The 131324-nt window shown below is 49.5% G+C and overlaps 4 protein-coding genes across 6 annotated transcripts; 3 read left to right on the top strand and 1 right to left on the bottom strand.

Annotated features, from left to right (window-relative positions):
- Positions 1-14470: 14470 nt before the first annotated feature.
- On the top strand, positions 14471-44705 carry GOT1L1 (glutamic-oxaloacetic transaminase 1 like 1). The gene is made up of 12 exons (XM_087418257.1): positions 14471-14585; positions 15260-15441; positions 15754-15865; positions 16117-16226; positions 16447-16539; positions 16634-16784; positions 17309-17474; positions 17988-18130; positions 18387-18545; positions 24988-25137; positions 28384-28468; positions 44492-44705. Exons 1-12 carry the CDS (start codon positions 14471-14473, stop codon positions 44703-44705), a joined length of 1680 nt encoding a protein of 559 aa, XP_087274383.1.
- A 17-nt stretch (positions 44706-44722) lies between these two features.
- Positions 44723-74718, top strand: RAB11FIP1 (RAB11 family interacting protein 1). Of its 2 annotated transcripts, XM_004428854.3 has the most exons (6): positions 44723-45137; positions 58921-59363; positions 61249-62068; positions 63079-64944; positions 65702-65810; positions 71698-74718. In XM_004428854.3, exons 1-6 carry the CDS (start codon positions 44761-44763, stop codon positions 71914-71916), a joined length of 3834 nt encoding a protein of 1277 aa, XP_004428911.1. In that variant the 5' UTR covers positions 44723-44760; the 3' UTR covers positions 71917-74718. The 2 variants fall into 2 exon arrangements, with proteins under 2 accessions (XP_004428911.1, XP_004428912.1); XM_004428855.3 differs by lacking the exon at positions 63079-64944 and having other exon boundaries at positions 44725-45137.
- Positions 74719-82057: 7339 nt separating this feature from the next.
- Positions 82058-86560, top strand: BRF2 (BRF2 general transcription factor IIIB subunit). Its single transcript, XM_004428853.3, has 4 exons — positions 82058-82331; positions 83034-83093; positions 83750-84071; positions 85171-86560. The coding sequence occupies exons 1-4, from the start codon at positions 82178-82180 to the stop codon at positions 85898-85900; spliced, it is 1266 nt and encodes a 421-aa protein (XP_004428910.1). The 5' UTR covers positions 82058-82177; the 3' UTR covers positions 85901-86560.
- Positions 86561-86646: 86 nt separating this feature from the next.
- ADGRA2 (adhesion G protein-coupled receptor A2) lies at positions 86647-120192 on the bottom strand. 2 transcript variants are annotated; one of them, XM_004428852.3, is made up of 19 exons: positions 119678-120192; positions 107741-107812; positions 98504-98575; positions 98179-98250; positions 97928-97999; positions 97503-97666; positions 96840-97053; positions 96128-96292; positions 95328-95526; positions 94677-94826; positions 94393-94554; positions 93337-93561; positions 92964-93180; positions 92096-92304; positions 91260-91387; positions 90823-90946; positions 90212-90357; positions 89630-89719; positions 86647-89391 (listed from the first exon to the last, which is right to left on the bottom strand). In XM_004428852.3, the coding sequence occupies exons 1-19, from the start codon at positions 119938-119940 to the stop codon at positions 88122-88124; spliced, it is 4014 nt and encodes a 1337-aa protein (XP_004428909.2). In that variant the 5' UTR covers positions 119941-120192; the 3' UTR covers positions 86647-88121. The 2 variants fall into 2 exon arrangements, with proteins under 2 accessions (XP_004428909.2, XP_087274632.1); XM_087418506.1 differs by having other exon boundaries at positions 90823-91006; positions 91233-91387; positions 119678-120085.
- Positions 120193-131324: the final 11132 nt, after the last annotated feature.

Below are 131324 nucleotides of genomic sequence, written 5' to 3'. Positions count from 1 at the left end.
CCACGGACTATGGGAGCCGGAACAGACCATAGAAATGATTTAGTCCAATCCTTTGATAAAGATGGATGAGGAAACTGACTTCTAGAAAGGTGACTTGTGAGTACCCAAGATTACTTTAGTAAGTGAAAGGCAACGCTATGGTCGGTGGTATAAAGAGGACAGAATTCAGAGCTGGAAACATGAGTAAGGAAGAGACAAAGGAAGGAAATGACCATTTATTGTGCACCAATAACTATGACTGTTAGCGGTGCTCTACAAATATTATGTTGTAGTGACAACAAATAAAAAATAAGAGCCTCATAGAAATCGAACAGCTTGCTTGTGTTGATTCTAACCCAGTCTACTAGACTCCAAAGTTCATTTTCTTTTCTCTACCCACACTGCTGATAATCAGTTATGCGACATTGAGCAAGTTAGGTAGCATCTCTGATATTTTGTTTGTCTGGGAATCAAATGGAGATTCTACTATTGCTCTACTCAACTCATGTGGACTGGTTTTGTAGACCAAATGAGAGACTGTATGTAAAATTGGTTTGGAAGCCGAAAGGTCTCCTTCAGTGTAAGTGGTGTCATTAGCATATGGAGCTAGGACAAGTCCCAGGTCTCCTGGTTTTGATCCTTGTGCAATCCTGCTTCTATCGCCAGCCTGGATCTTGGAGCCGCTTGTCATTGGTCAGGGAGGGCATGCCCCGCCTGGCCTTTCTTCTGCAGGCTCATACCCCCCTCAGACTACTTCCCCTGGTTTCACATCCATGTCACTGTACATGTCCCCTTCTGGCTCCATTCTCATTTTCAGACCCTGGTCTGGCCTGTGCCTTACATTTTGGTCTTTGTTTGGATCACCCTATTGTCACTCATGCAGCATTTATAATGAGCTAAATTTGAAGGATGGACAGAAGGTTTAGGACTTGGGGCACTTCTAGGTATCAGGGCTTTATGGTACATTACAGCAGGGGTTCATGAGAAGGGGGCCCTAAGGAGTCAGAAAAGGGAGATGGTGTATTAGTTTGCCAGGGCTGCCATAACAAATACCACAAACAGAAATTCATTGTCTCACAGTTCCAGAGGCTAGAAAACCAAAATCAAGGTGTTGGCAGGATCGTGCTCTCTCTGAAGGCCCTAGGGGAGGAATCCCTCTTTGCCTCTTGTAGCTTCTGGTGGTTGCCGGAAATCCTTGGTGTTGCTTGGCTCGTAGCTGTGTCACCCCAGCTTCTGCCTCTATCTTCACGTGGCCTTCTCCCCCATGTGTCTGTGTCCAAATTTCCCTCTTCTTATAAGGACACTAGTCATTGGATCAGAGCCCAACTCAATTCAGTATGACTTCATTTTAACTTGATTACATCTACAAAAATCCTATTTCCAAATAAGGTCACATTCACAAGTTCTGGGTGTAGGACTTCAACGTATCTTTTGTGGGACACAATTCAATCCACAACAGAGGGTGTGATGGGGAAGGAGGAACACTATTACTCCTGCCCTTTCCATGCACATCTTCTTCCTGTTGTTTCAAACCCACATTTTCAAGGCTCTGCTTCATCCTGTAATCAGTCAGAGGGTGGTGCGGGTGCTGGCCATTCCTGAGTTTCCATTCTTGGGCCTTTCCTCCCATCACTCTGGGCCCCAGATTTGAGAGGCCACAGATTAAGTCAGATCTTGTGTTTGTTGTCTCCTGTGGGCAGAAGTTTCTGTCCATTCTCCATTCTTCCTTTCTCCCTTTAGTAATAGAACTCCTAAGTTTTAGCTGGGCACACGGCCTCGCTAAAGACACATAGCGCCCTCACTTGCAGCTAGGTGTGACTATGCGACTAGGTTCTAGCCAACGGAAGTGTGCAGCTTCCAGGTCTGTCATTAAAGGGAAGGGACAGACCCTTCATATCCATTTCTCCCCTTCCTACTGGCTGGAATGCAGGTGTGATGGTAAGAACTGAAGCAGCCACCTTAGGTCATAAGATGGCAACCACGTGTTGCAGATGGCAGAAGAACCAGATGGGAGGAGCCTAGGTGTCCAACAGTGTGGAGGCACCATTTCAGCCCTGGCCTGCTTATGTTTAAGACTCTTAAATGAAAGAGAAATAAACTTCTATCTTGTTTAAGCCACACTTATTTTAGCCTTTTTTTTTTAAACAGCAGCTGAATCAAACAAATACATCAATGAAGGGATGAAAAAGAAGATCTAAATGAATGGGCATCTGCCTATGTTCTGTGATGAATGTAGCTTGGGTTACAAAACTGCCTTGCTCTGGTTCCTCTCAGGGCACCTCTGATCTCTGGGACTTGACATCTCCGTAGAGTCTGAGTCCTGTTGCACCTGAGACCATCAAGTCCATCTCTTTGACATTGGTTTGTGTGGGACAATGATCAGTGAGTGTATTAGTTTCCCAAGGCTGCTGCAACTAATTACCACAACCTTCATGCCTTAAAACGACAGAAATGTATTCTCTCAAAGTTCTGGCGACCAGAAGTCTGAAATCAAGGTGTCAACAGGGCCAGTTCCTTCTGGAGGCTCTGAGGCAGAATCTATTCCATGCCACTTTCCTAGCTTCTAGTGGTTCCAGCAATTCTTGGCATTCCTTGGCTTATAGACATATTCCTCCAATCTCTACCTCTGTCTTCACTTTCTCCCTGTGTCTTCTCCTTTTCTGTCTCTTATAAGGACACATGTCATTGGATTTGGGGCCTATCCTAATCCAGAAGGATCTCATCTCAAGATCCTTATCTTAATTATATCTGCAAAGACCGTTATTTCAAATAAGGTCACATTCTGAGGCTCTAGGTGGCCATATCCTTTGGGGACCATTATTCAGCCCCCTAGAGTGAGAAACACTTGTGAATCTTTTAACTGAGAGTTCTGGCCTTATAAGATTATCATCCACTCCAGTCAACCCTCAGGGAAGGGCTGTTCTCTCCAGAAGCTCTTGGACTGTGTGGTAGGCAGAATTTTGGGATGACCCTCCCCATGACCCATGTCTTGTACAATCCCCTCCCCTTGAATGTGGATGGGACCTGTAATTTGCTTCTAACCAACAGCATAAGGCAAAGGTGATGGGATGTTACTTCTTTGATTATGTTATGTTATATGACAGAGGTGAAGGAATTTTGGAGATGTAATTAAGGTCCCTAATCAGTTGACTTAAGTTAATAAAAAGGGAGATTATCCTGGGTGGGCCTGACCTAATCAGGCGAGCCCTTTAAAAGAAGGTCAGAGGTCAAGACAGAAGAAGGCAGAGAGACACTCCTGCTGGCCTTGAGGAAGCTAGCCACCAGGAGTTCTAAAACTGCAAGGAAATGTGTTCTGCCAATAACTATGTGAGTTGGAAGAGGACCTTGAACCTCAGATGAGACTGTGGCCCTGGTGGACATCTTCATTGCAGCCTAGTGAGACCCTGAGCAGAACACCCAGTTAACCATTAGCCACGCCTGACACGTGGAAACTGTGAGATAATAAATGTGTGTTGTTCTAAGCTGCTAAGTTTGTGGTAATTTGTTACACACAATACAGACTCACCACACAATTCTGCCTAAGGCTGCTCTTTCTAACAGTTCTTTTCCAGCGGTGTTTTTAAAAGTTTCCATCAGAAACCAAACTACAATGGGACCTGATCTGCCCTGATCTACTGTTCTCTCCAAAAGCCTGTCAGAGACCTTGCATGGGTGTCCCAGGAACAGGGTCCCTCAGTCTCCATCTCCTTTACTCCTGAGGGGATGGCCAGTCATTCTAGGATTCCTTGGCCCACACAGACCTTTTAAGAAAAAAATTCGGAGGTTCAGGTTCAGAACCCATTTGCTACAGTTTTCATCCCTGAGTTGCTAGTGAGGCGCCACACTTTATAACACAAAGGCACAGCAGGCATAGTTCCCAAAACCTCTTTAGCAAGAAACAAGATGAAAGATTATTGCTTCTGCTGTTGGGACTCTCAGAGAGAGAAGGGATGGGTCACTTCTTCCCAGACAAGAGAGAAATGGGAATGGGAGAGCTTTGCATCAGCTCAGCGCCACTCACAGTATCTCTGGTTTCTCTTCCAGTCACTGGATCATGTGAGTGAGTCCTTCCTCTAAGGCCTCCCCTTGGGCCAAGTTTGAATCTAGTTGATGTTGGAACACTCTCCCAGAACCACAGGGAGAGGAGCTGAGGGAATAAGAGAAGCATAGGCAGCTGCTTTTCCAATGGAGAAATTCCTACCATTCTTGAGGAAGGAGAAACATATGGAGCTGACGGCAAAATTTGCTCCGGCAACCTCAAGACTCAGAGCTCAGCTGTGTGATGGCTTCCCCCCATTTTCTGAGGGAAGAACTAGTCTTAAGAGCAAACTAGTTCTGGGGCCAGCTGGGTGGTGCCACGGGTAAGTGCGTGCACTCTGCTGCGGCAGCCCGGGGTCGCAGGTTTGGATCCCAGGTGCGGACTGATGCACCACTTGTCAAATCATGCTGTGGTGGCATCCCATATAAAGTAGAGGAAGATGCACACGGATGTTAGCCCAGGGCCAAGCTTCCTCAGAGAAAAGGGGAGGATTGGCATCGGATGTTAGCTTAGGGCTAATCTTCCTCACAAAAAAAAAAAAAGAGCAAACTAGTTCTTACCCCTAACCCACTTTCATGCCCCTCCCCTTGGTAGGGTTGCTAGCTAGCTGGTATTGGCCAGGATGGTCTGGTGTTGGGCTTCTGACCTTGCAGAATGAAAAATCTTTAAAAACTTTGCCTTCACTTTCCTTTAACATTTCTTGGAAGTCGTTGTAATGAAAAATATGTTTATTTAAAAAACAATAAGGAGAGCCGGCCCCGTGGCTTAGCAGTTAAGTGCGCATGCTCCGCTGCTGGTGGCCCAGGTTCGGATCCTGGGCGCGCACCAAGGCGCCACTTCTCCAGCCATGCTGAGGCAGCGTCCCACATACAGCAACTAGAAGGATGTGCAGCTATGACATACAACTACCTACTGGGGCTTTGGGGAAAAAAAGGAGGAGGATTGGCAATAGATGTTAGCTCAGAGCCGGTCTTCCTCAGCAAAAAGAGGAGGATTAGCATGGATGTTAGCTCAGGGCTGATGTTCCTCACAAAAAAAAAAAAACAAAACAAGAAGGAGGTAGAAAAGTTGTATGAAAATAGGTGGAAATTATTATTGATACATAAGATATTGTTTAAATTAAGCAGATATTTTTCAGAACTGCCCCTGCCTATCAACATCTCTCTCCACTCCAGGCTTGGTCTGGCGCCTGGTATTTTTATGGAGGACATCTGGTGAGTCTACCCGTTAGCCATTGCCGCAGCTCAGGCCTTCATCACTTCTTAGCCAAAGTAACTAGAATCTCCACTTGGCCTTCCCGCCTAGTTCTGGATCCCCTCCAATTCATCTTTCACAAGCTCCCAGAGGGATTTGTCTAAAATATAAATCTGACAATGTTATTCCCTTTCTTAAAATCATTCAACAGCTTTCTAAAGCATTTGGGGTAAGACTCAGACCCCTTAACATAAAGGCCTGGCATTAGATGGACAGTGCCTACCTTTCTAACCTGATTTCCATCACTCTCCTCTCCCGTACACTGTTATTCCAACCACATTTAAATTCACTAAAGAACTCATTTTTTTCTTCATCTTTGTACCTTCACACAAACTATGCTCTCTGTCATCCATCCAAACACAGATTATACTCTCTGCTCATCCACCCATCCATCTATCTATCCCAGCAATAAGTTTTTATTGAGTGAACAGACTTGAGGTGTTACAAGGTAAAGCTGACAGTGTTTGCTGATGACTTGGATGTAGGGTATAAGAGAAAAAGGGAGAAGAGAAGTCAGGGATGAGACTAAGATGTTTGGCCTGAGCACCTGGAAGAATGGACTTACCACTGCCTAAAGTGGGGGGAAATGGTGAGAGGATATGAAATTATGAGTTAGTTTTTGGACATAGTAAATTTGAAAAGTCTATTACCGTCATGTGCTGCATAATGACGTTTCCATCAACGACAGACTGCGTATACAACAGTGATCCCATAAGATTAGTACCATATAGCCTAGGTGTGCAGTTGGTTATACCGTCTAGGTTTGTGTAAGTACACTCTATGACGTTTGCACAACAATGAAATCACCTAATGATGCATTTTTCAGAATGTAACCCTGTCGTTAAGTGACATATGACTGTAGTTATTTATTGGAATATCAAATAGGTATTTGGATTCGGAAGTCTGTAGGTTAGGAGAGAAGCTGGAGCTGGATATATAAATTCAACAGATGAGTATTTAAGCTCATGGAAGTGGATGAGCTCACCTGCATGGTGACCATAGAGAAGAGAAGAATTCAGAGTATCAAATCAACATGTTGTACACCTTAAACTTGCACAATGTTGTCAATTATATCTCAATAAAGCTGGAAAAAAATAATATTAAATATCTCCAGGCATGGGGCCGGCCCCGTGGCTTAGCGGTTAAGTGCTCGCGCTCCGCTGCTGGCGGCCCAGGTTCGGATGCCGGGTGCACACCGACGCACCGCTTCTCCGGCCATGCTGAGGCCGCGTCCCACATACAGCAACTAGAAGGATGTGCAGCTATGACATACAACTATCTACTGGGGCTTTGGGGGGGGGAATAAATAAATAAAATCTTTAAAATATATATATATATATCTCTAGGCATGAAAAAAAAAAGAATTCAGAAAACGGCGCCCTGGAACATTCTAACATTTAGAGGTCAGAAATAGAAGGAACCAGCAAAACTGACTGAGAAGCAGCAGCAGTGAGGTGAAACAAGAAGCAAAAGCAAGTAGACTCCTGGATCCATGGGAGGAAGGTGTTTTAAGGAGGAAGTGGTCAGTTGTGTCATGTGCTGTTGAAACATCAGATAAGAGGAGGACTGAGAACAATGGTGATTGGATTTGACAACATAAAGGTCTGTCATTTGTGACCTTGACAAGAGCAGCTTTGGTGGTGTGGAGGTGAAGAAATGCTGATCAGAGTGGGTTCAACAGAACTTGGGGGTGAAAAAGCGGAGAAAGAGTATAAAATATTCTTTCAATAGCTATTCCTCCGAAGAGGATCAGAGGATACAGTCTGGTTGACGATCCTGTCATCATCTTGTTTAATCTGGGCATCCTGTTTCCCAAAATCCTCATTAGATCCCGGGTTAGAGTTGGCCAACAGTGAAACTTGCCTAATATTGGAGAGGTGGAAGTGAAGCAGCATCCATTAATACCTGAAGGACTTGAGGGTGAGATGCAGAAGCAGAGGTGGTAGGTGGGTTGGGCTTGTCTTCAGACTCCCCTCTGCTCCACGTCCAGCTCTGCTTCCACACTGTTGGCCCTGCTGACTGCGGGAGCACCTGGGCCCACCTCAGACACTTTGCTGCAGAACCACAGACATGGTAACTGCACAGAAGCCATGCCCTCCCATAGACCTGTCCGAGCATTCTCCCTTCTTAGTCCCATTTCTGCAGCTGGATGTGGCCGGCTTCTCAGATTTCCCGGCATGCTCTGATTTGTCCACTCACAGGTGATTCAGGCAGCCTGATTAATGATTTTTCTCTGATTCTCCAGCTCCCTCCTCTGGACCTTCACTTCCCCCAACTCCTCCTCCAATTGTGTGAGGTCTAATTCCTGTAATACCCACATCACTCACAGCAGTTCTCTTTCCTTGGCTGAACCCTGACTGACACGTGGGGTAATAGCTGGAGAGGGGACGTGAGGTCAAGGGAGTGCTGTTTGTTTTTAAGACGGGAGTTTCGCTGCCTGTTTGTATGCTCAAGAGAATGTTCCAGTAGAGAGGGGGAGTTGATGACAGATGAGGGAAAGGGCAACTGCAGGAGCAATGTAGCCGAGACCCAGGGCACAAAGGGAAAGGCTGGACTGAGATAGGGGTGCAGGAGAGGTGGACTCAAGCGTTGTACTAAGAGAAAAGACAGAGTGGGTGGGTACCTATGCAAGTAGGTTGGTAGTTATGATGGGAGCATGTGCGAGTCTCTTCCGATTGCTTTCATTGTCTCCGTGAAATAAGTGCAAGCAGTAGTTGAGACTATTGGGAGGATGTGCGGGATATTTAAGGAGAGAGGGAAAATTGTGATATAATTGTGAAAATTTGTCTTTTTTGGCTGCCTAGCCTGTGGACCTCTTTCTAAGGTTTGGAGAATTCTCCATTTTCTGAGTCTCATTGGAAGGCAGAACCCACCTCTCCCAATTGAAGCTGAAATGCCCAGACTCCCACTCCTCCCTCCCCTTGGCTAGAGCATGAGGAAAGGCCAGAGGGTCACGTGAGTAGACTCAGCCAATCAGACACAGACTTCCAGTCTGTGCCTCGGAGCCAGGAAAGTCTGGAAGGAAGGACCGTGGAGGATCCTTTCCGACAGCAGCAGTTGTGGCAGCAAAGACCCATCTCTGGGACCTGCAGTGGCAGCAGGGTCAGCAGGGGGACATGAGGATGGGGCCAGTCACCGCGTCCTCTGTTGTTCTGCGGTGGGATGCCCGTCAGCCTCCTTCTATGATCTGATCGTGATCGTGGTGGTGCTCCTGCTCCCAATCTCCAGCCGCCCTGTCAATTATGTGAGCTACCGGATATCCTTTCCATAACTCCCTCTTATGCTTAAATCAGCCAGAGGCAGTTTCTGTTGCTGGCAACCAAGAATCCAAACTGATACTGACAGGATCTAGAAGCTTGTGTCAGCTAACGTTCTTTCCAACTTCTCTCCTCATGCAGTTGGCGTCATTTTTCCGGGTTTCCTACGTGTCAGTGGCCAGTAGCTTCTGGAAGCTTTAAGATCATCATTTCCTTGTAACTCCTTGACTATAGAGTAATGGAAAGCTCTTGTCTACCAGCTCCAACAGGACTCCAATAGTCCAGGCTTGGGCCACATGCCTCTTCTCAGAGCAAGCGCCGTGACCCAGGATTTGGGAACCAAGGGTGGGGAGGTGGGTGGAGTTTGTTACCAGAAGGAGTAGGAAAAGGATGTCTGGGTGGACTTAGTGAAAAGCCACCACCTTCCACCTTTTGGCTGCTCAGCAGCCCATATTCTTTTCCTCAAACATGTAGTTCTAAGAATGATCCCACCTAACATAGTGTAATTTTTCCATGTGCAACTAAAAACTCACTCTCTCCTCCCCAAAGGGAACAATGCAAAGTCACATCCCACATCCACCTCAGCGTTTAGGATCTGTGGCTGGGGTGCATTTTCTTTATCGGAAAGTGGCTATTCATGATACTGTAGCTTGTGGACTAAAAATGAATTTAACCGCTCCCCAGTTTACCCACTGTTCAGTGCTGGGAGGAGAACTACCATAGAGGCCCCCATCTAGAAAAGTGGGGAAGTGGAACAACACACAGCGGTCGCTGGCCCAGCGCACACGCCACATCTATGTGCACATGGATGTAAGGTGCAACCATTTGTTGATTCACGTTCCTAACAACAGTGAGCTCTTTGGATCAGCTGATAGCCTCCCTTTAGGAATTTCCTTTGCCCTTTTTCCTCCTTGGCTGAGCCTGAGAGAGGCTACAGGACGATTGCCCTGTGGGGCTATTCCACTTTAGCAGCCAGCTTCTGTGAGTTTGGTTATTGTATATCTAATCTCCAGTTAGCAACCTGGAGATTGTTTGCTGGCTTGCAATTTTCTGGAAAAAAACCTTTAAAACTCTAGTTTTTTCAAATGTCAGTTTTATTTCAGGAGACCTCCCAAGTATCGTATACTATAAAACTCTATAGTCAAAACTTCTTGCATTTGGACCTCAATTTTGTAGTTTCTGTCTCTTTATAACAGCCCGAGGGACATGCCCATTTCTGTAAACCTCACACAATTCTATGTTTGTGATCCCCATTTAAAAATGCATACCCTGAGATGGAGAGATTTTATTTCATTTTATTTTTTTATGCTGAGAAAGAGTTGCCCTGAGCTGACATTCGTTGCCAATCTTCCTCTTTGTTTTTGCTTGAGGAAGATTAGCCCTGAGCTAACATCTGTGCCAATCTTCCTCTATTTTGTATGTGGGTCGCTGTCACAGCATGGCTGATGAGTGGTGTAGGTCCACACCCAGGGTCTGAACCCGCAAACCCAGGCTGCCGAAGTGGAGTATGCTGAACTTAACCACTACGCCACAGGGCCCGTGAGATGGAGAGATTTTAAACGACTTCCCTAAGATCATATAGGTGCTAAGGGTAAGAGCTGAGATGGAAAGGCAGGTCTGCCTGGCACCAAAGACCCTCCTCTGTTCCCTACCATGAGGCTCTAGTTAGGGGGGTCTCATGTCTGAGTGCTATGGCCAAGAGGGGAGGCAGGTAAGAGCTGAAGGAACTATTTTCAGGAGACTTGGCGAGTCACAGGCTCGTGCTGGCTGCTTTGGTGGACAGGAGTTTGTGGCCCTAGGGGCTTTAGGAGAATGTACTATTGGCATCCACACTGGTCATGTGGTTGTCAGCGTGGTTGCCAGTACCTGTGGCAATGGAGAAATGCTCAACCCAAGTGACATCCTAAGAAACAGATGTTAATGAGGGCGCTAAGACTGGATGAGCATAAGAGTGTTATCCCCAACGTCACGCAAGAATGCCCCAGGAATGGCCAGGGACAACGGGGGAAGACTAAGATAGGCTAGTGATCCTGTACTGTATAGGAAAAGATAGGTTATTCTAGTTAATATAAACACATTTGTACCCGAGCTGCTGAGAGATGGGAACTTGGGGCCACAAATACTCCATCCCCAATTATTGGCTGACCAGCTCCCAGGCAGAGCTCTGGCACAAGCCGACCACCCCCTCCGTTACTCCGCACCTGCTTTCACTCTACCTAGCCTGGGGCAGTCAGAGAAAAACCTTCCCGCTTCCCACTACTGCTGAGACAGCAATGGGGACCCTGGGTATTTAAGAGGTTTTGAAGTGCAAGGCCAACAAACATAAAAATAGCCTTTAAAAATAGTTTTTAAGACTTTAGAATGGATGATACAGTGAATACTTGCTGACTGTCTTCCCAGCATCCCTTCTCCCCTCTCCCATTTCTAAGAATGCCTGGAATCTCTTTTAGGGGACCCTTCTGTCCATTCCTAGCTGTGCAGTTTGGGAGGGATTGACACTACCCTCAGCTCTAGGTGGTTTGGTTTAAACTTACCAGGGCATCCCATCCTCAGCCGTGATAAGGTCAGAGATGGCCCAGTGACTCACCGCAGCCCAGAGGAAGGAGAGAGGAGGCTGGGGGCTTCAGGGAAGGAAACTTTCTCACTTTTCCAGGGAGCTAAGAGAAGAGACGCTCTCTCTTCCTCTGGTTAGTCAGGATGTAATGTCTGGAAAGGCTGCAGCCATTGTTTAAAAACATAAACACTGTTTTTGAAAGGGAAATCTATGCACGTGGTTTAACATTTCCAAGGTACAAAGTGGTGTACAGTGAAAAGCAGTCAACCTGCTTCCCTGTCCTTATCCACCTGCCACCCAGTTCCACTTTCCAGAGGCAACCACAGTTACCTGTGTCTTGTGTATCCTTCCAGAGATTTGCTACGCGTGTACGTGCAAATATATCTTTTATTTTCCCCAAAATGTTCTCTACTTTGCTCTCTATTCTATACCTCCCTTGTTTCTTCTTAATGATGTATCTTGGAGATTTTTCCACAGCTGTACACATAGGGCTGCCTTTAACAGCTGCGTAGAATTCCATTATGTCGATAGCCCAGTATTAATTTAAACATTCCTTCAGTAACTGGCATGTAGTTCTTTTGCAAAGAGAACTGCAACATGAAGTCCTCAAATACGTATCATTTTGCAAATGTGCTACATTGGCTTTTGCTCCCATGCCCAGAGTCAGCCGGAGAACAAAGCTGAAGCTTCCAGAAGAGCAGAGCCAAGGGAACCACAGAGAACGAAGCTGGAACCCTGATGACACTGTGATGCTCTGGACTGAACTGCGGCTGGAGTCAGGTGTACCCTGGCCTGCCTGGTTATAGAGCCAATAAATTCTCCCTCTTACTCAAGCCAGTTTGATTTGGGTTTTTTATTACTTGTAGCATAAAAAGTTCTCATTGGCACACATGTTAAAATTCTCACAACTAAAATGTGAAGTGAAGAAAGTATGATGAAAATGACATATAAATTTTGATATAAATTATCTTAAAATATAAACATCCTAGAAAAGAAACTGGAAGGGGGTACACCAAAACGTTAACTGCGGTTATGGATTGATGGTAGGAAATCTGTGTTCTTCATTATAGTTTTTTGAACTTTTGAAGTTTTCTACAATAATAGGGATGACTTGCATAATCATTTGTCTCAAGGCAGGTCCCCTGGAAGCACAGCCTGAGACAAGGATATAGGGCAGAGGTTTGCAGAGGAGGGCCCTGTAGGAGGAACCTGTAAGGGGGTGAGGGAAGCAGGATTGTGAAGGGGAAGGGGCCATGCAAGGATGTGGTCCCAGGTCAAGTCTAGCCTTGGCCTGATTTGGGGGTGGGGCCTGGAGTTCAAATGGAGCCACAGGGATACCCCAAGACAAGAGAGTTGGCCTCTTTTTTTGTGTGTGTGCAGGGGAAGGTTCGCCCTAAGCTAACATCTGTTGCAAATCTTCCTCCTTTTTTTTCCCTTCTTCCTCCCCAAAGCCCCAGTACATAGTTGTGTATAGTTGTAAGTTCTTCTAGTTTTTCTTTCTTTTTTTTTTTTTTTTGTGAAGAAGACCAGCCCTGAGCTAACATCTGATGCCAATCCTCCTCTTTTTTTGCTGAGGAAGACTGGCCCTGGGCTAACATCCTTGCCCATCTTCCTCTACTTTATATGGGACACTGCCACAGCATGGCTTGACAAGCGGTGCGTTGGTGCGCCCCCGGGATCCGAACTGGCGAACCCTGGGCCGCCGCAGTGGAGCGTGCGCACGTAACTGCTTGCGCCACCGGGCTGGCCCCTCTTCTAGTTTTTCTATGTGAGCTGCCACCACAGCGTGGCTACTGACAGATGAGTGGTGTGGTTCTGTGCCTGGGAACCAAACCTGGGCCACCAAAGCAGAGCACACTGAACTTGAACTGCTAGGTCATCAGGGCTGGCTCTCAAGGGGGTTAGCCTTTTGTACACCTAGATCAGGCTGTCATTGGTTACCCCTGTTGGTGTGGGTGTAACCTTCCAGGTGGTTTCCTGGTGAGGTGGCTCCTGTCAGCCAAGGGCAATTCTCCAGAGGAGGTAGATCTGGAACATGAGACTTATCCACCAGCAGGGCTGATAAAGGGTGTCCTGGTGGGACACCAACAGTGTCTACAACAATCATTTATGAAGTTATTTTTTTATTTTTTATTTTTTTTTGAGGAAGATCAGCCCTGAGCTAACATCTGCCAATCCTCCTCTTTTTTTTTGCTGAGGAAGACTGGCCCTGGGCTAACATCCGTGCCCATCTTCCTCCACTTTATATGGGATGCCGCCACAGCATTGCTTGCCAAGCGGTGCGTCGGTCTGCGCCCGGGATCCGAACCGGCGAACCCTGGGCCGCTGCAGCGGAGCGCACATACTTAACCGCTTGTGCCGCCAGGCCAGCCCCCTACCAAGTTATTTAAAAAAAAAAAAAGACAAAGAAAGGAAGATGCAAGACTGATCCCACAGAGGATCTTTCCACCCTTGACCTCTGCCTTCTACACTTGCTGCTTGACCACCATTGAATCAGTTAACAAATGAAGAGGTCTTGGCTCTAGATAACGGAGAGAAATAGGACTGGCTTACCAAGTTGCAAATTATGCTCTTTCTAAACGTAAGACTCTTTAAAATAACTATGGAAGAAAGTGGTGCTTTCTTTCTATTTCTTTTAAAATCTGGAGCCTGTAGCAAAATAAAAATAGAAGGTTTTAAAATGTATCCCTTGAGCCCACCCTGATGGCCTAGTGGTTAAAGTTTGGCGCTCCACTTCAGCGGCCTGAGTTTGGTTCCCGGACATAGAACCACACCACTCATCTGTCAGTAGCCATGCTGTGGCGGCAGCTCACATAGAAGAACTTACAACTAGACACACCTATGTACTGGGGCTTTGTGGGGGGAAAAGAAGGAAAAAGGAAGAAGATTTGCAACAGGTGTTAGCTTAGGGTGAATCTTCCCCTGCAAAAAAACCAAAAAATAAAAAGATGTATCCCTTGACTTGCATTACGCTGAGTCTGAGGGTTTTACTTCTGCAGAAGAAGCCCTCACCTGGCCCATTGGCTGCCTGCCTTGCCCTATCTTCTAAGGGGCTGACTTGTTACTTTGGACTGGGTGACTTGGGGCTGGAGAAGAGAAGGTGGTGAGTTAGGGAGAAATGCCTGGGAATTCCAGGTCCTCCCTCCACCCCCGCCCCCCCCCCAGCGCACTCTCTCAGGGGATTCTCCTCAAGTGCCATGGAATATTCCCATGGAGACACCGAGTTGGGTTCTGTTGCTCTGGTGACCAGTCGTCTGGAGTCTCTGCACTGGAGCTGCCACGGTTCTGGGAAGAGGCAGGCCTGCGTGGCCCAGATTTGGAGGAAGGCTTCCAGGCAGAAGAGCAGAGGAGTGGAGCCATCGTCTCGGCTCTACTTTCATCTCAGTGATGTCCTCCCTTTCAGTGTTCATGGATGTGCCCCTAGCCCAGAAGCTAGAAGGCAGCTTGTTAAAGACCTACAAAAAAGACGATTGCCCTAACAAGATATTCCTGGCCTATAAAGGTAGATACCTAGTAGTTTTGGAGTCTATGACTTAGTATATGGAATTCCCTCCAGGAGGGCAGAACTCCACTGCCACAGAGGAATTGGGGGATAACCCAAGTGTCCGCAAGTGGAGAGGTCTGTTCTTGTTAACAGAATTGCCCAGTGGGGAAAAGAGCAGAAAATGCCCCAGGTTATTCTGTGACCCCTGCCCTACTCTGGGGGCTTCTGGGGATCTGGCAATAGCTATGTCCTCTCCCCCAGCTCCACACTTTGGGGCCTGCATGCGTGCTGCACTTTCTTCAGCCTCTTCCTTCTTCCCCCGCCTTCTGTTCCTGAACCCAGAATGGTTCCCAAAATTGACTCTTCTGCTGTGCAGCCAGCCCTTGCCACTGTGCAAGTCATCGTTACCTTTGTTTAGTCTCATGTAGCCATAACTCCCGTGTTACATGTCATTTTTCCTTTAAAATGGCATAGGTTTTAGTTGTTTTTTTAAAGACAAAAATTATACACATTCACTAACAGCCCATTATTTTTATAAAGGAGGAAAAAAAGGAAAGTTGTCTTTTCCTAGGCAGCTTTCCCAAGCCCCAAGAAAGGCAGGACAGACAAATTGTTTGTGGGCTGTCTGCAGAGCCCTGCCTCCGAGGCCCCGAGGCTGGGCATCGAGAGCTCCCTTTGTGGTTCCCTCACAGTCTGCATGACCAATGAAGGCCGACCCTGGGTTTCTTCCGTGGTGCACAAGATTAGACTGCAGATCTCACAGGACCCCTCCTTGAACTACGAGTACATACCAGTGATGGGCATGAAATCATTCCTCCAGGCCTCCCTGGAACTCCTCTTTGGAAAGCACAGCCAAGTGATTGTGGAGAACAGGGTGAGAAGAAGGGCCCTTCCCTCACTCACCCAGACAGAGGGAGCAGAGGTCAGGGCGTGCACTATCTTCACCCTGAAAGGGACCTTGGAGGGCCCCTGGAATTGACAAAGGCGACACCTGAGGCTCAGAGAGTCCAAAGCTTTAGTCACTGAAGGGCAGAGCCAGGATCAGAACCCAAAGCCAGTGCTCTTGGCACCAGCCCGCACTGTGGATGTGGGAGCTATTCCAGGAAAGGAATCATCTGGATCTGAGGTGGTCCTAATATCACCATGACTCTTTAAAGCGTTATTTCTGTCTATCTTTTGCTGGCAGGGAGGGGGTGTGCACACTGTCGGTGACAGTGGTGCCTTCCAACTTGGCGCCCAGTTCCTCAAAACTTGGCGTCGGGATTCTCAAATAGTTTACATCATTTCTTCTCAAAAAGGTGAGTGTCATACAAGGTGAGGACAGAAGATCCCTGTCCCCTGTTGCTGATTCCCACCCCATTTGCAACCTTCACTGTCGTCCTTCTCACTCTCTGTCATGAGAAAAATGGTGGACAAGCCAAGGTATGCTTGTCCCTTTACTCTTATTGTTCCACATTCAACCAGTGACCCTCAGGCCCATTTTCTGGTATGTCTGCCTCTATCTCTCCATTTCCTGTGTACCAACAGCTGGAGGGCTGTGTTTCCACAGAACCACATGGACTTATCTTCCAGGACATGGGCTTTACAGTTTATGAATACTCCTTCTGGGACTCCAAGCGGCTGTGCCTAGACCCCAACATCCTCCTCAGTGTGGCAGAGGTAGTGGGGCCCTGCTTAGAAACTTCTCCCCAGACCCAATTTACAGTTTTATTTTCCTTTCCTCCCCACCACCCGTCTAGTCATCCAAGGTCTTTTCTAGGCTTGGATTTGCCTAGCCTGTTAGTAGGAACCAACTAGAAGGATCACTTGTCCTCCAAATGCCTTGGTGCCACTACCACTTGGTAAGGGAAGTGCCTGATGAGACAGTCTCTACCTACAGCAGGCCCCACATGGCTGTGTCTTTGTGATCGGGAATATTGGCAACTGCAAGTTGACACAAAGTCAGTGGGCAAAGTTGATGGCCACCATGAAGGTGAGCCCAACCTCCTGCCTGACTTTCCTCCCTCTCGCCATCTACCATCGACTCCACCAGACTCATCCTTTTTTCATTCTCTTTTCTTCTATAGAGCAAGCAGATATTCCCATTTTTTGACATTCCCTATCAAGGTTTATCCACGGGTGACCTGGAAGAAGATACTAAGTTCTTACAATACTTTGTGTCTCAAGGCTTTGAGTTCTTCTGCAGCCAGTCTCTGTCCAAGAATTTTGGCATTTATGGTATGGTATGGTTTGGCATTTATGGTATGGTATGAGAAGGATAAGGGAGGCCCTGGTGCTGAAGTGGTGCCAGACCCATAGCACAAACAATGACGCCTCCTACCCTTTGGAGAGAGCCAAGGCCTCCAGTGAGAGCACCACGGAGGCAGAAGGGATGAGCACTGTGCTAGAAGTCAGGTTCTGTGGTGTTGTCTCAGCTCAGCTACTAAAACTAGCTACTAAAACTGACTCTGGTTAAGTCATTCACCCCCTTAGCCCTCTGTTTCCTCAACTATAAGATAAGGGGGTAGGACTTAGTGATATTTTAAGTCCCTTCCACCTTTAAGACTCTTTCTTATGGCTACTTTTTCTGGAAGAAGAGCCTCTGGTAACTTCCTGGGGTCTGGATACCAGGTTGGCTGGGCTGGGATGAGTTCCCCATAGTTCAATCCTCTCTTCTGCGAGGGTGGAGGCAGAGTCATAGAGGAAGGCCCCGGTAAGGGAGGAGGAGACCGAGAATGAGCCTGTCTGTCTCCAAACTGCAGATGAAGGAGTGGGGATCCTAGTCGTGGTGGCACTCAACAACCAGCTCCTGCTGTGTGTCCTCTCCCAGCTGACGAACTTCGCCCGGGCCCTGTGGCTCAACCCTCCTACCACGGGTGCTCGCATTATCACCTCCATCCTCTGTAACCCTGCTCTGCAGGGAGAATGGTAAGGGTGAAGGGTGGGGGCAGGAAAGGATGGGCAGAGCCTCTGGATACCTACAGACTTGCTGATTGACAGGATTCAGCTGGGCGCTTCTCTTCCTGCCCACGTGGCCTCTTCAGTCCATTCGTCAACATTTACTGAGGACCCACTGTGTACCAGTGGCAGTGGCTATGCCAAAGGTTGCCCTATCTTGGGGGAGTGGGTAATAGGATGTTCTTTTTGGACACAGGCCAATGAATTATTTGAACTCTTCCAGATTGCAGGAGGAGGTTAGGAAGCAGCAAGGGCTTGCTACTCGGGCAAAATCTGCCTAAGAGCCTGCTTGGCTTGCTTAAATGTATATAGGCTGAAACCCCACTCCCATTCATAAGCATCCCAGATCCCTGGCTCCACCAGTGCGCCCTGAGGCACCCCGGTTGGGGGCTTTGGAAGGGAAGAAGAGTGGAATGGCAATGAGGAGGTTGGGAGCTGGGGGAGAACTCATACTCTAATTTCTCGCTGTCATGCCTTTGGCAGGAAGCAGAGTCTGAAAGGGGTCGTAGAGAACATCATGATGATCAAGGAAAAGGTGAAGGAGAAGCTCAGGCTCCTGGGGACTCCTGGCTCCTGGGATCACATCACTAAACAGAATGGGACCCATAACTATCTGGGACTCAACCGTAAGTGTCTAGGAGGGTAGCTCCCCCCTTTCTGACCTTGGGCTTGTATTTGAGTATTAAACTTCGCTGACTAGGTGACCAGTCCCTAGCTTCACCCCAGATTTTGATTCTTTCCTGAGCAAAGTGGAGCTACTTTAAAGACCCTTCTGGATCCCCAGAAATGCTGACACTCCCTATCCCCTGTAATCCACCAGGGCTAGAGGGGAGTTAGAGGTGGCCACCCCAGGTTCTGAGACCCTATGATGATTATCACCAGCCCAACAGGTGGAATACCTGATCAAGAGAAAGCATATTTACATCCCCAAGAATGGTCGTATCAACTTCAGCTGTATCAATACCTATAACATAGATTACATCACTCAGAGCATCAATGAGGCTGTCCGCTTCACAAAGGCCTCAGGGAATGTCTTCAGAAGTAAATGACTCCCGATTGGAATAAAAGCTTTAGTCTTTGCGAAAATTTTGTGCTGATTCTTCATTGCTATAATTAATTTCTCTGCAAAGCACTCTCTCTCTCGATCTATTTATGAAGCATTGCTCTGCCCTCAGCAAAAGACGGGAAAAAATAAAAGGCCCAGAGAAGAAGGAAATGTTTACCTTCATTGACTATCTCATATTTATTTTGAGCACCTACTATGTTAAGGCCCTGATCTGGTGTCTTAGTCTATTTGGGCTGCTATAAAAAAACACCATAGATTGGGTGGCTTATAAACAATGGAAATTTATTTCTCACAGTTTTAGAGGCTGGGAAGTCCAAGATCAAGGTGCCAACAGATTCAGTGTCTGGTGAAGGCCCACCTCCTTGATCACAAACAGCACCTTCCAGCTGTAATCTCACATGGTGGAAGCAGCAAGGATCATTCTGGGGATTCTTTTAAAGGGCACTAATCCACTTGCGAGGGCCCCACCTTCATGACCTAACCACATCCAAATCCTATCGCCTTGGGGATTCAGTTTCAATGTGTACATTTTGAGGGGCACAAACATTCAGACCGTAGCATATGGGCATCAAAGGGAATGCAAAAAACAGGTACAAGCCAGCCCTTTTTCTCCAGAAGTTGACCATCTAGTTGGGAGATGAGCCTTACTCACATAAAACAGTTAAGTAACATTTCAAAGCTGAATGTAATAGACGTCACATAGATTATATAGGCAGTAAACATGTCAGGAATTGAGAACAGAAATACCTTAATGTGCACCAGAATAGTTGGGGAAGATCTCATGAGGTAGGACTTGGTTTAGATATTGATGGATGGCTAGGATTGGGGTAATAGGTGTGGAAGGGAGCTGGAAGGATATCCCAGGCCAGAGAACAACCTGAGCAAGGGTCACTGTCCTGATAATAAAATATGAATATTTATTGGATGTCTCCATGTACATGGAGCTCTGCAAGCCCCCAGGATACTAGGTATAAGAGAGTTGCTGCTCTTATGGTGGCCTCCACCCTAGCTGGGGAGATACAACTTATGTGGTAAAGATGTAGTTAACAAAAAAAGGTGACATGTAATACATGCTAGATGAGTGTGAATAAAAGGTTAACTCAGCAGAACTTCGTTGCCCAACCTCTACATTTCAAAGGTCTTCAGGACTGGCTCCTGACCGGTTCCTGGGAGAGACCTCTGAGCCCTTATAGTATCCTGCCTGATAAGAGTGGTTTTGTATGCCTGAGACCTTGAGACATGTTTGACCTCTGGGGGTTGGAGACTGAGTAGTCAAGGTCAGTTACGTGGGCACATGTGATAAAAACTTTGGTATCCGTGGTTGGCAACACTTCACACATGTTGTCACACATTGGTGCTGAGAGAATTGAGTGCTGTCTCTGCAATTCCACTGGGAGAGGACAACTAGAAGCTTGTGCCTGGCTTCTCCTGGACTCCATCTTATGTGCTTTTTTCCTCTGCTGATTTCAATCTGTATCCTTTGACTGTAATGAACTGTAACCAGGGGTATAACAGCTTTTCTGGGTCCTGTGAGTCCTTCTAATGAATCATTGAACCTTGGAGACTCCTGGCTCCCGTATTAAATTATGTACAGAGCTGGGTTTAGCACAAGGATACAGGCAAGGCCATTTTCAGCTGCCTCGCATTCCCTGAAGATCGTTCTTACAGGGAGTGCAGAAGTGATCAGCCACGTGGGGTCAGGCTTAAGATCACAAAACCTGTCTGCCAAGGCTAGTGGGCTCCTGCCTGGAAAATAAATAGTACCTTTCCTGTAGATCGTAATTCTTGCAAGAGGAAGCAGAACTTCTGTCTAGGTCTCACGAGTGAGGAGGATCACAGGCAAGTTCATGGAGCAAGTGGAACCATCCCCTTTGATTTCCTGTTGCTTAGAGATGGATTTATCTTGAGTCCCCGTGTTTATCCACAGATGCAGGCTCTTCTCTCAGGTCTTCTGAAGATTTTTTTGTCCTCAGGTTCTAAGGGCTTCTAGCCTCAATGTCAGAAGACCTCTAGAGGAACTCTTAGTGCCTGTGGGTGGTATGTTTTAACCATTCTTAAAGGTGCATTAGCATGAGGATAGAATTTATTCAGCCAGGTTCTCTCCAACCTCCTGAGCCTAAGAAAATAATACCAGGAACTTTCAGGTTATGCAGGTCAGAAAGCATTGAACTATCAAAGAAAAACTACTGCCTGTGAACTTTCCCACTAGTGGCTTATGTGAGATACAAGGGCTTCAGAGCCCCCACCCGGGATTCAGGTCTTATAAAGCTACAGTAATCAAATGGTGTAATACTGGGGACTGGTCCCGTGGCTTAGCTGTTAAGTGTGTGTGCTCAGCTACTGGCAGCCCTGGTTTGGATCCTGGGCGCGCACCAACGCACCGCTTGTCCGGCCATGCTGAGGCGGCATCCCACATACAGCAACTAGCAGGATGTGCAACTACGACATACAACTATCTACTGGAGCTTGGGGGAGAAAACAGGGGAAAAAAAGGAGGAGGATTGGCAATAGATGTTAGCTCATGGCTGGTCTCCCTCAGCAAAAAGAGGATTGGCATGGATGTTAGCTCAGGGCTGATCTTCCTCACCAAAAAAAAAAAAAAAAAAAAGGTGTAATATTGGTGTAAAGGTAGACCAGAATAGAGTGTTCAGAAAGAAACACATCCATATATATATATATATATGGACAACTGATTTTTGACAAAGATGCAAAGGCAATACAACAAATGGTGCTGTAAAAGTTGTATATCTATATGCAAAAAAAAAAAAAAAGAAAGAAAAAGAAAAGAGCTTCAATCTGTACCTTGCACCATGTATAAAATTTAACTCAAAATGGATCATAGATCTAAATGTAAAACCTAAAACTATAAAACTTCTAGAAGAAAGCACAGGAGAAAATCTTATGACTTTGAGTTAGGCAAAGATTTCTTAGATACGACAACAAAGCACAACCCATAAAAGAAAAATAGATAAATTCGAATTCATCAAAATTCACCATTTCTGCTATTTGAAGTTATTGTTCAGAGAATGAAAAGACAAGCCACAGACTGAGAAAAAATATTTGTATATCATATATTTGATTAAGGACTTGTATCTAGAATATATTAAAAACTCAGTAATAAGAAAACAACACAATTTTTTAAATGGACAAAGGATTTGAACAGACACTTCACCACAAAAAAAAAAAAAGGTATACGAGTGGCAAATAAAACATATAAAAAGATGCTCAACATAAGTGGTCTATAAGGAAATACAAATTAAAAGACTGACCATACTAAGTGTTGGTGAGGAAATGGGGAAACTAAAATGCTCATACACTGCTGCTGGGAATGTAAAATGATACAACCACTTTGGAAAAATTTTGGCAGTTTTTTAGAGTTGAACATACACTTACCATATGATCCAGCTATTCCACTACTAGGTATTTGCCTAAGAGAAAAGGAAATATATGTCCATATAGAATCCTGTACATGAATGTTCATAGCAGTTTTATTTGTAATAGCCAATAACTAGAAACAACCCAGATGTCCACCAGCAGGTGAATGGAATTGAGTGGATTAACAAATTGTGGCCTATCTATACAATGGAACACTACACAGCAAGAAAAATGATGAACTATTGATATACACAACAGGAATGACTCTCAAAATAATTATGCTAAGTAAAAGAAGCTAGACAAAAAAGAGTGCATACTATATGATTCCATTTGTATAGTATTCTAGAAAATGCAAACTAATCTGTGATGACAAAAAGATCAGTGGTTGCCTGAGAGGGAGTGATTACCAATGGACACAAGGAAAGTTTTAGAAATGGTAAAACCATCACTATCTTGATTGTGGTGATGATTTCATAGGTGTATACATATGTCAGAGCTTATCAAATTGCACACTTTAAATATGTGCAATTTATTGTTACGTCAATTATACCTCAATTTAAAATAAAGATATGAGAGGAGTGATAAAAAAGTGAAAAAGTCATGGAGGCCAGTGAATGAGAGGTTTAGAAATCAGAGAAGTTAGAAGCTGATGGTCTGTGGGCGGGAAGTGTGAAATCAATATGTCAGTAATGGTGCATTTTCTGGTAATGCTAATGACTTGGGTATGACCATGTGAGTGGGTGGCCAGGTGGAGTGGAGGAAGATTATTGGTGCTAAAGAAAGAGGACTATTGGCTCACTTCTTAAGCAGAGGTCCTGCTATACATACACGCTCTGAAGAGGGAAGTTTTTCCTTGCCACCCTGCAAGATTGCTCTTTGATCCAGCAATTCCATTTCTCACAGTTTATCCTAAGGAAATAAGCAAGTACATAAGAATGTGTGTACAAATGTGTTTATCATCAAAGCTTTACATTACCAAAAAATTGAAATCTGACTAAATGTTAAGAAAGGATTGGCTAAATAAACTATATCTATTCCTCCAAATACTATGCAGTTATTAAGAATGAGAAGATAAATGTCAGTTTCATGACCTATCAAGTGAGGCAGAAGCATATAGTGGGGTTAAGTGGACTCTGCCACTTCCCACTTACTTGTGTGACCTTTGGCAAGTCACTTACCTTTTCTAGGATTTAACTTCCTCATCTGTAAAATGGGGAATTCAATCAGGTGCTACCTCATAGAGCTCTTATGAGGATTAAATGAGTTAATATGACTAAAACACTTTAGAATAGGGTCTGGTACATAGTAAGCACCACATTAAGAGTTAGCTACTATTATCATATTTACAATGCCTTAAGTGAAAAACAGGTTATAAAACAGTATGTACCACAGAACTCCATTTTTGTAAGCAAATTATATTAAAGATTAATATATATTTACATTTATATTTAGAGAAGTCTGGAAGGATATGCTTCCAAGACATCTTTGGGTGATGAGATTATGAATAACATTCATTTTTTATTCATATATTTTCATTTTTTATTACTTTCACATAAAATACTTTTATTTAAAAAATATGTATTAGGTGATTCTCAGTGACTGGATTTGCATAGCTTTCAGGGAAATAAACTTTAAAGGAAAAAATATTAAATTATTTTAAACTTTTATTTTAAAAGTTCTATTAACGAAGATTACATTGTAGCATTATCTAATGATAAATAAATGAAAAGCAATAGTATATATTGGAGTACATGAGGAAGCCATTTGGTTTAAAACCAATTTGGCTTGACCTTGTTTTTCCAAAGGGCCTGACATGGCCTGTTGAGCATGCATTGTATATCTGCTTTAAATATTTACTATGTCCCAAAGACAAGAATGATGCCCCTAAAGATAGGGATGTAACTTCCCCCACATTGGCATTTCCTTTAGGATAAGCATCTCTTCCTAGAAACTAAGGATTAATTGCTGACCTGCTGTGCTCACCTTGTGACCACTCACCATGTGACCACTGACCTGCTGACCACCAATATACTGTGCCAGCTAAGCATCTTGCGACAACTGTAAAAGGGACATTCCTATCATATGTGATGTATGCTCTTTGTTCCAAGATGGTATATAACCACTCTGTACACCACACTTTTGGGGCGCCCTTCCTTCCTTGTGGAAGGAAGGCCCTGGGCTAGTCCTCAGACCTGGCTTTTAATAAACTCACCCCAATTTTGATTTAGTGATTGATTACAGATTATTTGTGTCAACACTAATAAAAAATTGTAAACATCTTAAGAATCCAATGATAAGGGTAACTTATCTGCTACATCAATCTAGCAGAGTAGTATGCATTCATTAAAATGATAGTTATTAAAACCAGGTAGCAGCCAGGGAAATACTTATATAATAACTGATAAAAGAAGAATACAAAATTACATGCATGTAAGCTGGGGATAATATGAAAGACTGAAAATAGGTGATTTGTTAGGAATAGTAGGAGGTAGGCAATTTTCCCATTTGGATTTCTTCATACTAGGGTGGAGTTAACATGGGAAGTAATGAATACATTTTCACTTTTTGTTCTTAAGAGCTTGTCTTCCTTTGCAACCCAGCCTAGGATACTGGAAACATGGGTGCTTAGGTTGAGTAAATTGTCAGTGAACACATCTGGCTCTTTCAAGGCGTCCAGACTGTTAAGAATGATCCTTATTATTGTAGTTAACGGTTCTTGAGCGCTTATCTGGAGCTGTACTCTTCTAAGCACTTTACGTCTATCATCTCATTTAATCCTCATAACAATTCACAGAGGTAGGTTTTTATTATTTTTATCATTTATAGTCTTGGTGAGCATAAATAAACTGCCCAACCCAGGTCACACAGCTATTAAGGGGTACAGAGGTCTATGGCCTGGTGCCTAGACCCCTGCTACGGGTGCTGCCTTCCCCCGTCCAGGCTGCTCCCATCACGCCTTCATTTTCACCCCGCAAGTGCTCTTGCACCTAACCCTGAGGAGGTAACAAGCTCCCAGAGCAGGGCCCAGGGGGTGCCTCCAAGGTCCGCGCGTCCAGAGCCAACGGCACCGCGTGCGCCTTGCGGAGAACGAAGAGCTGCAGAACCGCGCCCCCTCGGAGCAGATCTCGTCCTCTGCGCGGGAGGATACCTTGCCCACAGCGCGGCTGGTACCGAGGGGAGATAAAGGAACCGGTAGGAGGAAGAGACTGGTCCACAGCCTGTCTTAGGACGGGGAAAGCCCCGTGCAGGGGCGCGCGGCGCCACCAGCGGCTCAGGCGTGGTCGCGGGCCGGCCTGGCTGCAGAGAGGCCCGGCTCCGCGGCCGGGCGCCAGGCGCTGCTGCAGACACCGCGGCCCCGCCGTTTCTGGCGGCGGTCAGGTTCCCGCCCGGCAGTGCCGACGGCCCCACGTGGCCGGCTGGCCCAGGCTTCTTCAAGGCTCCGCTGTGTGTGTGCTGGGGAGGAGGGCGCCGAGGAGGAAGGGTTTCAAAGTGCAGCAGTCGACGCCCCGCGACCTGCCGTCGGGGATCTTGGTCTTCAACTGAATCCGCCTCTGAAGGTGCCTGGCAACTCCGAAGTTCTCCCTGCGGGGGCACGCCGGGATTCCAGAGGGTGCCGGAGGATCCCAGGGACCTGCGTCCCCTTGTCTCCTCCAGGGTGCGGGCGCCTGAGTCCAGCAGTTTGTGGGTGCACGCACTGAGCCTTCCCCAGCGTTTCTTGGGCTGCTTTCTCCCCTTTTCCATAGGCTGTGGGTCCCAGCAAGACCTAGCAGTAAAAGGGCGGCGGGGGTGGATGGGGGATTCAGAACTGCTCTTGAGGGCCCGCAGCAGGCCTCGCCTTTGCCACTGCTTGTAGAGTCAATCCTGTCCCGGCTCCAGGGTCTCCCTAGGCAGCCCAATCTGTGTGCTCGCCTACTACTCCTCTCCCCTGGACCTGTAACAGGGACCCTCACCCTTCTCCGTGATTTAAGATTTAAGCGCCATTCTGTCGCCTGCTTATCACACTCCAGCCACACCAGTCTTCTTCCAGTTCCTCGAATATAAAGGCGTCTTCCTGTCTCCGGGCCTTTGCATATGCTGTCTCTTTTGCCAGTCACACTTTCTTCTTTTTGCAAGGTCAGCTCTTCCTCATCGTGTGGGTCTCAGCTCTCAGCTTACATGTCTCCCCCTCAGAAAGGCTTTTATCTAACCATCCTACGAAGTAAGGTCCTCCCTCCCCTACAAATATATTTGTTTCCTTTCCTTGTTTCCTTTATGCTTCTTGCCTCACTTTGTATTTATTTTATTCTCTGACTTTGCCAATTTAATGTAAAAGGGCAGGGAACATATTTGTCCTGTCAAGCCCGTGACTGGCACAAAACAGGTTCTCAAATATGTATGATGGAATGTTTATTAATTAATTGACTCCTTGCTCCCTAGAACTTTAGAGCCAGAAAATGCCTCCTGCGATAGGGCAGTTCTGCAGAAACTTGTGCTGTTTGCAGCAGCCCCAATCCATCAAGGTACAGGTTGGCACCTAAGTGTGGTCTTCATTCCCTGGATCGTCCCTTAGAGACCTCCGTCAGCCACCTCTGCCGGGCGCCATCTTCCTGGGCGCGGGCTCAAGGTCTGGCACTCAGGAGCTCCGTTCATCAGGAGCGCAGTGGGGTAGGCCTCACGCTGGCAGCTCTGGCTCTTCTCCATGCTCCCTTTGAGGCGGACTCAGCGCGTCACCACATTCCTCCAAAACTGCTTTCACACCACACAGCTGAAGCCGTCATGGGGACACGGAGAGGTGAATCTACCACACACGGCAAACTTAGGAAGATCCCCATTAGACCTCCCTGTTGTTCCCCCAACGTCCCTGGCTGGCTACCAGCTGCCTCATTTTCCTCCTCTTCCTCTCACCTGTGTACGACCTTGCACATCTCTAGGCCTTGAGCGGCTCTGTTCAGAACCCAAGGTTATACCCTCAGCTCGGCACAGTCCAGCCTGCAGAAGGCGGTGCTGAGAGCACCCCTTCTTACTGCAGCAAGCCCCCTGGGGGTGTCACTGCCCCCTACACACACCTGAGCAGCTGACTTAGTCTTTACCCCCTGAAAATGGATTTCCCTGGAGAGGGTAGGGAGGAGGGAAGGTGTATTCTGTACTTAAGAAAAATGAGCTTTTCTCCATTTTATTACAATAAAAACAAGGATAGCCTAGTGGTTAGGAGAATGTGCTTTGTAGTGAGGCAAACTTGGGTTCAAATCTGTGCTCTGCATTTATCTGTCTGACCTTGGGAAAATTACCTCTTGTCCTTAAGGCTATGTTTTCTCCTCTGTAAAATGGGGATTAAAATACACTTTTATGGCTTGTGGTGAGGAGAAATAAGATCATGTCTTTAAAGAGCACAATGACTGCTCAGTAAGAGTTATTAGTAGGAGTCTTCCAGAAGGTTCTGTGGTCACTAACATCCCCAGGAGAGAACTCAAGGAGCCACCTAAGGCCACCGTGGATTACAAAAGGCCTCCTCATGTCTCTGGCTTCTCTAGAACGTCTGCAGATTATAACCCTTCCCTCACGACGGCACGTCGATCTTCCTTCCCAGCTCTTCACTCCGGTTTCCCCTCTGCGATGTCCTTGGCACTCTGATTCCCTCCCTCCCTCGGCCACAATCGTGGTCACACACGAGGCAGGGATACTCTTGGGCATCATGTAGTTCACAGGCCTTGACTGTTCAAGGAAGGAGCTGGATAAATGAAGCTCTAGATGCTAATCTCCAAGGGCTCTCTGTTGGTGGCTCTTAGCCTCTTCTGAGTCAAGGACGCCTTTGAGAATCTGAGGAAGGGTAAAGAATGTCTCCCTAGAAAAATATATATTCCCACGGTCACATGAAATTTGCGTACAATTTCAGGGTCTCTTGGACTCGGTGAAGCCCATGCAGCGCCCCCTAAGCGTGCTCCGGACGAGGCAGCCCAGATGACAGTTCTTCAGTCTCTCCCTGGGCAGCCACTCACAGAGCTGCAGCAGCAGAAAAACAAAGCAACCTCAACTCTTTTCTCTTTTCCTGCCTCCCCTTTGTCAGGAGGTGCCAAAACACAGAAATCATAACTGCTTTACGGAGAGGGAGAAAAAAACTAAAAACATCAGTGTTTAAAGACAGCCTGTGGGAGACTGAGCTAATAGGAGTATATTTTAGGAGCTCCGAGAGGATTCATGGTGTCAACGAAAAAATCAAGAAGAGCTTGAGATCTGAGAGGGGGACTACAGAATGGTGTTGAAAATGTTACTGGGGTTAAGATGAAAAGAGTTCTGGAGACTAGTTGCACAAGAATGTGAATTACTTAATGCTACTGAACTGTACACTTAAAAATGTAAATTTTATGTTATGTGTGTTTTACCACAATGAAGCAAAAAAAGTTACTGGGCAACTCATCCTCCATGAGGACTTTTAGGGGGTCTAGGGGTCTATCCCACCAGACCCTGAGCAGCTCACCACCCCTTCCTACCAGGAAGTGCGGAAGCTCACTGACAGAGTTGGGGTCCAGGACCTGTTTTATCAGCGGTAAGTTGGTGATGGAGGGATTATTGATGTGGTGCCGGTGGTGTAATTGGCATAAAGCAGTGGTAAACTGGTGGTTTTGTTGGAGGAGGGTTGGGATGGAGTAGGCAGGGGTCGTGGAGGAGAGGGCATAAGGCTGGCCTGCAGGGGTGTCCTGCCCTCCCTCTGTCTGAGTTGCACAGGCATGGTGGGCGGGAAACTTGTTCCACCCTAATGTGAATCTGGAAGGCTCACACATGGACTCTCTCCCGTTTCCTGACTTTTGAGACAGCAGGTGGTGCTGTTTAGCAAACTTGGGAGCCGAGAAGAAGAAACCTGAACTTTTAGCTTGAGAAGTGGGGCACCTCTACTGGTAACTCTCTCCCTTCCATCTGCCGGAGCGGTGAGGGTGTGGGAGATGTGGATCTTCTTCCTCTTCGACCTCTAAAGAACTCCTCAGCTGGCCCCAGGGAGGAGGGAGGGCTGAGATGGGCTCTCCTGTGTGTTTCCCACGTGTGCTGGTATCCCAGATGTCTCTGGAATGTGGCTTAGGTGAGGCCTGGGTGGTGGCCACCTGCAGCTTGTCTGGGAGCGGTAAAGAATTGGGAGGTGTCCCTCCATCAGCCAGGCTGACTCACCCTGTGCCCAGCTCACCATGGCTTCAATGGCTTTGCCTGCTTCTCCAGCTCCTAGGATCCCCCCTTTCCTTAGAACACTCAGACTGCTCTGAGGAGTCTGGGACTTCACAGCAAAACAGACCAAACACTTGGAAAACATCTCCTTAAAGGTATTTTTAAATTTCAGGCCTTCATCCAGTCAGCTCCGGTTCCAGAAAGTGCACAGGGGGACTGGCTGGTGACCGGCGGGGCTCTCCACATGGGTTGGGGCACTGGATGAGGTAGGAGGTCTCCTGCCATCCTGTGAATCTGGATTTGATTGTTTCGCTGGGCTTTGTCCCCAACAATGACAGGATTCTGGGGAATGAAAACACAGCACTGGTTTGACAGCTTCAGCAAGTTTCAGAAAGCCCAGCAGGCCAGAGCCCAGCGTGCCTCTGGGCTCCGCGCACGCCAGTCTCACTCTGAGCCCACTGTCTGTCCCTGCCCTTGTTTTCCCTCTGCCTCACCTTCCTCGCAGTGTTCTAATTTATGTTGTTTAACTTCATTTATGTGGTTTTGTAAATGGCCTTAAATCCTGTTTGAAACAGGGCCGGGTACAAATAAATAGAACATGACTCTAAAAGGTTAGATGTTTTGATATTGGCCAAACCTTGTGCTAATGTAAGAAAATGACCACATCCTTTAGTGACTGTAGCATCCAGAATCTTCCAAGACTGATGGTAGAGAGAGGATCTCATGGAAAAAGGGGACAGAACCTCACTGCCTTGACTTTTGACCCCTGGCATTCCTGATATCCCCAGTGGCATCTTTCTAGGGTTGCTTTAGGGTGGGGTGGGGCCTGGGGCTGCTGTGCCCCTTTGACCATTTTGCCATTGTGGACTCATGACCTTTCCCTCAAGACTCCTTGCAGAGCTTCTAAAGCTCTAAACTCCTAAGGCTGGAACATTTGAAATGTCTTCTCCCCCCCACCCCCAAAGCCCCAGTAGATAGTTGTACATCATAGTTTCACATCCTTCTAGTTGCTGTATGTGGGATGTGGCCTCAGCATGGCCGGAGAAGTGGTGCGTTGGTGCGCGCCCGGGATCTGAACCCAGGCCGCCAGCAGCGGAGCGCGCGCACCCAACCGCTAAGCCACAGGGCCGGCCCTGAAATGACTTCTAAAAAGACTATGGGATAAGCAAAATGTAAGCAGAAAATAACATGAAACTAGGTAGATCCAAGTGATAGCTTACAATTTTTTATCTTATTTTCCATTAGAGGGATCCCTCGTCCCTAGTGTCTAGCCTGCCTCAAGATAGTGGCACCATCTTAGGATACACCCACACCCTCCTTCCAGGGCCAGAACTAAGGGAGAAGGCCGAGGCAGAGAGAGGGGCTGTCCTTGTCTGCCAGCATTCCCGAGGCTCCTTTCCCGGTTCTATTTTCTATATGAGGCTCTGCTTCTTTTCCAGATGATTGACACTTGGAATGACTCCCCTTTCAGGGCTGCCTGTATCAGAACAATGCACCACATGGTGACCTCGACTTTTATACAAATCCGATCAGGACAGAGGTCGTGTTATACTAGTTACAAACCTAAGCAATTCTCAAGCTGCAGGACCTCGCATTCCCCTTGCTCAACAGAGTTATCGTTTTTTTCTTTCTTTCTTTCTTTTTTTTTTGTGAGGAAGATCAGCCCTGAGCTAACATCCATGCCAATCCTCCTCTTTTTGCTGAGGAAGACCGGCTCTGAGTTAACATCTGTTGCCAATCCTCCTCCTTTTTTTTCCCCAAAGCCCCAGCAGATAGTTGTATGTCATAGTTGCACATCCTTCCAGTTGCTGTATGTGGGACGCGGCCTCAGCATGGCTGGAGAAGCAGTGCGTCAGTGCACGCCCGGGATCCGAACCCAGGCCGCCAGTAGCGGAGCGCCGTGCACTTAACCGCTAAGCCACGGGTCCGGCCCCAGAGTTGTCCTTCTAACAAACCTTCCTAGGGCCACTTTCAAACCAGATAAGGTTTTGTAACTTCCAGCACCAACCTTGGCTTTCAGGTTTTGTTTTTTTTGTGTGTGAGGAAGATCAGCCCTGAGCTAACATCCGATGCCAATCCTCCTCTTTTTGCTGAGGAAGATTGGCCCTGGGCTAACATCCGTGCCCATCTTCCTCTACTTTATATGGGACGCCGCCACAGCATGGCTTAACAAGCTGTGCGTCGGTGCGCGCCCGGGATCTGAACCTGTGACCCATTGGGCTGCTGAAGCGGAGCATGCGCACTTAACCACTATGCCACCGGGCCACCCCCCTTGGCTTTCAATTTTAACTCACCTGTTTTTTCTCCCATTCTTTAAAAACGAACGTAGCCATATCAAATACTTAGATGCCTCGGACCACAAGCCTTGGTTGTAACACCTCAGAGAAGGCAGGGAAATACTTCTAAGTGTTGAAAAGTCATTTTTACCATCAAATTGGATTTGAAAGGATTTTAGAGGTGTAAGAGACCACAGAGATCATATAATGCTGTTCTCTTAGAGTACTGAGGCTGGAAGTGATTAAATGACTTGCTGAAGGTCCCAGAGCTAAAGAGTCTAAACTAAGGTTTATGCCTATTAACTCCCACATCACTCCTTTTCTGACTACACTACCCATATTGGCCTTTTCATGCCTAACCGAAGTGTAATCGTGACTGGAACTTTCTTTACAGAAGTAGATGATATATACAGATACAAACACATACAGACATATATACACATACAAGATAATAGAATTAGAAATTAAAGTCATTCAGGAATGATTGTGTTTGTATACAATTTTAGCTGTTTGTGATGGGTGTCTTAAGGCATGCACAGAAGCAAATCTGGACTCCTAATAGATGGAATGAATGAACGAGTCTGAGGGAGAAGAAAATTTAATCCCATCCATTGAATGCAGAGCTCTAGGGGAAACAATGAAATTTACACACGGTCCTACCGTGCAGAAGTTCATGAAGAGTAGACGTATGCTTAAATAATTCTAATATAAACTAGACATTGATCAGCACTGTCACAATTTAATAAGGAGTTCAGGATCACTATATCTGAAAACAATAGTAACAAAAACATGGAAACTTACCAGCAGGTAGAAGCAAACTACATGTGTATAGGTATGTAGCGGGTGTGTATGTACATGTGTATAGATATGTAGTGGCTGCCTACTCTCATACACGTAATTTTTCACTGTATTATAAGTATCTAGTAAACAAGGATGGTGTCATTTGGGATGAATTCTTGTATGACTTCCAGCTCAGTTTACGTACACAAAGATACTTAATGGTATCTCTCTTATCTCTTGGTTTGTTTCTGTGGTCTGATGAAGTAAATACAATTATATCTCAGTCCAGACCTCTCCTCTGAGCTCCAGACCCTATATCCAACAGCCTGTTCAACCTCCTCTTGGCTGTCTCAAAGGTGCCCAAAGCTCAACCTGTTCCCAATGCAAACTCGTCCTTCCTCCAGGGCTCCCCAGCTCAGTTAATGGTGTCACTGTCCTCACAGCTATGCAAGCCAGAAGCCTGGAGCCAGAACGTAATCTCCCTAGGGGCAGGGACCTGGCCTGTTTTGTTTTCTGCTGCATCTTCAAGACCTAGGACAGCAGATGGCATAGAGTGTGTATTTAGTGGAATTACTACCTGCAGTCTCTGGATGGTGTTCATTTCCCTCCACCCCCACCATTACCACTCAGTCCAGGCTGCCGTAACCTCACTGGCAGTGCTGCAATAGCCATCTAACTAGTCTCCCTTCACCCATGCTCAGCCCTGTTTCTATCTGTCTTCCGCTCGTCAGTCAGTGACCTTTTCAAAACATAAATCTGATCCTAAGACAAGTGTTCTTGCCATGGCCTCTGAGGTCTTGCATGGTCTGTATCCTACTACTCTTCCAGCCCTATCTCATACCATGATCACCCTTGCTCTTTAGATCCAGTCAAGTTAGTCTTTTTCACAACACCTCCCATCACTTTCTGTCTCCTGCCACAGGGCCTTTGCACATATTGCTTTCTCTGCTTGGACCATTCTTCCCCTCTTCACCCACTTAACTTCTACTTGTCCTCCAGATCTCACTCTCAGAAAAGCTTTGAGTATTGGGTCCTATAGGTCCTGATGTCAAATGTATCTGATAGAGCAGTCATGGTCAAAACCACTTGAAAAATGCTGACAAGAGACACCTCCATAGCACTTGTCATGGTTTCATTTTTACATTTGTTTGTGTAATTATCGTTTGCATAAAACTTTTCACAACTTGTAAGAAGTTTTTGTCTGTCTTCCTGTATGTGGTCAAGGATCTAGTCAAAAACCATTAACACATAAGTCACCATTTCTCTCTTTCTTCATGTATTTTTGGAAAGTACTATCAAATATATTTACCTGTATTCTTTTTTTTTTCTATTGGATACAGATCCTCAGAAGATAGATCCTACTCTGTTTTTGGATTAAAATTTATAAAGATCCTTCCCCAGTACAATATGAATGTTTAATAATGTTTAATAAAAATATCCCATAGTGACAGATTGTGAGATCTTCCTGAGCTCATGAATCCTTGTGGGATAGTTTAAGTGTAGTTCAGCCTGGAGACAGGCTATGGAACTTTAGAAGTCTTTTCTTACCCTGTGATATCAGGATTCAGTAAAATTGAGCAGACAGGGGCCTTTGCAGGTTATCTTCTGCCATACATATCTTCTCTTTTCTTGAGAGGTACAGAGAATGGGTAAATTGACTGGATCTTACATAATAAGATGGTTAGAATCACTCAGGTAGACTAGATGTTTCAAACAGACCCTGTAAATATAGGGGTTTATTATATGATAAAGAAGGATCATAAATCCAATAGGGGAAAGGTCAGGTTATTCAGTACATTATGTTTTACTATTTAATTAGCATTTTGTGGAAAAAAGTAAAATTTAACTTTATATTACCTCATGTACCAATATAAATTCCAGAAAGATTAACATGTAAAATAGTAAAAATTCAAGCCAAAAAAGGCTGTATGAAAACGTAAATGAATTATCTGATATCCAGTGGGAGGGAGACCTTCTAAGCTTAAGAGTAATGGAAAACATTACCCCCTCCCCCCATAAAGAATATTTTCGGCTATATAAAAATGAAAAACTAATGACCAAATTAAAAGGTAAACAGCAAAATGAAGGAAAAAGTAGATTATCAGACACTACAAAGGGTCAATATCTATATTACATAAGAATATTTATAAATTAATAAAAGAGCCCAAAACCCTAACAGAGAAATTGGGTAGAGGACATGAACAGACAGTTCAAGTGTAAACTAAAATAATTGATTGACACACAAGAAAAAAATATTCATCCTTGCTAGAAATCAAAGAAATGCAATTACACTATTTTTCAGTTGCATAAGTGCAAAAATTACCATTTTAATCTATCAAATTAACAGAAATAAAAAGTGTATAATACTCAATATTGGTGAAAGTTGGGTGAAATAGCTTTTCCAAGACATTATTGGGGGGAGTGACATTTGTCATTATGTATAATGAATATTAAGAATGTTTACAGCTTCTGACCCATTTCCCAGAATATATCCTAAGGAAATCTGTTAAGGAAATAAATCTAAATATGGACAGTATTCTATGCACAAATATTTTCATGTAAGTGTTATTTATAGTATTATGTTCAATAATAGGGAGATAGTTAAAAAACTAGTGTGCATTCATATAATGAAATTAAGCAACCTTTGGAAATTAAGAATATGAAAATTGCTGATACAATGAGAAAATGTGGGAAAAAAGGATACAAAATTGCTTATACAGTATAATCTCAACTACATTTAAAGAAAAGTCTGCATAGAAAAAACACTGGAAAAAAATACTGAAACAGTAACAGTTGTTATTTTTCCAAAGTAAAACATAAGTGATTTTTTTAAAACTTTTTTCTACTTTTCTTTGTTTTCCAGATTTCCTATGAACCAATCCTCACTCCTTTCCTAGATGAAAACTGAGGTGATGCCATAAAAACAAGTGAAGTACTGTCACATGCTACAACCTGGATGAACCTTGAAAACATTAGGCTAAGTGAAAGAAGCCTGACACAAAAGGCCACATATTATATGATTCCATTTATATGAACTATCGAGAAGAGGCAAAGCCATAGGACAGAAAGCAGTTTAGTGGTTGCCAGGGGATGGAGGAATAGGAGGAATTGGGACTGATTGCTCATAGGTATGGGGTTTGTTTTTCGGGTGATAGTAATGTTCTGGAATTAGATAGTGGTGATGGTTGCATAACATAGTGAATATACTAAAAACCACTGAATGGCACACTTTAAAATGGTGAATTTTGTTATGTGAATTATATCTCAAAATAAATAAATAAAAAGAGGCTTGAGATTAAAAAAAAAAGAAACTGAGGTGAACGAGGGCTTTAGGTTAAGAATTTAATAGAGGGGCTGGCCCCGTGGCTTAGCGGTTAAGTGCGCGCGCGCCGCTACTGGCGGCCTGGGTTCGGATCCTGGGCGTGCACCGACTCACTGTTTGTCCGGCCATGCTGAGGCCGCATCCCACATACAGCAACTAGAAGGATGGGCAACTATGACATACCACTATCTACTGGGGCTTTGGGGGAGGAAAAAGGAGGAGGATTGGCAATAGATGTTAGCTCAGAGCCGGTCTTCCTCAGCAAAAAGAGGAGGATTAGCATGGATGTTAACTCAGGGCTGATCTTCCTCACAAAAATAAAAAATAAAAAAATAAACCATTAAAAAAAAAAAAGGAATTTAAGAGAGTCCATTTTCAAATGGTAATCTCTTTGTGTAATCTCGAGGGAGCAGCCATGAAAAGATCTAGGAGACCTCTTTCTTATTCCTGGCAGGCCTGAAGGACCTCTGTGGATGGTGTGTATGTTGTAGAGGAAGAGAGGAAGAGGGAGAATGAAGGAGAAAGATCAAACATTGCTCTGTGATTTGTGACTGACTGGCTCCTCTAAGGATCAGAGATGTTTTACAAATTATGAATGGCTGTTAAGAAATTAAAATGTAAAATGATACTATTTACAATAGCATCAAAAACATCAAATACCTAGGAATAAATCTAGCAAAAGATGTATAAGACCTATATAGAAAACTACCAACATTGAGAGAAATTAAATTAAAAAAAGGACATACCTTGTTCATTGTTTGAAAGATTTAATATCGTAAAGATGTCAAATTTCCCCAAATTGATCTATAAATTCAATTCTTTTAGAAATGAACAAGTTGATTCTAAAATGTATATGAAAATGCAAAAGGCCAAGAATAGCCAAGAAATCTAGACAGAGGAAGGACAAAGCTGAAGGCTTTACATTACTAGATATCAAGATGTATCCTAAAGCTATGATAATTTAGACAGTGTGGCCTTGCTTCAAGAAGAGACTAATAGAGCAATGGAACAGAACAGAGTTCAGATCTTACTGAATCCACACATAATGGTGACACTGAAGAGCTGGGGGAGGAAAGCTGGGTTTTTAATAAATGGCGCTGGGTCTATGTGATATACTTACGGAAAAAAAAAAGAATCTTGACTCCTATCTTATGCTGTATGGTAGGAAGACTTTGTGTTTCAGTGGAAAGCAGCACTGTCTGTAGCGTACCCTCTGGGTTGTCTGAGTTTGATTTTGTGGCAGCTGTTTTACCACTCTGTAACTTGTAGGTAGCTGACAGCAGTGCAAAATTCATGACAATAAATGCACCCTCCCGCCTACCGTGGAAAAACCAGTTTTGCCTCAATTTGCATATTCATTTCAATTTTCCTGATCTGTAAATGTGTCTGTTCTTCAGATTCACCTTCGAACAAGTCAAAACACCTTGCTAATTTTGCTTCTTAATGAGTTAAACAACATTTTAACATGTGTTCATTTTTATATCTGTATGAGTCATGATTTTATCTTTTTTTTGAAAATTATCTTTTAACAATACACAAAAATTAATTCCAGGTGGATTGCTAATCTAAATGTGAAAGTAAAGCCATAGAGCTTCTAGATTATAAAGGGGAATATATTCATGACTTTGGGGCAGTAAAGATTTCTTGAACAGGACACAAAAACACTAAAAGAAAAGATTGATAACTCAGATTTCATTAAAAGAATTTCTTTTTACCCCAAAACACCACTAAGAGAGTGAAAACGCAAGCCACAGAGTAGAAGATATTTGCATTACATTTTTTTGACAAACGTATAAAATATATATTTTTTTATTATATATCCTTATATATAATAAAATATATTGTCTATATAAATATATTTAAATATTTATATTATATATAATATATTATATTATATATTATACATAAATATTATACATATATATATCCTACAAACCAATAAGACAGACAACTGAAAAAAAATGGACAAAAGAAATGAGTAGGCACATCACAAAAGACCATATCCAAATGGCCAGTAAGTCAGCACACAACCTCATTAATCATCAGGGAAACACAAATTAAACCCACTGTACATCCACCAGAAGGGCAAATATGGAAGACTGACAATACCAAGCTTGACAAAGATGTGGAGAAACTGGATCTCTCAAACATTGCTGGTGGGAGTATAAATTGGTACAACTACTTTGGAAAATCGTTTGGCAATATCTCTCATGCTAAACATATATCCACCCTATGATCAGCAATTCCATTCTTAGGTGTGTGTGTATGTTTATGTATAGGTACCAAAAGATATGCAAGAGTGTATAGCAAATTTATTCCTAATAGCCGTGTATTAGTTCCCTGTGACTGCCATAACAAATTTCCACAAACTTGGCAGATCAATAATTTATCCTTTCACTGTCAGTTCTGGAGCCCAGAAGTCTGAAATTACAGTATCGGCAGGGCTGCACTGCCTCCAGAGGCTCTAGGGGAGGTTCTGTTCCTTGTCTCTTCCCTGCTTCTGGTGGCTGTGGGCATTCCTTGACTTGTGGATACATCACTCCAGTGTCTGCCTCCTTCTCGTGGCCTTCTCTCCTTCTCTCTGTGTAAACTCCCTCTGCCTCATTCTTTTAAGCACACTTGTCATTGGAGCTAGGGCCTTCTTGGATAATCCAGGATGATCTCCTCATCTCAAGATCCTTAACTTAATTACATCTGCAAAGACTCTTTTTTTCCTAAACAAAGTAACATTCACAGGTGCCAGGGATTAGGATGGCACATATCTTTTGGAGGGCGATCATTCAGCCCACTACCAGCCCCAAACTAGAAACAACCTAAATGTCTATCAACTGTAGAATGAAAAATAAACTGTGGTATAATCATACCATGGAATACTATAAAACAATAAAGATGAACAAACTATTGCTCCATGAACACCAATGGTGAATCTCATAAACACAATACTGTGAAAGGAGCCAGACCCAAAATAAATATGTAATGTATGATTCATTTATATAACGTTCAAAAATAGCAAGACCCATCTATGGGGATAGAAGTTAGGAGAGTGGTTACCTTTGGAAAGGAGGGGGGCTTGGTGACTGGGAGGAACTCAGGGGAGATTTCCTGCAGAAGCTGATACTCTTCTATTTCTTGATCTGGGTGGTGAAAATTCACCAAGCTGAACACTTTTGTGCACTTTTCTGTATATAATGTTTTCCTTTTCATTTTCTTTCCTTCGTTATAGCTGTGCTGTAATGCTATAATAAAGTTTGTTTAAAAAAATCTGTTCCTATGTTATACATTTTTCTTCCATTTTCTGATTAGATTTCAATACATATGTTTATTAAAAATTATGAATGATTACAACAATATTTGATTTCTCATTATAGATTTAGGTGGTATCATCTCTCAGGAATGTTTATTTTGGGACACGTGTACGTATTTTTAGTCCAACAAGTTTTGAAGAAAACTTGAATTGGAGGACCCAATCGTGCCACGGAACGGGCTGTTTTGTAATTTGTTTCCCTATCTGTTTATAAGACTTTAGTGTCACTGACTTTCCTTGCTGAAGGTGTTCCCCAAACTTGGAGTGTGCGTGGTTGGGGTGGTGGGGGGAAATGTTATCCCAGCGTGAATGATTTAGACTTAGGAAAGGTGTTGTGCATCCTAGGACCAGTAAGGGATAGGATTTCCCAAAGATGGGCAGAGATTCATAAGAGGGACTATAGGCACAGGTAAGAAGAAGGCATGTAAGGAGAGAACCTGGTTAGAACCTGGTGTTGCCCCCTGGAGGGGACCCCTAAGTAAAGACTTTTATTCTGATGCTCCCCCTTGGACTTTGTAAAATGTCAAGTGCTGGGCTCGGCTTTAAGCTTCCAGGCCTCCATTATAATTCCCTAGGGTATCAAACGTCAGTGTACCCCATCAGCCCTGTGCCACGTGTTGTGGCATCAAAATGGAAGAGGAGTAAAGAGTAGGTGGGGCTGCTCACACCCACCTCTTGGCCAGCTCTGCTGCGGTGGGGTCTGTGTCCAGGGGTCCCAGCAGATGAGAAAGCGGAGGCTCATGGCTTACATGGGAGAGGCCAGGAAGAGAACCAGACCCTGAGGGGTAGCTTCCAATGGGACAATTCAAGGAGGAATAAACATTCAAAACTTCTGCTTTCCCCCTGTATGCCTTGAAACTGATTCTGGAAAGGTGGAGTATGGCTTGCATCTATGATGAACATGTATTTCTTTTGTAATCATAAAAAATAAAACCTTACATTTCAAAAAGATCGTTATACAGGGTAGTGCTAAAGTGGCGGTAGCAGGGATTGAATGGACTAATGCTGAAGGGTTAAAAGTCATTTATGTCTCCTCTACTTAACTTGGACTGCCTTCTATTGGAGTTGGGAGAGCTAGAAATGGCAATGCAAACGTGAGGACATTTCCTGCCTTTGAGATGCTTACAGGGATTAAAACAAGGGCTGAATCGGAGTACAAGAAATAAGCTGGGAAACGAGAAGCGATTCTGAATGGGAGAGGTGGAAGGGAAGGCTTTGGGCAGAAAGTGGGAAGGTAAGGGGCACACATTCTCTGCTGCCTTTTAGTCGTAGGACTCAGGGGCCTTCTCTGAAGGGACGTGACAAATGGGAAAGATAATACCTTTGCGTTATCTATGATGCAAGCCACTGGGGCCATGGAAAGAGAGCCTGATGTCAGGGATTGCTCCCCGGGCTCCCTGACCCCACAAAGCAGGAAACCCTTACTCCCAGAGCCCACGCCTGGAAGGTAGTCTCAGTCAACCGAGTGTGCAGGAGGCTGAGGCAGCTGGACCTGGAGAAGCCAGAGGGCTGTTTACCAAGAGCCTCAGTGAATGAGTCATGTGTGTGGACATTTGTCACCACACCCCTAGAGTCTGAGGCAAAGGAGAAAGACAAGCGGCCATGACCAGCCCCTTTCTGCTCCTCCCTTGGGATAGCACATTAGCCCACCCAGAGTCCCCTGATGATTTTTTTTTTTTTAAAGATTTTATTTATTCATTTTTTTCCCCCCAAAGCCGCAGTAGATAGTTGTATGTCATAGGTTCACATCCTTCTAGTTGCTGTACGTGGGACTCGGCCTCGCGTTGGATGGAGAAGTGGTGCCTCGGGGCGCGCCCGGGATCCGAACCCGGGCCGCCAGCATCAGAGCGCGCGCACTTAACCGCTAAGCCACAGAGCTGGCCCCCCTGATGATTTTTGAGTTAGTGTTCCGGCAGTAGGGGGATACTGAGGAGCCGTCGGTGGGAGTGACTGGCAGTTAGCAGGGCAGTGAAAGTCTCTCCTTCCGCATGGCCTGCCTCCTGGCCCCCAGCACAGCTCTACACTATGTCTTATGGAGGTGCAGTCTTCCCAGCTGCGCCGAAGAGCAAATCTGTGCTCGGCATCTAACTGCACAGCCGGGAGCTGCCTGCGGAGAGGCCCAGGGCCGGCCGTGGCTGGGGGTCCGGCGCTCTCTGCTCCGCTGCTCTGGGAGGAGTTCAGGCAGCTAACCTGTCCAGTCTAACCTGCCGGGTGCCTTGCCCACGTGCTCAGGGCCCACTGAAACTCTTTTCCTCTTTCAGGCTGAGCTAGAAGCGGGGCAGGGTGAGAGGAAAGAGAGTCATCAGCCACACCCTGGCTGTGGGAGGTGTTTACAAACACTCCTGGAATTCAGTGAACCAGAATTCAGTGAAACTGAGAAGGGTCTGCCACCCCAGGCCCACCCAGGACCCAGCCTGTGGGAGAGGAGGTAGAGTCCTCCCAGGGCAGGTGGGGGACAGGGCCAGCTGATCTCACTCTTGTCGTTAGGCCTGCGCACCCCACAGCCCAGACTGTGGGTCTATAACATGGGGAGAAGACAGGCTCTTACTCCTGGGAGGTCAGTGAGTGAGTCTAGAGGGACAGATGATGTGCTCTGGCAGGAGGAGGGAAGAAGACAAGCACCGAGGAGCCTGGAGGGCAGGAAGCCAGCCCTGAAGCTGGCCCTGTGCTGGAGTTCCTGGCATCTCTCTCCCCCCTGGGATGGATTTCTACCTCCTGCCTCTCGTGAGCCCCACCCCTCTGAGTTAACCCCTGCTAGTGGCCAGTGTCTAGTGGCCAGTGTCTAGAGAGAGGATCTTGATTTCTCCAAGTGGTGAGGCAGCCTTGCCCTCCCCGAACCTACCACCTTGGCTTTTTTTTTTTTTTAATTTTATTTATTTATTTATTTATTTGTGAGGAAGATTGGCCCTGACCTAACATCTGCCAATCTACCTCTTTTTGCTGAGGAAGACTGGCCCTGGGCTAACATCCATGCCCATCTTCCTCCACTTTATATGAGACGCTGCCACAGCATGGCCTGACAAGCGGTTCGTCGGTACGCACCTGGGATCCAAACCCGTGAACCCCGGGCCGCTGCAGCGGAGTGCTCGCACTTAACTGCTTGCGCCACCAGGCCAGCCCCCACCCACCACCTTGGCTTTAACCATAAAGCCTATTTGTGTCTGACAGAAACCCAAACACACGAGGTCACAAGGTGCTTATAATTTTTCCTCCCTCTCCCCTTTGTCCTCTAATCCTTTCCATGAGTGGAAGGGATGCTTCGTGTCACACTCAGCTTGTGAGGCTGTCCAGCCAGGTTTCATTCCTTGGTCTCTTTACTGCGGGGAGTAGGGAGACCAGAGCTGAAAAATTTTACTCCCAGTTTTGATCCCAAATCTTTGACTTTGTCCAGCTGGGATGCAGTGGACAGGTAGGACAACCAAGAAGGAAGTATATGCTTTACTGGAGGCAGTACCAACCTAGAATAGACACCAAGGATGGGTAAGGGGTGGGCTGGAATGGGGCGGGAGGCAGACGTCCCCAGGTGAAAATGAAGGAAGGTAGCTGGCTCTGACCTGCCATGCTGTTGGCTGCTGGGCTACTTCTGCTCATACCTGCCTTGCAACCTGAAGCACAGTCTGATCACACCACTGCTCAAAATCCTCTGAAGGCTGGCTCACCTGGTCTAACACTGTGGTGTTCATGATATGCATGATCTGGACCCACCTACTATGGCGGTCTTATCTCTACCACCCACCCCCAGCGCCCTCCTAAAATATCCCACAGTCCAGCCCCAGTGGGGGTGCTCATAACCCCTGTACACGTCAGGGGTACTCTCTGGCCCCCATGCCTTTACTTCATCTGTTCTGCTTGCCCCTCCTGAAATACTCTTCCCCCATGGCCCCTTCTCTGCCCATCAAATCTGGTATATCCATTGGGGCCCAGCTCAATGCCACTTCCTTCACAAAAATCCACCTGCTTAGAGAAATTTCTCTGTCCTCAAAACACCCAAAGCATTTTATTAATGCAGGACTTCCTCTATAGCATCTGTCATGGTGCACCTTGGAACTGGGTCTCCTTTGAAGGACTTTGTCCCCTCCGTAGCACCTAGCAGATGCCGGGCACAGAGTAAAGTTCTCAATAAACCTGTACGGTAACGAATGGAGCCATGAGGTTAATAGATCATCAAGAAGGGGAAATGGCATCAAAACAAGAGTTCTGTTAGGCTCTCTTGCCACCTCATGTTTGGTGCCTCCTTTCCTTTTCCCTTCCGATTACCGTTAAATATTTACAACGTACTAAATAGGCCTTTCTCACACTGTAGCCACCCTCAGTTGCAAACCTGAGGCATAATGTCTGTCATCTAATTTCCTACATGGTAAAAGGACACACGATGTACTCATGGTTGGCTGGAATAACCTGCAAACTCTTCAATTCCATAGCACTTCCCGAGCACCTACTGTGTACCCAGGCGTCTCTAGGGTCTGTGGAGGAGACAAGTTAAATAAGTCGCTACCTGGCCCCTGCCCTGAAGGGGGCTATAAGAAGCCAGACCTTGGAGAAATCAGAGTGAAGCTGTGCAGTGGGTAGGACCTGGGTAGGCAGAGAGGTTGGCAGGGCAGCCATGGGACAGCCCAGTGAGTAAAGGCCTGGAGGTGGGAAGATTATCTGGGCTACAGTTTGTTCGGGAGATAGAGGAGAATGAGTCAGAGTGGGGCCAAAATAGGAATGCCTTGAAATCTCTGCTAAGTCTGAAGTTAATGCAAATGGTGGTGAGGCAACATTGTAGGATTTCGAGCAGGTTAGTGCAGCAATGTGCAGTGCGGACCGGAGGGAGGAGAGCCTAGAGATCAGGGGGCAACCAGCAGCAATCCAAGATTGGGGTTGAGGATCTGGAAGAAGCGAGGGATGCAGCAAAAACACTGGAGGCTCCAGACACCTGGGTTCTAGTCCTGGCTCTATTGTGGGAGCTTAAACGAGTCACTTCTCTGCTCTGGGCCTTTTCTTAACACTAAAACCCATAAGCTTGCAGAGTGACCTTTCCAGTGTGATGATCCACAGTCGACCCTATAGTGGGAATGAAGGGAATCCGCCAATCTAATGGATATTTGGAACAAGGAAGCGACTGACTGGGAGCCCAGAGATAAACAGCAGGGAGTGACTGAAGAGGGTCCAGGCCAGGGAGAAATGGGGAACTGAGGCGGGGGGCCCTCTGCTCCTGACATCTGGTTTGGCAATCCCATTTCAGTTCCTCCTTTCTTCCCCTTCCCTCATGTAGCCTCTTAGCCTCACCTTATTTGGTGAGGGCAGGGCAAAACAGGACACTCCCACACCACCTCCTGCCCACCCTCCACTTCACCTTCCCCTTTTGGGCCCTGAAACGATACTCCTCCTTCCCCACCACCTGGCACCATCCCAGAACCCACCTTCCTCCAGTAACGCACTCGGCGGGCCCAAGTAGAAAGCGCCGTGAATTTGGGATCATGTTCATCATCACCATCATACCCACCGTTTACTGAGGACTCACCATGTGCCAGGCTACATTATGTTTTCACAGCAATTCTATGAGGTGACTGTTATCTCGTTTCACACAAGAAGAAACTGGGACGAAAGCTGTGAAGTAATCGTGCTAGGTCATACACCTGCCAACTGGCGGTGCCAGACTGGCGTGAGGTCTGACTGCCCAGCCAGGGCTCGGGCAGTTCCGGTGCGCGGGGCGGCCTTTGGCCGTTGGGGACCCCATCCCTCTCCTAGCGCCTCTCAGACAGAATTCCCCAAGCCCCCGCCCCTGCCCTCGCCGCGCCAGCCCCGCCCCCGGTGCCCGGTGCCCGGTGCCCCGCACGGCCTGCGCTCGGAGGCGGGGCCGGCGCGGGCAGGGGGCGGGCGGCGCGCCGGGCCGGGGGAGGCGGGCCCGGCGGGGGCGTGGCCGGAAGCCTTAAAGCGGCCGGGGCGGCGGGGCGGGCTGTAGAGGCCGCGGACCGGCGATCCTCTCCTCGCGTCGAACGGACTGCGGCACCGTCACCATGTCCCTGGCGGCCTCGGCGGGCCGGGGCCCGGGGGCCGTGTGGTCCCCAACGCACGTGCAGGTGACAGTGCTGCAGGCGCGGGGCCTGCGGGCCAAGGGCCCCGGGGGCACGAGCGACGCGTACGCGGTGATCCAGGTGGGCAAGGAGAAGTACGCCACCTCGGTGTCGGAGCGCAGCCTGGGCGCGCCGGTGTGGCGGGAGGAGGCCACCTTCGAGCTGCCACCGCTGCTATCGACCGGGGCCGCGCCGGCGGCCGCCGCCACCCTGCAGCTCACCGTGCTGCACCGCGCGCTGCTCGGCCTCGACAAGTTCCTGGGCCGCGCCGAGGTGGACCTGCGGGAGCTGCACCGGGACCAGAGCCGCCGGAAGACGCAGTGAGTGCGGGCCGGGGGAGAGGACGGGGAGCGGAGGCGCGGGCCCCTCGGGCATGGGGCATGGCGGGGAGAACGTGTGGTCGGGGCGCCGAGATCCTGTTGGAGTGAGCGCGGCGGTCACCGCGCTGCTGGGTCCCCAGGGGCGGACCGAGAGAGGCCTTTCGAGAGGGATCCCCTGGACTAGTAATAACGTAGCTTTAACTTCTTCGGCTGCCATACCCCAGCTGTCCCAGTATGTGGGCTCTTTGAAAGGAGGACGGGGTTGGGAGAGTGTATATCTGGGGCATTTTTGAATCTGCTGGACGTTGCTCAGCGCGTGGAACCTAGTAAGCCCTTAATGAATTTTTGATGAGTTGAAAATATATGTGGGCTGGCAAACACCTCTTATTAGTGTGAGTAGTGTGTCTGATGCACGCCTTAGCTTATGCGGAAAGCCTCCTGGGTATTTCACTGACCTGGACGCTGAGCTGAGAATGACCGGGCCAGGGCGCAGGGAGGATTAACTGGAGGAGTGAGACCCACTGAAGCTCCCTGGCCCGAGAGGCTCACCCAGGGACAGAGCGGGGGCGTTACAGTGCGGGGTGGGTGGAGGTGGGGGGCTGGGGAATGGGGAATGCAGGCTGCCCGGTGATGGCTATCCCTCACCCCCACCTCACAACTGCAGAAGGGGTTGGTGAAGAGAATTTGCCCCTCCCTCCCCGCTCTCTTCCCCAAAGAATGGTAGAACAGTTTGGTTTTAACTTTCAAACTGAAGAATGTTAACCCTGTTTGCCCTGGGCCCCAGGTTAGTAAGGATTTCCCAGTGATGGCTGGAGCAAGGGTCTGAGACCCAACTGGGAAGCAGGCATTGTTTCTCATTGGAGTTTGTCAAGTTCTCTCTGGTCCTACTCCCAGTGGATAGCTGCTCACCTGTAGCTCCCCAGTCAAGAGTTCTGTGTTCGAGTTTCTCACTCCTGCAGGGAGAGCTGGGCAATTCACTCCACAGTGTTATGGATTTATTTCTTCTCTTTCACAGGTGCTTGGAATGGAACATTTGATTATGCTAATCTAGTATACCAAAAGCTCGCCTCGCTTAGCTTAATTGGTTACTTTGCTGGATCTTAAATATGCAGGCAGTCACGTTACCGCCTAACTGCCCCAGTTTAAGGAGCGCACTGATTTACTTTGTGTGTTTTAAACAGTATGTTAACTTTCCCTGGTGAAGGAAACGGGAAAAGCCAGAGGGTTTGAAGTTACCAGACTCCGTTTTCTGTCCAGTGGCTCCAATTTCGGCATGCCTGCTTGCAAATGTAATACCTGATTCTCTTATCTGGCCGAAGATGAATAGGCATTTCTGAGCTCAAATCAGATAAAACTAGAGAGCCTCGAGGTGAGGATGGATGGGGTATCTCATGGCATCAATTTACAAGCCATAAGGTGAGCAGTGTCTTTGCTAAGCAGGGGCTGAAGCACTGCTAATTTTCCATTTGATCAAACGACATTTGGGGCTTTGAGTTGGCTTCCTTTCCAGCCTCAAATGAGCACCGTTGACCGTCCTTTATCTTGCCCCATCCCAAGATGTGTGGATATTAACTTCTGACTCTGCCATCCATTTCTTATGTGAACACCTCATTCCCTTGAAAGACAGATTGCATCTCCCTGCCAGGGACAGGGATTTCAGATTCCTGGCTTTGATGCCCACTTTGGTCCTGACTCATTGTTGGGCTTCTGGCTGTTCCGTCTCTAAACACCCAAGTTTCCCTATTTATAAAGGGAGCTTGTTGCCAGACTTAATTGATCTTTGTAAGATGTTTCTGGATTTGTGAATTAATGGGACCCATGTATAGATTCAGAAGGTTCTGTTATTGCTTTGTGAGGAATGGAAACCTCCCTAAGCTCCCTATGTCAGGAAGAGTTCAGTCTCTGCATCTTCATTTTTCTCATCCTCCCCAATGTACTCCTAAACCCAGGTGGTTATTCCTGTCTCTGTTACATGAGCTGATTACCACTTAGTCACAGTATCAACTTGTAGGAAAATGGCGCTTAATTGATGGTTTTTTAATAACTGCAAAGGAAGACTTCTTTGCTCCTCTATCGGTAGGTGAAATTGCAAGTTTCCTGGGACTTTCCGAGGTGCTGGGGAACCCAGTTAAACTGAGCCCTGGTTTTCAGGGCTGATGCCCTGGTACATCACTTGGGTGCCCAAGATAGCTGACAGTTGGAAAGTGAGACATACTGAGAGGCAAAAGTTTAACAGAAAGAAACTGGTTGGGCTAGGAAAGTCATTTGACCTAGTTATTAATGGATTGACTCCACCTTAGACGTTAAAACCAGAAACAAAACAAAAGCTCAAATCTTGGTCTATAGGTTTGTGTGTGTGGGTATGGGGGTGTGTGTGTGTGCACGCGCATGTGTGTTAATCTCTAAGAAAGAAGAGTTGCTGCTATACACTATAGCTTTTGTCATGGTTCTAGAAGCTGAAACTCAAGCCATTAAGAGCCAGCTGAGTTAATATTTCCATTTGTTCTCTTGATATATTTGGAGTCAAGAGAATATGCTTTTTGTAATGACTCAGATTTTGCAGACGTCAAATTTAGTGTGATAACACACATCTTTAAGACACCAAAGAGGCTGACATATAGATAGGATACATTTAATAGGGAAGACTGCATGGCCCTTTTAGTTAAGAAAAAATTGAAATGAATTGATTTTGCACTTATACTTAGCTATGAAAGACCTGGGGTCTCAGTTGGGCCTCAGTTAACTGGGAATCAGTTACATCTCGTGATCATAGAACAGACATGAATCTGAGAGCAGGACGAGGTCACCAACATGTAGGAGTCTCTGTACAGCTCTCTGGTCTGATGTAGTTTGGGATCCTAAATTGATTAAAAAAAAAAAGACACCTTTTTAGGTACTAAGAGCAATAAAATTTGGAGAAACAGTCTCTTAAGGATAGATTAAAATGAATATTCATTCAGGCTGGTGACTGGAAGGCCATTGTGTAACTAAATATCATGAAACTTAATACTGGAATAGTCTTCCAGATATGAAGAGAGAACATGAGTGATGGAGAGGCATTTTCTTATCTCTCTTGAAGAGTCAAGAGGGAATTCAGTTGCACCTGAAAGGATTTGGATATTAATAAAGGTTAGATATTTGGAAGAACTGTAAGTGTAGTAAGATTCTGTCATAAATTGCCAAGGGAAATTCGGGTTATTAAAAAGAAATAAGGGCTAGATAGTTGTTTTTCTGGGAGAGCTAGATGCAGAGAAATGACTTAGATGATGGTTGAGATCTATAATTCACACATTATGAGCTGTCAGCATTTGTGCTTATACCTGTACGTTTCCTAACCACATTTAGATTATTTGTAACAGAATGGAAAATTCGAACAATGTTGTTACTGCTTCAGTTTTTCCTTTCTTGGGATTCCCCTTAGAGATAACATTGAGCCTTCCTGGAACGCTCCCACCTCCCACCTTTCACAGTCCCTTCCCACTCCAGGGTAGGAAACTGAGCTCAGTGCCCAGGACTGAGTTTGTCTGTCGGCTCTGGGATAAATAACCCTAACCTGCTTACAACAATGGAATGAAATGACTAAGGGGGGAATGTAACTTAAAGGCATTGTTCCGATGATGTGCAAGATGTTCCTTCATGTTTTTTTCATGGTATGCTTTGATTATGATGTCATTTGTAAGACATTCAGTTAGCATGGGGAGAGTTCTACCTGCTTTCCCCTGTCTTGAAAGTTCATCTATACTTTTAGTAAATATTTTTTAATGCCTACTGTGTGCCAGGTACTGGGTGTACAGTGTAAACAAGGGTGACCAAAACAGCCAGGGTCCCTGCTTTCAGGACGCTCAGAGTCTGTGGGGGAGAGAGACATTAAACAAACGAACACATAAATAAATAATCATATATTGTGATAAGTAGTGTGGAGGAAGAGAACAGGGTGTCATAAGAGAAAAAAGCAGGAAGGACATGATTTAAAGAAGGAGATTGCACATCGCCTCTCTGAGGCAGAGACCTGAAGAATAAAGAGGAGTTTTTCTGGTGAAGAGTAGAGGAAGGGAGCCTGATGGAGGGGGAGCAGCCTGTGCAAGGGCCCTGAGACAGGAACACCTGGGAAGCTGGAGAGATTGTGTAGACTGAGGCTGAAGAGGAAGTCAGAGCTTTATTTAAGAGCAATGGGAAACCACTAAGGGTTAATAGCAGAGGGGTGGTGTGATCCAGTTTGTCAAAAATCACTGTGGCGGTTGGGTTGAGAATGGATTTGAAGCAGGCCTGGCCTGGAATCAGACAGACAAAATGGGAGGCTGTTGGAGTAATCTAGGTGACTAATGGTGGTGGCTGGGCTAGGGTGACTGCACGGAGATGGACAGAGGTGGGTGGATTTCACAAATATTTTGAAGTTTCAATTGGCCTGGCTGGTGATGGATTGGATGTGGGTGGGGACACATGAGAGGAAGTGTTAAGAATGAGCAAATAAAATAAGGAGAGCTGGCTGTTGAAAATGAATCAGGAAGTGGTGGCTGCTTTCTTTCCCCAACAGTCACTGTGATACCAGAGTGAGGTCACCATTACAAAGAACTCTGGGCGGTGACACCCCTGAGCTGAGTCTTCTGTTGGAGTGATTTAGTAGGGAACACCATTGAAACCAGGGTGCGTATATGTACATCTTCAGGTATTTACCGTTTTCATACAGGCCAAGTCTTTGTTTTGGAAGAGTGTAGCTGATGAAATCTCACTGGTGTGCTCTAACACGGCTGATGAAGTCACTGCTTCAAGGAATATAGGACTAAGAAAAGGAAAAATAATATATAATGTTGGGAAAAATAAACCCATAAATGAAAAATAAAACTCTTGAGGCAAGTAAGTCAACCACTTAAGTGTTTTTCACATTAGAGAAGATAAGTCTGTGAAAGAGTCTTGTACCTTTTTCGTTTTGCTTAAACTTCCTTTTGGTTACAAAGACTTCATTGTATTTCTATAACTACCATCAGAGGAGGGTCTTTATATATAGTATCTGATATGTCATTTTAATGGTAATTATTAACTTAAAAATGTAAAAGCTTAAAATTGTTAATTTTAAGCACATTAAAAGCAATACATGTGCTTATTAAAATGTCGTCGGCTCCAACATATATTTGCTGACATCACTCTTCTCCCCTTTAACAATAATCTTAGATATCTATTAAAATACTACGATTTTAGTTGCTATACGTCCTAGAAAACTGTGCTTCACACCCTCTACTTTTGGAAGGACGCTGGCTCTGGCTTAGCTCCAGAAGGATTGAGAAGCCCTAGCTCAGATAGAGAGAGTGAGAGGAGGTCATTTTAGGCCTTATCTTCATCTCAGAGCCGTTCCCTGGGTGACCTTTGGTTCTGGGTCTGGCCCAGATCTCTAAACCGTGGGGCCTTTGAATTCCAGCAAAATCAACACCTAGACCCTTGTATTGGACTTTGAAGAAGCCCTTTGAAGAAAATCAGTCTGATGCCAAGATCATTTGTCTTGGAAAAAACTTGGCGAGTGGGTTCTGCTCCCTGAAGGGTGTCTTGGGTCAGAGCTCATGCCCCAGCTGGCTCAGGAGGAGACCCAGCCTGAGTTTCACCTGCTTTTTCCTTGGCCAGGGACCACATCAGTCTGGTCCTGGCTGTGTGACCCAGCGCAGGGGCTCATAAACGTCTCTGAGTGAGTGAGTAGGCACGGGGCGGGCGGTCGTTTGCCTGTGTGGACGTGGAGAACTGTTGAGTCTTACATTTAGCCAGTAGATTAAAGACTAGGGGTGTCCGAGGTGTGAGGTTGAAGCTCCGCTTCTTCCGTTTCCCAGTTTGGGGTATGGCTTGCTCTCCAGAGCCCTTTCTTAACATAAAGGAGCAGGTTACCTTCTGCAGCTTGGTGGCTAATGATGCCTTTGGCAAAGGAGCCACTTTTAGCCACTAATGAGACGAGAAATTCCTTTCCTGCAGGGAGAAGTCTGTAGATAATCTGTTAGAGAAAAATCAAGGGCTTTAGTCTCCAGGGTGTCCCTGAGGGACACATTTAGGAATGTGTCTGTGGAGAGAAAAAAGGCAGCTTTAATTATGTGTCTTTTCCTGAATGCCAGCCTTTGGACAGAGTAGAGGGAAGGCATTTATAAGAAATCCCAGAAAAGTGTTTCTTGAGGTGTGGCTGCTGCACACTTCACTTTTTAAATACTCTTTTATGAAAAAGGACGTGGTTAACCCAGGTAGAACAATTAAGGCTTCCAGAAAGCCTGGTCTGAAAAGGCCTCTTGTGATCATAAAGAATGGGGGCCTGTGTGAAGGGCGCTGGCGTCAGGCTTGGTCCCCGGATATTTCTTCAAGGATGTCACCTCCTATAGCACAAGACCTGTGGGGTTTTCCTTTTACACTAATGGAACATTCCGTTTGTACTAATCATTTGTTGTTAAAACAGGATTTAAAAATGCTTTTGTCGTGGGCTTCTTTTCCTCCTCCTTGGGACTTACCTTGATTACAGGATAATCATCGATACTCCGCTTCCTTGCCAGGAGCTCTCATAGAAAGGAGTGTGAGTCTGTGGGGTGGAGAGTGGACTGAATGTTCTTTGATGTCTGTTATGCTGAAGTTTGTTTGTTTTCTTTTGTCCTGGCCAAGAGGTGGTGAACCAAACCATTGCAGTTTCTTTTTCCATCCTTACAGTCTCTTTGCATAAGTGATAAAGGACCCCATGGTTGGCGGGAGACTGTTCTTTGGTAGACCAAATAGAATTCATCAGTGGCATTTACATTTGGACAGGAGGCTAGATACCTGATCTGATGGTAGACTATTAACATTTGCGGCTTTTCAAGATATGATCAAGTAAAACTGATAAGTAGATGATTGCAGGAGTGGTAGACTTATGTGTTTAAAAATGTGTTAATTTTTCTAATTCTTAGAGAATCTTAAAATACTAATGCTTGCTATTTCCTTTAGTCTTCACCTACCAGGAGTTTAGTATTGCTTTCAGCTTAGAAAACCCTTTTATTTAAAAGTCAGTTGTGCCATCTTGGCATATGTCTGAAATCGTTGGGGAGCCCTCTATTTCTTGTCTCTCCTTCCTATGTAGAAACCCTGAAGAGTTCTATCTGAGGATCGTTAAATCTTACAGTAAGTTATAGAAAATATACACTGATCATGGTAGTTTAAAAATTCTTAAATATTTTTTAATTTTGGAAATTGCATAATACAAACTGATTTTGTAATTCAGTCTTTTCCTACTCCCTTCACATGCAAAATCATTGTGATTTGTATTTGATGGATAAGTTTGGATACCAAGGAATACAGTCAGTCAGAACTGCTGATATCTGGAATTCCCTTTTGAGAACCATCTGACTCGGTAGATAAACTATGGTATATGTGCACTTGGTGGAATAGCATACAGCCATTAAAAATGATGGTATGAAGACTGTAAGGCAATAACGTGCTACAAATAAAATTGGATGTGTACTGTGGTTACAACTAAGTAAAAATTATAACTAACACTTATTGAGTGCTTGTTAAGTGCCAGTTACTGTTCTAAGCACTTTACGTATATTAAGTCATTTAATCTTCATGATTTCCTGATGACATAGGTGCTTTTAACCCTGTTGCAGAGGAGGAGCCTGAGCCACAGAGAGGTTAACTCACTTGCGTAAAGTCTCTTAGCTAGTGATTGTTAAAATCTACAGGAAAAAGACTTCAAGCAAGTACATAAAAAGGAATGGATGGATTAGCATGAGAGAGAGTCAATTTTTAAAAATATTTAAAAATTTTTTCTATAACCTGTTTTGATTACTTTCCAAGAGAATTTCTGTAGAACCAATAATATAGAAGGGACCAAAAGCATTTTAACCTGCTTTTTCTATTATCTGTCATTTACCATGTCACTGACTAGCTTGCAGGACTGAGTTTGGTGGCTCCAGGTAGCCTCTCAGTGCTGCTAGAGTGGCTGTTTCAGGGATTAGGGCAAGAACAGCCATTTGCCGCTGTCGTGATTTACCGTGAATTCTTCCAAGAGGTGACAATGGTCAGAGGGGAATGTCCACCTAAGAAGGCAAGGTTGGCTGGTTGGTATGTCTGTATTCAGAGTCAGGTAATGATGACCAGCCGCCTTGGTCAATAACAAAACTACTTCGCTTCTCTAAGGTACACAGCACCACCGTTTTATGGGTCATAAACATCTTGTCCGTGTTTGCTCTGCATTGCTTCTGGGCTGCCAAGAAGAGTCTGGACATTTTACCCATATGGAGCCACTCCTTTTCAGAACCCCTTTTGTTCTCAACTGCTAACCCCCCATGATTTTCAGCCTTATTTTTATTCCCTGAGGAAGACAATTAACGAACTGCTTTTTAAAATTTCATCTAAGAAAGATGGATTGCGTCTTCCATCTCAAACACTACATTAAGGCTGTTCTGTTCTTCCTGCTTCCTTCCTCACCTGAGGCCATACTCCCCTGTGTCACGATGCTTGGTTACTGTGGAGATGACGCATGCTCCAAATCATGGTTGGGATTCTACACGGGAAGGGAAATAGGCAGTCCACCACTGACCCTGGAATCCAAACTGGACCCATGGACACAGATCCCTTGAAATTAACAGTAACACATTAAAATGTTGAAGTAACTCATAGAGCTGGTGGTCTTCCTTTGCCTTGCCTTTCCTGGAGCCCCCTGTGTTCACTACAAGGATATAGTATTAATTCATTTTGCTGCAGTCCCTAAGTAGGTGGTTCTTATAGCCCTTGGGGTTTAAATTAGCTGAGAACCTTATTTGTGTGTGAGTCCTTATTTGTGATGAAGTTGTATACTTTGGCAAGAGTTCCTTTTCATGTCTAATTATTTTCTCATGCTTCAAAGTCAGAAAGAAGAGGCAGCAGTTGTCCCACTGTCACAAACACTATGATGTTTGGTAAGCCCGCTCTCTGTCCCACTGGAGGGTAAGCTTTTTAGGGCAGAATCTGGCCTCTTCATTTTGTATTCCCCGTGCCTAGCATGTAAAAACCTTTGAACCGAACCTCTGAAGCCATTATTTCTCTGCTCGTGCCTTTAATCTTTGAAGCCATCATTTCTCTCTATGTGTCTGCTCTCTGGAGTGTTTTAAAGGAAAAACATGTTTGCTTCAGCTGCAAAAAGATTGTTTTTGAGACCTACCAGTCAGTCCTTTACAAGTGTAATCCGAATGTCTGCAGGCATGACTGTGAGACTGCATTTCCCAAGAGCAGGAGCCACACTGCCCTCGCCCTGCCACATTCCGACGGAGGGCCCCTGGGGTCAGCTTTCCATGTATTTGAGAAACGTGCATTCTGAGGCAAACGGGCCCTGAGAATTGGGCATGGTTGGATGGTTTTAACTGTTCTCAAAATGACTGTTTAAAACCCCAAGAGATTTGACAATGAAGATCCAGGCACTAGCACCCCAGCCAGCTCCTCGGGAGGCAGATCCTGCATCCTGCACCCTGCATGTTCCTTCCTGTGCCTAGATCATTCTTTTTCACATTCCCTTACTGCTCTTAATAAGATATCTTTTTTTATGGCTGAGTAGTATTCCATTGTGTATATATACACTGGATCTTCTTTATCCATTCATTTGTTGATAGGCACTTGAGTTGCTTTCACATCTTGGCTATTGTGAATAATGCTGCAATGAATATAAGGGTGCATATATCTTTTTGAATTATTGATTTCATGTTCTTTTTGTGACAACATGGATGGACCTTGAGGGTATTATGCTAAGTGAAATAAGTCAGACAGAGATAGACAAATACTGTATGATATCGCTCATATGTAGAAGATAAATGAACACATAGATAAGGAGAACAGATTAGTGGTGACCAGAGAAGAGGGTGGGGGAAGAGAGAAGAGGGTAAAGGGCCACATACATATGGTGACAGATAAAAACTAGACTCTTGGTGGTGAACGTGGTGCAGTCTATACAGAAACTGAAATATAGTGATGTACATCTGAACTTTACACAATGTTGTAAGCCAATGTGACCTCAATAAAATAATTAAAAAAAATTAAAATACCAAAAAAAGAGACATCTTTTTGAAAGTGTAGAAGACATAAATGACTTTTTCTATATTTTTAGCTGTTACCTTGTCTTGTGTTTGACCCAAAAAACCCAAAACCCAAAAACCCCCCAAACAGTAGGGCAGCCTGTTTGGATAACATGCATTTTTGCTTGTATATGCACAGGACTATCACTTGACTGAGGGACATGGAGGGGCAGGAAGACTGAAGTTTCCATTCTATACCATTTTGTGTGATTTGAATTTTTCCGCTATGTCTGTTATTACTTAAAAATATAGTTTATGTAAATTTCCTGTCACTTTCTATGTATTCAGAGAGCCTTTAATTTTTAAAGATCTGAGTTTTAATTATAAGTAAAAAGAATTACTCACTTACGGAGATGGTCCTTTGATTATTTTTGATAGGTTGCAAGGTTTTTCCAGAATATGAGTTTAAAAATAAACTTGCTACATTGGGATTATGGCTTTCTTTCTGTACTCTTGCCCTTTGGACTAGGAAAATGAACCCAGCCCTGATTTCTGAGATAATTCAAGCTTTCTGGGCCTACATGAAAGATAATGCTGGAACACCCACACTGCTGTCACATGCTGTGTGGCCATGCGGGACTTTATTATTTATGAACTACTTCCGTGAGGTGCTGGAATTAAGTGAACTAGAAGGCAATTGGACAGAAACACTTAAAAATTGAATTGGTGCTTAAATGTTAAAACCCACAAATGTGTTCTGGTTTGGGATTTCTTAGGGTGAGACGTTTCTGGATTGCGGCTTTCACTTTTGTTAAATTATGCTCGTGTCAACTATCCCTTGCTTAAAGTGTTTGAATTTAATGATAAGGATAATATTGATAGTTTTTAAACCATTCCTGTCTTCCTTGCCAGCTTTAATAAATCCAGCACAGATTTTTAAAAATTCTTAACATTTGCATGAGATGCTTCCCTGCCTGTGATTCTGTCTGCTTTCCACATCCTTCAGTAGCCCTGTGGCTGTTCTTGGCTACCTGGTGTTTGGTTTTAGGTTTGCTTGTGAAAATAAGCGACAGGAGCAGTTGGTGAAGTGTCTGTTCACACCTCCTAAGTGGTGTTAGAAGTTTCCAAAACAAATCCCACTTTGCTGCTCAGGGACTGAACCTATGTTAGGTCATAATAGGCCCTCAGAGAGGATTCTAGAGTTGGTTGTAGCTTCGCTCAAAGTAAACAGACTTTGGTGCTGATACTTTGGGAAAAGTGGACCTGGTCTCAGGAACTGTCAGGTGGCATTCTTTGAAGGTCAGTACCCTCTTAGCATCCCCAGGAGGGCTAAGAGAGGAGGCTGTGTGGGAGAGCTGGGAGAAGGCCTAACCAGCACTCCTGCCCTGGGCGAGAGGTGAAGCTCTCTGCCTGCGGCTGGTGTGGTCATCTGAGCCTTTGCATTCAGCTTTCGGCAACTTCCCCTTTTCAGATGCCCACAATTGGTATTTACAAAAGCTAACCACCCTTCATCACCAAGGCTACCATTTAGCACATGACTGTCAGAAGAGAAAACACAAATAATCCTCTCAACATCTAAGTGACAAATATGCAAACTCTTCCAGGCCAGGTCCTGGAAATGTATTGGAAAGACTCTAGGCTGGCAGGGGTGAGGTCGTCTTCAAAGACCTCGCATCTTCCCTTTCTCTAGCTGTGGACTGTGGTTTTAAAAACCATAAAAGATTTCTCCTAAAGGTCCAAAATCATAGCTCGCAGCATTTCCTGAGATCTTGGCTGTATTTTGTTAATCTAGTTTAGGTTTTTCTTGATGATTTTGTACACTGGGCCATATGTAACCTTATGATTTACGACTGATGGCCAGCTAGGGTGGGTTTTCTTCTTTCTTCTTTTACCTTAGGACATTTAAACGGGAAGTTTAAACTTTCCTCAAAAAGAATTTAAATTTGAGCCCTCGTCTCTATGTGTGCAAAAGATGGCCCATGGAAGATAAATTAGGAGAGAGTGCAAAGCAGGAATCTTGGTGTAGGAGAAAGAACAGGAGCTTTGGAGAAATGCAGTGCGGATTTGGAATCCTGGCTATGGCCCTTAACAGTTTCAGGACCTTGTACCAATTACCTAACTTGTGAGCCACAATTTCTTTTTCTGGAAAATGGGTATAATATCCACTTCATGTCATTCTTGTGAGACTTGAGTGAGGATGTTTCTAAGTGTGTACAGTGCCAGGCATGCTGTAGGTACTATTTAAGTCTTAGGTTTCTGCTACCCTCCGCCCCTTTCCTTTAAGTGTAGAATGAGCTGAGATAGTGTGGGCAGTGATCTGCCCTGTGAGCAAGAGAGGCTGAAGGTGAAAGAGGAAATTGGGTTTATTTGGGCAAAACCATCATTTCCTTAAAGTCCCTGGCCCTCAGCTCTTAAATAGGTCACTGAAGAGAACATCAGAATGTGGGTTCTCAGTCTGTGAGGGTGACCCTGGGGATGGCTGTCGGTAGACCGCGCACTGGAATTGTTTCTTCTTTCGTGGCCACGCTGCTCATCGGGCTCACATTCTTGCAGTTCACCAGATGGAGAAATGCCAGGAGGGAGTTTCCTTTTTCTGAAGTCTGTCTGTCAGTGGAGTTGGACTGATACAATACCATTTGCCATATCTTGAAGTAGTTTGCAAATGACCAAGTGAAATACTTGAATAATGTTTGAAATATTCCTTTTCATGATTGTTGAGCTAGGGAAGAGTGCCTCCTTTCAATTTCTCATTTTTTTTTTTTTGTGAGGAAGATCGGCCCTGAGCTAACATCTGCCAATCCTCCTCTTTTTTTTTTTTTTTTTGCTGAGGAAGACTGGCCCTGGACTAACATCCATGCCCATCTTCCTCCACTTTACATGGGACGCCGCCACAGAATGGCTTGACAAGCGATGCGTCGGTGCGCGCCTGGGATCCGAACCGGCGAACCCCGGGCGGCTGCAGCAGAGTGCGCACACCCAATTGCTTGCGCCACCGGGCCAGCCCCTCTCATTTTTTTTTATTATGGTAAAATATACATAACACAATTCACCATTTTAACCATTTTTAACTGTACAGTTCTGTAGCATTTTCACATTGTTGTGCAACCATCACTACCATCCATCCCCAAAACTTTTTTATTTTTCACAACTGAAACTCTGTGCCCATTAAACACTAACTCCCCTTTCCCTTTTCCCCCCAGCTCCTGGCAACCAACAATCTCCTTTCTGTCTCTATGAATTTGAGTACTCTAGGTACCTCATATAAGTGGACTCATACAATATTTGTCACTTTGTTATTATTTCACTCTTTTCTTCTTTTAATATGTATTTTTTGCTCTGTCTTATATTTTCCGTTACTCCCTGGCAGGGACTGTTCTACAAAGTCTTGCTTTTCTCTGAGATTTACCTGTAAATTTGCACTCTACCTTCTTAACTTTTTGTGTATGATCTTTGCATTTTTACCCCATTGAAGGAAAATACCAGTCATAGGAAATTATTTGATGGAATGTTTATTCTATTTATTTTATTTTTAGTAATAGCTCTTTATTGAATCAAGATTTTAGGTTGTAATACACTAAGTACAGAATCAGATCCTATCTTTGCCTATTGAGTGTCTTCTCAAAGATAAAACTACAAGTTCTTCCCTCATCCCCCACCCCTCCCTCCATTCCCCAGAGAAGAGAGCATAAGAATGTGTTTGTATAAGAGGTTGGTAGTAGCAGAGAGGAGAGGCCAGTTAATGGGGATTGTGAACATTGTTTTAGGCTCTTCAATTCAAAGGTAACTTCTCCGCTTTTTCTGTGTAGGTGGTATACCTTGAAATCCAAACCAGGAAAGAAGGATAAAGAGCGAGGAGAAATTGAGGTTGACATCCAATTTATGAGAAACAACATGACTGCTAGCATGTTTGACCTTTCCATGAAAGACAAGTCTCGGAATCCATTTGGGAAACTGAAGGACAAGATCAAGGGGAAGAATAAGGAGACTGCATCAGATACTGCTTCAGCCATTGTCTCCAGCATGAGCCCCTCAGCTGACAGTGATGATGAGTCTTCTTTGAAAGACAAGAAAAAGAAGTCAAAGATCAAGAACTTGTTTTCCAAGTCTAATTTGCAGAAGACGCCGCTTTCCCAGTCCATGTCTGTCCTGCCTACATCAAAGTCAGACAAAGTGCTGCTTCATCCTGGAGAATTTCAGTCCCGGTGGGAGAATGATGACAATGAGGACGAGTCCTCCTCTGCCTCGGACGGTGAGTTTTCTCCTCCTCCTCCTTACTTGGCCTCTCTCCCTCAGCTTAGTCTACTTTGCTGTGAGAGAGAAGAAACAAACAAATCTCAAGAGAAAGATTTTAATTCAGCTCCTCAATTGCTAAAATGATGATAGTGATGATGGTGGTGATGATGGTGATGGTGGTGATGGTATTGGTGGTGGTAGTAGTGAATGGTGATGGTGGTGGTATGATGGTGGTGGTGATGGTAGTGAATGGTGGTGGTGGTGGTATGATGGTGGTGGTGATGGTAGTGAATGGTGGTGGTGGTGGTATGATGGTGGTGATGGTAGTGAATGGTGGTGGTGGTGGTATGATGGTGGTGGTGATGGTAGTGAATGGTGGTGGTGGTGGTATGATGGTGGTGGTGATGGTAGTGAATGGTGGTGGTGGTGGTATGATGGTGGTGGTGATGGTAGTGAATGGTGGTGGTGGTGGTATGATGGTGGTGGTGATGGTAGTGAATGGTGGTGGTGGTGGTATGATGGTGGTGATGGTAGTGAATGGTGGTGGTGGTGGTATGATGGTGGTGATGGTAGTGAATGGTGGTGGTGATGGTAGTGAATGGTGGTGGTGGTGGTATGATGGTGGTGGTGATGGTAGTGAATGGTGGTGGTGGTGGTATGATGGTGGTGGTGATGGTAGTGAATGGTGGTGGTGGTGGTATGATGGTGGTGGTGATGGTAGTGAATGGTGGTGGTGGTGGTATGATGGTGGTGGTGATGGTAGTGAATGGTGGTGGTGGTGGTATGATGGTGGTGGTGATGGTAGTGAATGGTGGTGGTGGTGGTATGATGGTGGTGGTGATGGTAGTGAATGGTGGTGGTGGTGGTATGATGGTGGTGATGGTAGTGAATGGTGGTGGTGGTGGTATGATGGTGGTGGTGATGGTAGTGAATGGTGGTGGTGGTGGTATGATGGTGGTGGTGATGGTAGTGAATGGTGGTGGTGGTGGTATGATGGTGGTGGTGATGGTAGTGAATGGTGGTGGTGGTGGTATGATGGTGGTGGTGATGGTAGTGAATGGTGGTGGTGGTGGTATGATGGTGGTGGTGATGGTAGTGAATGATGGTGGTGGTGGTATGATGGTGGTGGTGATGGTAGTGAATGGTGGTGGTGGTGGTATGATGGTGGTGGTGATGGTAGTGAATGGTGGTGGTGGTGGTATGATGGTGGTGGTGATGGTAGTAATGGTGATGGTGTTGGTGGTGATTGTGATGATAATGATGGATAATCTTGGTTAGGAACGCTTCTCTATCTCTAAGCCCTCTGGTTTCTAAGAATGTATACAGTCCTTTTACAAAATATCTGGCTTTGTAACTGATGTGCATTAGTACAAGCTTTTGGAGCTAACAGAATGAGTGCATCCAGGTTTTTTTTATTCCGGGTAAAACCATGGAACCTGGCTGATATTTCATTAACTCATCAAGTATTTACTGAGCTCCAGTGAATGTGCCTAACCCTCATGGGATACATCCCTAATGAAAGCTGAGGAATCCAGTTCCTTAAACTCTGAATTAAGCGTATATTTTGAACTTCAATTTCAATGACCAAATCCCTACTATTGGGCAGATTCTGCTCCTCTACCAAGAGTACTGCCCTTTTCATTGGTTTAAATGCAGGATTTCTCAACCTCAGCACTAGTGATAGTTTGGGCCAGAAAATTCTTTGTTGTGGGGGGCTTTCTGTGCATTGTAGGATCTTCAGCAGCATCCCTGGCCTCTACCTGCTAGATGCCAGTAGCACACTCCCGCCCAGTTGTGACAACCAAAAATGTATTCAGACGTGGACAAGTGCCACCCCCTTCCAGTTGTGAACCATTCATTCAGCTTCTTATTCCCTCTCATTCTTTGTTTCCCTCCCACAGTCATGTCTCACAAGAGAACAGCAAGTGTGGATCCTAAGCAACTGAACCAGATCAACTTCAACCTTCCCAAGAAGGAAGGACTCTCCTTTCTTGGTGGCCTTCGGTCTAAGAATGACTCCCTTTCCCGCTCTAATGTCTGTATCAATGGGAACCATGTTTACATGGAGGAGCCGGAAGCCAAGAGTGAGACCAAAGACAGCACCCCTTCTCCTTCCCCGTCGCCCCAGGGCTTCAGGAAGAAGCATTTGTTCTCATCTACAGAAAACCTGGCTACTCGGTCTTGGAAGGAGCCTGGGGAAGGAGGGGCAGTGTCTTCTGATAGGGGGCTCTCTGAGTCTGCCACAAAGGACTCTCTGAAATACATGTCTCTGCCATCCTACCGGCCACTGGTCAGTGGGGACAATAGGGAGAACCTGGCTCCAGCGACCTTGGAGGCTGCAAAAGAAACCAAAGAAAGCAAGAAGCAGGAGAACAAGAAGTCCTCCTTGCTTTCCCTGGTGACGGGAAAGAAGGATGTGGCCAAGGGCAGTGAAGGCGAAAGCCCTCCTACCATCCCGCGGAAGGAGAGGGAGAAGGAGAAGGAGAAGGAGGGCACGCTTAGGGAAGTCAGACCGGGGGAGGGCGGGTCAGGGCCTGCTGAAGACCTTGTGAAAAGATCCGAGAAGAATACTACGGCTGTTGTCTCTGGACGGGGTAAATCCCTGAACCCCTTTGAGGAAGTGCAGATCACAGAACCGGAAGCTGACCCAGAGCCCAAGTCAGAACCTGCACCCCCTGTGACCTCTGCAAGGGCACCCCAGACCAAAGCCGTCAAACCTCGGTGAGTCTTCTCACGCAGGCCTTTCCCCCTCACTGTTTGTGGTAATCAGCACGGCCTACTGTCAGAGCAAATCGTGCTGCTTGTCCCACGCTGGGCCCTGTGTATGCCCAAGGTTTACTGGTCTGCATTGTTATTCTTTGCCAGTCCCTAATGCCTGCCTGGCCCACCCTGCACAAATTGCAAACTGACATGTCCCAGCCCAAAGCCACTGCCAGCAGGCATGGTCTGTCCACCTCAGTAAGATAATCAGACCCCGGGAGAATGCCATGGTTTGTGGCAGGTTCTGAGTGTCGCAAGTTGGAAATACCAGGTTTCCGTTGTGGAATGTGCAGAACCTGTGTTCATGAAGTTCTTATCACCTCTTTCCCTGGGAGGCAGCCGTTATCTTTCCTCCCTGTACTTTGGCATTGGTTTACTGGTATGAGAGACCCCTGGTCCACTCTCGAGTCTGCCTGTGGCAGTTCTCTGTGTGTTTACGCTGCGCCTTGTTGCAAGAGCCTGAGGGGGCCTCGGAGGTTCTGCTTTTCAGTGCGACTCACATTCACACAAACAACATTTCTGTGGTCTGGGAGGGGAGAGACTTTTTTTTTGAGATTCTGCTCACTTTGATTTGATGTGCACACACACACACACACACACTCTCAGACACACACACAGAGACACACACAGACTATTCCTCTTCAAAATGTGTGCCTATTGCCTGTGTCTTCGATGGCTTTGAACTTTTTAGATGCGTTTTCTTTATCACCAAAAGAAACTGTAGGTTGTTGCTTTGCCTGGATCTTTCTGTTTCTGTGGCAACAGCCCTTTGTGTGGCAGATGTGCTTGGTGATACAGTATGATAAGTATTTCGAATGTTAAGTATTGGTGTTCCTTCTTTAACTTCTTAAGGTACTGCCCCTAATATAAAACAAGATCCCCCCTTTGGAACGACTTTATTTTTACATGTTTTTTGCCTCTCACGATGTGTCTGCAACTGACCTGCAGATTTTATTTTGTCCTTTTTGCAGACTGGAAGTGTCTCCAGAGGCTCAACCCACAGCCAGGCTTCCTTCTTCCTCTGAGTCTCCTCTCTTTTTTTCGGCTCTTCCTTTCACTTCTGGCCAGACACCTGTCCCTTCTGAATTGGGGCATGATTCAGAGACACAGTCCTCTGAATCTCCTTCTGTCTTCTCCTCTTTCTCCTCTCCCATAGCAGCTCCCATTTCCACATCCACTCCGATTAAAAACTGGCCTTCCACAGACCAGGGCCAGGCTGCTTCTGAAGCACCACCTTTGCTCCTTGAAGAAGAGAGTTTAACACAAGTTCCAAACACTGTTTCTTGTGCCTTGGGGTCACTTGCCAAACAGCCACCCATTCCAGTGTGTGAAGGGATGGAAGATTCTCCAATGGGGAAGACCAGTGAGATAGGCACAGAGAAGAATAGTAGTGGTAATGACTCAGAAAAGTCTCTCCTGAAGCAGCCTGAAATGGGGCAACAAGAACTTCTGAGGGTCCCCGCCACAAAACAGCAAGGCCACATCCCTTCATCTGAAGAGGCCCCGGAAGTAACAATTGCCCTTTCACTCAGAAGTGGCAGGATTGAAAGGCCAGCTGGGAAGCCTCCGATGGGGGAAAACACGGACTTGGAGAGTCCGTCTAGGTCTTTTGTGGAGAGTGAAGGAAGGGATGGCGGAATGTCTGTAATTGAAGAAGCAGCGCCCCCTCTTCAAGTGGGAGAGTCGGTCCCCCCACTTGACTCTGTGATGCGGAGACCTGAAGAGATGGGTCTTAATGTCAGCGAGGGCCGAAAGAAAATCAAGAAGCGTGTGTCATTTTCTGAGCAGCTCTGTACGGAAGAGGAGGTGGAGAAGTCCACTGGGTTGGTCAGTCCCCGGGAGCTGATGTGTGAAGGGGCTCCCGCTGGAGACGTGTCTGACGGAGAGCCTGCTGAGTCTCCCCACATGGGAGACTCAGAGAGGAAAGCTGTGACTGAACTCGGGCCGTTGAGTTACAGTGTACCAGCTTCTGTGGCGGATCACTTCCCCCTCCCCTCTCATGAGGCGGGTTTCTCAGAAGGCCCCACGAGTGAAGCAAGCTCAGGGAAAGACACTCCACTCTTGAGCGTTGAGGGAGACAGTACCCTTATGGCTCAAAATCAGAGCAAAGCCAGCGATCATGAAGGTTTATTGTCTGATCCCCTGAGTGACATTCCGTCTGCCTCAGATGTTAAAGCTCCAGTCATGGCTGATCTGGACTTAACCCTTCCGTCCATTCCTGAAGTCGCATCGGATGATGAAAGAATAGATCAGGTTGAAGATGACAGAGAGACAGCCAAGGTGGCAACTCTGGAAGTAGGAGCTTCTTCCTTGAGTGGGTTACCTGCCCGTCCTGAGAAGGAAAAGGCGCTGAGTGGTGAGGTAGATGGGTTGGCAGCTCCTGCAGAGAGTGCGTGTGACCTCAGGACAAAAGCACCCAAAGCATCTGTTACAGCTTCCTCAGAGCAGACTACAGCTTTGGGAATTCATAAACCGTATCTTGGCAAGAGCTCACACTTGGATAAACAGCTGCCAGGCACTGGCAGTGGCGAGGAGGAAAAACTGATGGGAAATGGGAGGCCAGGTCAGCCTCCTGATGCGGCCCTGGAATCTCTTATATCTGGCCCCTCCTTTTCTGAGACCTTTCCTGCCACACACTCTTTCTCCAGCTCTCCACACTCTGACACTCACCACACCAGTACAGCAGAATCTCAAAAAAAAGCAACAGCAGAGGGCTCCGCTGGTAAGGTGGAAAATTCTGGCAAGAGGAAGCCGCTTCTTCAGGCCTGGGTCTCACCCTCAGAGACACATCCAGTCTCACCTCAGCCAAGCGCTGGAACTGGGTCAGCCAAGCACAGGTGAGAGATGGGGAAGGTGGTCTTCATAAATATAGTGATGGCCCTCCTTTGCTTTTTGCCTGCAGAGGTTATGGCTTTCTAACTACACAGATGTTCTGATAGCACAACCTGCCAGTTTAGGGCCTATTTTAAAAGGGCTATCGTATCCCCTGTGGTGGGAATACCTCAAGACACTCCTGTGTTTGTAGCAAGAACGTTGTAGTAGTCTTCAAGGGTAGTTTAGGAAGTGCTCTGCACAGTCAGATTTGGAGGTCTCCAATTGCAGAGATGTACTGTGACCAGTATCTTACTAGTCTCAGAAACCAACTGAGATTGAGCGGTAGGACTTAGCAGCGTTGAAAGCTTGCTTTAACTACGGCCCGATGTGAAGCTGGCATGTTTGTTCTGAGTTCTTTCTTTACTGTTGAGGAACAGAAGGCTCTGCAGGGACTCCCACGGTGCAGTCCTAGGATGTAGTTGCCTCCAAAAATAAGAGACTGTCTTTAATGTTCTCCTGACACTGATAACGAGACCAAGGGTCCTGTGAGAACGTAAGGACGCCGGGCTAGAAGGGTGTACTTCGTTGGCTTGCATGGCTGTCTAGTGCTGACTTCTTTCATTTCCACAGGAACGTTGGCTTGTGTTAGACTGGAGATGTGAACAGAGCATGTCACCACTCTCCCACCTTGTCTCTCTTGATGGCTGTCACGTTTGAGATGGGAAGTCTCGGTTTTGCTGTTACAGAAAGGTCTAATGATCCTTTCCCCCTTTTCTTTAGACTTCATCCTGTGAAGCCAATGAACACAACAGCCACCAGGATTGCTAACTCCAGCTTGGGAACTGCCACCATCATTAGTGAGAACTTGATCAACGAAGCCATGATGAAGGTATGTCTTTTCCAAGAAGTAGACATGTTAGTTAGGGGTCTACAAAAAACCCGTTTCTAGAGTCACCATTGTATACATCTCTTGGGGCAGCAGGTACCACCAGGAGTAACCTAACCATACATCTTGTGTCTTTGGATAATCTTTGGAAGTCCCTACACTTTCCATTGCATGACTACTTTTCACTTTATAGTTATTAGTTGTTGTTGAATTTTTTGTCTCAAGCAACATGATTGACAGCAGGACTTCTTTTTACTGAGAAGAAAATGTCACGTACCATCTGGCCCATTCAAATCAGATATTATCATTTTCCTGTGTATCCTTTCTTGTCTTTTGGCAAGAATATAAAATTCTTGTAGTTGTAATCATTGCAGAGATATACTTTTTTGTAACTTTATTCTGAAATAATTTCAAACTTTAAAAAAGTTGCAAGAATAGTACAAAGAACTCCTGTATACCTTTCATCCCAATTCACCAATTGTTGACATTTTATCAGATTTGCTTTATCATTCTCCCTGTCTCTCTCTCCCGCTCCCTCTCCATTCTCTCTTTGTATTTACGTAATTTTTTTTTCTGAACCATTTGAGAGTAAGTTGCATACATCATGCCCCTTTTACCCCTAAATACTGAAGTGTGTGATTCCAAAGAATAAGGACATTTATAAAAATCAAGAAATTTAACATTGATGTAATACTCTTTTCCCATCTGTAGTCCATATTTCAGCTTCACCAGTTGTCCCATTAGTGTCCTTTTTAGTTTTTGTTTTTCTTTTCTAGTCCAGGAGCCAATCTAGGACCACTCATTGTGTTTTGTTGTCTTGTGTCTCTAGTCTCCCTTATTCTGGAGTAGTTCCTCGGCCTTTTTGTGTCTTTCAAGACATTGACAGTTTTTAAGAGTTTCGATAGTCGTTTTGTGGAATTTTCCTCAGTTTGGATTTGTCTGATGTTTCCTCATGGTTTGGTTGAGGTATGCATTCTTGGCAGGAATTAACTATACAATGAATGTGTCTTCCTCAGTGCATCGTCTAAAGAGGCCCCTTAGATCAGTTTGTCCTGTTAGTGAGAGTGCTAACTCTGATGACTTAGTTTAGGTGGTGTCCACCAGGTTCTCCAGGGTAAAGTTGCTATTTTTGCCCTTTATGATTAATAAGAAATTTGTGGGGAATTAACTTCAGGCTATGTAAATATTCTGTGCCTCATCAACCTTTGATTCACAGGCTTTAGTATCCATTGATGATTATGGTAGTTGCAAAATGATGATTTTCCAGCTCTATCATGTGCATGGAAACACTCTTCAGTTCTCTTTTTCACTTAGCAGTATATTGTAAGTAATTTTGCATGTTGCTACTTCATTATTCTTTGAAATGGTTATAGCCGTATTTACCTAACCATTTCCCTATCATTGGATATTTGGGTTGTTTTCTGTTTTTCAATATGAATAACCTATATCAACGATTTCTTGCATAGAACTTTTCCCCTTCTTTTAGATTGTTTCCTTAAGCGAAATTTCCAGGAAGAATATTGCTGGATTAGAGGGTCTCTTCTTTTCCCCGGTGATCTCTGCTTCAGAGTGTCTTCATCCTGCCCTCTCTGGTTCTAAAAGCAGAAGGATTTAGAATACTGCTTTGTCGCAAACCTCTGGTCTTGGACTCATTATCACATGGACTGGAGGAGAAGGATTTACCGGGTAATGGGTGACTGTTAGTGGGCAAGGATGTGTCGTGTTTCAAATACATGGAGAGGAATTTCCTAACTGACTGCTGGGGGCCACAGTCGGTAGAAATAAACTTTGTTTCTATTTTAGTTCAGGGCATCTAAAAGTTTCATTCAGTCATAGATTTTACAGTCCAATGGACGACTCCAGGACATCAAATAGTTTTTGTGTTTTTAAAATAAAACTTTTTGCTCAAGTCTTCTTCAGCTCTGCCAGCATTGTTTTCAGTGCCAGGTGGTTGCTCTTGCCTCTGGTTCTGTTGCACCTGTGCCTCCAGGAGCTGGGCTAAATTTTCAGAGAAAGCTGAAGGTTTGAGTTTCAGGTAAAGAGGCTGAGTAGTAGTAATGAATTGTTGCTGAAAACAAGTTAGCATCTTCTGGCCATCTTGCCTTCTCTTCCCTTGTAGTCCATGCCGACAGGGCAGGTGATAAGCATCATTCTCAAAGTTACCAGCTGTAGCCAGAGCTGTGTACCTACTATGTTTTAGCCGTAGCCTACAAATGTACCACAACTTGACCAGCTCAGCTTGGCTGGCTTCTGTGGTTGTGTAGAAGAGACAGCACTTGTCTTCCTGGAGTTAACTATATTTACCAGGAAACTGGGCAAAAGAACAAGCATAAAAGGGACAATAATGAAAGCCGGAGTCATTTAGTGGCCTCCCATCCCCTCTTCCTTTCACTGTGGAATGTACCTTGGCTCCAAAGAGAAGCACACACCTAGCTTTCGGGAAGTGAGCGAGACCCTTGGCTCCCGTTTTATTTACTCTTCAAAGCTCATCTAATCAGGAGCTTATCTCCTGGCTCTAATTGAGAGGAGAACTTGCCTTAAAACAAAGACAACTGCTGCTTATGTTGCTTAGGATTTGTAAGCCCTGCTGTTCCTCTGCTTGCCTGTATGGAAGCTCCTGGTCCTGGACCATACCTAGTGAACATTCTGAGTAAACATGGGGAGTTTCCTGGAGACTGCTGTTCGCTGGCCGTGTAATAAATGCTTTGTACTAAGGCATAAACAATATTTATAAAAGTAACTACTCTTTGGAATGTTGCAAAATAAGAGAGAGGTTAGGGAAAGAAATTGCACAGCTGAAGTTATGAAAAGCTAGCTGAATCATTACCATAGAGGCTTTCTTTTTTGGTTATTGTTTTTGGGCCTCCATCTGTTATAGATGATTTATAACAAGGAGTGTATTATTTACTCAGGTGGCTGTAAAACTTCCATTTAAAAATAATACAGCCAACTAGATCCAAAATCATCTGTCATATTATATGGAAAAGTTGGATAAAAAATTGAATATACGTCATTATTATTACAACTATGGAGGAAAAGATCCAATGGAAGAATCCTGGAAGGAAATATGTGACAATGGGAACTGTTGTTTCTGGAATTAATGGGTATTTTGTTTGCACTTCTTCCTCTCCATGGCTGTTGCTCACTTTCTGTAATGCTGGATTGTTTTGTAATTTTTTAATCATCACATACCTAGGATCTTCTAATGATTTCAAAGTCCTACATACTTTCCCTTTTGGATTACAGAATCCATATTGAATAGCTGTTTAACAGTTTGTATGAAGTACCTTACGTGTGCATTATATAATTGTGAAAACTGAAAACAGCCTAAATATCTAGCGATAGAAAGATTGTTAAAATATAATGGAATTTTAAGCATTCATTAAAAAAGCAATTTTTTGCTAAAATTTAATGATGAGAAAAGTCTCACAAAATAATAATTTAAAAAAAGCTATGAAGCTATATTCTGTATGATGCTAAAGTTGTAAAACATACCATGAAGAAAGCTACGGGGAAAAAAATAAGAAAGAAAGAGACCCAAATGTTATGTGTTGGGGTTATGGGTAATAATTTTTTCCTTCTTCTGTATTTGAGGTTTTCTGTGGTGAGCAAATATTCCTTTTATAATTAAAAAAAATCCTGTGATTTTTGGGGAAAATTAATTTTAATTTATCTCCAAGGTCTGGTTCAGATGTCACTCCATCTTTGAGGTTTGTTGCAATCACTTGTGTAGCAGTGGTTTCTTGCTGGTCCAGCTCCTGGAGCACACTGTCCCTCTCTGGGCTCTGACCCCCTCAGCCTCAGATTATGGCCACTGAGCCCTGTGTGTGTCTGACACTGTGGGGACCTGGCCCCTACTCTTGAGGAGCACCTGACTGCTCCTCCCTCCAGGTGTTAGCTTCCTCATCTTTCTATCTCCCAAACTCCCTAGCAGAGTATCTTATGTAATTAGTATTTTTGAATAAATAAAATCCTTGTATGACAGATATATAATCTAAAAACGCTTGAGGACATATTCTTGGTTATTGTTCACAAAGTCTACTTTTTTCTTGATAGGATATGTAAACAGACATGCAACTTTTTAAAAAAATTGTAGTAAAATAAACATAATATAAATTTTACCATCATAACCATTTTTTGTGTGTGTGTGTGTGAGGAAGATCAGCCCTGAGCTAACATCCATGCCAATCCTCCTCTTTTTGCTGAGGAAGACTGGCCGTGGGCTAACGTCTGTGCCCATCTTCCTCCACTTTATATGAGACGCCTCCACAGCATGGTCTGACAAGTGGTGCGTCGGTGCGCGCCCGGGATCCGAACCCCGGGCCGCTGCAGCGGAGCGCGCGCACTTAACCACTACGCCACCAGGCCGGCCCCACATCTTAACCATTTTTAAGTGTGCATTTCAGTGGTGTTAAGTACATTCACATTGTTGTACAACGAGCCTCCAGAATTTTTTTTCTAGACATGCAACTTTTAGGTGGAAGGTTGTTTCGGAAGTCACAAATAGAGTGATTGAAGTCCAGAGGACGTATCCTGTGAATGTATGCCTTCAACAAGTTAAAAAGAAAAAAAAGGATTAAAGGAGAAGCAGTTTTTGGAAAAGTGTTCCCAACATCTCACCTACTTCTGTGCGGCCTGTGTTAGGCTAAAACCTGCTGTGTGTGTGAAAATGTCAGTGTGTGTTTCTAAGCTAGGATTGCAGTCACTCTGCCGTTCTTCCTAACCAGGACGAGAGGGATGGGATTTCTCTTGCAATTCTGGCGAGTGTGTAGACAGTTGCGTCACTAGGCTGAACAGGGCCGTCTATCATGTTGTGTCAATGGGTATTGATTCTGCTCTTGACTTAGCTTCTTAGCCTTCCTAAGTGGAACCATTAGACCCTCAGGGCCGTGAGACTGTGATGGCCTCAGAGTTCTGCAGGCAAGATTGTCTTGAGGTTGCTCCAGGACCTTGTTTGTTTAAACTTGTAAATCTCCTGAGCCACAGGTTTCAGGAAAAGTTAGTTGTTTTTTTCCTCTCTTTCCTTACTGGAGACTTGGCACGTCGTGTTACTTTTTATTTACTCCTTATCTTGTGTTTCCTCATGGTTCGCGGGCCTGGTCCGTTTGCAGTTGGACTCCAGTCGTCCCAGATTATAAATGCCAGTGAGGGAACTCCTTACGGCTCCTGCTCTCGTCAGGAGTGGGGCTGCTCAGCCCTGGCACAGGCCACTGTGTACCCAGAGGCTGTGCCATTGATGTCTGAGGGTGGTGACGCTGATATGGTGGCACTTAGCTTTGACTCTGCATATTTTCTGGTATGAAGCGACTTAAAGTGGAGGGTCTGAGGGGCCAGGGCATTGACATAATCACCAAATCCTCCTGAGAGCAGCTGAGGCAGTCACAGTCTGGGGTGAACGGCCACCTGTCATATCGGGGGGAGAGTGTCACCTCCTCCACCGTCTGTCACCAGGGTTTCTTCGTGGGGCCCCTGGGCTTGGGGCTCAGCTCTCAGCTGTGCATCGATACTTGGTTGTGCCAGTTCCTCGTGTTCACAGAGTCCTCCAATGATTATGTTTCTTACAACCTCAAACTCAGAGCCTAGTCCAGGGGTCTGCAGCCTGTGAGCCAAGTATGGCTTTTACATTTTTAAAGGTCATAAAACACAAAAACAAAACAATAAAGAAGAACATGCAACAAAGGCCACATGTGGCCTGCAAAGCCTAAAATATTTACTCTCTGGCCCTTTACAGAAAACTTCATCAGTCCATGACCTGTTTTCCACCTAAATTGAAAACAGATTCCCAGGAGACCCAGCTCATTAATAACATTTTCCTCTTTTGTGTTTCTTTCAGATATTTGATTTCTATGCTGACTTATTAATTTCTCCCCCTTTTCTCCCCTCTCCACAGAAGTACAACCCCTCGGACCCCGCGTTTGCTTATGCACAGCTCACCCACGATGAGCTGATCCAGTTGGTCCTCAAACAGAAGGAAACAATAAGCAAGAAGGAGTTTCAGGTTCGAGAGCTAGAGGACTACATCGACAATCTGCTAGTCAGGGTCATGGAAGAAACCCCCAACATCCTCCGAGTTCCGGCTCAGGTCGGCAAAAAAGCAGGGAAGATGTGAATCGCCAGCATACGACACTGAGACTTTTCTGTGAGTTTGTTTCCACCTGCTCCTGAGGTCAAGGACCCAGTGTGCCTGATAACCAGCGTCCAGGCTCCGCCTCAGGATCTCCCTTGCATGTTATCTGGCAGGAGTCAATTCTACCAGCTGAAGCCAGGTTAATTATTACAATGAATCTTTTCCTGTACGTTCCCAGGGTTTTATTTTTAAATGCCACTGTGCCTTTAACTATGTTGTAAATATTTTATGCCCCAACCAGAGACACGTCATAAGATCTGATCCTGGCCCAGAGATTCAGACAGCGCTGGGACTACTAATGTATTTTAACACTGGGGTTTTCTTTCTTTGATATTGAGATTTTAAATTACATATCCCCCAGTCATTGAAGCCTGGGGGGAAATGAGAAGGACCATGCAGTGGGTGCTGTGTTACACACACTTTCTCGGCTTTTGAGTAGCTCAGGCGTGGCTTTTTGGCCACAGATGCTAAATGTTGATACCATGTAAACCTACTGGGCTTCTTGGACTGTCTTGTTGTTTTGACTGGAGCAGAAGAGTTTAGGGAAAGCCTCTGAGTGTGCCTTTTAGATTCTGAACAAGCTACCTTTTCAAAACGTCAGCATCTACTACTCTCCAGCCTTCACATGTGCGCTTTATCGATCCAGAGGGCCTGTCTATGGAGATATGAAAAGCAGACTAGGGGAATTAGTGAGTCCGTTTGCACTTGAGGAAGGGTCAGCGTCCCTCCTCTCAGGGTAGCAGGGGCCCGCTGGCTGGAATGGCCTGGTCAGAGCCTTGATAAGCACTTACTAAAACGGCTCCACCAGCGAAGGAATGAGTTCAGTAGGATTCCTTCGGTCTTTTCTTCCTGTGCCCTCACACACTTGGCCCCTTCTTAAATAATAGCACCAGTTCAGATTCTTCAGGGAATTTCACTGTTAGTAGTAACCTGATATTGGGACTAGAATGTTTCTGTATTTCTCATTTTTTTCTCCTAGTTGTGACCGAATCTCATCAGATCTTGATGTCTCTCCTGGGGGTAGAATATCACAGGCCCATGGGGTGGGCAGGGGTTGAGATAATAGGAGTTATTAAATGGGGTATTTCTTTTCTGTATGTTCTTGTTATACTGAGGTTAAGAGGCAAGATTCTTGGCAGCGGGATCCTTCTTCAGGATCACGTTTGCTGCAACATTAGTTATTATCGGAGCACTTTAATCTGAAGGATGATACTGTAACTTGATTTGTCTAACTACCTTTTAATTATCTATAGCGATTTTATTTAATTCTCTCCTGCAGTCCTGGGGACCACGGTAAACTTCTCAGATGACTTGTATTTTTGTAGTGCTATGAAATTTATTTACATACCTATAAAAGAGAGCTGTTTATGAAGCTCTCTTGAAGTCTGAAAATATACATGTATATATTTGTTCTGCAATCTGTTTTTTACTTGATATAAATGTATATTGACTGTGATAACCCAAGTGCACTGGGGGCAGGTGTACTCTGCATGGTTTCTCCTTTGAAGAGCGGGCGTGGAAACCTGAACTGCTCACGAGAGGTGTTAGTTCATAGGATCTGGGGAACGTGACTCGGTGAGCGTTTAAGAGGGATGTCTGGGTGCAGGAGTGAGTTCCTGTGCTCTGAAATGCTACTTGGGGACTCTGGTGAATGAAGGACAATTTACTTCAAGGGTGTCTGGCTTCTACCACTGCTGGAAAAAAAATTCAATTTATAGCATTCCTGCACCTCACCAAGTAGATAACCTGGAGGTCATTAGTTAATAGCTGTCCTTGAGGACTCTACTTTGGGGGAAAATTTATCTGGGAAAAGCTTTAGCCTGCTCTGAGCCATTAGCAGGGGCTGGTGAACTGGAGTGCTGGAGCTCCCGTAACTGGGGTGTGTCTGAGGGCATACACCCATCTACATGGGGGAGCTGGGACCTGCCTCCAGCTGCTGTGAATGCTAACCTAACTGATAGGCCCTGGGAGGGGGCTGTGCTCTGGAGAAGCGGGAGCAGCTCTTTTCTTGGCCTTGCCTGGCTGCCTCCGGAAAGAGCAGTCAGTCCTTTAGGGAAGCATCTGATTAAATACCAAACACCTTGCAATGAACTTCAATTGGAGGTCAGCTTCCTGAAAAAATATCAGTCCCTTGCCCGGTTGTTTCATCTCATCTCATTCCTTGGACTTTGACAGGTGTCCTGCCCTCCCCTTTTATTCCTGTGTGTCAACCTCATCAGGGAGGCGGAATGGAGGAGCAAGAAAGTCTGCCCTTTGCCATGCAGGACAGCTCTTGGCCCTGAGTGAGAGGCGTGTGCACGCATACATGCGTGAGGGGGATGAGTGTGTGTGGCTTCCAGCTTTGCTAACAGTGGGAGCTCAATAGAATGCAGAGGGAGGAAGGTCCATGACACTCAGCCACATGCTGTATTGAAGGCTAGAGGCAATTTAATGTTAAATTATGCAGGATCTTCCCTCCCTGGGTCACTTCTCCCAATCAACCTTTTTTTCTTTTTTAGAACTACTATTTAATGATCCCTCAAGGCTGAAAGATTAATGGCCTGAGGTGGAGAACTTAACCTCCTAGTATCCACACCACCCTCAAGTCTGGTTTCTCAAGATCTGTCACGTGAGCTACTAACTTGACCCCTTCCTCCCTCCGATTGAAGGACTGCCCAGCAGTTTTGGATTATAGAATTATTTCTTGCTTTGTTACTTTGGGAATTTTGAATTTCTTTGGTTTTGTTTTTAAGAAGTAACCTAAAATTTCCTACAACACTAAATAAAATGGTACTACCTTTCGAAGATTCGTGTCTGTGCTTTAGTATGGGTGTAATAAAAATGTCTTCTGTCTTCCTGGAAGGCCTTTTGCGGCGGTGACCAGTGTTTCTCATCCCATGAGGGTCTCTCACTGGATTCCTGCTGCTGACACCTTGCCTGGTGCCCAGGGGTCCCACTGCCCTTTCTCCTACAGAAGATGGGACAACTATGATCCCTTCCCTATGACACACCCCTCATCTTGGCCTGCAGGGACCATGGCATTTTCCAGATGAACATCATTTGAATTTTCTGCCCCCAGTGCTAAAAGCTGCCGCCCTTTCCTGGGCAGTGGGTACCTTTGGCTGAGCGCATGAACAAGGCCCCTTCCTTGATTTCCTCTCCACCCCCTGCACGATTTCCCAAGGAGTGAAATCTTCACTTTTGGGGCATGATTTGAATTCATGCTGGGTTCAGGACTGCCCCAGGTCTGGGAGCCAGGTCCCTGGGTCAGGGAACGTGGTTCATTCATTGTGGAATAGAGGGCATCCTGGACAAGGCATCTCCTCCTGAGCTCCGCTCTCCCAAACTCCAAGCCTTTGCTGACGAGCTGAGAGCTCTGCCTGCCTCACAACCGTGGTCCATGCCCCACGGGCCCTTGCCTCTTGAAAGGGAGGAGATGCTCTTTCTTTGAGATAACAGTCACATGGTGGGACAGAGGCAGGCAGGGTCTGTGAAGCTCCTGGGTGGGGTGGGGGGAGCTTCCCGAAGGCCTCCTTGGTTTTGGTGGAGGGGCCTGGTTACTCCAACTGGATGTCAACAGTGGGTCCACTGTGTAAAGTGATACAAAAACAGCTTCTCTTAAAACAGCCCTCTGGGTTTGATAAAAAGAAACAAGGGCCCTCTGGAAGGAGAGTCTCCAAGGAGGGAACGTTTTATGCAAATGACCCCAACATTTCCCCCTGAGATTCATTTCCCTTGCTGTTGGAATTCTCTGGTTCCTGCTGCTGCCACCAAACCCAGCCCTTAGGGGCAGGCTACTGTCTTTCGAATTCCAGCCCAAGGAGGGACACAACCCCCTTCTTTCTTTTGAGTCCCCTCAGCCCAGCTGCTAATAACAGAAAGCTTTTAAAAAAATACCAGCAAAATAAAGGGAATGATTATAGGATATATGAGCAGCATAAAAAGTGAACTTTCCCAAATCCAGGATTCTGAGCCCAGGGAAGTCAGGCACCTGCCTATCTCTGCCCAGTTGCCCCAGGTTCTTGTCTTGGCTTCTTAGCTGGTGTAAAGGCCCCTTGTGGTCCGTCTCTGGAGGAGCAGTGTCCGCTCCTCCCCCCATCCACTCCCCTGCCACTCAGTTGGTCTGTAGATTTTTCGAAGTAATGTCATACACGCTTATTCTTCTGGGAAAAAAAGAAATCCTAAGTTTCCCACGACCAAGAGGTAACCACCTTATTTTGATTCTTGTTCCAGCATTTCCCCCTCATACAAATAGATAAGCTTTAAAATGAAGATGGGAACACACAGTACAGACTGTTTTGAACTTTTCTCCATGCCTTTAGCTAGTTTTCTGCAACAAGGACAGAGAGTGATTCCAAGGGAGAGCCTGCCCCAGCCACCATCCCCACCACAGAAGAGCTGGGCCGATGGCAAAGAGGATCTAGCTCACTTCCGGCTCAGGTCACCATCGCAGCCACCTCTGGACCAGAGTGAAGATTTGCTGCGGAGCACCCTGCCCCCGCCTCCCCATGGAAAACGGTCACTTACAGGGTGTAGTTGCCATTTTTCACCACAGCCAAAGCATCAGCAGCACAGGCTCCCTTAGCCCTTGAACCAGTCTCCGAGCAAATGGATCCCGTTCCCTAGGCTCCTCTTCAGGCACCATCTTTAGGGTTCTGCATCTTCCTCTCCTGGGGAGGCAGGAGCTATTGCTTCACATTCACATGGCTTACTGAGTGCTTCGGGGCCAGCGTATCCCAGAGCCCCAAAATCTCCTGAGGGAGAATGTCCTCACTTAGCCTTTCAACGTTCGACTATTTTACACAGAAACCTGTGTCCTGAGCCCTGGAAACAGTCACTCTGGTGACATCGATAGGCCCTCTCAGAGTTGAGAGAAAGCTGCTTCTGTCTCTGCACATAAAGTGCTTACTTCGGGCTGAACCCTGACTGCAAGAGGAATGCCATTTATTGACTTCCTCTATTTGCTGAACACTGACATGTACTAGTTCTAATTCTCATCGAAGTAGATAATATCTCCATGATGCAGATAAGGAAACTAGACTTAGGCTTCAGAACTTCAGTTTGCCTAGGGTCCTGTAGTGGGCAGTAAAGAAAGGATTTCAACTCCTGGAGATCTCCTGACCTGGAGATCTAGAACAGGGGTCTGTGAACTATGGCCCTCAAGTCAAGAATGATTTTTACTTGTTTTTTTTTATGTAGGATGAATAAGTCTAGAGAACTAATGTACAGAATGATGACCACTGTCAATACCACACTGAATACTAGAAATTTTGTGTGTGTGTGTGTGAGGAAGATCAGCCCTGAGCTAACATCCATGCCAATCCGCCTCTTTGTGCTGAGGAAGACCGGCCCTGAGCTAACATCTATTGCCAATCCTCGTCCTTTTTTTTCCCCTTTTCTCCCCAAAGCCCCAGTAGATAGTTATACGTCATAGTTGCACATCCCTCTAGTTGCTGTATGTGGGATGCAGCCTCAGCATGGCTGGACAAGCAGTGCGTTGGTACATGCCCAGGATCCGAACCCGGGCCGCCAGTAGCGGAGTGCGCACACTTAACCACTAAGCCACAGGGCCGGCCCTGAGATTTTTTAACAAATCAAAATAATATTTCATGGCACATGAAATCCAAATTTCAGTGTCCACAAAGTTTTATTGGAATACAGCCACGCTCATTTGTTTACTTAATTGTCTATGGCTATTTCCATGTTACAACAGCAGAATTTAGTTGCGACAGAGATGTTATTGTCCGCCAAAACTAAATATTTGCTATCTGGCCCTTTAAAGAAAATGTTTGCCGACTCCAGTGTAGGATCATTTTGGGGGCCAATGAGATAATGTTCTGATTCACCCGTAATCCTGGAGGACTGGAGCAGGCAGGGAAATGGTATAACTCAACGCCCCCTCAAGACAAGGCAAGATAAGCCACAGCCTCCCTGAGGAGGAAAGTTCAGGTAAGGTGACTGGTATTCACTGGTATGCAGGGAATGGGAGCCTGGGACTACCTTCTTCGAGTTATCGGATGCCTTTTTCCCTAGGCGTTCAAGAAATGGAACACATTAGTCCTCAGGGAAGGGAAAGTGTGTTGAGGGGACAGAATAAACAACGCAAAAGGGTGGAGTGAACATGAGCGAGGGAAGTTACTCGGCACCAGGATTCAGGAAGTCCAGGCTGTGCTGTGTACTGTGGCTGTCTCATCCTAGAGTGGTGGAGAATGAGTGTCCACAAAGAGCCAAGGTGGTGGGAAGGAAATCCAGTCAGAAGGGCTCCAAGGGCAACTGCCAGGCTTAGTGTGCCAAGGAGAGTGTCCCCAGGGCTCAGAGTGAAACTGGTTTCGAGTGACAACATTTCAGTCAACTGAGCTGCGAGGAGCGCAGGGGTGAGGCTGGATTAAGGACCTGAGAGCAGCCAGCTCCCCCTGGCTACTTGCTCTAGATTAGAAAGATCTCGCCTCAGAGTTTCGGTCTTTGTTGCTTCTGACAGGCCCACCCAGGACAGGTATTCACGGGAGCTGAACAGCTCTTGACTGAGGGCCAGCCCTCGCTACAGGAGGTGCTCCAGGACACAGCGGTAGGAAGCCAGGTCATTCCACAGAGGCTTAACAATCAAAGGGAAGTGAGAAGGCAGACAACGAACTGGAAGACACAGTCTAACCGAGGGAGGACTGGCAGAGGGCATCCTGCAGGTCCACACCGTCGGTGCCTTCCCCTTCGGTCTCCTCTCTAGAAAGAACTCTCACCTTAAGGTCACTATTTCACATCTGGAGCATGGCTGAGGCAGCCTTTCCAACAGCCTCCTCTCCCGGGTAGCTTTCTTCTCTAATCCAGCCCATTCTTGGTACTCAGCATTCCAAAAGCCTGTGTGCCAGGGACCATGTGGGCGCTGGAGATACAGAGACAAGAATCACGCTTCCAGTTTCACAGGCTAGGGGGTGGAGTGGGGAGAGGGGTTTGAGGAGCATCTGTTAAACAGATAATCACAATCATTGAATGTCGGCATCTCTTAAGAAGAGTTTGTACCAGCAGGAAGGGCACCGAGGATGATGTGTCTGTTCTGATTTCCTGGAGAAAGGCAAATAAATTTCCTAAATAAATCCATTTCTTCTTGAGAAAGTGGAAAACCCCAGACTTACATGTCTTAGTAGAGTGCGCCATCTTCTGGCCTGGGTCCTGCCCACTTCCCAGCCTGTTTGTGTTAGGACAAGGCTCTCCTACCCCTCTGCCCCCTACAGTTGCTGGTTAGAGGATCATAAAACTGCCCTTCCCCTTGACTGTGAGTCGTGTTGGGGAAAGCAGAATTTCAAGGCTTCTGTCGTGGGTAAATGACTCTGCAATTAAATCTCTTTTTTTTCCAATCCATTTAGGTTCAAGATCTGCCCAAAATTGGGGATAAGAGTCTGATGCTGTTGTGCATGATAATGTAAAGGATTACTCCCAATGCCAATTATGCTGCTTTTAGGGACATGTTTCCGCTCCCCAGTAAGGATGTCGACTGTACTGTCTAAAACTAATGGATGTTTCTGAGAGGTGTGTGTGCACACACAAGCATGCAAGTGTGTCTCAATATTTATTTGCTGGACAACCAGAAATATATCCTCATTGCATACCTCACACTAGTGGGGATGTCTAGAAGAGAGGGGACTTGGAATGCCAAGGCCCACCCAAGGCTATCGTGCTGAAGCCCCCTTGTGGTGCGGGGCTAGAGTGAGCAATTGAAAATAAGGGAATGGGGGCGGGCCTGTGGCTTAGCGGTTAAGTGCGCGTGCTCTGCTACTGGCAGCCCGGGTTCAGATCCCGGGCACACACTGACGCACCACTTCTCCGGCCATGCTGAGCCTGTGTCCCACATACGGCAGCTAAAAGGATGTGCAACTATGACATACAACTATCTACTGGGGCTTTGGGGGGGAGGGGAAGGAGGAGGATTGGCAATAGATGTTAGCTCAGAGCCGGTCTTCCTCAGCAAAAAAAGGAGGATTAGCATGGATGTTAGCTCAGGGCTGATCTTCCTCAAAAAAAAAGAAAATAAGGGAATGGTCTGTCGGGGATTATTGCGTCCCTTGGTTGGGGGGAGGGGCGGACCCTCCAGTGTGATCAAGTCCTGTGGATGGGATTTCTCTAAAAAGGATAGTGGTTCTCAGGCTCTGAGGAAGCAGTCTCTCGGGGAGGGGGTGATATCCTTAGATCTGGATATCAAGGAGAGAAGCTGAGTGTGGAAAAGAAGGGACTGACATCTTTTGAAGGGATTTTTATTTGGTTTGGTTGGCTTTTAATGCTTTCCTCTTAAACTGTGAGAAGGGTCTTATGAAAATTCCCATTTTACAAATTTTTTTTTTCACTTATATTATAATCACCTTAAGTTACTCAACCCTTCAGTAAAGTCCATTAACAGTCTCACATGATGCTGGCGTGGAAAAGGAAAGAATGGAAGTCTGGCTGCTTTGTGTTTGTGGGTTAACTAACACCTAGTCAGCGGAGTAGCATGCCGCCAGCCCACTGAGGTCTGCGATGCAGGAAATTCTGTTGTGCAGTAGTAATGGAGGGGAGGGACTTGTGAGCCAAAGGGGCTGAATGGACAATTTTTGAACGGCACAGCACCTCTTTCCCAGTTTATACTAAAGGTAAGCGACATTTGAAGTAGAGAAGGCTGATGCTTGGATCATAGATAAAATGCAATCTTTGTGTCAGAGATGCCCTTGTTCCCCACTGTGGTCCGGGGAACTCAGTCTCATTAGGCATAGAGGGAGTCCTCTGTACCTGACCACTGATTATAGCTCTTTCAAAAGAACCTACAGCCCTGTCTGATCAGATCCCTTTCTTTTTGAGGCTCAAGTCCTTTATCTGAGGACTCCCTGGGTACAGGGTCATTGTGTTGCCTTGTGTCTTCAGACTGAAAAGCATCACTTTTCTTTCAAAATTTTTTTCAGCTGTAAGATGCATAATTTATTGATCTTCTGAAAAAACAGCTGTAACCTGTATCTCATTCCTCAAGGCAGTATCCCTATTTGTTAATGGGCTGACAAGACATCCTTATCCCTCAATTTATTCTGTGAACTAGCTGTCCAATCATTTTCTGTTCTCAGGGGGAAGTGCTGGTCTCACCCTCCACCCTCAACTCCCAATGCAAGGTTGAAATTGAGCCCACAACAGCTTCTAACATCTGCTAATGCTGGAGGCCCACCTGAAATTCTCCACACACACTTTCAATGCGTGCTATGATGACTCCCATTTGTTTTCTTGGAGTCATAAAAAACAAGCCTGTGGCTGTCCTTGTCATTTAACTCATTTTTCTTATTTTTCAGACACAACTGATTCTGAAACTTTCAAGTGTTCCAGTCTTTATTCTTAATGAGTGCAATTAGGATTTACTTATAAGAAAATACTTTTTTTGGTGACTTTTAATTTATATTCATACATCACATGCAAAATTTCTAATTTGTAAGCCTGGTTTCTGTAATAGCATCACTAGAGGCACAGTTTTGTTCAAGATTATTTGATCTATACTATACTAAGTTACGAACTTTGGAGTCAGAATCTTGGAGCATCTTAAAGCTCAAGGTTTTAAAAACATCAGGATCTGCTTGAACCCTCCGGTTTGCCAAAGGCCTCACCACTCCATATTGTTTCCCTCCAGCTCCCTTAGACATTCCTTGCCTAGCCTCTGAAAGCATTCGACTTTGCCACTCTAGGTTTTATTTCAACTCCCTCATTCTACAGTTGAGAAAAGAGAGGAAACAGACTGCAAAGAGAGGAAACGACGTGCCTGGGGAAGCCACTCTGGAAAACAGAACACAATTTCCTGCTCTCTCCCTACACTGCCCTCCCTTTTAGATACATACCTTGTACTATGGCCAAAATCAACATTCACTACCAAAGAGAAATGGAGAATCTGCGATTCCCCTAGCGCTTTAGAAAGGAGAGTCCTTTGGGCATGGCAACAATTTCTTGTCTGTTATGCGCGTCCATGTAGGTAGAAAGTTCACCCAAATTCAATCCCCAGTGTGGCCCACCTCGAACTAACTACAGATAGCGGGGAACCCGAAGATGCAGTCCAGATCAGGAACCTCCTCTTCTAGCTCACGTTTCTACCCGAGTCCGCAGAGGTCGGACCGGAAGTGGCGTACAGCCGCAGGGCGGAGGGAACTACCAATACCGCCGAGAAAGGTGCAGCCTTTAGAAAGTTTACCCCCTAGTTGTGCTTCCGCCCGGTTGCCGTGGCCGACGCAGGGGTGCATATCCGAAGGCTTCCCGGCTCCGGGCAGGCAGTGAGATGCCGGGCGGAGGCCGCTGCCCCGACTGCGGCTCCGCGGAGCTCGTGGAAGACTCGCACTATTCGCAGAGCCAGCTGGTGTGCTCCGACTGCGGCTGCGTGGTCACTGAGGGCGTGCTGACGACCACCTACAGCGACGAGGGCAACCTCCGAGGTACCTGGGCCGGCCTTGCCGGAGCCCGGGGCCAGCCCGGGGCGGGAGAGGTGGACGGCAGATTCCTCCTCTCTCCCGCCCTCTGCTTGTCACGTGCACACTTAAATACGGGAGAAAACGCCCTGCATTGGAAGAGTAGGCTGCAGGATGCCAGGGACTGCCGTTCGCGTGTGTTTCCCTAGCATCTAGTATGGCCTCTGGCACATGGAGTCGGTATAATGAATATTGAATAAATGAAACAAAGAGAGAAACAAAGTTCCACTCAATATCTAGTCTGGTCATGGTGGAAGGGTTGTGGGTCAATTCTTTACGAATACAGCATATACTGTTATCCCTAGTTTTTAGCACGAATTGGGAAAAACATCTGTTTTCTTTGCTTTCCAAGTGTCTCACCAGGGCAGCCCTCAAAATCTGCAGCCGGGAAAATGGCTTGGATTGGACGTACAGGAGGGATGACTGAAAATTTGGGACACTTGGAGCTGCTTTAATGTAGTCCTCATCTTCCTCCATCTCTGTGTATTTGATACTGCTTGTGGCTGTAGAAAACCAGATGGACCTTGAACATGCATAGATGGGCACCTTCTGTGAGACAGGGAGCAGATGCCTAATGATCTGAATTCTGCTTCCTGGCTTTGTGTGCTGTGGGTCAGGGGTCTCGTGAAGAAAGGCTAAACAAGCTACTTCTTGCCCATTCTCTTACAGAAGTCACATATTCCCGAAGCACAGGGGAAAATGAACAAGTGAGTCGCAGCCAGCAACGAGGTGAGAGTCAACCTTTTATGATACAGTGGCTTTAAAGAAAATTGTCCTCGTGGTCCAGCCCATCTGCTTGCTTTTCCTGTTTGCAGCATTACTGTGTAAGGTGGAGTAGAAGAGAATGGTAATTAGAAATAAAGGATGGTGGGCCAGCCCAGTGGCCTAGTGGTTAAGTTCTGCGTGCTTCGCTTCGGCGGCCCAGGTTTGGTTCTCAGGTGCAGACCTACACCATGCATTCAGTGGCCATGCCTTGGCAGCGGCTCACATACAAAATAGAGGAAGATTGGCATCAGATATTAGCTCAGGCGAATCTTCCTCAGCAATAAAAAAGGAAATAAAGGATGAAGATGGTTCTAAAAGAGGTAGGAATTCACTATAAGGTATGGGTTTGCTCAAGGGTATGTTGGAGGTACTCAAGGAGCCCAGATCAAACTTTGGCTTAGCCCTGAATCAAACCAGCCTCCCAAAAAATGATGGTCTGAAATGTGACTCCTTTCCACAAATTTCTTTGTGCCTTTAGAATGACCTCACCAAGTGTGACTCCTGTCGTGGTGGAAAGGTACATTATTTGAGCATCTCGTATCAGAGGCCAGGTTAGAAGTCGCTAGGAGCTGCACAGTAGCTCCTTTGACCTGTCTAACTCTTGCTGTGGGTTTTTCTAGGTCTCCGCCGAGTGAGAGACCTCTGTCGAGTTCTGCAGTTGCCACCAACGTTTGAGGACACAGCAGTTGCCTACTACCAACAGGCATACCGGCACTCTGGCATCCGTGCTGCCAGGCTGCAGAAGAAGGAGGTATTGGTCGGGTGCTGTGTTTTAATCACCTGCCGGCAGCATAACTGGCCGCTAACCATGGGCACCATCTGCACCCTACTGTATGCAGACTTGGATGCATTTTCTGGCACCTACATGCAGATAGTGAAGCTTCTGGGGCTGGACGTGCCGTCTCTGTGCTTGGCAGACCTGGTGAAGACCTACTGTAGCAGGTACCTGCCTAGTGGGAGACACGGGGACAGGATGGGTCCTTAAATTGGAATCCTTTTGCCTTTGGCAATCTCTTTTTGACCAAAGTTCATCTCATTTTTGACCAAAGGATGTGGGAGAGGGGCTGGCCCAGTGGCGTAGCGGTTAATTCGCGCGTTCAGCTTCGGTGGCCCAGGGTTCACCAGTTGGGATCCTGGGCGCAGACCTACTCACTGCTCGTCAAGCCATGCTAAGGCAGCGTCCCACATAGAAGAGCTACAACTCTACAACTGTGATACACAACTCTGTACTGGGGCTTTGGGGAGAAAAAAGAAAAAGAGAGGAAGTTTGGCAACAGATGTTAGTGCAGGGCCAATCTTCCTCAAAAAAAAAAAAAAGGATGTGGGAGAAAAATCTATTTTCTCTCCCCTGTACCTAGTACTAATAAGGTTAATCTTGTTTTATATTTCTAGAATGCTGTAATTTTCAAGTCCCTTTGTCCTTACAGCAGCCTAATGATGTAGGAAAGTAGGGATTAGCCTTGGCACAGGGCTGCTGAGTTGAACCACTCACGTTGTGCATGGCCTGTGTGGCTAGATGCAACAGCCCTGCCTCAGCAGGATCATCTGCTAATGGAACTGAAAGGATATTAGTAAATGACAGAGCTAGAGTTAGAAACTAATTCTTTTTTTTTTTTTAAGTAGCTGTGTTCTTTTCTTTTTTCTGACAAATATAGTAGAAAGCAACGGGTATCGGTGTCAGATAGCTTTGGGTTTGAAGCTTGGTTCCCAGCTGGATGACTGGGCAAGTTTTTCAACTATAAATGCACATAACAGGGGTAGAGTAGATTCAAGGAGAACATTTGTACAGCACTCAGAATAATGGCCGACAGGGGGTGCTCAACACATGTTAGCTCCCTTCTGCATTCTCCTGCCTTCACCTTGCAAGCAGAAGACTCACCCTGTGTTCTCTTGGTACCTGTATAAACTTGCTGCCCAGGAGGCTTGCGTGTTCCCAAGAGGATACAATAGCTTGCCCATCTTGAGTGGGCTGCTCTTTCTCATTTTGGAAGAGCAGCCCCCCATAGGCATTGAGACCAGACCCTCATTTCGGTTATTTCAGCTTCAAACTGTTCCAAGCCTCCCCGTCTGTGCCAGCCAAATATGTGGAAGACAAAGAGAAGATGCTGTCGCGCACGTTGCAGTTGGTGGAGCTGGCAGATGAGACGTGGCTGGTGACTGGGCGGCATCCCTTGCCTGTCATCACAGCTGCTACTTTCCTGGCTTGGCAGTCGCTGCGGCCTTCAGATCGTCTGACGTGTTCCCTTGCCCGATTTTGTAAATTGGCAAATGTGGACCTGCCCTACCCTGCTTCCTCCCGCCTGCAGGAGCTGCTGGCTGTGCTGCTGCGGATGGCTGAGCAGCTGGCCTGGCTGCAGGTTCTGAAACTTAACAAACGGTCTGTGGTGAAGCACATCAGTGACCTTCTGCAGCACCGCCGCACGTTGGTCCGCAAGGCCTTTCGAGACGGCACAGCAGAGATGGAGGCCCAGGAGGAGGAGCGGCAGGGGCAGGGGCAGGGACAGGGGCGGGGAAAAGAGGAAGGGGGCAGTAGTTCCTTAGATTTGTCTGAGGGGAAGCGAGGAGCTAGTCCTGCCCTTCTCCTCCCGCCCTGCATGTTGAAGCCCCCGAAGCGGATCCGTCCCACACCCTCTGTCTCCACGGTCACCGGAGATGAGAACATTTCTGATAGTGAAATAGAGCAGTATTTGCGTACCCCTCAGGAAGTTAGGGACTTTCTAAAAGCCCAAGCTGCTAGACAGGCTGCCGTGAGTGTTCCCAACCCTCCCTGATGCACATCCGGGGGCCACTTCACGCCATTCTGACAGCAGCTTGACAATAGGCCTGTCATATCCAGAGAAATGAGTGCGTACAAGTCCTTAGGTATTGTTTGTCTTGTTTAAAGGAACCAAGAGGGGCTCTGCAGTTCATTGGGTTCAGGTCCTGGAGCAGAAGTCAGAAGGAATGCAGGGAGGCCTAGGTTGGAGGGAGTCCCAGCCCTTGGTGCCAGAGAGTGGGTTGCATATACTCATATTCTGTGGGATGGCTTTCCTCTTAGACTGCTGGGAGAGTGTCAGGGTCGCTCCTGCTCCTGGTTTGAATTGGATACACTGCTGCTGCAGGCCTGGTGGGGCTTCCCTGCTGGTGTGGAGCAGCTGGCATTTCCAACAGTATCAGCCCTCAGAGGACAGGACCTGGGCAACTCTCGGCCCTGTGTCCATTCACAGGTGTTGGTGGGTTCATGTGTATGGTGTCATGAGATCTCCTTCATAACAAAAGGACCGTGGGTGGACTAAGGTTATAGCTCAAAGGGCTTTGCAAAATTTTAATATATTAAAACAAGAGGCATCTGCTAGAAAACATTCTATTGTATAAAACCCGAGCTTTTAAAAACATGTTTTCTTTGGCACTTTTCATCCCCCCCCCCCCTTTCCCCAGCGTATTGCAAAAAGCTCTCCAGTGCTAAGGCATTGGCAGGGTATGTAAACAGCAGCCAGCATATGTGGAAGAATAATACAAAGCTTTTTTTTTTTTTTTTTTCCTGTCTAATACTGTCTGTGTAGCAAGCATAAATAACAGGATCCATCCCAAGGCGTGTGGGTTTTCTCCCCTCCCTATGTCTTCTTTTGCCTTGGTGATCAGGCTGGGGTGACATGGAGACTGGCAGGGGACCTGAACCAGGCCTTGTCTTCCTGTTGCTCTTCATGAGGCCCAAGTTCCGCTCCACTTTCATTGGGTCCTGTAGTAAAAGGCTGGTGGTTGCTTTTAGGTTGGGAAAAAGATGAGTGCTGGTGTTTAAAAGTAGTGAAGGCGCAGGCCCCAAGTGAGCTGCGGGGCCCCTCCCCACTGCCTCGGGGGGTTCGGCTTGGGCTTCTGTGAGGCAGGAAGCTGGTTTGATGTTTTGGAGTTTCTCCGTAACATGGAGCTCGAGATCAAATTATTGCAATGGTTCTTGCATATGGCCTCATGGAGGCAGGAAAGTGCGCCTCCTCAGTCCTTTGGTGTTGGAAGGCTGAGACTGGGGATATGGGTCTTATAACAGAACAATAAGTGCTTCTCCAACACCACCTGCAGCCTTGTGGTGGAGCCCCTCTTCAGGCATTGTTTCAGGCTAGGTTAAAGGCATGACTAGCTTCAGTCCCATATCTAAGCACTACTCTCTCCTTCCCTCAAGTCATCCCCGGGCATCTGGCAGAGTCAGCTTCTTAGGGGTAGGGTCTCGGCTTTGTCCTGAAGTGCCCCCTCTGAGTCCTGCTGTATGACCTGTGTACCACTCCTGTGGAAATGGGGTCTAGCCCTAATTGTGCATGCTTTCCACTTGCCCCTTCCACAGGACTAGTTGATCTCCACAGGTGCCTTGCACACCACCCTCCCCCCCTTCTCCTCGTGCATAGTTAACCTGAAAAGCAGCACCTTGTTACCTCCTGTTGGTCCTGGTCACCTGGCTCGTCTGCTAGGCTGGCTCCCTAGTTAGCCCAAAACTGGGTGGGGGAGAGGCCCTAGTGTCTAGGTACAGATGGTCGACTTCAGATGAGGGGGATGAGGAGAGAACACCGTTCTCAAGTTCCCTTCATCTGTGTTTTCTTGATAAGGCTGGTGGCTGCCAGTGAGGCGGTGGGGGGACGAGATGCGGGGAGTACCTCAGGAGGAGCCTGCCTGGGCTGTGCTGTGCCCCTCCATTTGATTTGTCACTCCACAGACTGACAGGACCTCCCCCCTACCCTGGACAGCACCGATTTGACTGCCAAAACTAGCCTGGGCTGGGAGAGAAGTGTATGAAGCCTGTGATCCTGGGATTGTCTGTCGCTACCCCAGAGGGTGACCCTCCTGGCAGTGGCAGGTCTCTGTCTCTCCTTTGGTGCAGCCTCCAGGACTAAAGCTGGTGAGCCCTGCAGCCATGGCCCCTCTGCCTCAGACCTGGGACGTACCGATAGACGTCTTTAAGGGCCCCCGAGAAGCCAGGCTAGTGAGCCCCTGTGGCCAGCCTGTGCTAACGCGTCGCCCGCCCCCGCCCTAGACGGTGGTCTCGCTCTTCCAGAGGCCCGTCTTCATGCAGCGGCCCCCCGCCGCCTCGGCGCCCGTCAGGGTGATGTCGTCGTACTTGCCCCCCTTGGGGGCGCCGTTCAGACTGGCCGTGTTGAGCGGGTACGAGCGGCGCTTGCTCTCCTTCTCCAGCGCGCCGCCCCCGCCGCCCTTGAGGTTGTCGCGGCTGGCGCTGCGGCGCTGGCCCGGCCGGCCGGCCTCGGGGAGCGGCGCGCTGGTGTCGCTGCCCTCCGACGGCGTGAGCGTGGGCTCGCCGTCGAGCGGGGGGCCGGCGCCGGGGCTGTTGCGGCTGCTACCCGGGTAGCTGTCGGACGGGCTGTTGTGCAGGCTGCCGCTCTCGCTGGACAGCAGCTCGGATGCCCCCGCGGCCGCTCCCCCGCGCAGCGCCCGGAGCCGGTTCTTGCCGCCAGCCTCCCCCGCGCGGTGCCCCTTGGCCCGACTCTTGTGCGCTCGGCGCCCGTGGTGCAAGTTGTTGGCGTGGCGGGGAGCCAGGCTGCCCCGGGAGCCCATGGGCTCTGGCTCCCCTTCCCCGCGGGCCGTCACCCCCGCTTCGCACCCCTGACTCTGGGCCAGCTGCAGGTTGGTGAGCTTGCAGGGGCCCGGGGGCGGCGCGTGTCCGCTGCTGCCGCTTTGGGAGGACTTAAGGGAGGGGGGCCCCTCTCCGAACGCTGGGGAACCGTCCTCTGGGGCGGCAGGCACGGCCCGGGATGAGGCGTGGGGGGCCGAGGCAGGGGGGCAGCAGGCGCGCCAGGAGGCCCTCACATCCCTCCGCCTGGCACAGTGGTGGGTGAAGACGAAGAGGCCCAGGGCAGAGGCCGCCACTCCATACAGACAGCTGCACACCACCCGGGGCAGCCAGCGCTGGGACACGGCCAGAGCCCCACAGCCCCACATGGCCAGGTACAGGAAATGCGTGGTCACCAGCGCCCCCAGCTGGACTCCCGGAGAATAGAGGCCGTCACCATCCTGCGGGGATCCGGGCGTCACCACCCCAGCGCTCCCAGTAGCGAGAAGGGAACCCGAGTCACTCAGGAGGGTGCCGCTGCTCCTGAGCCTGGTGGAACCCCTCAGCTCCTCCCCTGGCTCCAGGGAAACCCTCCTGGTGCCCCCCTTTGGGCTCTGTGCCAGGGGACCCCGTAAGCGCAGCCCTGCACACAGGAAATAGATCCAGGTGATCAGCAGAATCAAAGCCACGGGGATGTAGAAGGCTCCTAGGCTTGGACGCCACACCAGCCAGCAGCTGAGGGGAGACAGGCAGTGGATGAGGAGGAGGGGGGTGTCTGAGGTGGGGCCCATAGGCTGGGTGGCTGGGGAGATAGAGGAGATGGTGAGTGGGGAGGCAGAGACTGGCTTAATTAACATGCATGGGCTGGGGTTGGGTCACTGGCTGGGTGGGCCTGGCAGGTGACCCTGCCAGTGGAGTGGAAGGCATCCGTGCTGGGCGGGTAGGTGTGGGGCAGGCAGGCAGCGGCGCTCACTAGGGGCTGTGGTCCTGGTAGTTGTGGATGTTGACAGCAGCCGTGATGCCACAGATAATGAGTGGGATTCCTCCAGCAATCAAATAGAACCTGGAGAGGAATGGGGTTGGGGGTCAGAGAGATGGGCAACAAGCGGGGAGGAACCACGTGCTCAGAACCCATAAGTCAGGGTCTCCGTCCCATTGTCTTCCCCTTTAAATTCTGTCAGATTTTTTTCCAGGGATGCAAAGCTCCTACAGGGTAGGCTCCACAGGCCTCTAGGGGGCTTGGCCAAGACTGTTCTAAGGGACAGAGGCTAGAATTGCTCTCTCTCACCCTGAACAGTGCAGAAGTCAGGGGTTCCCAGGATCCCTGCCCAGTGCCCTTTGGAGTCACTCCCTTCCCTGGCCTTGTCATGCCTGGAAAGTCTTAAGGATACACCTACTCCATGGGCTTGGGCAGCCTGGCACCACCCAGGGCGTTGCCTCTTCTGTCTTTGGAGAGTGATCTCCAGGACCTTGGACCCTGGGAGAACATAGTTTGGTGTCCTACAGCCCCTCCGAGCCCTTCCCCACCGCAAAGCTGACAGTTGGAAGCATGTACCGGAGCATGGGACGGGGAGCAGGCGGGGCAGAGTCCCCTTCTTGTGGAGGGGGCGCCCTCCAGGTGAGCTCCTTGTGGAGGACGCGAGCCTTCACACCCATCCAGAGCAGTGTGGACAGTGAAGAGTAGTGCAGAGTGATGCCCACCTGTGGGGTCAAGGCACTGAAGCTAGGGACTGGGCTGCTACTACTGCGGCCATCTCAGAGCCTCAGCCCCGCAGTGTTCTCCCACTCCTCCCAGCCCCCAGCTCCAACCAGATCCCCTCAAGGTTCTGTCTGTGCTGTTACCCTCTCTGCTTCCACCCCAGAGTTCTCTCCCACTCCGGGGACTCGCCATGACCCTGTCCTTGCTATTGGGCTCATTCCTGACTTCTCCTCCATTGCAGGGTCCACTCTCTACTTTGAAGTCATGTCTCCTAGTTTCTATGCTTCCTACCAGCCCCTACTCTCACGCCCCTCTCCCCATAAACAAGGCTGGACACAGAACAATGGAGCTGGGGCCTATTAGCATGAACTCCCTTTTCTTTCCCTGAACCTCCCTACTCTATGCCTAGGCTGCCATTGCTAATCTGGGAGCCCCCATGCCCTACCCCAGCCCCTTCTCCTGCTTACTGCTTGGCAGACCATCTGGTAGTTGGTAAGTGTGATGCCTCCTGCAAAGACGGCAGAGGTCATGGCCATGTGGAAGCACAGGTTCAGCAGCATGTGCCAGCCCTTCCGGGACACGTGGATGGAGCTGCCCCAGAAAGAGTCTTTAATTAATGGGCCACCCAACCCAAGGTCAGGCCCATGGGGTCTCAAGGCCGTTGCGAGAGCCAAAGAGGGGAAAGCAGATATCTGTGTGCATGCGTGTGTGTGAATGTGACAGAGGCCCCAGGGCAGGAAGGCCTTAACCCCCAAAATGTGTTTTCCAACTCCTAACCTTTAAATAAAAGGTTAGGCAAGAGCCTGGGAAAGTCATGTGCACCCACCTGGGAAGGGAAAACTTGCCAGTACTTAGAGACCCATGGTCCTCCCAGCACTCCCTCCCTTCCTGCAGGAGCTCCCACCTGTGGTTGAGGATGTAGGTGATGATGGTGGAGAAGAGGCAGAGCAGCAGCAGGGCTGTGCAGGGGTACACGACAGGATGCAGCCCTGCCCCTGAGCCCCCAACCTCCCTGGGGAAGGCACTCAGCTCCTGGAAAGAGAAGGAAAGAGGAAGTGAATATTAGGAAGCCAGGAGTAAAGGCTGCCCCATGGAGTCCTGGCCAGTACCCCAGGCCAGTTTTCCTCTTCCCAAGCCCTGTCAGCTTTGGTCCTCAGCTTTGGCCCTTAGTCCATCTGGGTAGGCAAGGATGTAAGTGCCATGACATCCACTCCTAGAAAGTTGGTTTAGGTAGCATTAATAATCTGCCTTTCTGGGGACTTTTCAGATCCCCAGCCTGAAAATCAGAGATGAAGAAAGAGGGGGAAGGTTCTGTCTATAATACAGCTGCATGCCTGCTCAGGATCTGGGAAAGTGGGGTGTGAAATGTGGTGAGGGAGGGGGAACTGGACAGAGGTGAGTGAGGAGGATGACCAGAAAGGAGAAATGTTCCCAGATTTTTTTATCCCCTGTAACAATCTGGGTTTCAGAGAGTGCAGGATGTGAAGACCAGGCAAGGTAGTTCCAGATCCATCTCTCTCGGTGTGGGAGTGGAGGCAGGACCTCCCTGTCTCCTGAAAGATGAAAAGGTGTGGGGAGACCAGAGGGACATTTCCCCACCAGACCTGACAGTTAGGAGGTCTGATAAGGCTGCTGTTCTTTCTGAATTTCTCTGTGGCCCCAGATGATCAGAGTACCCCACCTCCACCTCATACACATTCCCTGCTCCCTTGCCCTCCCCCCAGCCCCCCCTACACTCACCATGAGCACGGCCACATTGCCCAAGTGCTGGCAGTGCAGGGAGCTGACGTTGGGCTGGCTGGAGCGGAGCTGGCAGCCCTCGGAGCTCCAGCCCCCAGACCCCCCCGGCCCCTCCTGGCTCCACCAAGCTGCCACAGGTTCAGCGCCCTCAGCCCAGTGCCGCAGTGAAATGGCCACTGGCTCCGTCAGGTTGCCCACGCCACAGCCACCTACGGGGGAAAGGGAAGTCCACACAGGTCTGCACAAGGCCATGGGGAGGCTGGCTCAGGGGAACTTAGCAGCAGCAGCTGGGCATGCACTGAAAACCTGCCGGACAGGGCTTGCGCTGGGCTTGGGGAATATGGTTAGATGCCAGATGTGGGCCTGCTCTCCAGGTCCTCAGTCTAACTGGGGAGACACAAGGCATGACTCCAAATAAAAGCACTGGGAGGTGGCCCACTCTAGTCCCAAAGAGGGGACTCTGGGGCTGGGGTCAGGGACAAGAAGGTAGAAGGTAATGGAGAGGGCGTGAAGGCCCAGGTGGAGAGGAACCAGGAGGGTACCTCTGAGAGGGGAAGTTGGCACCAGGTCAGGAAGGTGGGAACGGAGGGAGACCAAGGTGGGTCGAGGGTTTGTGCTTAGAGGCCATCTGAAATGTGACAAATCTGGGATATAAAATCCAATGTCTTCCTGAGCCATTTCTTCACCAATCCCTTCCTTTACGGACATCTCTGCCCCCATTCTCCTTGGAAATGGTGAGGGGCCACCGTCCTCTGCCAACTCCAGCACGGTGTTGGGGGCGCTGTGGGCGAGGGAAGGGTGGGAAGAAGGGGCACAGGGCAGACACTTGGGAGGGATCCCGTGCGGGGTGGGCAGTTTGGTCCCTTACTGGTTCCTGCAAAGATGACAGGGGTGGCCACACCGCGCCTCTTGCCGGGCCCAGCAGCTCCAGGGCGGGAGGTGTTGCCGTGGCTGCGGAAGAGGCGGCCGTTTCGGAAGACGAGCAGTTGCAGGGTGCAGTCAGGGGGGACTGGTGGAGACAGGGCAGCAGGAAGGGACGAGAACAGACTGGGTGGCAGCTGGATGGAGGCCAGGGCCACGCTGTTCTGGGGGGACAGAGGAGTTCCTCAGAGACCGCGGGATCCCCTAGGACTCTGATGTCTTCCAGCCCCTTCTACCTCTCCTCTCCTGCCACCCACCTCCACCAGGCACCTGCAACTCGGCATCTCCCCTCTTAGCAACCTCCCTCCCTCAGTGCCCACCTTGATGTGGAAGGATGACAGAGAAATGTTGGGCCTCCCAGTGGTACAGCGGAAGCGGAGCTGCTGATCAGCCAGGGGCTCTGGCTCCGGCGAGGGATTCTTGCCGGGGCCCGCGGGCCGTGCGCCCAGCGCTCCTGCCTCCCTCCTCTGGAAGGCTGTGCAGGTTAGGCCCACGTAGCTGTGCGGCTTGATGAGGTAGGCCTCCAGCGCCACGTTCCTCGAGTTCTAGGGACAGGGAACTGGTCACCCCACCACTACAGATATGGTGGGCCTCTCTTGGCCTTCTCCTGCCTGAGACTGCACAGTGCCTCTCTGCAGATCTGCTCAGGCTGTGTCCCCCTACACTTCATTCCTCACTGTCTTCTCAAGACCTGGCAGCTTTAGTCTGCCATGGAGACTCCTCAGACCCTGGCCAGGACACCTTCTCCTTCCTCCTAAGGCCCTTCCTCCCCCTCTCTCACACCCTGCCTCGTATGTTGCTCACCTCTTAACTAGCTCTGCTGCCCCAGCTAAGCCATAGAGCAGGGTCCATGTCCAACCTCCCTATATCTCCTAATGTGCCTAGCACAAGATCTTGCATGTAGAAGGTGCTCTGCTGTGCTTGTTAATTGGTTCACGACCTACCATTGGAAATGTCACCCTCGTCTCAGGGAACAGAAGTCTCTACTACCCGTCACTCCATCACAGTTCTGTCGCCCTGCTACCACACCGTCCTCCTATTCCGTCTACTCCTTTTACCCTTCCTCCTGTTTATGTCCATCGGGCTAGCCCTACTACTCAATTCCCCACCATAAAGTCTTGCGTAACTTCTCCAGTGTCACTGGCCCCCTCTCCTTTGCACTGCCCTGAGCACTTGGAATTTGATTCCACATGTGACTCGGAACTTAGTCACGTTCCGTGTTCTTGCCACCTGGGTGCATGGCAGCTGCACGCTTGGAGGACTTGCTGCTTGAGAGAAGCCTTTCCCTCCTGCATGAGGGCTGGACCCAGTCTGCTCTAAGTTCCCTCCCAGTGCTTGGCCCCCTGAGGAGCTCTCTCCCAGCTGACCCACATTACCACAGAGATGTGCTGGGCGTGGGGGCTCAGGGCGGCCCCCCCGATGCGCTCCAGGGCACCCACGATGCCAGTGCAGGCCTTGTCCTCACGCTGGGCCAGCCACAGCAGGTGCTCGTCCACCAGCATCAGGTTGCTGGCCATGTCCACCATCACCTCCACCAGCTGGGGGGGCGGGGGAGTCACTGAGGGCAGGAGTGGGGTTTGGGACCCAGGGGCTGAGGCATGAGAGGTCTGAGGAAACTTGGGGGGTTTTCAGGGCCCCCAGAGGCCCAGTGGAATCTCACCTCTTTGATCTGGTCAACATAACCCAAAAATTTCTGGATCATCTGAGCCACATAGACCACGTCCATCATGTCGGAAAAGCTGGCGGCCTCGGCCGTGTATACTCGCAACTGGTGGGCCAGGGTCAGTGCATTGGAGGCATTGATGGGCATCTGGGGGTGTTGGGAGAAGAAAGGGGATTGTCCAGTCTTGCTCCTTCTCCCCAGAACTGCCTCCAGGGGCCCCCTCCTCTGTGCTGATGCTCAGGGTGACAGTGCCCTGGCCCATCGATGGGTCTAATCAAGACAGGAGGCACATATGTGGCAATGAGCTCATCATGACCCAGACCACCCGCTCCTCGCACCACGGGCCTATGGACAATGGGACGACCTCACGCTGTCCTTGTTTTCCCCCTGAAGGCTGCCCTTGATGTACTGCAGATAAAGATGTTTGGGGTGGCCCGTGCTTCCCTAGCATAGCCTTGGGGGGAGTCTGAATTCCCTGGAAGAAGGAAAGACAGGAGAAGAGCCCCATGGCCCCTCACTGTGCCCCCCAAGGACAGAGGAGCAGCTGTGCGGGTGGGCTTCCCCGGCCCCATGTGGCCTGCAGGTGTCTTCCTGTCCCATTCCCTGGACCCAGATGGGCTGCCCCCGCGCCTCCTCTCCCGGCCTCACCAGCACGAAGGTGTAGAGCACCCGGGTGATGTCGTTGGTGTACAGACAGTGGGAGTAGTCCCCCGGCTCCCAGCGGCCAGCTCGGTCACACCGGCGGGAGGCGCGGGTGCCCGGGGCCCCCGCGCTCAGGGGCACTGAGGTGAAGGGGTACTGTAGGCAAGACTGGTAAGCTGTGATGCCAGCCAGAGTTCGAGGCCACCTGGGGGCAGAGGCGGGAAGTTGCCCATGACCCAGGCTCCTCAGGGTAAGGGTCCCTCCTCTGCCCTTAGAACTGTGATGCCAGACCCCTTGGGACCTGGGAGAAGGATCCAGAAGAGGGGGTTTGGACTGCCCATCAAGGAGTTCCCAAGCTCCACCTTCTAACTCTGTGCTTGTTCGGGTAGGGCTGTCACAGGTGCTATGGGAGCTGGACTCAGAGTCCTGAGTTCAAGTCACTTATCCTTTCTGGGCCCCAGTATTCTCAGCTGTACAATGGGCAGAATAATACCTGCCTTGCCTAACTGAGCAGGCCATTGGGATATCAAAATGTGATATTCGCTGTGGGAGAGCTTTGTAAACTAGTAATGTAAGGAAGCAAATAAAAACCTGTGCAGCTCATCTCAGATGGTGATTTTATACAAAAAGATAAAGGTCTCCAAGTACAGCAGTGGGACTTGGAGCTGCACGACAAAAGGAAGTGTTTCTTCATCTTAGAGCAGGTGGGGAGACCCTGGTCACCCGTGTCTCAGATGTGGGGTGGGAACTGGGAGATTGGGTCAAGGGATGGTGTTGGGTCTCTGGGGCAGCAGAGCTGACCGAACCTGAAGTCCCCACGGTTGTTGGCGACGCGCTCCGCGGGGCAGTAGGAGGCAGAGGTCTCCAGCACCACAATTTCCACCTTCTTGCTGGCGTTGCCCTGGACCGTGGACACGGAGCACTCCCATTCGCCTGAGGCCCACACGCCGATGTGAGACAGGGTCAGCTCACTGCAGGCGGGCAGGCGGAGGGCTGGCTCGGTGCGGCACTCTCGGTGGCCATGCCCCCCTCCCTAAGCGCCCCTGGCCTGTCCACCCCCAGGTGCCCTGTCCTGGGGCGGGCAGGGCACAAGCTTCAGTTTCCTTTTTCTTTAATTGAGTGAGGGATACACATACATACTCCTTTAATTCTGATTGGCCTTATGATATTGTTTTTCTGAGCTTCAATTTCCCCATCTTTATCATTGGAGATAACACCACCACTCTTGCAAGTCTACTGGAGAGATGAAGTCTGATAATATAGGTGAGGGCCACTCTATACATAGTAAAAGCACTAAAGAAATGTCAGATATAAGCATTTTCTTCTATCAGGCATTTAATTTCTATCCCTTATCCAGACCATCTGTGACTTAGTCCTGGATTTCCATAAACGCACATACACGCACACGCACACTCTCACACGTATGAACACATGCCCAGGAACATGTCTGGGCACAGCTCCTTTGAGGGGAGGGTGATCAGTCCTGTGGCCACCGGACCCTGTGTTGTGGGCCTGTACCTGGTGATGAAGGTGCAGTCGTGGATGAGGCTCTCAGCCAGAAGGACGCCTGCCTGCTCGTCGCCCTCCATGGGGGCTTGGTTGTGGTACCAGCGGATGCGGGTGTCATTGCCCAGGTAGCTGGCGGAGCACTGGAAGGGCAGCCGGTCACCCTGGAACACCACTTGGCGCAGGGATGGGATGAGGTGGTGCGTGTGCAGCTCCAGGGCCCCCTCTGTGGGAGGAGACACCAGCAGTGAGGCTGACTGCACAGCGTGTGTGCCACACGAGTGAGAATTCAGTAGGGGCAGGGCCAGGTCCCCTCTGTCTGGAGCCCACTCTAGCGGGAAGAAAAAGTCTCCAGAGATAAGAGCACAGGAGAGGAGCAGGCGGGTTTTGGACAAACAAATAAAAATGCTCCTTTCCACAACACACTTGTCACCCCAAGAGGTGGGACCAGATGAAAACATAAACAAAGCAGCAGCCCCAAAGGAAGCATAGAAGAGCTGACGGAGGACCAGCCCCAGCGGGATGTGAGGGAAAGCACGCCCCAGAGAACATGCACACCACCCAGTAACACTGCAGCACAGGGAGCCTTGGGCCAGCAGGGGCCCTTCGGAGAGGGAGTCGGGCCCGGGGGCAGGCAGGGTGCCCTGCAGGTGTGCAGGGTGAAGATTTGCTCACCGCAGCGCAGCTGGGCCTCCTGGAGGCCGCCCAGAGCCTGGGCGTGTAGGGCACTGGGGTAGGCGCAGAGCGTGCGCTCCGACAGCTGCAGGGAGTGATTCCGGGCCCAGGACAGCAGCCAGCGCAGGCGGCAGTCACACGTCAGGAACTCGGTGCCCAAGTCCCTGCAGAGTGGGGAGAGGGGCCACAGGGCATGGGCTCAGCGGGTGGGGATGGAGCCCCAGGGAAGGAAGGCTGGAGAGGGCACACATGTATACGTGTGCACCACTGGAATCATGGGAAGGCAAATATGGTGGAGTTTCATCCAGTGTCTGTCCTGCCTACTCATAAAGCTGGCCACGGTGGTCATGATGCTTCTGTGTCTCCTTCCCGGGCAGAGGAAGGAAGCAGAGGTCTGAGACCTGGGGCTGAGAATTGGTACTCACACAACCTTCAGGGCTGGCAGCTCATCAAAGACCCCAGGTGGCAGACTGGAGAAGATGTTTCCAGATATGTTTCTGCAAGGAGCAGGGAACAGTGAGTCAGGATCTTAGGTCTCCCTGGGCCAGAGGAGGGAGGAGGGAGTGAAGAGAAGGCAGGGACCTGTAAGGGTTTGGTGCTGCCTTCTTCCTCCCAGCCCTCCTTCCCGGGTGAGCCTCCCCTCTCCCCTCCTCCTCACTTCCCGCCCCTCACTCACAGTCGGAGAAGTCTGGGGAGGCCAAGGAAGGTCTCAGAGGTGAGACAGCCAATCCGGTTGTTGGAGAGATCTCTAGAGAGACACACACACACCCTCAGCAAGTTGGCCACATGGTAGCAAATGGATCCGCTTATGAGGGACACACAAGTGTGGCTGGGGATTAAGTGGGGAGGGAGGTGAAAGAGGAGATGAGTTGGCTGTGTAGGGGAGGAGGGGCAGCGGAGGGTGGCGAGAAAGGGCAGTGGGGTGAGTAGGAGGGGTGGTTGCTCATGGGGTAAGGGGAGGACGGGGGGGCTCGGCTCGGGGGGCAGGACATGCGACTCACAGGCGCTTCAGCTCCCCCAGGCCCAGGAAGGCGCCGGGCTGCACCGTGCTGATGACGTTGCTCCTCAGGTCCCTGTGGGAGGCAAGTGAGGAGGCCTCACCTCTCTTGCTCTGGGGCCACGTGCTCCCCTGGGGCAGGGTAGCCTCACTGTCACCAAGAGTGTCAGGAACTCCATTTCCTTCTAAATTCCTGCTCTCCTCAGCACTGGGTGGGAGGTTGGATGAAGGACCCTGCCCCTCAGACAGGTCTCCTCAGACTCTCTGGCCACTGTAAGGGGAACTGGTCAGAAAGACGACAAGGAGGGTATAGAAACCAAGAGATGGGATCGGAAGGATGAGGAGCAGAACATGGTGGAAACAAGGAGTCAAGTAAGCAGTGAACTAGGAGTCAGGAAGCCTCGGTTCCATGCGCCCCACCTCCGAGCTTCCCTGAGTATCTCCCAGGGCTGCCGTGAGAAGCAATTGAAAATGGATATTATGGTCTTTTGCAAATTGCTATACAAAGGTGAGATCTTCTTGCACCTGGCCCTTGGGAAGTATTTTTACAGCTGTTCTATCCCTGCAGATCTCTCCATTTGACAGGTGAGGAAACAGGTCATGCAGCTGGTTGATGACCACACGGATGCTGACCGGGCCTCCGACTCCAGGGCAGGGCTGTAAATCCCCTGGCCCAGCCCCTCATTCTTCAGATGAGGAAGCTGAGGCCGAGGGGGCATCTGCCCACCTTCCCCCCAAGGTCTCCTAGGAGCCCATGGTGCTGAGAGAAGGCAGCAGAGGAAGCACCATGTCCCAGGGCACAGACAGAACAGAAGACACTGGTGTCCTCTAGGGCTCCATGGGGCCAAGGGCCACCCACCTGGAGGAGTGAATTGCAGGTGAGTCATCAGAGTAGCTTCTGTCCCAGGGTCTGGTGGCTCAAACTCAACCACATGAGTGCAACTTTCCCTCCCCTTCTCACCTCCTCCAAGGGCAGCAGAGACCGGGCTGAAGGATGCCTACCCGGTCCAGCCCAACATGATCAGACCTCTGGGACCACTGAGGACCAAGTTGAGTGCTGGCCCACTGGCCTTCCTCCCCACCCCCATTCTCTGTGTGGGCACAGCCATGGAGAGAGAGGTGCCTAGAGGACTGACCAGCCACTCACCCACCCACTCAAGGGCCACCTGTGTCTTTCCTGAGCCAAACCACAACAGGCTTGCAGCCCCACAGAGCAACTTACCAGAAGGCCTCAGTGCTCAGCCAGCCTCCCCTCCTGGGACCCTGGGATGGGGGCTGCAGCCTCCCTGCTTGCTCCCTGCATTCCAACATCCTCTCTGCCCCCACCTAAGCACCCAGGAGATTATGAGGCCGAGGGCAAGGGTGGGGGATTCCTGGAATAACCAGCCTGTCAAAAGGGCCAGCGGCAGGAAGAAGGAGACTGACAGGGATATCTGGGGTCCACCTGCTTTCCAAGGCCTGGCCACGCCCCCAGCCCAGACCGAGGCAAAGGGCTCTTGGCTTGGCCTGCCAAGGCCTCAGGGACATCTCTGGATTATGGGCAGGAGGGGGTTAACGGGGCTGGCTCCCTACTGGGAGGAGAGGAAATGGGTGTCCAGGATGGGGAGGTGCTGTCCCACCAGGGGGCCTGTTTTTTGCACAGACAGTCCCAGTTAGGGACATAAACACCGAGAGAGAGAGAGAGAGAGAGAGAGAGAGAGAGAGAGAGAGAGAGAGAGAGAGAGAGAGAGAGAGAGAGGGAGGGAGGGAGGGAGGGAGGGAGGGAGAGAGAGGGAGAGAGAGGGAGAGAGAGGAAGAGAGGAAACACCCTGCTCACCCTGCCATGGCCAGGGGTCCTCATCCCTCAGCTCCCTCTCACACCAAGGCCTCCACAGCCCTGAGCCCTTGAGAAAGAAGTGAAAGCCACCAGAAGGGCTGGCTCTCTAGAGGAGGGATGGCTTCCATACCCAGGCGTGCTGGGAGGTGCCTCAGTGCCTGGTGCCCGCAGGGAATGTGCAAGCACAGACCCTAGAACACTCACGCAGAGTGGAGACAGGAGATGGATGGGATAAGTGCCCCGCCTGCCCAGGGGTGTCCTTCCTGCCCATCACCCTTTTGCTGCCCAGACCACTGCCCTCACAGCCCCCTCTCCGATGCTGTTCCAGCATGTGCCCCCTGGCCCCTGTTGGGGTCTGGCCATTCTCAGGGCTCTGCCTCCCACCCCCATGCGGGGGACGGGCAGAGGGAAACACATTCCTCATTGTGTCACTTCCCTTCATGGGCTGCCAAGGGGCTGAGGCCGCAGCCCCCCACCCCTTCCCTCTCTGCTCACTTGTGTTTATTCTCATTTCCTCCCCAGCCCCCCTGGAGAACCCCCACCCCGCCTGCCCCACTGATGCTCTGCAGATGGGAGCAAGGCACCCGCTCGGGCCCCAGCCCCTTCCTGCCCTGGATTTCCTGCAGCCTGGAGCCATGCCGGGGCCTTCTGAGAGGACAGCTTCCATCAAGTGTTGGCATTCTTTCCCCCTTGCCTCATGCCCGCAGAGTGGCTTCAGGGGTGACCACGGCAGCTCCTCGAGTACCCTTGGGAGCTGGCCTGGTGGCGCAGGCTGGCTAGTCCTGGGTCCTCTCCTGAAGGGCACAGGCCAGGGGCTGCTCCCTGGGCTGAGCTCTGACAGCCTGATGAGTTCTGGCCCCAGGGGCAGCTAATGCCTCCTGGTCCCTAAGGGAGGGGAAGCAGCGCTGGGGCTGCACCCTCCCTAGGGGCAGGTGAAAATGCTACCATAGAACCTGGATGTTTTTTCTGGACCTGCGAGGCCCCTATAGGTTCTGCACCTTTCTTGCTTAGCACATCCTTTTGAAAATCTGATGACGGCTAAGTACTCCTGCCTCAGAAAAATGCACTATACCCAACATTATGCATATTTCAGGGGGCTTGTGGAACCTGGGTTATGAACGCCTGCTCTGGATTGTCTCATCTGATCCCTTCATTTCTTAGGTAAGGTCACAAGGATGCATATATGTTTCTATGCTGTGGAATCTCCTGCCTCCTTTCTGCTTCCACAGAGCCCTGGGAACGGGGCAGCGTCTGGATGGAGCCTCCCCTCCCCACTACCCCTTGCCCACCCCAGACCAGCTCCCTTGACTCTGGGCACACCCCTCTCCCTGTATCTATGTCAATATGGAGGAGAAGGACCCCGTATGGCAAAAGTCGGTGGGGGGGATTCCTGGGAGCAAATCATACCCTATGCCCCTCTTGGGAAAACAGAAACTCAGGAAGCTGAGTGTGTGAGAGTGAATATGTGAGCACAAGCAATAAAACAGCAGATTGATAAGTTTGACCTAATAAAAATTTAAAATTTTGGCTTTATAAACGACACCATCAAGAAAGTGAAGGCCAACCCGTGGAATGAGAGAAAATGTTTACAAATCATATATCTGATAAGGGACTTCTATCCAGAATATATAAAGAACTTGTACAACTCAATAATAAAAAGACAGGTAACCCAGCCAAAAAAATGGGCAAAGGATTTGAATAGACATTCCTCCAAAGAGGATACACAAATGACCAATTAATGCATTAAAAGATGCCCAACACCATTAGTCACGAGAGAAATGCAAATCAAAACCACAATGAGATACCACTGCACATCCACTAAGATGGCTATGAGAAAAAGGACAGACAACAGCAGTGTGGTGAGGATGTGGAGAGACTGGAGCCCTTATATATCATTGGTGGGAGTGTAAAATGGTGCAGCCACTTGGAAAACAGTTTGGCAGTTGGAGTTACCCTATGACCCAGCAATTCTACTCCTAGGTATATATCCAAGAGAAGTGTCCGTACATCCACCCAAAAGCCTGTCCAGGAATGTTCACAGCAGTATTATTCATAATAAGCCAAAATGTGGAAACACCCCAAATGTCCATTATTGTTGAATAAACAAAATGTGCTATATTCAGAGTGGAATATTATTAGGCCATAAAAAGGAATGAAGTGCTGATACGTGCTGTAATATGGATGAACCGTGGAAACATTATGCTAAGCGAAAGAATCCAGTTACAAAAGATTACACATTGTAATTCCGTTTATATGAAATGTCCAGAATAGGCAACTCTATAGAGACAGAAAGTAGATTAGTGGTTGCTTAGGGCTGGGGATAGCGGTGGAGGGCTGGGGAGTGACTGCTAATGATTCAAGGTCTCTTTGGGGATGATGAAAACGTTCTAAAATTAGATGATGATGATGATGATTGCACAACTGTGTAAATATACTAAAAACCACTGGATCGTACACTTTAAATGGGTGAGCTTTATGGCATGTAAATTATATCTCACTAAAGCTGTTAAAAGAGCGTGTGAGTTCATATGACAGAGTGTGCGTGTGCGCGTGTATGTGTGTGTGTGTGTGAGCACCACGTTCGTACAGGGTGGGGCGGCACAAAGTTGGCTCCCTCTGGCCCCCACAGACCTCCCTGCCTGTGGGTTTGAAAACCAAATTATAGGTTCGGAGGCCGCAGAACAGCTCTCCCTGGGCCCTCCAGGACTTCCAGGGTTCATTAGAAAGCGGGGGCTGGCTGAGAAGGGGGCCAGCACACTCCAGCAGGTATAGAGGTTGTGCGGGGGAGGAGAGGCCCAGAGGAAAGCCAAGAAGGTCCTAGCCTCCCTCCCAGCCCCGGGCCCCTCTAGTCTCTGATATCATCCAAGAGCTATTTATCGAGCACATGCACTGAGCCAGGCACCGGGGCTACCATAGCAAGAAGACGGCTGTCCCCAAACCCATGAGCCCCCCTTCCCGGGCCCTCAGCGGCCGCGTTCCTCCTCAGCGTGAGCGGGGCTGGGAGGGGGAGGTGGGACCGAGCCCGGAGGCCTTACCCTTGGCCCCGCCCACAGATTAATGGAAACCACCTGGCGGGTGAGCGGCACTCCGCCCCCAGGCCCCCACTTGCCATCATTCCCATGAGCATCTGCTTCTAATGAGTGCCCCAGCACCGCTGCATACCAGCCCCCGGGGCTCATTAATCTCATTAGGCAATGACAAATCATGCCCGGGCTGACCAGGCTCCCCTCCCCAGGCCCTGTCCTCTAGGCGTGCACAAGCCTCTGGGGGCGGGCGTCCACATAGGTCCACTCACTTGCATGCACGCCCAGACTCGCTCGCTCCCTTGGCCTCTTCTGGGGACTGTCTGCCCTGTGGCCAGCTCGGTCCCTGGTCTGGGGGCTTCTCCCTGTGACTGGGGCGCCCTCGGGGCCCTAGAAAGTCTTCTGGCGGCCTGCTCCCTGTTGAATGGGCGTGGTGGGGGATCTGGGCAGAGATGCGAAGGACCAGATGAATGAGCCATCCTCCAGCGCTCTCGGCACGTGCATTTCAACTACACAGGACCGCCTGCCTGAGGCCAGGACACTCGGGACAAATCCTACGCAATAAGGGGGCCTGACAGAACATCTCGCGAGGTGGAGCTCTTCCCAGGAGAAGGGAACGGCCATTCCGTCCCAGGCTCTCTTCGTAGTTGAATTCATCTCTGCCCATGACAACCTGTCAGGGGGTCATGCATTGTCCCGTTTTCCAGATGAGAAACCTGAGGCTTGGACAGAAGGTAAATGACAGAGGCGGGATTCAATCCCAGGCCTCTTTTTACTCCAGATCAGACTTCTGTGCCCTTTTATCGCCTGCCCTCCCACACTAGAAGCCTTTCCTCTGGGCAACAAACAGGCTTGTCCATGCTGAGGGGTGGCGGGATACAGAGAGGAGGGCTCAGAGACGGGACCTCACACACATCTGGGAGCTTCTGTACCCTCCTGGGTTGGCCATAAACTGCCTCTGCTGCACTATGTTTCAGGTTTTCTGGTCCATCCTTCCTGGCTGATAGAGCCCCAAAAGGTGTGTCCCTTATCCCCACCCTCACCCCCAGCCTCTCTGGGCATGCGTGCTCCTGTGAGATCATCTCAGGCACATTCCCACTTGGCACCGTCTCCCTCCCCAGCCTCAAGGCCCCACACAGCAAAACAGGGACCATGCAGACCTGCTCCCCACACACACTCACACTCGACTCATTCCCAGTGGCCAGAGGGGCGCTCAGCACAGGGAGAGAAGGCCGGCACTTTCTGGAGCAGCCCAGACCGCCATTTCAGTTATTAGACTAGGCCCCCACCCTCCCACGGGACTTGCTGCTTCTGGACTGTGGGACGTTAAGCTGCCATGGACTCAGCTGCCCAAGCCTGGATGTCTGAGCCTGACAGGACAGAGAGATCAGTGTCTCCTGGCACCAACTGTACGCCAGGCCACGGCGTCTCATTTGTGATGAATAGGCCCACAGTCTAGGGGTCATCTGGTCCACTGATTCCCAACCCTGGACGAGCATGAGAATCGCCTGCATACCTTGTAAAAAATTCCCAGGCCCCTTCCGACCTGATGAATTAGCATCTCCAGGAGCGGGGCACAGGACTCTCCCACCCCTGGGTTGTGATGATTAGTTCTCTGTGTCCACTTGGCCAGGATATAGCACCCAGTAACTTAATCAAACACTAATCTTGGTGTTGCCTTTGTATCCCTGGGAGGCATGGGCACCTGCTGATGACAGCACACCCCTCTGCCCAGAGGCCTCCCCTCCTCTGGAAAGCCCAGCCACACCATTGGGCTCTGATCTTTTCCTTCTCATGCAGCACTTGTGGTATCACACACACACATGTCCAAGGATCATAGAATGTTAAATCCATAATGCACGTGACCAATCACCCTATTCCCCCTTTTTACAGGTGAGGAAACCGAAGCCCCAAACCTGGCACCCTCTCCTGCATCACTCTGACCTCATCTCCTACCACCGCCCAATCACACAGCCTTTCTTCTGTTCCTCAAACTCGCCAGACCCAAGGGCCTGCCAGCTGCTGCTCTCTCTGCCCCTCCATGTTCCTCCCTCATTCAGGTCTTGGGCTCAGTCACATTATCACGAGGCCTTCCCTGACCTCACTACATAACCCCCCCACAATTGCTTTCTATCGCCCTCTCCCTGGCTTGTTTTTCTGTGCAGCACTTCTCGTCTCCTGACATAATATACACTTATTTGCTATTTTCTGGGTCCCATCAGTAGAGGGTAAGTCCCATGAGGGCAGGCATTTGGTCTATCGTGTTCACTCCCAGTGCCTAGGGCAGTGCCCAGCTTGGCACACAGCGGTGGCTCCATAAAAATCTCTAGAATGAATGACCAGAATGATTCCTAGCAGAGCAGAGGCTCAAACCCAGGATTTTGAATTCTCACTCGCCCAGCGCTCCTTCCATATCATGTGACTCAGCAGTTAGTCATTATTCTTTGACTATTGTCCCATTTTCCTCTGGCTGCTCTCCATGCTTTGAAGTCACCTGCTGTACGGTGCTGGCAGAGGAGTTGATTCAGTGTGTTGGCCTGGGTGGGAAGGAGAGGACCATCTTTTCATCTTCATCCGAAAATTTACCCCCATGAGATTGAAGGACAAGAAGGGGGCAGACCCAGTGGGTCTCTGACTGATAAAGATGGAAGATGTCAGCGAGGCCATGAGAGGCTCAGAGCGGTGTTCACTCGTGATGAGGGGAAGGGGGATCAGCTCTGGGCATGACTGGCCCTCGTGGGGCAGGGCAGAGTGCTGCAGGCAGCTGCAGTTCATCTTCCTCCAAAAGATCCCTGGAAGGAGCGTCTGGTTTCCTGCCACTCAGCCCTCTGAGACCAAGCCTGGGCTAGGTGTAGGAATCAGAGCTCCTGAGAGCTTAACTGCTGCAGGAGATGAAAACATCCCCTATTTGTTCGTACCAAGGAGACTTGGAAATAGCAGCTTGGTGGCAGCCCTTTCTCCTTGTTTGGACCACCCGTCTGTGAGCTGCAGAGCAGATGGTCAGAAGGACCTGGTCATGGAGCTTCGTGCATACACCACAGTCAGCATCCTGAGATCCCCTCCCACCCCAGCACGCCCCAGACCAGACAGAACACGCTCTGCCTTTCGGCCCCAAATGTGGGTTTTCCCCTTCCCACTCCCACTAACCCAGCTGACCATCAAGCTTTCCTCACGGTCTCCTCACAGGGGGTTTGGGGGAGAGGCTTTCCCTTCCCCTGTGAAGACTTAATCATAAGACTGTTGTCATGGTTAAAGATCTAAACTCCATGTCACGGAGATATTGCATCTCTATTACCCTCGAACACTCCAGCTTCGCTGATCCCTCCTTTGGACTTTACAGAAACCCCAACCTACTTAATTCTAACATATATGGCTTTGTCTGTGGTCTCCACTAGGTTGTAATCTCTTTGGATCTTTGACAGCAGGCTTCATGCCTTATTCTTTTGTGCCTTCCATCACACTGAGCCAAGCATTTTAGGCAAAATGGTACTAGAGGGGACAGGGGCCCTGTTGGAGGACTTGGGAATGCCCAGCAGTGTGGGAGCAGAGATAGGAGAGAGGAGGTTGGAGGTGGAGGAGACAGCAAGGAGCAGGCTCCAGGAGGAACAGGAGGCCCAGGTCTTCTGTGGAGGAGACGGGACCCAGAGGTGCTGTACAGGCTGTGGTTGCAGAGATGACAACCCAACAGGGAATTGAGAGGGGGGTTGATTCAATCCCCTCATCTGGAGGTTCACTGACTTGCCTGTGACCCAGTCCAGTCCCCAACTCTGGGAAGAAGGTTCTTTCAGGCTAGCAGGGCCCTTGTGGACTTGAGTCCAACGCCAGCTCACCCTGGGCTGGCAGGGCAGCCGGAGGATGCTGTTGCTGATGCAGCTCTAAACCAGGTAGTGGGGGTGGGGGTGGGGGGAGATTTGGATATGAGCCGCTTTCCCCACCCTCAGCCCAGGGCTCTGGTCTCTTGAGGCTTTGTTTGTTGATTGTTTTTAGGGAAGGAGGAAAGAGGCCGCAGGCACACTAAAGCTTGTCTCAGCCCTTGATGCTGGGCCCCAGCTGGGAGGAGCAGGCGGCTTCTGGCCAGCTGAGGGGCTCAGCCCTCACGGCTAATTGCTCATTACACAGCATTAATGAGCTTCTCCTAGCCCCATCTCTGCCCAGACCAATGAGGTTTCCCTACTTTCCTCTGCTGTAGCTGGTGAAGGAGCTGGCCCTCTGTCCCAGACCAGCCCCTCTCTGCCCTCCACCTGGTGGTCCAGTCCTCAGCAGGGTCCCAGTGGGTCTGACCCTTCCTTCCCCTTAGAAGGAAAGTTCTGGTTGTGGGGTCCCTCAGCAACTGGTGTTCCTCATCTCTCTGCACTGACCTCTTGGCCACGACCACCATCTCCCACCTCGCCCCAGCACTTACAACTTCTCCAGCAGGGACAGTCCCAAGAAGGATCCATTCCGGAGCCCAGTGATCTTGTTGTTGCTCAAGAGCCTGAAGGAACAGGAGAAGAGACAGGAGAATGTGCCGTTACAAGCTGGGAAGTGCGGCTGGAGTGGGGAGCCAGTTTCACCATTACAGCCATGTGGCAGTCTGGATAAATGGCGCCCTTTGAAGTTGTGCAAGGCAGCAGCCCCACCCTCTGTTCCAGGAGATTATAGGGAGGGGCCAGTGAATGCTTCAGGCAGAACGGTCAGCCCACTGAGCCCCAAGGCAGACAGTTCACCTGCCCTGGGTTCCCCCAAGGCCTGGATCTGACCTAGAGCTCTGTATGCAGGTGCCCTGAGCCGGTGTGAAGTTGCAATGCCCCCTGTACACCTTGGAACCACAGGGCCGAGCCCACAGCGCCCCCTTCCTGCCCTCCACATCTCTGTCTTGCTCAAGCCCTCATCCCAATCTCCTGAGGGCAGCGGTGGGGAGAATGGCCTGCACTGGCTCAGGGCTCTGGCAGGGGAAACAGGAAGCACAGCAGGTGTGGAGGCAGGTGAGAGGAGCTGCCCTTCTTTGGGGTCTCCAACACTCTCTCTGTGAGCTGAGGCCCTCACCGGAAGGGGACCACTCCCAGCCGTCAAAGGCCCCCAACTCAGAGGGCCCGAATGCCCTGGCCTCCCCAAGCCTGTCTGCAGCCTTGACAGAAAAGTGATGGAGCCCTGGGCCGGGGGAAGCCCCAGACTCAGCCTTGGCTTCTGCCCCCTCAGAGCTCTGTTTATTTGTTTGTTTGTATTTAGGGGAGGAGGAAAGAGGCCCCAAGCTTCTGACTGAACCCACTCTGCCCACCCACTCAGCCTTTCTCTGCCAGGCTCCCCACAGGGAGGACAGAGTTCCAGACCAGCCAAATAGCTCATCCCTTGAGTTAATTGCTTATTAAAAAGCTTTAATGAGCTTTTCAGCCCAAACTCTTGCCTGCCCTGGGCTGAGGACAAGGGTTTCCCTTCTTTGCTCTTAGTGGTGGACCTGGGACAGCCAGAAGTGCAGGCCTGGGGCCTTCTCCCAACTGGGGAGCCTCTGGGCTGGACAGTAAGGGAGAGGGCAGAGGTTGGGGACCAGGCATGAGAGGAGATGTCAAGGGATCTGCCCCAAAGCTTCCTGGAAGTGGGTGGGTGACTATGCCACGCCAGGTGGTGAGAGGAGCCCAGACATCTGACGTCCCAGCGACTCCATGTTCAAGAGGCTCGTGGAGAACAGACAGCGGCCAGGATGGAGGCCAGAGTGGAGGCAGGCTTTCTGGGTCAATAGGAAGGGGTGGAGACATCATCTCCTTCCTCCTTTCTCCCCTCTCCAGATAGACCCCTCCTACCCCTCTGGTCTTGGCCTAACAGCCCCTCCTGTGGTGACATTTCCCAGCAGGGTCTGAAGGGTGACTGTGTGGAGGGGTTTGGGGGACAATGTTGGGTTTCCAGAGTGCCTCACACACACACATAACATTATCTTGATATTTCAAAAAGTACATCACAGTAGTCATTATATGACCAATTAGAACTTTCATGAATCCCTTTATTCTCATTTTATGGATTAGGATAGTTTTATTTCACATGACACAGGGTGGTGGTAAATGATAATCTTTTCAGTTCTTGGGGCCTCTAATTGTCTCATTCAGGCCATGGTGGGGCTGGGGTGGCCCCCTCCATGGGGACAGGCTCTTGATGGTATGACTTTTAAATCAAAGCCCGCCTCACCTCATCTCCAGTTCATTCCCTTCACATGCCCCCAGAGTCTGAGGTTCAGAGGTTGCACTAAATGTCGGAAAAGGCGAGAGGACCTCTCAGTCTCCTTAGGAATGCCAGGGAGGGGACCTAAAATGTCAGGAAGAAGGGTGGAGAAAGGGTATCGTTTCAGCCTCCTCTGTAACTCCAAGGGTCTCTCCCAGGCATTGCCTCCTCCCTGGGTTCCTGGGGAGAAAAAGGGACGGGGGTGCTGATGGGGGTGAGGGGCACAGGTGAGAGGTGGGAGGTGTGGAAGGATAGAGGAACAGGGCTGCCAGACCATCACAGCCCTGTCCATGTGGGGGAAACCTGAGATGGTATTTCTCAAACTTGAGTAGTGTGGACCTGTTGAAGGGAGGGAAAAAATACTTATTTCCTGCAACTATGTCTGAGGATTCCAGCTTGAGAAACACTGACTTTAGAAATGAAAAACCTTACACTATGAAAAAATCTTCTAACAAAAAATTATCTCAAAACTATTTACAAAAGATTTTGTTTAAAGATCATTGAATTGAAAACAGAAAATTAAAAAATTCTCCAACTTCCAAATCCCCGAGAATAAAATCTGGGATCCTAATTTAAGAACCCTGTCCAGACAGGTCTAGAGGTGGCTTTGGGGGGGTACCCTACATTCTCCAGACTCTTTGGCCTTTAACCTTTGAACACCTTTCACATATCCCAAATTCTTTAACCCAGAGCTGGCCAACAGAATTACAATGTGGGCTGCATATGTAATTTGAAATGTTCTAGTAGCCACACTTAAAAAATTTTTTTAATTAAATTACTTTTAATAATGTATTTTATTTAACCCAGTGTATCCAAAATATTATCATTTCAACATGTAATCAGTATACAAAATTATAATGAGATATTTTCCTTTTTTTTCCTTTGTACTAAGTCTTCGGAGTCTGGTGTGCATTCTTCTCAACAGCACATCTCAATTCAGACCGGCCATGTTACAAGTGCCCAGTGGCCACGTGCGGCTAGCCGCTTTAACCCTGATCTAGTCTCCTTGGAGCCAGCACCTCTCCAGGAGGAAGTCTGGACTGCTTGAGAGAGACTGAGGCCACTGGGGTGGCGTGTGTGTGTCTGTGTGTAGGGTGGGAGCAGAGCAAAGATCGGGGACAGCCCTGAGGCAGGCAAGGATAAGCCTGTGGCCCAGAACAACTCATCTTGTGGCATCCCACCCGGCCGCCAGGGCCCCTCTCTGAGGCAGCCTCTGTTGTGCTGGGGAGGAGAGGGCAGAATGGGGGTCAGCTGCAGCCCACGCTTCCGGCTTGACTAGCCCCATGCAAACTCCAGCCCTGACAGTCTTGAAATGAGACTTTTTCTTGTTGCAGAGAACATGTCCCCGATGCCCCGCCCTCTAAGCCACATGCAAAAGCAGGGACACCAGGCAAACAGCGTTTCATCCTTCTCCTCCCCTTCTTGCCACATCTCCAGTTCTTGGACAGACCTCAGGCAGATATCTGTATGATTCAAGTCCCCAAATACCCAGAATTGGATATTTTGGCCTCAATAACCTAGACAAGGCTGGGGAAATGTTACTTTAGACCCAGATTATCTAGAGAATGGCCTCAATTGTGCTTGTCAGCTCAGTTCTCCAGAGGGCCCCTTGTGGGTCTGGTCAGGGAGGGGGGACTGTGATTTGGGACAGAAAGTCCTTGGGTCTGGCATTGTTATGGACAGGTAGGAAGCTGGCCATTACAGGGCTGCGAATGGGGTAGACGAAAATACACACACACAGCCTCATCCAGTGGGAAGAAAAATGTTCCCACCACGCTAGGCGGTCTCATGGGAGGAAAACAGGCGGGGAGGCCCCAGTGATCGGGTGGGGAAGGAGGGAGGCTCAGCCCCATGGTTCTGTCCAGTGTTGCAGGCACAGTGCCAGTCTTGGCCCCATCTTAATGCCCCTCGCTCACCAGACAGACACTTTCTCCCCCTGCAACAGCACAGGGAGCCAACCAGGTGGCTTTATTCCCATCCACGCTAGCCCTGCCTCACAGACCGCTGGCTCGCCCAGCCCGGCAGCTTCAGCTTCCTTTTCCCTACCGTCGACCACTCCCACATCAAATTTTCACAGGAAGGGGGCCAGTCCCTGGAGTCCCCTGTTCTCTATTCTAGAGTCTGAAATCTGGCCAAAGACAGGGGGCACACCGAGTCCGTTCCAGAACTCTGTCCCAGGGAGGCTCCTATTTTAGGGGAGAGAAGCAAGCGGAGTTACCACTAATGAGGCTGGAGGCCAAGGGAGCGAGTGGCTGGCGTCTACAGAGGCTCTGTGGCCTCTGGGCAGCCACAGGAACTCACCAGATCCCAGCCCAACATCAAAGATGACCCTGTAGGGGTCATGTGGGCACCGCTCCGTGGCGTGTGGGGCCAGCACATGCCTGAAGCAAATGGGTCTCACATGTGCAGGAAGAGTCATACATGTCAGCCCCCCCGCTCACCCCAACACACACAGAGGAAGGACCACATGTCTGGACACTGGGGACCTATGCTCTCCAGGGAGTCCGAGCCTGGAATTTAGGCCATCAGCAAGCCCCCTGGGCTGCGAAGGCCTCGTCGCCAACACCTGCTGCTGGCACCTTGGCAGTGTCTTCGGGAGACCACCAGTGATGGGGAGGAGGGTGGTCTCCCTACTGGTACCAAAAAGGCCTCAGGCCCATAACTGCCCTGAACCATCAAGGTGAAACTGGCCTCCCAGCCCCTCCTGCAGGCACAGTGCCCAGGGCCTTCAAGCATTTCCGGCGCTCACAAAGATGTCTGAAACCTAAAAAATAATCACCCCCTCTGAAATATAAATGCTACAAAACGGAAATTAATAAATGCTTAACTAAATAACTACCAAATGTCATACTCTGTCAATTAGTAATAATTGTCATGTTTCATGAAGGATGTGGGTGCATTTTAGGATGGCTGGCATGACAACAGGGCCTCCGAAACTGAGACGGCCTCTGGTCCACAGGCCTTGCTCTGACCCAACCCTGAGGCTAATGGCTTCCCTTCCCTTCCCTTCCCGTCCCCTCGAGGCTGCGCTTCATGTCCATTTAGCCTGACTGCAGGGGACATAAATGGTGGAGGGGACATGCGACACTCCGGTACTTGCCTGCTATCCCTTCCCTGGGCTAGAAGCCTGTCCAGTCAGCCCTGAACGTCTGCTGGTTAGAAGGACACCCAGGGCCTTCCTTCCCCAGGCTTTAGAGGGTCATGTCCTGAGACAGCCTCTGACCTCAGCCTTGAAGCTGGGCTCTCCAGGCCGGGCCTGCAGTCAAGGCCAAGAGAGAACAAGTCTCGCGATGGCTCCCACACATGGGGCCTTCTTGTTCCTGTTCTCCACAAGGGCACCCCGTCCTGGTGGTAAGCAGGCAGAACCACGAAATTGGGGCGGGATGGGGAGGACTAAACTTGGGGGAGTCTGCAGCCTGAAAAAGGTGCTACAGGTGTGTGTGGTGGGTGGTCGGTGTGCCTTGATTGGGATTTGGGGGCCCCCAGCACCCGAGCTGGAGCTCATGGAATCGAGCCGGCTGTAATCATTCCCACCCATGCATTCATTCGTTCTTCTCCAAACCTACACTAACACCTATTGGAAGATGGAGGGAGATGGGTCAGACAGGATGAATGTGTGTGTGTGTGTGTCCACTTGATTTGAGGAAGCAGGGAAGTCACCCCCAACCCACCTTAAACACTTCCTCCACACATGGCCTATAGTCTCACCACTGGGGAGCCAAGCTTTTGGGTGAAGAAAGTGGGGGTTTTTTTCAATACAAACAAACCTGAAAGGATCAATCTGTTATCAGTCTTTTACACTTAAGTATAAATTAGTCCTTTAATCTTTCCACCCCAGATGCTTTCCTTGGAAGCCCTGAGGCCTTGGTCCTACCCTGCTTTGGGAGCCTGTATCCAGCCTTCAGATGAGACTCTCGGGCCCCTGAGAGCAGAGACCAGCCTTCTCACCTCCTGGCACAGGGCTGGACACAGCAGGTGCTGGCTGAATGAATGGATGCATATATCTGGAGGGCAGAGCCATAAGGAAGATGGCAGTGGTCAGTGGACAGAGATGCTGAACCCGTTTTCCCAAGTCAGGGGGCAATTTCCTCCCCGCCCCCCAACCTGGTCAGTCTTGGCAGAGCTCACCTCTGACACCTCGGAGAGGGCGCCCATCCCTCTCAGAGCTAACATAGCTCCAGGGTACAGCCCTCTGGGACACCTCTCCCATAGGGGTTGTGTAGTCCTGAAGCTGTGCCGTGTGTGGTGCAGGAGAGGGAGAGGAAACACTGGGAGGGATGCTTTAGGGACCACGGGTCTCTCTTTTCCTGGGTCAGTCTGATTTCAAATACTCCGCGGTGATTTTGTACAGTGGTCCCCGAAGTATACGTGTACTTGTTGGGCTATCATTGCGGGTGGGCCCCCCTTTTCCCTGGCTCATGTATCCAAGTGGAGGAAGTGGATTAGTGTATCTCCTCTGCTCTGTCCCAGGGATGACGTCTCTGGTCTGTGTGGGAAGAGGCTGATGGGTGCAGGAGCCCTGGGGTCTGGCTAGGAGCTGTGTGGCCTTGGGCAGGGCAGCCTCTCTCTGGGGGTGTCCTTCTCGGTAAAAGGAAGGTCTGGATGAAGACCTCCACTCCTTATATTTGATGGCTTTTCCCAACCTGGATACCGAGTCTCCTGGAGCCTGAAGTCTAGAGTTTCTGCCTCACCACACAGTTCCCAGCAGGCAAAGAGCTCTGGGGTCGGGGAAGGGGGGCTCTCAGACTTTCCCTTTCCAGCTGGGAGATGTCTGGCCCCTCAAGTTCAGGCTGGAACTCCCTCCTGAGGCCGCTCTTTCTGGCTGTTCCCTTCTCCTCTGTGACAGATTGGTTCCCCTGCTCCTCACCTGGCCCCATCCATCTTGCACACCCCTTTGCTGCCCCATCCCATCTCTCCCCACTCCCAGGGCTGGGAAAGCTGGGCCTAGGAGGCTGCCTGAGTTAGCTACACTCCACAGTTTCTCTGCTCCCCCACCCCCATCATCCAGTCCTAAAAGCAAAGGAATGTTCTGGAGTTTGGGAAGGATGGGGGCCCCCGGAGGAGGGAGGAAGGGGAGGAGGCAGCTTTGTCCTGTCAATGTCTGAGCTCTAAATAGCACAGAGCAGCTGGGCTGGGGGAATGAAAATAAACAGCCCCTCTGAACAGCCCCTTCCTAGCAGTTACTGGATTTTCCTTCTGGTCCCTCAGCCCGGGGCCATTTCCCTCCGCTCTCCTCCCCTGCTCTGTCTGGTCCCAGGGAGGCACTCGGCAATCTCTACCGCAGGGTGATGGGGAGTGAGGGGTCCTGATCCAGGCTGTGTGGCATTGGGGAACTTGCCTCCCCTCTCTGGGCTTTGGTGAGGAGAGCCCACTGAATGGAAGGACAGGGATCAATCCAGAGGTGGTTGGAACTTTTTTCTCTCTCAGAAAAGCATTCTTATCCCAATGACTCCCATGTGGCATAAACTCAAAAACACTCCCTCCCTTTAAAAACATGACCCCAAATTTAAGGGTCAATTTATGGTTAGGTTCAAATTACACTGGTTTGCCTGTGCCTGTGGGGAAAATTCTCAGACTCACCCCCAGGACTAGGGATTGTCCCCCATTCCCGACACAGAGGGGTGATCCATGGTAGCCAGCAGGAGGGGACTTCCTTGGGGCTCAGGAGTAGCTGGGTTCACGCACGCTTCTGAATAAATCAGGCCAAATGACCCACTCTGGGTCATGGTCCCACTGTGGGGCTGAATTATGGGTGCGTGTTGTCTTTGGAGCCCAGCACAATGGCCTCTCTAGTCTCTTTGGCGCAATGAGGACTCAACCAGTGACCAGAGGGCACTGTTCTCTGCCCAGTGCTGGCCTGAGCCGGGACCACGGACCCTGACATCCTGCACAAGAGGGAGCCCTGAGGACAGGGGTTCCCAGGACCTCCGGGAAGGGCAGGCTGCCTCCAGCTCCCCCAGCAGGTAGGTGGGAAGAGTCAAGGAGGGACCTGGGTTTCTTCTGGGCCCCTCACTTCAGACAGGCAGGGGTCCGGGAGCCCACATGCGGGGGGCTGCAGCTGAGACCTCGCACCATCGGGAGGGTCAGGGACTGTGTTGGGGTCTCCAGGCTTCCTCCCACCTTCTGTCTCCTGCCTCTTCCTTCTTTCTCTTTGCTCTCTCCCCCTCCCCCCCTCTCCCTCACAAAAGCTCTCTGTACACAGCCACTTCCTCTGGCTGCTGTCTCTGAGCCCAGACCTTATGAGAACCATATGGGGGAAAGAGGGTGGAAGAGAAGGGGGTGGAGAAGCCGGCATGGCCCGCCCCTCCAGCCAGCATCTTTCCACTCCCCTCAGGCTGTGTGCATGGCAGCTGGCACACTTTGCCCCAAACTCCCCTAACTGGATCCTGAGGACCGGGATGAGGGGCACTGAGGGGAGGGCCCAGTCCAGAGCTGGAGGTCCAGAGGGAGATCTGTGCTCAAGAACCACTTCCCTGAGGCTTGAGAAAGCACAGGGGCTGTGAGGGGGCCTCCCCTCACCCCATGGTGCTCCTGAAGACCACCACACGCAGCAAGAGGTCCCAGCCACTGCTAGGCACATCTGTGTGGCAAACACCCCTTCTCCCCTATGTGGGCAGCCTATGTGGTGGGCACCCCCACCTGACATGGGAGGCTGAGTGGATGAGGGTTTGTCAGCTCTGGAAGAATCTGGAGTGACCCACTCCATGCCCACCACCCTCCCCACCCAGCCTTGGAATGTTCCCAGGTCACAAAGGCCTAGGACCTGCTGGGAAGGAATTGGGTTTTTTAAAGCAGCTTTTGTGCCCATTGGGTCCTGAGTCCAGCCAGGTGAACAGGGAGTCCCTCACCTGAGAGGAACACTAAGAAAACCCACTGGCTAACCCTGATGCCGGCCTCAGCTAGCTGCGTGACTGTTAGCAAGACACCGGCCCAGTTTGCTCAGCTGTCAGACGTCGGGGCTGGACTAGCTGATCTCTAAGGCCCTTTTCAGTGCAGACGTTCTAGGAATTTATGACTGGATGGTATCCTCTGAGGGGCTGCTCAGATGTCCTGGGAGGTCCTCATAGGAGATTTCCTTCTGGAGTTATCTATTATCAGTCCTTGCCTTGAATTCCCTATCATCCCCCCTCCCCCTTGCTCTAACTCCCAGAGCTGAGAACCAGAGGGCAGGCCCATCAGCTGCTGCCCAGGGGTGGGTGGGGGTCCACAGGGGTCTGCATCTCCCTGTCTGTAACAGCCACCCCCATGAGACCTGTCACGTCAGGGGAGGCCCATACAGGCTCCTGCTCTGGATAGGAGCATTTGTACCCATAGCCGCCCTGCAGACTGGGCCGCGAAACTGGGGGGTGGGGCGGGACAGAGGGATCAGGAAGGAAGCCAAGAGTTCTGCTTTCCTGGAAAACTGCGAATGAAAATCCATTAGAGGAAAATAAGCAAAGCATGGGGAGAGGGGCAGCAGTCTACAAAACAGAAGGCAGAAGTGGAGGTAACAGGGGAGGTGGAGGGGCTGTCATGGAGGTAAACAGGACTGCTCACAGAACTGAACCACTTGGAGGCCTTCTCTGAGTGGGGACAGGAGGCTCCTTGCAGACAGGCACCTTATCTAGCACTTTCTTCGCCTGAATAGTCTCAGCTCTCGAATCTGCCAGGCTTCCCAAGGTGGAGTCTGGAGTTGAGTCCCCTGAGGACCCCGTGAGCAAGGTGGTGTGAAGGGGACCTGCTGGAGGCGGGAGGATAAAGCCACAACGCAGGCTCAAGTCCTGCTGTTTGCACCAGGTGGTGGGCTAAAAGGTGAGAGGGGAAATTTGTGTGGGAAAGAAAAGAGAAAGGGGGAGGAGTTTGGAAGGGTGTGGAGAAGGCTGCTGTGCTCTTAGCCTCTTCCTTTGCTGCCAGCCCTCTGTTCCTTCTTCCCTCAAGACACTTGGGGCTGGAGACCAAGCCCCAAGAAGAAAATCCTTGCCCAGCTTCTGCTGAAGAACTTGGGTTCTTTTTCCTTCAGAAGCCACCTGGGGTGGGGAGGGGGGCAGCAATCAGGATGATGTGGAGCCTGGGCGGAGAGGCTAAGGAATACATCTGTGGCTGGGATTCAGTCACCCTCCAGGCTGATGGGCCAGTGGGCTCTCAGGGGCTTCTCTGGCCTGCCCTGTCTGTTATCCCTGTGGGGGTGTCCAGCCAGGCTCAGGGGCCTGTCCCTTGGGAAGTATCTTAAGCCAACTACATCAGTGGCCTGGGACAAAAGGGGGGCCTTTCCTCTGGGGACAGTTTGGGATGGGAAGATGAGGCTGCAGCCATGTTTGCTGCCACCCTGTCATGATATATTCTCACCAAGAGCTGGCCCCCCTCTCTCCCTGGAGTGGCGTCGATGGGAATTAGCCACGGCTGGAAAGCATTAGTTGCCAATCATTCTAAGATGTACTGCAAAACCACCTAACATTTTCCCCCTTTCTTTCTTTTCCCTAATCCCCAAAAACAGACATGCGGAGAGACAGCGTTCCACATACGTGTGTGAGCACAGCCACAAGATCGAGTGTACACACACACCTCTCTCGGAACTGAATTATCATTGCCTGGTGGAGACTCGCACAGACACCCGCCCAGCTATTCACACAGCAAGCATTTTTCTCTTCCAGAACTGAGTGGGCTGGGGAATGCCCAGGCCTGTCTGGACCCTTCAACACCAGGGGACACTCAGAGGGACCTGGAATGAGCGGCCACAGATGCCTTCGCAGGCCATGGCCATGGCCATGTCCATGTCCCTGAGCTGCTGGGGTGTGGGAGAGAGCAGACACACTGCTTCCACCCCCCTAATGCGTGCGCACACACACACACACACACACACACACACACATACACACACCCCAGCTGGAGAAAATGCAGGCCAGGCGGCCAACGTCAGAGGCTGACCAGTCGTGTCCTGTCAGGAAGCGGGCAGCCTCTGAACTCACCCAACCAGAGGCGTTACTGTATTGTTCTGGACACAATCGGATAGACTGTGAGCCAGCCCCAACTCCGGGCAAGGGGCGGTGGGGAAACGGTCGCCACTGGGGTCAGAAGGACAGGGAAGGGGAAGCAGCTTGCAGGCTGGATCCAGGACAGGAAAAGAAGGGTCCGCCGCTAGGGCCGGACCCTCCACTCCACGGCGTGCGTGGAGCCCCGAGCACGTGGTCAGCACAGGAAATCGCTGCGGTGGGGAGGGGTCGCTAATTTTCCCGCGGTTGCGTGGACTTCAGACCCCCATCGAGGAGGCTTGGGGTCGGGTTGCAGCGCAAAGAGCCGCGCTCGTGGCCAGCAAAGTGAGGGCTTAATAAGGCCGTGGCTGAGAAGGGAAACGGGATGACGGAAGGAGGCTGGGAGGCAGCCGCCTTCCCCTCAGCCAGGTTTCTTTCTTGCAATCTTTGCGCGAGGAAGTCAGTCGAGAAACAGCCAAAGCTCGTGTTGTGTTCAGGGGAGAGAAGGAAAAGGGAGGGATGCAGGACCCGGCGCAGAGCTCATATCACAGATGCGCGCGGCGGCAGAGGGGCCCAAGAGAAATCGGGACGCCGGGGTCTCATTCACACCGAAGAGCCTGCATCCCCAGGACAGACTTTTCCGAGCCCACCCTCCCGCCTGCCCTATGGAGACGGGCTGGAAGCGGGGCTGGCAGCCTCGGGGGACGGATGGGGCGCCCCCCACTGGAGGAGCCAGGCCCGCTGGGTGAACCCGGGAGACTCCTCCAGTCCCGCTCCGAACGCGTCTGCGGTGGTAACGGTCACCTATTGGACCGCGGGCGTTGATCTTTCCTGAGCCTTCTCCCATCCCACGCACTTGGGGTCCCCAAGTCCGCAAAACCAGCCCAGGCTGGAAACTCGAGGGGCGTGAGGGCCCCGCCAGCACGCATTCCACTTCACCTGCGCAGGTGAGTGGGCGCCTGCGGTGCCTCTCTCTGGGGGCGCACCCGCTCCCTGAAGCCCCTTCCTCCCTCCACACTCCTGGACCCTTAATCTTTCCCCTACCTCTCCAAGCCTCCCTTCTCGGCGCCTGGACTCAGGCCTGTCTTAGAGTCTCTGAAGTGGCGGCATCGTCCCCGTTCCCCTCTTCTCGCCCCTCCCGTCTTGTCTCCGTTCGTACCCCCGTCGGGACTCGGGCCGGGCCGGCCGAGTAGGGTACTCACAGGGTAACGGTGCCATTAGGCAGAAGGCCGGGCTCGGGAGGCTCCGGGAGGTCCCCGCCGCCGCACACCACCCTCCTGCGCGCCGGGTTGGGGGCGCCGCCGCTTAGTCCCTTGGGCCGCTCCCCCGAGCACTTGCAGCTGCGGATGGGGACGGGGCAGCCGGGCGCGCCCCGGATCTCGGGCGCCAGGAGCAGCAGCCACAGCAGCAGCGGCAGCAGCAGGCGCGCGGGCGCCTCCCGCATCCTGCGTCCCCCGGCGCCCATCAGCCCATCGCCCCGCGGGGACCCACAGCGCTGGGGCCCGTCTGCGCGCCGGCCGGAGGGACCCGGGCGTGCGGGAGGCGTGCTCAGCGGGGGCCCGGGGCGCCCGGGGGCGGGGCGGGGGGCCCTGGGCGGAGGCAAGCCCTGGGGTCCCCGCCGCCGCGCCCCGGGGGCATGTCCGGCGAGCGCCCCGGCGGGGAGGACGCGGGCGCGGCTGTCAGCGCAGCGCAGGCGGCCCCCGGCGGCGCGGCCCGAGTCTCGGCGCCCGACACCCGGGCCGGGCGAGGCCGGGCCCCTCCGCGTCGCCTGCTCGCCGAGCGCCGGGCTGGGACCTAGCGGATCGCGCCGGGCTCCTGCTGCCGCCGCCGCCGCCGCCGCTCCGTGCCATGGATGGAGGCAGCTCTGCGCGGCGCCGCTCCCGCCGCCGCCAGCCTCCGCCCGCCCTCCCCGCGCCAGCCCGTCCTCCGCGAGGCCCTAGCGCCTCCCGATCCGCAGCCAGGCCGCTGCCCTCCCCGGAGCGAGAGCGGGCCGGCCGGCTCGAGGCCCCGCGTGTCCACTGCACCCGCCCCGAACCTAGACTCCTTCTCCCTCCCGCCCCGCTCCCCCGAGCCAGGACTCTTCCTCTCCACGACCCGCCTCAGACCTCAAAGCCAACCGCCATCACTTTCCACAAAACCCTCCCTCGTCCCTGCTCGTCTGCCTGCGCCCGAGGTTTCTGGAGCTTTCAGTGACTTGCGGGCTTGGCCAGAGACGTCTGGCGCTCCATGTTTGGGGTTGAACTTTGTTCACCGCTCTGGGGTTGCTGAGCCTGGTCTTCCCTCGGCCCCTGACCTGATGGGCCAGTCTGGAAGCCGTCTGTCCCTCTCACAGCCCTGCTCCAGCCACTGCGGAATACAAACCAGAGACTAAGGAGGCTCAGACCCTCCTTAGCTGCTGCGGTGACCTCGCCCAGCGGGGAGTGTGTGTCATTCGGCCAAGGAGAGGTCAAAGGCCAAGGCAGACAGGGTGGCTCTGGCCTCTGACCTTCTCCACATCCCTGTGTGTATGTGTGTGTGTGTGTGTGTTTGGGGGGCAGTGGGAATGAGGGAAGCCAAGAAGAGGAAAAGCAGGGATCTGTGCCAGGGCGTGGAAAGAGCACTGTACTGGGAGTCAGGAGAGCCTCATTGTAGACAGTTCTGTCTGACTTTGGGCACAGCCCCTAACATCCTGGGGTATCTAATCTCTGGGGTCCAAATGGGGCCCTGCCTGCCCCCTAGTTTATGAATGTGAGTTGTGGCATGAGCATGAGTGAGTGAGAGAGGGGGCACTCCGTTTCCACAGGCAGAGGGCTGGTGGCTTTGGGTGGGGTCTGACCTTGACAACTGGGGATGGGGATGAAAATGGCAGTCTGAGACCCAGTGTGGGTCTCAGATAGACTATAATGCAAACTGGGAACAGGGCTGCGGACAGAGGGAAAAGAGAAGTGTGACCCAGTGTGTCTGCTTCCTCAATTTGCCCACAAAGGCTGACTTTGTTACCACTTACAGCCTTTGCTGCTGAGGGGCAGGCTGCCTAGTTTGGGGGGTCGCTGGGCAGGAATCCTGTTCCCCATCCTTCACTGTACCACCAAAGTGATTGCTACGGTGACCGCCACCTTCTTTCTGTGCTCTTGGCCCTGCCGGTGTGGGTGGCACCTTTACCAGTCCGGTGGCCTTTCACCCGAGTCTCCCACCCCCCTTTGCAGGGAAGCGGCTTCTGGCCTTTGCCCATTGGCGGCAGACACTGGGCCCAGACGCTGGCTTCTTCACTTTCCCTCTCTGGCTCCACAAGTGTCTCCCAGTTGCAGGCTCTGGTTCCTTCAACTTCCAAAGATAAATAAATAGTGATTGCAAATGGAGGAAGAGAGGGGGGTGGACTCCCCCAGCAGGAGCCCTCGGCAGGCGGCAGGCAGGCTGAGACTGCATTCCTCAGGAAGGGTTGAGAAGGGAGCCACGGCCCACAGGCAGGGTCTGCCGTCCAACCTTCCTGTTCGCAGGCAAGGAAAACTGCTCAGAGAGAAGAGGAGAGGAGGCCTCTGGCCTGGTCACACAGCTTCTCCGTCGTTTCTTTTTGCTAAATGAAGATACCCAAAGTATGGAAAGGAATTCCACGGTAACACCACTCTCTGGGGCTGAATAGAGGCCAAACCACATTGAATGAGGTGATGCTTCCCCACAGGTGGGAATGAGGTGCATGGTGGAGACATTTATACAATGCTGTCCTGTCCTGTTGGTCATTGCTTTTGGCTTCTATACCCACCCAAGGAGGTGACTGGGGCAGGGGCTACTTTCCCATTTTACACGTGTGGATGAGGAAACCGAATCACTGAGCAGTAACCAGCCAGGAGTGGGAACTTACTCTCTGATTCCTTTTTGTGTGTGTGTGTGAGGAAGATCAGCCCTGAGCTAACATCCATGCTAATCCTTCTCTTTATGCTGAGGAAGACGGGCTCTGAGCTAACATCTATTGCCCATCCTCCTCCTTTCTTTTTTCCCTCCCCAAAGCCCCAGTAGATAGTTGTATGTCATAGTTGCACATCCTTCTAGTTGCTGTATGTGGGACGCGGCCTCAGCATGGCCGGAGAAGCGGTGCGTCGGTGCGTGCCCGGGATCTGAACCCGGGTCTCCAGTAGCGGAGCACATGCACTTAACCGCTAAGCTACAGGGCCTGCCCGCTGATTCCTTTTTTTTTTTTTTTTTAAAGATTTTATTTATTTTTTCCCCCAAAGCCCCGGTAGATAGTTGTATGTCATAGCTATATATCCTTCTAGTTGCTGTGTGTGGGACGCAGCCTCAGCATGGCTGGAGAAGCGGTGCGTCGGTGCGCGCCCGGGATCCGAACCTGGGCCGCCAGCAGCGGAGCACGTACACTTAACCGCTAAGCCACCAGGCCGGCCCCGCTGATTCCTTTTTAAATGCTCTTTTCTCTGAGCCACTCAAAGCCTCTCCTATAGGAAGCTTCCTGGTTATCTGTCCTCAGAGGTGCAGGGTGGAATGAATGAGTTGCCTACATGAAAATCTTTTTGTTTTGAAGTTTGTTTGAGACAGAAGAATGACTCAAACTTAATTCCCAACCTCAGGAAATCTGGCTAGGGGCTCTACCAATTAAATACACCTTGATACTGTATGGTAAGCTCTTCAGTGGAGTAGGGATAAGGTACCATGGTCATAGAGATGAGGCTGAATTAACCCTGACTGAAGCAAGGGAGGGGGCCTTACCAAAATGTTAGTACAATCTAGGGCCGAAGTGTAACTCACCTGACTCTACTAGACCCTAATTATTCCCTTACTGTCTGGGGGCTCATATCTGCTACGCCCCTCTCAAAAGAAGTTTGCCTTTGCCAGGTGCTAGCTGCTGGCCAACCTCTCTTTTGCCCCCAACTTCAATGCTGATCCATCCCCCTGATTAGGGAGTGGCTGGGGCCTCTTACCCGGTGATAGACCAGACCATCCATTAGGAGCAGCTGGGAGTGGAAGATGACATAATGGTCAGTGTCCCCTCCCTCTGACCAGAGCCACCAAAGGAGGACCCACACATCAGGGTCCTGAGTGCTTATTATGTGTAAGGGACTTGTTGACTACATTTTACAAGAATTACCTCGTTTAGTCCTCACAACAGGGTGAGGATGACTGTTTTAGCAGACAGGGAATTGAGCCGTGAAGGGGCACCTTGATAGTCACTAGCCCAAGGCTACACAGCAAGATCTGAAGCAGGTACTCTGGATCCCGAGTTCACAGTTTTAACCACCATGCTCTAGAATTTCTGGGGGAGGAGAAGGGCTCTCAACAATTTCCCCAAGAGGTTCGCTTCCACTTGAGGTTTTCTCGTTTTCATTCCCTGCCCTCCCTGAGCTAAACCTTTAAAGACGTCCGCTCCCAAACCATAGCTGGGAGGAACCAGGCCCACCTTCCCTTATTCTAACAGAGTCAGGGAAGGCAGAAACTTCCCACAGGAGCTTTGACTCGGCTAGAAGAAAGTAGGGGTGAATAAAGACTGCAGGAAGACGACAAACATGTATGGAATCTAGACAGCAGGAGGTAACACTTGCCAGCTCCAGGCCCTGCTCTCTTCTCCCCACTGTCTGAAGGTCCCACCCGGGATCTTCACCTCTTAATTCTTAGGTTTTCTGTCTCCCTCTGTGCCTTGTTGCCTTTAAGAGGCAGGATCCTAACACAGACCCAGGACAACAGTGGGCGAGATAATGGCCCATAATTGGATCGATAATGCAAATGTGACATTTCTCCAGGGCTCCATTAGCTTGGAAGGATAGTGGAGGTATAGAGGCTGTGACCACTCCCCGCCCCCCATTCTCTCACCTCCCTCCCAGGATGGATCTACTGGACCATCCTCTGAGCTTTCTGTCCTTCTCTTCCCTGTCCTGTACATCCCTGTGGGGACTGGGCTGAGCTGCTTGTCCTGTTGGAACATTTACACTAAGTGTTCATGGCAGAGAAATGCTCATGCCTCAGCCAGAAGGAATGAAGAAGAACTGTGGGAAGCTACCCAGGTAACTATTTGGGCCTGCGACGGCTTCCCTTTGGTGATCAGATTCCACCACATACACGGCACATGTGTATAATTTAGACGCTCCCACAGGAAAGGGTCATAATCTCTTTCTCTATTAAAATCTGACTCATCCTTTAAGTGAAATCTGCTCACACTCTCACAGATGACGGAATACCTCCTGCACTCTGAGCACAGTGACTAAGGGCAGGGACTCTGAAGCTGGATTCAAGTCCTGGCTCTCCATTTTACTGATCTGTGACTTTGGGCAAGTCACTTAATTTACCTAGGCTCAGTTTTCCCATCTGTGAAATGAGGGATAAAAAACAGTATTTTCTTCAGAGGATTGCGATGACGATGTCAGTTGCATGTAAGTGATGCCTGTGTGGTACGTAGTCACGTGTCGCTTATCGATGGGGATATGTTCTGAGAAATGCGTTCTTAATTGATTTTGTCATTGTGCAAACATCATCGAGTGTCCTTACACAAACCCACATGGCATAGCCTACTACACACCTAGGCTATGTGGTACTCATCTTACGGGACTACCATCATGTATGTGGTCCATGGTTGACCAAAACGTCTTCATGCAGAGCATGACTGTATATACAAAAGTATATTCGGGTTTTGTCCTTGGTTCCTGACCCAGAGCTCCTAAAACTCTTAGAATTTCCTGAGTGACAGGCGTATCTTCTGCTATTCGTAAGGAGACTCTGCACACACCTGAGTTTATGCTAATGAGGTGACTTAGGGTGGTACTCCTAGATAACCTCAGGATGGGGCTGCTCACCAGAAAGACCAAGAGATTAGAGGGTTGGCACTGTCAGCCCCACCAAACGACCTCTAGGAAAGGGAGGGGAGGCTGGAGATTGAGCTTTATAAAAATTCTTAAACAATGAGATTCAGAGCTGCTGGGTTGGTGACACATCAAGTTGCCAAGAGAGTGGCACATCCAGAATGCACATGGAAGCTCCATGCCCTGTATCCCCATCCCCTGCGTCTCTTCCATCTGGCTGTTCCTGAGTTGTAGCCTTTATAATAAACCAGCAAATGTAAGTTAAGTGTTTCCCTGAGTTCTGTGAGCCGTTCTAGCAAATTATCGAACCTGAGGAGGGGGTCATGGAAATCTCTGATTTATATCCAGTCAGTCAAAAGTACGGGTGGCCCAGGATTGCAACTGGCATCTGAAGTGGAGCCCTTAGCCTGTGCGGTCTGCACTACCTCTGAGCAGTCAGTGTTGGAACTGAATTAAATGGTAGGACACCCAGTAGGTGTTGGAGAATTGAAGAATTGATTGGTGTCGGAGATCACCTCAGCCTGGAACACACGAGGACTCGGTAAATATTAGTAGGACTCGCTGCTGTTTTTCTTATTGGGACCTACTTAGTTTTGTCCTGTGTTATAGTTCACTGTTTACATATTTGACTCTTCCACTCAAACGTAAGGTCCCAGAAGAGGGAATTCGTTTCTTTATTGCTCTGATTCCCAGCCTCTTTTAGTGCCCAACAAATAAAAGAGACATTTATTTAACTTGTACAAAGTGTTGCTGAGGTCTTGGTCATTTATTTAAACAACACTTATTGAGCATCTTCTACGTGCCAGATACTGTTTCGGGCACTGAAGATACAGCAATAAACCAAAAGAAAATCTGAGGCTTCACAGAACTAACATTATAGCAGAGGGAGTCAGGTACTATGTAAATAAACAAATAAACACGTATAATCTAGTAGATGGGGATAAGATCAATGAAGCAAAATTAAGCAGAGTAAGGGAATAAAGAATGAGGGGTAGATCTCGCTGACAAGGTGATCTTTGAGCAGAGTTCTGAAGGAATGGGAGCAGGCCCCAGGGATTTTGGGGGTCAGAGCATTCCATGCAGAAGGAACAGTGAGTGGTGGTAAGGTGGGTGAGCGTTGCTGTGTTCAAGCAAGGAAGAGTCAGGGACAAGTGTGGTTGAACCAGAGTGAGCCAATGGGAGAGAAATAAGACCTGAGGTCACAGTACCCTTTGACCTCAGGTCCAGATCACGCAGGGTATTGAAGGCCACAGGAAGGACATTGAATTTTATTCTGAATGAGAAGAGAAGCCTAGAGGGTTTGAAAAGAAGAATAATCTGACCTGAATTAGACTTTTCAATCTCCTCTCTGCCTCCTGTGTGGAGGATGACTACAGTGGGACAAGGAAGCGAGCAGGAGGCCAGCGCAGCAGTCCAGTGCAGAGGTCGCTGTGGCATCTTGGGCAAAGGAGGTGGTGAGGGAGGCCAAGAGCAGATGGATCCTGGACGTGGGCGGAAAGTGAGTCTGACAGGTTCCCTGACACACTGGAAGTGGGGTGTGAGAAACATCTGTCAAGAGTGACCCCTAGGTGTTTGGCTTATGCTGTGAGAAGGATGGAATTGCCATTTTCTAAGCTGGGGAAGACTCAGGAAGGAGAGGATTTGGGGAGGAAATCAGGAATTTGGCCCATCCCTGTGCCCAGGGCTGGGAATACAGTGGTAAACAAGAGCCATAGTCGCTGCCCTCGTGGAGTTGATAGTTCCAGTGGGAGAGGCAGTTACTGAACAAAAGAGGACAGAAATGATTCTATAACTACAAACTGTGCTCAGTGCCATGAAGGGAAAGGGGCCAGTAGGGAGAATAATGGGGGCAGAGGGCCCTTAGTTTCCACTGGGACCAGGAAAGGCTTCTCTGAGGAAGTGATGGCTAAGCCGACCTGAAAGATAAACAGGTGTCAGCGGGAAGAAGGGGAGGCCAGGAGCTTTCCCTAACCCTGGGCAGGACAGAGCTTGGTACCTTAGACACAGGAGAGACCCCGTTATTGGAGTAAAGGGGAGAGGGTCGTGGCGGGGGAGGGCTCTCCTCCTCCCTCCTTCCTCTCCCTGGCCAGCCTCTGGGGCACCTGGGCGAGCTCCTGGGCTCCTTGGAGCTCAGGGGATGGCCCATCTCTCTTGCCCAGGATCTTAGATGGATCAGGATTCAGGAGGCCTCTTGATTCACAGCCTCGTCAGGTCGCAGAGGGAGGGCCTTTACTGGTGGGCGGAGGCGGCCATGCCCATCAGGGCGTAGCTTTCCATCTGCTTCTGAGGCTCTGTGGGGTCTGTGACCTGTTCTAGGCCCCCCTGAGGGGCTGTTCCTTCCATAGCCTTTTCTCCCCAGAGGCAGCCGAGGCCCACTCACAGGCCGGCACCCCTCTCCCTGAGCCCTGCTGGGGTCAGACTATTCAGGTTCTAAAAGGAGGAGAAGCAACTCGGGCTCAGTGTGTGAGGGTGTGAGGGTAGGGGGATGGGTGGAGGTGGCGGTGGAGGAGAGGGAAGGTGGCATGAGGCAGCATTTTTACGTAGGTGTGTGGACGTGTGGCTTCAGGGTTGTAGAAAAGAAAATATGGAGAAGGAGGACGACAGTAACATTTAGGAGGCGCTCAGGCACCGAGCATATCCCGCGCTGTGTTCATTTAATCTTCACCAAGGCCCCACGTGTGGCTGTTATTCTCTCACAGATGAGGACGTCGGAACTCAGGTTAAGTAACATGCGTGTGTGTGTGTGTGTGTGTTGGGGTTGGGGAGGGCTCATCTGGCCTCACTCCTTTCTGTGCTGAAACACGGTGACTTGGTGGAGCAGCTGGGTGGGACCCCGGTTCTCCTGACACCCCTCCCCCTCTGCCCACCACCTGGACCATGGGCGAGTGTGGGCTGGTGTGAATCTCTGGTCTCCCTGACCCAGGGCCGAGGCTCATACATCTGTGCCCCTCACACCATGGGGGAGGCCTGAAGCAGCACCGAAGAAAACAGGAGAGGAAACAGAAGCCGTTTGGGGGAGAAAGTGGCAGGCGTTACTGGAGGCAGGAGGAGAGGGAGAGGATGACCCAGACAAGCCTAGAGTGTTTGGGGTCCCCCCCAGGCACTGGGCCAGGTGGGGCTGGTGAGAGTGAGGAGCGGGCTCTTCCTTTGCAAGGTGTGCGCCAGGGAGCCCGAGGTTGAGGCAAACCTCAGACGCCCGTGTAGAGCTAAGTCTGCTTCTAGGCCTTACCGCTATTTACGAAAATATTTTATCAAAGTAATACGTGCATATGGCTAAAACATGCAATAGCATGGAAGAGGTAATAATGAAGAGCAAGGGTCTCCTCCCATCCCTGCTCCCCAGGGGCGGCTTTACCGGGTCCTCTCTTAGTTCTCTGGTCTTGGGGGAAGTGGCACTGCAGGAGACCCGGTTCCTGAGACGGTGGGTCTGCAAATCCGGCTTTCAGGAGCTCCCCACCAGCTCCCCACAGGGCAGAGCGGCTTTCAGACCTGTGGCTCTGCGTGAATCTCCAGGCCCGATTCTCTGGGCCGCTGTCGCCCTCTCCCAACACCACAGCCGCTTCCCCGAGGGTCACTCCAGCCGGCTTGACTTGGAGCATGTGGGAAGCCCCTCCAGTCATGCGGGAGCCTCAGAAACGCCCTCATTAGCACACAGCTGAGGCTGGTCAGCAGCCCGGCAGGTTGGATTGTTAATTTGCTGGAAAAGTCCGTCTTTGCGGGGAACCCTGATTCCCTGCAGCCGCTGTCCTCTTGATGCCTCTCTGGCCCACGGGGCTTCTGGGGCTGGCCCTTTGGCGTTTGGCTCTCTTGTTCTGTCTCTGCTGCTTTCCCTCTGTGCTTTTCCTCCTCCTCCTTCTCCTGCCCTCATCGTGCATCCTCCTCTCTCTGGAGGGTGGAGATCAGACTTCTGCGCAGGAGGTTGGGCTCTATTCCCTAAGCCCTGTCAGGCTGCCTTGGGGCCCTGGGAGCCCTGTGGTGATGGAGGGGGAGGTTGGGAGAGATGTGGTAAGAGGAGCCCTCTCCCCGGGCCCCCCGTCCTGGGGACCGCGCTCAGGGAGTTTGGTGTGTCGCTGGAATCTCGACGCCTGTGGTGTGTGAGCCAGAGTATCTAGTTTTGGTTTCACTCTGGGCTGATTTTGCTGTTTTTATGCCCCGGTCTCTAGCTAGGTCTTTAGTGAAAAGCTGTGGGGACAGAAAGGGAAGGCTTGGGTGTCCATGTTTGGGCAGCGCTAAGGGGAATCTGGGACCCTCCCATCCACACATCCAGCCTCATTCTGTCAGCTCTACTTAGTGCGAGACCCCTGCGGGGAGCTTGTCGTGGGCACTCAGAGCTTTCGTGGCCTCTTGGAGGGTCCTCTTTCCTCCTCAGCCTTTGAGGATCATGTTTCTTTTATGAAGGAAGGCAGCAGCTCCCAACAGGCCTGATCTGCTCTGTCCATCACAGCTCCACCCCATTTTCCATGGAGATTCAGACTGTGAAGCCCAGCTCTCTGGGTCCGGCGCATGGTCGCTAGTGTTTACTGAGCTTTTACTTTGTGCCAGCTTCTGTGGACAGCACTTTACGTGCTTTATCACATTTAAACGTCACACCACCACTATGAAGCAGTTACTCTTAATATCACCCCTATTTACAGATGAGGAAACTGAGGCACCAAGGGGGTTAAGTCTTTGGCTCAGGGTAATTTGGCTGGTAAGGAACAGAATTGGGATTCAAACCCAGACAGACTGGTGCCAGAGTCTTGGAGAAGTATGTGTGTGTGTGCACGCGCGTGCAGCTCCCCACCCACAGTGTGGGCCGTCTACTTACCCTCCTGCAGCTCCTCTCCCTGTACGTACGCTCCCAAACTTACTGCATAAAGTCCTTTTGATGACTGGCTTCCTTGAAGTGGACACAGTGAGAGCCCTGTTCCCCCATTCCTCACCCCCTGCCCAGGGCTCTGGGCCTCAGCTCAGAGTGCCAAACGGCCCGGTGGCTGCCAGAGTGGGCCTGGGCCTCACAGGTGAGCAGAGCCATGCCAGGGACAGGCAACGCCGCAGCTGAGGTGCAAACTCAGTCTGGGAGACAGGCCTGTGACCTATCACGAAGGCGCGCCCAGAGCCGCCTGTGAAGACCCACTGGAGAGAGGAAGAAGGTGGCTCTCACGTAGATCTGCAACCTTCTGGTCACAAACCTGGAATGGGAAGAGAGCCATACCCAGGCGGAACCATCTTCTCCCCAGAGGGTTCCACCAAGGGGCTGCTGCTTCGGGGTCCTTCCCGTCACCAGCGGTTTGTGGGAGAAGGGTGAGGAGGGGGATCAGAGGGAAAAGTAGATAGAAATAGGATACAGAGGGGAGGAGGGGAGAGAGGGAGATGGCTGGGCTCACCCAGAGGCCCCCAGCGAGAGGGACAACCCCCTCTTTCTCCAGTGGAGATGTCCCCCTTTGGAAGCCAGCGGGAGGCAGGAAGGCTGCACCGAACCAGGGTGAGATCAGGCTGGCTGGGGTTCCAGACCCCAAAACAGCGGCTGTCTGTGCATGAAGGGGTCTGTGGGGAGCCCTGGGGGATCACCAGCAGCTCCTCCAGCCTGCAGCCCAGCTGGTAATCCCCCTGCCCAGGGGCCAGCGGGGCTCCAGCTGAGGAGGGCTGCTGGCAGAGGCTGCCTCTGCAGATCTCTGGCTTGATCTTCCCCACACATTGAAACCATCAGGCCCGGCCCTCCGACTGCAGCCTGCCTAGCTCTGTCAGTAGAGACACTGTGCTTTCATGCAAACCAGGCCTTCCCTCCTCCAGGTCCCCACTCGGGGAAGGGGGGCAGTGAGCACAGCCTCACTGATGCTCCCCTGCAGCGAATTTCAACACTGTTTAACTTTTGTCCCCAGTTTTGCTCTCCTCTCTGAAGTGTTTGTGGGGCCATCTTCCACTCCGGCCCCTTGCTCCACCCTCATCCTCCAAAGGGAATTTTAGTCGATGCTGCAGAAATGGGGAGTTTTGGGAGCCCCAAAGTGCAGAGCTGCTCCGTCAAAGCGGCGAGCACTCTTCACTGCCTCATGTTCTGGGGCAGCGAAATCAAAGGCAAACCCTGAATTCC

The sequence above is a fragment of the Ceratotherium simum genome, chromosome 28, assembly GCF_057802395.1.
Source record: "Ceratotherium simum simum isolate JZ-2026a chromosome 28, ASM5780239v1, whole genome shotgun sequence".
Lineage (NCBI taxonomy): Eukaryota > Metazoa > Chordata > Mammalia > Perissodactyla > Rhinocerotidae > Ceratotherium > Ceratotherium simum.
This window is presented reverse-complemented; position numbering and strand designations above follow the sequence as displayed.

What these genes read in the sequence shown, in the direction of transcription:
- GOT1L1 (XM_087418257.1), top strand. Translation starts at nt 14,471, where the DNA reads ATGTCCTCCCTTTCAGTGTTCATGGATGTGCCCCTAGCCCAGAAGCTA. An exon ending in TCCTCCTCAGTGTGGCAGAG is followed by an intron (nt 16,227 to 16,446) that starts GTAGTGGGGCCC and finishes CTCTACCTACAG; the next exon opens with CAGGCCCCACATGGCTGTGT. An exon ending in CAAGAATTTTGGCATTTATG is followed by an intron (nt 16,785 to 17,308) that starts GTATGGTATGGT and finishes TCCAAACTGCAG; the next exon opens with ATGAAGGAGTGGGGATCCTA.
- RAB11FIP1 (XM_004428854.3), top strand. Translation starts at nt 44,761, where the DNA reads ATGTCCCTGGCGGCCTCGGCGGGCCGGGGCCCGGGGGCCGTGTGGTCC. An exon ending in CAGAGCCGCCGGAAGACGCA is followed by an intron (nt 45,138 to 58,920) that starts GTGAGTGCGGGC and finishes TTTTCTGTGTAG; the next exon opens with GTGGTATACCTTGAAATCCA. An exon ending in ACTGGGTCAGCCAAGCACAG is followed by an intron (nt 64,945 to 65,701) that starts GTGAGAGATGGG and finishes CCTTTTCTTTAG; the next exon opens with ACTTCATCCTGTGAAGCCAA.
- BRF2 (XM_004428853.3), top strand. Translation starts at nt 82,178, where the DNA reads ATGCCGGGCGGAGGCCGCTGCCCCGACTGCGGCTCCGCGGAGCTCGTG. An exon ending in CGACGAGGGCAACCTCCGAG is followed by an intron (nt 82,332 to 83,033) that starts GTACCTGGGCCG and finishes ATTCTCTTACAG; the next exon opens with AAGTCACATATTCCCGAAGC. An exon ending in GTGAAGACCTACTGTAGCAG is followed by an intron (nt 84,072 to 85,170) that starts GTACCTGCCTAG and finishes CGGTTATTTCAG; the next exon opens with CTTCAAACTGTTCCAAGCCT.
- ADGRA2 (XM_087418506.1), bottom strand. Translation starts at nt 119,940, where the DNA reads ATGGGCGCCGGGGGACGCAGGATGCGGGAGGCGCCCGCGCGCCTGCTG. An exon ending in CCTAATGGCACCGTTACCCT is followed by an intron (nt 107,813 to 119,677) that starts GTGAGTACCCTA and finishes CTGTTCCTTCAG; the next exon opens with GCTCTTGAGCAACAACAAGA. An exon ending in ACGCCCAGCACATCTCTGTG is followed by an intron (nt 93,562 to 94,392) that starts GTAATGTGGGTC and finishes CCCTGTCCCTAG; the next exon opens with AACTCGAGGAACGTGGCGCT.